General features: G+C 51.1%; 5 protein-coding genes across 5 annotated transcripts in view; 3 read left to right on the forward strand and 2 right to left on the reverse strand.

Annotated features, from left to right (window-relative positions):
- Positions 1-13,739, forward strand: part of LOC144734409 (uncharacterized) — a 21,622-nt gene extending 7,883 nt beyond the window's left edge. The window contains exon 2 of the mRNA XM_078616580.1: positions 11,932-13,739. Coding sequence (XP_078472706.1) covers positions 11,977-13,656 — 1,680 coding nt within the window. The 5' untranslated portion in view covers positions 11,932-11,976 and the 3' untranslated portion in view covers positions 13,657-13,739. The remainder of the gene's footprint in view (positions 1-11,931) is intronic.
- On the forward strand, positions 902-4,602 carry LOC144734410 (uncharacterized). Its single transcript, XM_078616581.1, is given in 2 exon segments — positions 902-2,005; positions 2,007-4,602. Coding segments are annotated over 2 exon segments (1,773 nt in total). The 5' UTR covers positions 902-1,060; the 3' UTR covers positions 2,835-4,602.
- Positions 13,740-22,447: 8,708 nt separating the features above from the next.
- TRAF3IP1 (TRAF3 interacting protein 1) lies at positions 22,448-58,792 on the reverse strand. The gene is made up of 14 exons (XM_078616714.1): positions 58,485-58,792; positions 52,803-52,871; positions 50,559-50,720; positions 45,824-45,961; positions 42,849-43,304; positions 39,549-39,605; positions 36,905-37,007; positions 36,081-36,174; positions 34,715-34,798; positions 34,215-34,356; positions 29,798-29,834; positions 26,795-26,859; positions 25,885-26,099; positions 22,448-24,101 (listed from the first exon to the last, which is right to left on the reverse strand). Exons 1-14 carry the CDS (start codon positions 58,605-58,607, stop codon positions 23,936-23,938), a joined length of 1,911 nt encoding a protein of 636 aa, XP_078472840.1. The 5' UTR covers positions 58,608-58,792; the 3' UTR covers positions 22,448-23,935.
- Positions 58,793-59,770: 978 nt separating this feature from the next.
- On the forward strand, positions 59,771-66,378 carry LOC144734514 (uncharacterized). Its single transcript, XM_078616743.1, has 3 exons — positions 59,771-61,025; positions 63,876-64,004; positions 65,511-66,378. The coding sequence occupies exons 1-3, from the start codon at positions 60,368-60,370 to the stop codon at positions 65,774-65,776; spliced, it is 1,053 nt and encodes a 350-aa protein (XP_078472869.1). The 5' UTR covers positions 59,771-60,367; the 3' UTR covers positions 65,777-66,378.
- A 7,195-nt stretch (positions 66,379-73,573) lies between these two features.
- On the reverse strand, positions 73,574-96,967 carry LOC144734560 (glypican-6-like). Its single transcript, XM_078616806.1, has 10 exons — positions 96,817-96,967; positions 87,232-87,393; positions 85,472-85,604; positions 83,901-84,156; positions 81,750-81,921; positions 80,116-80,417; positions 79,048-79,197; positions 77,861-78,000; positions 77,052-77,227; positions 73,574-75,588 (listed from the first exon to the last, which is right to left on the reverse strand). Exons 1-10 carry the CDS (start codon positions 96,965-96,967, stop codon positions 75,368-75,370), a joined length of 1,863 nt encoding a protein of 620 aa, XP_078472932.1. The 3' UTR covers positions 73,574-75,367.
- Between the last annotated feature and the right edge of the window lie 4,498 nt (positions 96,968-101,465).

The raw sequence follows: 101,465 nt of genomic DNA on the forward strand, positions 1-101,465 counted from the left end.
ACGTTGCTATGGTGGGGGCAAAGTCAACCACTGTTGACTTTCTCCACAGAGTAGTACTCAATCGGCCCCCGGGAGTGACAATCGGTTGTCGACACCCAACCAAGGATTTGAACTCGCAACCTCCCGATAGCGGGAGACGCCTTGGGCGGTGTGCCGAGGTGCGTCGCCGTTCTCCCACAAACTTCTCCCGAAGCGGGGTCGCGTGGGCCGGGCACGCGCACACGACGGCATGTCGCTTCAGTGCCACGGGGGCCGAGCGTGAACGCGAGTGGCCCCCGTGCTTTGAAACAACATTTTTGAGCCGCTTGGGCAAAATTGCGTTGAAAAAGCAAAAGTGAGCAATGGTGGTTTTGGGTGGGGTTTGGGGCGGATTGTTCAGTCGCTGAGAGGAAACGAGGCACATCCGACAGCCGTCTGGTGAATGTTCCCGGCACCGTTTGCTTGAGAAGCAAGGCAGGCCCGGGACTGGTTTAATATCCTCGCTGATTCTCGTCGTTGGAACAATGCCCCCCCCCCCCCACGGCTCCTGTCGCTAAAATCTGCAGCTGCCGGGTCAGCTGGCCCACGGTGTTGTTGATGAGACAGAAGGTGGAAGGCCTGCCGACGTGTGTCAACACTCCGCTTCCCATTAATGACATTAATCCCCCTCGTCCCGCCGTTTATTTTTAACGCCCGAGAGACATCTTGTGCTCGGCCGTTTTTTTTTAGGTCTTGGGGACTGAGCGACAATTACGAGAGCGGCGTTTCCCGAGCACAGGCCGAGTCCGGCTACGTTTGGGAAAAGGCTCCGTCAAAAACGGGCGTCTTGAATCGTCGGCGTCGCGGTCTTTTTGGTTTCACGTCCGCCCCGTCTCGTTATGTCGTTTCGTTGCGGCTCCGAAGTCCCCTGACCCTTGTTGATCGGTCGGTCGTTCGTTGGTTGGTTCCGCGGGAACGCTTAAGAAATGTACGATGACGCGAAACAAAAAATTCGGCGCTCCGATGGTCACAAGCGGCGCACGTTTCCGAAGCCTTACTACGTTTTCAAAATAACCAAAAAATCCCCTCGTCCTCCTGGATCATGTCGTGCTGCAGCAAGACGCACCTCCGGCGTGGCCTCGCCGCTGAGAAGGAGACGGAAGGCAACGAGCGGAAAAGCTGTTTTGATACAAATGTTATTTATCCGAGCGCCACGCGCAGATTCTCCCTGACGATGATCTCTTCTCTATTGCTAGGGACCGTTAGCAAGCGCCGGAAAATGGCTGAGAATGCCGAGGATGACGTTAACTTGCTTAGTGCCAAGCAGCTCTCCACGCTGCTGCAAGAGCTGTGGGAGCTGCGTGAGCGCGGCTCCTTCTGCGACGTCGTGGTGGAGGTGCAGAGCCGCCGCTACCTGGCGCACAAGGCGGTGCTGAGCAGCACCAGCGGCTACTTCCGCAGCCTCTTCCTGGGCGCCCCCTGCAGCAGCATGGGCCCCTTCGTGGTGGACTTTGTCTCCATGGGAACGTTCGAGCAGGTGCTGGGCTACGTGTACCGCGGCGACGTGACGGTGAGCCGCGCCGACGTGCGCCCGCTGCGCCGCGCCGCCAGGAAGCTGGAGCTGCGCTGCCTGGTGGAGGCGTGCGAGCCGTACGTCGGCGGCGGCGACGACGACGAGGAGGAGGAGGACGACGAAGACGACGACCACCTCGCCTTCGACGGCGGCGATAACGCGGCCGAAGAGAACGGCGGGTCCAACGGGCGCGAGGACGACCCCTTCGACGTCGAGAACGACTTCTCGGCCGTCGCCGCGGCCGACGTGGCCCCGGCCGCGGACTGCGGCGGCTGGAACGGAGAGAAAGAAGATTGCGCGGACGAGGAGCGCGGCGACGCGGGCGACGCGGGCGGCCTGTTGGACGACTACGGCGGTCGCGCCGCCTCTCCCGCGCACGCCATCAAGAGCGAGCCCCAGTGCGACCCGCCCGCCGAGGGGCACGCGTGGCCCGTGAAGGCCGAAGAGCTCGGCGGCCGAGCCGACTGCCTCTACGCGGACGCCGGCGACGGGGCCGCGCCGCCCGGCGGCGAAGGCCTCGACGAGGAGGAGGACGGCGACGGCCGCTGGCGCCGCGTCCCGCCGCTCGGCCTCGAGCCGGAGCCGGCGGCGACACCGGCGCCGTCGTCGGCGAGCGTCTCGCCGGAGAAGTACTACCGGCACGCGGGGGGGGGGGGGCCCGCCCGAGCGGGTGCAGTGCGGCGCGTGCGGGGAGCCGATGGACGCCAGCGTGTCGCTGCTGCGCGAGCACTCGTGCACGCACCTTGACCTGGAGCGCCTCGAGTGCCGCCTGTGCGGGGCGCGCTTCGCCTACATCAGCGAGGCGGTGGAGCACGCGCTGGCGCACACGGGCGTGCCGGTGATGGCGTGCGCGCACTGCGGCCGCCGCTTCGTGTCGGAGCGGCTCATGGGCGTCCACGCCTCGGGGCGCTGCCGCAAGAACCGCGGCCCGCGGGGCGGCGGCGGCCGCTCGGCCCTGCCGCACCACCCGGCGGGGGCGTCGCCGGCGCTTGCCGACTGCGCCGAGCGACTGCCGTGCAAGGTGTGCGCCGAGCCGCTGGCGCAGAGCATGTCGGCGCTGCGCGAGCATGGGCGCCTGCACGTGGACGCGGAGCGTCACGCCTGCCGGGTGTGCGGCCTGCAGATGACGTCGAGCGGCAACCTCGTCAAGCACTCGCTGCTGCACATCGGCATCCTGCTGTTCTGCTGCGACTCCTGCAGCAAGAAATTCCTCTTCAAGAACCAGCTGGAGAGGCACCACAAGATCCGGTGCTGCGGCGGAGCGATGGGGGGGTTTGGCGGCACCGCCGCGGTGGGCGAGTGACGCCCCGGCGTACGCCGATTTACGCGTCGCCCACCCCGCTTCTGAATCGAAGACGTTGTTAGCCGTCGTTGCGGTTTGGGCTCGTGGCGTTGCAGGCGGTCGTGCGTATGAGCCTCGAGGGGACGGTCACGGTCGTTGGCCTGGCACGGAGAGTGGTGGCCAGGTGAGTGCAGGTTGAGGTGGCAAGTCGCTAACCGAAGAGGGACGTGGTCTAAAGATGGTTCAGTGACTGTTGGTAGAAAAAAAAAATTGGCATGGAAAATAAAAGTAACGTCTGAAACAAAGCAATGTTAAATGGAATACAGAATTGCATAAAATGTGTTTTATTTTATTATCACGGACTTACGCACGAATATATTCCATTGAGCAAGCAAAATAAACAACAACAACAACAGGAACATGAAAAGTGTGTTCGGGAAAATTAAAGGAAGAACTGACACAGAATGGCTTGACAACATCAGAGATTGATGCCAGAAAGATGTGGCCACGACTTGAGCATATTGTATTGGCACTACAAGACAGAGGAAAGTGGAAACACATCACGGCATGTGCAGTGGACACCATGGACCGTGATGATGATGGTGATGAAGAAACATAAAACGATAAACATCTGAACTCAAAAATGTGCGTTTGAGAATTTTAAGACATTTGTGTTTTGTTTTTTTACCCACGTAAAATATCGTTAAAGTTAGCTTCTTGTACGTTCCTGCCTGCCGAAAAGTGATTTCAAATGGTTGTGTTCCTGCTCGGTAATAAGGGGTTGAACGTTAAAAAGTCATTATAAGCCTGGTTATTTTTGTGTTTTGCAGTAGTCTGGGAATGTGACTGCAGTTTCGGATCAAAGCCTCTATATTCATTTACGGGGGTTACCTTGGCAGAATAAACCAAACGGATCGTTCAGTTGTGAGCTTTAGAGATTTCGGCGTGGTGGGGGGTTCGGCTTTTTGTAAAACAAAGATCCCGTGCGGCTTCACCGATGCAAATTGTCACAAACGGTGACCGGTGATTGAGAGCGTCTAATGAGCGACTTGCAAGCTGGACGGCCGGAGGGAGAGGTCCCCGTACGCACCCACCAGTTCGTGGGCTTTCCCAAACAAAAGAAAGACAGATGTACATCGCACCTACCTAGTTTTCGGTGTTTATTTTACCGTCATTTGTATTTGCGATAATAGAATTGGTGACTATTTATTTCGCTACCTTACGGGAGAGGGGGTGGGGGCGTCTCCGCTGCTGTGTTGCACTACCGTGTTGCACTGTCGGTCAGAGAAGGCCGGTGTTCAACAGGCGTGCATGTGTGCGCATGTGTGCACGTGTGTGCGCCGAACTGGAACAGTCCCATCAGTGAGCTCCTCTGGAAAGAAGAGCGGCGCTCATGATAACGAGTGTAGCACCTGGCGGTTAAAACTCTGCAAGTTGCCACAGCTGGAGTGCATCTGCCAGTCATCTCAGTCGGTCAACCCATGGCACACAGGTGTATTCTGTAACCTGGCAGCGGCGAGCCTTCGACACTTCACGCGATGGCCTAAAAGTGCACCTAGCCTGGCACGAGCGCCGTGATGTCACCGCCAATTAGTGGCGAATGGCGGTGGCTGCTGTTGCTGAGGCTGTGACTCCAGTCTTGACGCGATGATACTCTGTACCAGGTTTTCCACTGAACATTGGATACTTTGTAACGTAAAGGGTGGCGTTGCTTGTGTCCAGCCCTTTAGGATTTACTTGTCTCTACCCCTCAATTAAATAACACTGGTCAACAACAACAAAAAACTTTTTTTCTGGCCTGGACTTTTGCATCTGTTTTAGACTAATTTCAGGGTGCTGATTCTAAATATGATCTCAGATTTGCTCTATCACATCGATTTTTATGCAATCGGCATACCCCATTTTCATTGATTTTACCCGAAATTAACTCTGTCACTTATGATTGCAAGTTGGTGCGAGTCAGTGACTGCTTTAGTGTTAACATATGGCGCTGTATTTTTAGGATAGTGTGTTTATAATATAATTTTATGTAGATATCCACATTTATTTAATATTTTTCTTCTGCAGTTTTTATTGAAAATGCAATATTTGATATCTCAAAAACCTGATGTGATAGACAAAAACTGATGCCAGATTTGGAATCAGCACCCCAAAGTACCTTAGAACCGTTGGAATACCTTATGCCAGAAAAAGTGTGACCAGTGATATCTTCATTTTTGTTCTACTCTCCCTTACCATGCTGAGCTGTCCTCAACCACCCAGCACTGCAGCCTCCTACCACTCGCCTTGGCCTTTCGCATGGTGTGCCTATCTCCCCATCTCCGCCCCCCCCCCCCCCTCATCTTTGTACAGCTACTTGAGATGCGGTCACATTTTCGATGCTATGGGAATCCAAATTCTGATTTATATTGCACCGGTGCCGGACTCGACCAGACCGATCTCCCTGGGAATCTGCGTGGGCTGCGAGCGACCGTCTGCTGGAGCTCCGATGATGATGAAGCCTCCGTCAGCGCTTTTACACCTTCTGAGCGGGGGGTCTCTTCGTGGCTCTCGGGTCTGTGTGCGTCTGCGTGAGTCTATAGCTCTCTGTGTGTGAGAAGGTGCTGCCAGTGCTTTCCTGTTTCTCACTGGGCCTCTATTTTGAGTCATTGGTTACCTGCGTGAATTTGGGTTTCTGTGTGCACCTATAGGTTCCTGTGTGAATCTGTGGAGCTGCGCTTGAGTTTACCGGTCTCTTTCGGTCTCTGTTTAAGAAAGCGCCGACGGTGTAGCCATATATCGGTGCACTCCGGCTTTTCAACTATTCCATGGTGCGCTGCATGCATCGTCACTTTTCAGACTGGGAAAACCCAGGACGGAGTTTGTAGCTTCGTCAACCCGGAGCCAGGAGCCGCAGCTGTTCCCACGTTGTGACTGCCGCTCGCATAAACTGCTACCACTCGCAGGAATGAGATAAGCAGGGCGCGCATGTGCCAGCGTCCCTAGGGGAGCCATACAATCTGCGGCACAAGCCGCCGGTTAGCCGGCTGTTAGGAGGGAGGATTGGTGGGTCATGCAGAGATTATTGTGAGTGTGCGTTCTTGTGTGCGAGGTCCAACCCGGGGTCAGGGTGACGGGGTTGGGAGGTCAGGTTGACGGGGTCGGGGTGACGGTGAGGGGGCCGGGTGACTGGCCGGTGGTTGAGTGATGTCGGAATCGCTTGTTTTTGCAGCCATCATGCATCCACAACGCTTTTGTGATGCAAACATCGTGTTTTTCGCGCAACAGACTATTGCAAGCAATCCTCGTGTGTGTTCCGGGTAAGGAAAGGTATTGGGCGTTTGTTCTTTCAAGCTCTTGACACACACTACTGCGGGCGTCTTCACTTGAATCACGAGTGGCTCGCTCCACGAAGCGCCCTGCTCCGCCCTGAAGCGACCTCGCGCAGGGCGAACGACCGAGGTGGCGGCATTTTCAACAAAGATTCGCGCCCAGCAAAGCAGCATTGAGGATGAAAAATATCCGTCGAAGCAATCGGTGGACAGTTTACTGTGCGTGCCCTTGCGGTTGATGAATTTACTCGGAACAGGCAGCACTGTGGGCTGAGTTGATCCACTAGCAGTAAGCAAATACAAGCTGACCTCTCTGTACGTACGTATGTTGAACTTCTTTCGCACCGTACGTAGCCAACCGTTGCATAATCCGTAGGTGCAGAGGGGAGAAGAAGGGCAAACGTGTTTTAGTCACTCGGTCTATGCGCTTTCCAGACCACCGGCATTGAAGGCTGCTTGGACAAATACACGTGCTGTTTACAGAATCAGAATTTTATTTATATTGGAGGAATCCGATGAGCTATGAAGCTCTTTTTTACACATGTCCAGTTGGGGGGCTCGGGGTAAGAACGTTACAACAACAAACAGTACACAAATACAATAGGAGTGGCAAAGGTAAACAAATCATGCAAACACATACAGCGAGGGAAAAAAGTATTTGATCCCCTGCTGATTTTGTACGTTTTCCCACTGACAAAGAAATAATCAGTCTATAATCTTAATGGTAGGTTTATTTGAACAGTGATAGACAGAATAACAACAAAAATTCAGAAAAACGCATGTCAAAAATGTTATAAATTGATTTGCATTTTAATGAGGGAAATAAGTATTTGACCCCCTCTCAATCAGAAAGATTTCTGGCTCCCAGGTGTCTTTTATACAGGTAACGAGCTGAGATTAGGAGCACACTCTTAAAGGGAGTGCTCCTAATCTCAGCTTGTTACCTGTATAAAAGACACCTGTTCACAGAAGCAATCAATCAATCAGATTCCAAACTCTCCACCATGGCCAAGACCAAAGAGCTCTCCAAGGATGTCAGGGACAAGATTGTAGACCTACACAAGACTGGAATGGGCTACAAGACCATTGCCAAGCAGCTTGGTGAGAAGGTGACAACAGTTGGTGCGATTATTTGCAAATGGAAGAAACACAAAAGAACTGTCAATCTCCCTCGGCCTGGGGCTCCATGCAAGATCTCACCTCGTGGAGTTGCAATGATCATGAGAACGGTGAGGAATCAGCCCAGAACTACACGGGAGGATCTTGTCAATGATCTCAAGGCAGCTGGGACCATAGTCACCAAGAAAACAGTTGGTAACACACTACGCCGTGAAGGACTGAAATCCTTCAGCGCCCGCAAGGTCCCCCTGCTCAAGAAAGCACATATACATGTCCATCTGAAGTTTGCCAATGAACATCTCAATGATTCGGAGGACAACTGGGTGAAAGTGTTGTGGTCAGATGAGACCAAAATGGAGCTCTTTGGCATCAACTCAACTCGCCGTGTTTGGAGGAGGAGGAATGCTGCCTATGACCCCAAGAACACCATCCCCACCGTCAAACATGGAGGTGGAAACATTACGCTTTGGGGGTGTTTATCTGCTAAGGGGACAGGACAACTTCACCGCATCAAAGGGACGATGGACGGGGCCATATACCGTCAAATCTTGGGTGAGAACTCCTTCCCTCAGCCAGGGCATTGAAAATGGGTGGGTATTCCAACATGACAATGACCCAAAACACACGGCCAAAGCAACAAAGGAGTGGCTCAAGAAGAAGCACATTAAGGTCCTGGAGTGGCCTAGCCAGTCTCCAGACCTTAATCCCATAGAAAATCTGTGGAGGGAGCTGAAGGTTCAAGTTGCCAAACCATAGCCTCGAAACCTTAATGACTTGGAGAAGATCTGCAAAGAGGAGTGGGACAAAATCCCTCCTGAGATGTGTACAAACCTGGTGGCCAACTACAAGAAACGTCTGACCTCTGTGATTGCCAACAAGGGTTTTGCCACCAAGTACTAAGTCATGTTTTGCAGAGGGGTCAAATACTTATTTCGCTCATTAAAATGCAAATCAATTTATAACATTTTTGACATGCGTTTTTCTGGATTTTGTTGTTATTCTGTCTCTCACTGTTCAAATAAACCTACCATTAAAATTATAGACTGATCATTTCTTTGTCAGTGGGCAAACGTACAAAATCAGCAGGGGATCAAATACTTTTTTCCCTCACTGTACTAATAAAACTGAACCATCCCCATCCTACCAGGCAAAGCCCACTGAGGTATTAACTTGTTTTTCAGAAGCAACCTGGCTGGCTCGACAAAGTGACCCATCATTTGGACATTATAGCAGCCTACGTAATCTAAATAATCTACGTGGAGAGGCGGAGTGTAGTTGCGCATTGCGATTTGCTTTCAGCCGTGATGCTCCACACAATCCTCTCGTTTACGCCACTCGCTGTGGGTTTTCCAGTTCGCATCCAGGTCGGGGGGTCGACTCAACCCATCATCCTTCTGGGGTCGGTAAAGTCAACACACCGCTTTGTGTGGGGGATAGTCCTTTGGAGGGACTGACCCACGTCGTGGGAATTCCCTGCTGAGTTGAACACGTAGCAGTTGTAACACGTCGTAGTAGAGAGAACTTTGAAGTTGCTACAAACGCTGGTGCATCTTTGGGCCCTTTACATCAGTCTCATCCCAGACGGACGCCCGTATCAATAGCCCTCTGATCCTGTCGACCATCCCGATTTAGCACGGTTGGCTACGAATGGTGCGAAACAGGTTCAACATGCGTACATAAATCCTGCGACGATGGCACTTGGCGATGGAGTGTGGAGATTTTCCTCGAGCGGAATGAGATGGGACTGGGGTGACTTGCTTCTCCGATGCTTGGCCGTGTCCGGCAGGTGTAGTCGATGGGACAGAATGGTGGACAACCCACAATCCATGAGTCCAGACCAGAAACCGCACTTTAACTGGTTCAAATTTGCTGCTTGCGTTGTGGCCGAAACGTCGTGAGAATTATATTGTCTTATTATGTTTTATTTTTATTATTTTATTGGTTCAAATTTCCCAATGTGGTCAACACAACGACAGTGAATTGTGTGATAACCACTGGAAATGAGTGTGGTTATCAAGTTATTCTCTCCTATCCGCCGTATAAATAAATTGGCAGCATGAAAGTTTTGATACTTTAGGTGGATCCGAAACCTGATCTGGCCCATGGAATAATAGGCCAAACTAAGAAGTATTATTTGAACACGTACATTTATACGGCCAATAAGTATATTATATTACGATGCACAATTTTAAAAAATGTTGGTTCGGGCCATGCCGTGATCTGGTCAAATCTGTGTCGTGAAGCCCTCCACCACCCCGACAACCCAGCCAATTGAATTAATACTCTTATTTTATTTATATTATTACTTTTATTAATTTTAATTTCATTTTTTACCTACGTAACTTTACCGAAAAAAACCTATGAGTATGAATCCTTGCAGTCACGAAAGCTTCAAATCTAGAATCAATTGAATGAAATCGTCACACCGACGAGCGTTTTGATGCACCGATTACGATGACCATTTTGTGGCCAGTTGAAGAGAATTTCTCACAAAGCGTATGATTTGCATTTGGAACGCGACCTTACGTTCGTAAATACGCCTTGACGTTTCCCGTCCTCGATGTATCACATGACCGGGCCCTGTTCCAAACAACGCAACATCACCTCTGTGCGTCCGTGGCTGGCTTGAACAGTGATCCATTCATGCAGGGAAGTCTGTGTGCGCCAGTTCATTTGCCGGTGTACGATACGCGGTCGCGGGTGGAGGCGCACTTCACTCTGCCCAGAAGTTAATGTTTGTGAACTATTTACCGCGCAAAAATAAACAACCTTGTTTAGGAAATCGTAACTCAGAGGTGGCGTTTTTTTTGTCGCCCTGTTGGAATCTTCGGTAGCCCCCCCCCCCCCACCGTGCAAGCTCACGGCGTCGCCACAGCACAGGGCAAGGTCGCTCGGCATGGTGCGACGCGGTGCGAGACCCTGGGCTACAGAATAACAGTGGGGGCCCCGTGTTGTCCAGATGGGAGGGACCTGGTTCTTTCCCGCGTGTTTTTGAAGTTGAAAATGCGTGGCCTGCAAGAAGTTTAACGTGCAGACGAGGCAGTCTGTGGTGACGTGGGGTGTAGAACAGAGGTCGCAAACGGGTTTTGATTCCTTACCCGTTCCCGGCCGGGTACGGGTACCCGTTCCCTACCCGTACCCGTACCCTACCAGAAATGAGTGACAAACGGTGACTCACCAGTGACTCACGGCCTACCCGTACCCGTACCCAGCCGCACCAGGATCGCAAACGGCTACCCGTACCCGGCCGGGTACAGGTAGCCGGGTATCAGGTAGGGTACGGGTATCGGGTACCCGGTTGCGACCTCTGGTGTAGAATAGACGCAGTGCAGTCAAGCGACGTGTAGATTGGAGTGACAGCGTGTGTGGATTAGAGAGACGGTCTGTAATGACGCCGCATGTAGTCTAGAGACACAGTCCATGTTGATACAGCGCTACACTATACGCAACCTGACGCGGCACACAACGGCCTGCTCTTGAGAACGACGTCAAGGGCTCTTCAGCGTTCGATTTGAGCGGAGAAAGACGGCCCCCCTCCTGTGTGCGCACCACACGGCAGTGTTAATCGGGGGTGGCCGCTGGATTCGAACCGTGAAGCTCTGTGATGAACGGCGAACGGACCCACCCCCTGGGTCTTTGTCTCCGTCGCCGCTGCTGCCCACATCCTCGTGGAGTCCTGGGCCCACGACCTCTCGGCTTCAAGCGTTCGACCTTCACTCCTCATTTCGAATGACGTCAAGGGGGGGGGACCCATTACTTAATTATTTATAGAGGCGAGGCCACATTGTGCGTGTCACAGGAGGTTTTATTTTTTTATCAAGAGGGTGTTGCTACATTGGGTTGTTACTTTACGATGTTTTTCGGCCCCATCGCGGGTTCATGGGAGGTGTCAGCAGCTCGGGGGGGAGAGGTAGGTTACATTGTGGGGCAGGTGGGGGGGGAAGATGATGTTTTGTTTATGGAAAAATATATTTTAAGGATTTGTGCTTGCATTTCAATTATCATTGGCAGTACACGTGATCACCCTCACCGAGTCTCAAGGATCTGCCGATAACATTGATGTATGTTTTATTGGCGATGGGAGGAAACCGGAGAAAACCCGTGCAGAACAGAGGGAGAGAATACAAACTCCCGTTTCAAAGACAAAGATCCCCCACATAGCCTGAGCAGACTGTTGGGGCAAGTACTGCTAACGAGTAGCACCTACGAATGTCGGCATGCCAGCACCCATGACTTCAGCCCACCTCGTGGCGATGTTTCCACCGGGTACTCAGTTGAGGCTGGGTCTACCTAGGGGAAGCCCAGAACCGGTTCAGATGATTGTCAATGGTCAGCGGGAATCGAAATCTGTTCGCCGGGTTTGTAGCGCTATGCTCCAGAACCGAGGGTCCCCAGCGCACGCTTGGAGGGATTTCACTCAGCTCGTCATGCTCCGTCGACCATCGCCATCACACTGTTACGAGTGATGACCGATTTTACAAATCGCATCCGTGGAAAAAATGTTGCGAAACACTTTCCCCTTGTTCTTTCGGTAAAGTCACGTAGGTGACGTAGGTTACTTTACCAAAAGGGCGTCGGGGGAAGTGGGACGGAGCGAAAAAGGTGGAGCGCTTCTGATCATTTCCCAATCAAAATTTTTTCCCCTTTTGACGCTGCGGTCACTCCCCGGTTTCCCGCTGTGCCTGCAGAGACGCCACCGCGACCTTCCTCCCCCCCCCCCACCCCGTGCCGAGATGGAGGTGGGCGCCGCCGAGGAGATCTGCCTCTCCACCAACAAGCAGCTGTCGGACCTGCTGCAAGAGCTGTGCGAGCTGCGTGAGCGCGGCTCCTTCTGCGACGTCGTGGTGGAGGTGCAGAGCTGCCGCTACCTGGCGCACAAGGCGGTGCTGAGCAGCACCAGCGGCTACTTCCGCAGCCTCTTCCTGGGCGCGCCCTGCAGCAACATGGGCCCCTTCGTGGTGGACTGCGTTGGCGCCAACGCCTTCGAGCTCGCGCTCGACTTCGTCTACAAGGGCACGGTCACCGTGGGGAGCCTCGCCGACCTTGGCGAGCTCCACCGGAGCGCCCAGAAACTGGGCATCGTCGGCCTGGAGGAGGCCTGCTCGCCGTTCCTGCCCGTGCTGCCCGCGTGCCCAGAGGACGCTTCTCCGGCGGCGAACGCGGACGAGCTGAACATTGTGGAGGTGGCGCGTGTGAGCACAGTGTCGGTCTTCCAGTACGGCGGCGGCGGTGACGACGGTGACGACGGCGACGATGACGGAGACGACGGAGGAGGAGGGGGCAGCGTGCACGCCCCCCAGACCAAGTGCTCGCCGGCGCCGAGATTCGGTGCGGGCCTCGCCAGGGGGATTGGCGGCAGCGGGGCCTTCGTGGAGTGGCCGCTCGCCCGCGAGCCGTTCGGCGTCGCCGCCCGCGCTGGGGAACCCGCTCAGCCGCGCTTCGCCGCCGGCCAGGAGCGCCGGCCCCACGGTTTCCCGCGCGGCGCATTCAGGGGCGGGACCGGCGCGGCCTTTGGCGAGCTCGTTCCTGCCGCCGATTACCGGATCAAGGTGGAGTCCCCCGACGAGGAGCTGTACGAGGGGGCGGGCGACCCGCGCGACGGCCTCGGCTTCCCCAAGCAGGAGCTGGACTTGGCGGCCGCCGTCCTGGAGGAGGGAAAGCAGCCGCTCTCCTTCTTGCGGATGGCGGCGTCGCCCTCCCAGAGTCGCTTCGCGGCCGGCGGCGGCGTCCAGGACGACGAGGAGGAGGAGGACGAGGAGTACGACGATGACGACGCGGCGGCGGCAGCGGCGGCGGCGGAGGAGGCGGCGTGCGCAATCGTGCGGTGCCGTGCGTGCGGCGAGGCCGTCGAGGAGAGCGTCTCGGCGCTGCGCGAGCACTCGTGCGGCCACCTGGACATGGAGCGTCTCGCGTGCCGCGTCTGCGGCCTGCGCTTCGGCAACATCAGCGACGCGGTGGAGCACGCCCTGCTCCACACGGGCGTGGCGCTGCTCGCCTGCAAGCACTGCGGCCACAAGTTCCTGTCACCCGAGAAGCTGAGCGCCCACGCTCGCGGCCAGTGCAAGAAGCGCAAGTACAAGGGCATCGGCACGCGCCTGTCGAACGTGCGCCAGCTCAAGTGGCAGCGGCAGGCGGTGCCGGCGGAGCGCGCGACCTGCGGGGCGTGCGGGGCAGCGGTGGCCGGCTGCATGTCGGACCTGCGTGACCACGGCCTGGTGCACCTGGACGTGGAGAACCAGCGGTGCCGCCTGTGCGGCTACGTGTCGCTCTACAAGAGCAACCTGGTGAAGCACTCGCTCGTGCACATCGGCGTGTACCTGTACTCGTGCCCCACCTGCCGCAAGAGCTTCCTCTTCAAGTACGAGATGGATCGGCACGTCTGCCTCAAGGCCAAGATGGAGACGGTCACGTAAGGGGGGGGGGGGGGGAGCCCGCGGAGCCGCGCGTTGCCTCCGCCGCTTTGTTGCGCGCGTCGATGCAAACGGGCGGAAACCTGGTGGCGGTGGTGGTGGTGGCAGCGGTGGTGGTGGCGGCAGTGGTAATGATGGTGGTGGCGGTGGCGGTGGTGGTGGCGGCGGCGGTGGCGGCAGTGGTGATGATGGTGATGGTGGTGGTGGTGATGGTGGTGGTGGTGATGATGGGACGAGCTGAACCGGTAACAGGAGACGACTGCTTGGCCCAGCAGTCAGTTTTCTTGTCGCCACACCACCTGACGTGGGTTGAATTCCCTGCTGCTGCTGCTGCTGCTGCTGTTGTTCAAGTGTTCCGATAGGCCACAGCAGTGGAGGGGATGTTAAAGACCCTGTGGCATCGTCCACAAGAGTTGGCCCCTCGTGTGGCCAGTGTCCAAATCCCACAGCAAAATGAGTTGTGGGCGGCGCTAATTTACGCTGCTGGTCCTCTGCCAAGTGGTGAAATTTCACATTCCTATAACAAGGCCCCATTGTGAATGCAATAGTTTTTGACTTCCTCGCAACTCACTAGTTGATGATTATTTAACCTACCCCAGCGAGATGGTGATGATCACGACGGTGAAGAGGATGATGATGATAATTATGACGACGCTGTGGTTGAGTCGTCCCTGATTGGGACCCGAACTGATAACTGCACGATCACGAATCCGGTGCTCAATAAACTCGGCGATCTAATGCCCATCCGTCGCTAAATATGAATTCGTAAAAATAACAGCCGTCGTCTGGTACGATCGTACTGGTCTTCCTTTACCAAAGAGGCATCGCGTCTCAAGCGACTTACGTGCTGCTGTCGGTTGCGTTTTTTGATTTTTAGTAACGCGAACAGAAATGATCCCGCACGCTTCCCTTAAAGCACCATTGAGAATCGTACGCAACATATCAAAGAGCCGTGTACGTAGGCAGGCAGCGGTTGGAACTCCACGGTCGGGACATTGGCCACCAAACTCATTCCTTGCGTGTTTAAAACAAAAACAAACTCAATTATTAGTTTCCGTGACGAGCTCGAGCGATCTTCAACGGTGCGTGATGGAAGCATCGGAAACGATCGGAGCTGGAGACGCCAGAGAACCACCCGGGCGGGGGGGGCACCCTCTCTTGAATGTCGCTGCGGTGCTCATCGCCAAAGCCACGATAGGCTCATAGAGGCGTACGATGCCTGCTGCCACGCGTACGTGTACGATCGTGTACGATCATGAAATCCCGCAGGGCCACGGAACGTTACGTAGAGAAGGTTCGTTGTCTACGTGACAAAAATCAGGCAAAGTGTTTTCTGTGCCCCGACTCAGCGGCTTTTACCGTACGGGTGCCGACAATCGGACGGACCGGCAGGTGATATTGGCTTCCCAGATCGGAAGGCACTCCTGGTAGCCGGGATCCCCGCCCGTCCTCCTGCCACCAGCAGTGCCCCAAGTAAGGGAAATCTCGGCTCTGCTGAGCCATGCTACTCCGGTGTGGCTCAAGAGGACAGAGTCAACGATGGCGTTGCCGAGCCGGAAGCCGGACGTCCCGTGACCGACAGCGGTGCCTGTAACAGACACTCTCCGCGGTCACTCCCACGAGCGATGCTGATACTTCTCGGTTCTTTCGGTAAAGTCACGTGGAATGGAAATAATATAATTATAAAAATATTACGTAAGATAAAATTCCCACGACGTTTCGGCCACAACGCAAGCAGCCGTCCTCAGGTGAAGAAACAGAGCTGTTGGAAAGACAGCTGCTTGTGTTGTGGCCGAAACGTCGTGAGAATTTTATCTTATGTTTTATTTTTATTATTTTATTATTTCCCTTCGACGTGACTGACGGCTGCTTGTGCTATGGCCGAAACGTCGTGAGAATTTTTATTTGTTTATTTTATTTCCCTTCTACGCGACTTTACCGAAAAAACCAAGCAGATGAATCCCTGCAGTCACGAAAGCTTCAAATCGAAATTTGATGCTGGCAACGCCAAGATCCACCTTCGCACGCGGTGCCCATCTGTGTCCTGGCACGCTCGGAGCCAGAAGACTTTCCGGGTTCTTCGGACACATTGCCCCAGCGGACGACCTCGGCGGATCAACACCAGGAACCTCCCGGGGGCGGGTCCCCGCACGGTCAAGGCCGATCTTCACCACCGTGGCCTTGGTCCCGCAACTGAGTGTGGCGGCGTGGCCCAGGGTACGATCGCCTGGTGGTGGCGTCTCATGGGGACCGCCGATGCCCTGGAGGGGTTCGCGCATCATGACGATGCTGATGATGGTGGTCATGATGATGGTCATGATGGTGGTCATGATGATGGTGGTCATGATGATGGTCTTGATGATGGTGGTCATGATGATGGTGGTCATGATGATGGTCTTGATGATGGTGGTCATGATGATGGTGGTCATGATGATGGTCTTGATGATGGTGGTCATGATGATGGTGGTCATGATGGTGGTCATGATGATAGGGCTTAAGGCGTCAACCGCAGAGGTCATTCCCCGGGCAAGGCTGCGTGTAATGAGGCCACTTGCAATGGGCCCTGCTGCGCTCCCGGGGACCTACCCGACCCGACCCCCCTCGGGGACATTCAGGACGTGGCCTGCTGGACTGACCGACCAGTTGGGGGGGGGAGGCCTTATGAGGCGTCTCATCGGTTCGCTCGCCCACATTCGTCAGGCCGGCCTGATTCCTCGGAATCAAGACGACGGAATGACCCCCAACCTCTAACCGCAAAACCACCACCAGTGCCAGTCAAAATGCATCGGCCACGATGCCAGGGTACAGCTGCGCTCAGACCTGGCCAACGATGCGTTCCTGAAAATAATTTTATTTTATTCAAGCAGACCAGTTTTCAACCTCTTCAGGCCGTTTCCTTCCTCCTTTAGACCCCTTTTCCTCTTTAGACCTGACACTGTTACTCCTTAAGCCCCACCTCTTCCTGATTAGGCCCCACCTCTTCCTGATTAGGCCCCACCTTTTCCTGATTAGATTCCACCTCTTCCTGATTAGGCCCCACCTCTTCCTCCTTAAGCCCCACCTCTTCCTGATTAGACCCCACCTCTTCCTGATTAGGCCCCACCCTGTTACTCCTTAAGCCCCACCTCCTCTTTAGGCCCTACTCCGTTACTCCTTAATCCCCCACCCCTTCCCGATTTTAGGCTCGGTCTTTCCTCCGGACACAGGGTTGGGATGTTTGGGTAGTGCAGGGGGGGGGGGGGGTGCAGTGTGCATGTGCAACAAGTAGGTCGTGATGGGCAGTGACGTAGGGGGTAGGCGTGGGGCGGGTTCACGACAACAATCCCTCCTCAATGCGGCAAGCTAACAACAAGTGGAGCTATCGCTGTTACTCTCAAGTGTTGGTCTTCTATAAATCCCTTTCATTTCCCACGCGTATCTTAAAAATATTCATGCCACTTCGTAGTGATAGTGTCATTGTACCCACAACAAGCAAATCAAACGTTATTTAGTAGAGCGCTCTAAACAATAAAATAATTGACAAGAGTGCTTCGCAAATTGCATTACATCGAAACAAATTTTAATCGCGCAGTACAATTCAACAGTTTATCAACCCACTCCCCGAGGGAGTAAACAGGCCCCAGAAATTGAAAGTGGTGCTAAGCTGGCAAGACCAATCGACACTCTACGGATTTGTGTCAGACCGAAGAGACGGATCTTCAGCAACTGTTCAAATGTGGACAGACTACCACCAGTTTCCCTTATGCCAATGGCGAAATCGTTCCCCGACCTCGTCCGTTATCACTACAAGGACCCCCCCCACCACCTCCTTTCTTTGCTTGAACGCTCACGTTGCCAACCCTCTGGAAAATGCGTGCGACGATTGCCCAAAGTGTCGCCAAATGAATCCCCGTCTCTTCTTCAATCCGACCCGTCACCTGCGGGTGCGTTGCCCGGTGCTATCGGCAGCACATCGCCCCTCCCGCCATCCCCTCGCTCGGTCTTCAATAATCGCCCATGTCGCCGATGATCGTCGATGCCGCTTTAAAAGTGGGATCCTAGTCGGTGTACCCACCCGCGCACGAACCCGTTAACCGCTGCGGAGTCTCGCATGAAGCAAAGTGACTTTAGGGGTTAGTCCTGGAAAGAAGTTGACAACACACATGTACGCGTATTTCTTAAAATGTTTAAATGACCATTGCCAGCTTCTGCCGAAATAATCATTAGCTTTGTTGTGGAGAATATAAGTCACGTAACGGAATAAATAACGGGCATCGTTTCTGTCTGTATCTGTCCCTCCACGTAAAAGTTTTTTTCTACACATCCCATGAATTACAATTGACCCCTGCGCATGGAGCAACCTCAGCAGGTGGCAGTCATTTTACTGACCCTGGACAGATGATTATTATGACGACGACGATGACTGGGCTGAGCTGAACTGGGACTCTTTGGAGCGCAAAGATTGACACAATGGGCTCACGAGTGGTGGTAATTAGAGGATTGAGATCGAACGGCATTAAAATGACATCTGTTCCAGCGACCCCATCAGTATTTTCCGCTTAGTGCATCTTAAATTAGAACTCTGTTGCAAAGACGCGATGCCAAAATTGGAGTTGTGGCCGTATACATCGGAACGGTTTTACGGAGGATGGCGTTAACAGTTTATATACAACCCGCAAACAACGTCTACCTCAATTCACGTTTACTAACCTCAAACACAGCTCTCTTAAACGGTGTTTGATTATAATTTTTTTGTAGAACGGGTGAATCGAAGTTAAGTGAAGTTTTTTTTTTAACTAACAATTTCTCCTGCGATTTTTGCTCCGTTTGTGGCTCCTCCGTTGTTTCGCGACGGCCGCCCCGAGGCCACACTTAGAGGCCCCCAGATGAACACCGGGCTGCGTTTGCGGCTGGAAGCACGCTGACTGGGCACGCAGCAGTGAGAGCAGCACACGGGAAGGCTTCGGGGTCGGAATCGAACCCAAATGTCCCGTAGGACCCAAGTGGACAGCGAGACGAGAGTGCCAGTAGCAAGGCCCTACGAATAAGCGCCCGTGTTTTTTTTTACGCAAATAAATAATGCTCTTGTCGTGAACTTCTAATGTATATTTTACCTTGGCGTGTTGAGAAGATAGTTTTTTTTTATCGACCGGTAATAGTAATATTGTTACTGTCAACTGGGGCTGCATGCAAACAGCCGGTCTGAAGTGGTCGAATCTTAACATTGTTCTCTGAAACCTCGCTGTTCACTTTAGTTATCAACTCGGTGCTTGGGTGGCTGATATTGCCCATCCCGAAGTGGCATCGTCTCAGAATGGTCCGTCCTTTGCCGATGAGGCCCTAATAAGTCGCAACCCGGTCTCGTGTTGTTACCTTATTTAAACGAATGAAATAGCGAAATCATGAATGTAATGTTTTAGACCCCTTAGGTTCATGTAAACATCGTATTTCCCCTTTTTCTAGAAGTTACTCTCTTGTCAAGACTTAAAACAACAAATGTATTTAAAAGGAGGAATACCTTTAAAATGTCCTTCTGAGAGAGAGGGAGTTCGTGTCCGGCAAAAACTCAGCCTTGTGTGGGAGGTGGACATGCATTTGGGTGGATGTGCTCTTCATGTTGAACTTCTTTCGCACCGTACGTAGCCGACCATGCTACTCGCAGGTGCTGTGACAGATCCACCACACCACCTGGATGCCTCCCCATGATCTGGTCAACCGTAGCTCCCCATTCAGGCTCAAAATGAAAGGCTGAAACAAACTCGGTGCTAAACCAATGTTTTGTTTGTTTACAAGACAAGTCCCACTGAGCTTATGTAGCGCTTTATCAGAAGCGATCCGGCCACAAAATGATGGCTCAACAAAGTGGATCATCGCGTGGGCATTTATTGCAGCCAAATAGACGCATGTTCCTAAACGCGGAGGGAAAAATCGGAGGACCCGGAGAAAAATCCACACCAGCCAAATCCTCTAAACGTGTGATGTTGATTTGAAATGTGGAGGGGAAAACTGGAGATAAATGTATCCCACCATGGGGAGAGAGAGAACATGCAAACTCCAAATAATATACAGCAGGCGTCAGGGTCTGGATCCAACCTCCTGCATACCAGGCGAGGAAGTTAAATAGCAAACGTTTTAATGGTAGGTTTTTACCCTTTTAACTGGTACAAAACTGACACCTTTATTCAAGGCATCATGTTTGCAATGACCACAAAACAAGTAGTCAATAAAGCAAACAAAAAGAAGCAACTCTGATAAGGATAATAATATGCACTGTCCTTGAAGTTGATTGGCCCACACCCGAGACGGCTTTCTTTAGAGCCTAGTCCCCATTGGTGTAGGGCCGGATGACACCAGAAGGCGTAAGGACAGTGCATATTATTATCCTTATCAGTTGCTTTTTTTTGTTTGCTTTATTGACTACTTGTTTTGTGGTCATTGCAAACATGATGCCTTGAATAAAGGTGTCAGTTTTGTACCAGTTAAAAGGGTAAAAACCTACTATTATATTTTGCCACTGGTAAAAGAGATCTCATAGAGCAAACGTTTTGTGCAAGACCATTTTCTTTATAGTACATTGAGAGGTTAGAGACACCATGGAAAATAGTTGGAGACTGGGACCCTGTTAAAAATGCAAGTAAAATAAACTTTCTTCATGAACACTTTTAAAATTGGCATATTATCTACTCACAGCTATTGAATAACGCAATAATTTGTGCGATGAAGAAGGGCCGTTTCCCGAAAAGACGCCCGTTACGTTTAGAGTATTTCGCTGCCACTTGTAAATTTCCACGCGACAAGCCACTTCGTTCAGCACTTCAGCTGCTATCATTTGTGATGGGTCGCTTGTGAAAAAAGAGCTATCCAACTCGGTGGGCCTTTCCTGGTATATAGAAAAACTGTTTAAATAGTTAAAATACGTTTTACTGCTAAGGCCGCAGCGTTATCAACGCGGAAAACGTGTTACCCAAGTTTTTTGTCGTGGCGTTTTCGGAATCGATGATCGGTGGGATGTAATCGTGGCCCTGAAGATGACACCACGGGAGGGGGGGGGGGAGCAGCTCTCATTGGCCAAAGACACGCACGCGGCCCTGCCCCGCGTGGAGTGACCGGGATCACTCGTACACACGGACGCGTCACGCGTGCGCGCCGATTAACAATTGAACGTGGCTTCACAATAATCGTCACCGGCGAGCGCGTGTTTTCAGTGTGTATAGTAAACAGTACCGTTATTGTAGAATGTAATTTCACGTGAGAAATGCTGTTATATATGTAACACACAGGAACAGTATTAGCGCTCACGAGCATTAGTGTCTTGTACGATGAATAAAAGTTTTATCGGTGAAAAGTGAATGTCGCGGACACGCTTTATGATTTGCCGAGCGCGATTGACATTTGGGGGAGTAGCGGAGTGGAGTAAACCCGCTTGGTCCGCCAGAATACTGCGGCGTGCCGGGGCAGTCACAAGCGACAAAGGCCGGGACGGTTTGCACCTCACCGCATTCACAGTTTGGTGAAATATCCACCCACACCTCATTCTGCCTCCACGTGTTGTACGGTTGATGAAATAACCACCACTCCTCCTACGAGTGTTCCAGGTTTTTCTTTTATTTGAAGGGTTTATTTTAATATTTCACAAACCTGAGAACGTATTTTAAGTCCAAACAATTAACCTTGCATCACTTCAAAAAAACCGTGCCAACCCTCCCCCCCCAGTTCCTAATGCACAGTATTTGCAGGCAGAAACGCATACTGTGGAATGTGTTTTAAGTGTCCAGAATAGCCACCGCATGGGAAGAAATGTCCTTAAGTCTTAAAAGCTGGGGTGGTGTTTGTGCATCACACTGACAAAAGCACTGTGGCTGGGGAAAACCCACACAACTCCCCCCTTATTTAAATAAAAAGTCTTGCGGGTGCATTTAACAAACACTTTGTACGGCCACACATTTGACGATACAAAAAGCACGTTTAGAAATAAAACTCCGTGCAATTCCGTACCGAGAGAACACGCAAACTTTTCCAAGTGATGTTTTGCAAACCGTTACGAAAAGTAGCTGCTGTGGTATGTACAACTTAGTGTACAGGTTTATAGCTTTATATATACACACAGCTTTAAGTGACAGTTAAAATCAACGACGTTCAATGAGAATTAAATTGGTCACTGGCGGCCCCACGGCTGCAATGAGCAGTGCCCGTCATCGCCGCTTGCAGATCTCTAAAAACGCGGTCTCGTCGAGATGATGCAATGAGGCCCTTAGCGGCGCAGTGGCTTGACCGAAACTCGGCAGAGGTCGCAACCGGGTAACCGATACCCGATACCCGGCTACCCGTACCCAGCCGGTTACTCACCAGTGACTCACGGCCTACACATACCCGTACCCGGCCGCACCAGGGTCGCAAACGGCCGGGTACGGGTACCCGTGTGCGGCCGGGTACGGGTACGGGTGGGCCGTGAGTCACTGGTGAGTAACCGTTTGTCACTCATTTCCCAACGTCTTGTCTCTTCTCACAATTCAAGTTCCTAGAATCAACCCACCCGCGCCTGCAACATGGCTTCATCCCAGAGGTCGCAATCGGGTACCCGTTTGCGACCCTGGTGCGGCCGGGTACAGGTAGGCCGTGAGTCACTGGTGAGTAACCGTTTGTCACTCATTTCGGGTAGGGTACGGGTACGGTACGGGTAGGGAACGGGTACCCGGGTACGGGTACCCGTTTGCGACCCTGGTGCGGCCGGGTACGGAATCAAAACCCGTTTGCGACCTCTGAGACTCGGCTTCTGCATCTGTTGCAGGGGAAAGCCGTCGCAGGAAGGCCCTGGTGCTTGGAACGTTTCGTTTATTGATATTGTTTGCGTGCGGGAAACTGCGGAGTGCCCGGAGAAAACCCCACACACGTTGGAGCGCAGAAAACACAAACTCAACGTAACAGGAATAGTGAACGGAGAAACCCTTTCTTGTGATCCCAAAGTGTGTGTTAAATTCGCGGCATGGGCCACCATCGGAGGACTGATGTCATCTGTAAATCCCATTCACTACAGAAGAGCGAGTGGTGTGTCTGCCAGTGTCCCCCCCCCCACCTCGTCTCCCAGTGTCCCATGTCTCATCCCCTGGTTTGTTTGTAGACACCTACACGGCATTGTATAACAGAACTGAGATGGGGAAGAAAAAGACAATCAGTGGAGGCTGTGGCTAGAGCTGGGAATAAAATATTCTACCGGGTTCTGTTTAACCACCGGAGATCGATCAAAGTAACATTTGAGGTTCATCGGCCAAAAAGGAACTACTAGATTCTATCTTATCTATCAGCACTTGTTTAAACGGGCAGACTCAGTACATTGAGTCTCATCAGCAAGGGTGTGTAACACGAGGCAAGCCCAGCAACGCTGCCTCGCGTTAAGAGGGAAGAGCCGTTCAACCACCAACCCCAAGCAGGTTGTCCGGACATGAGAGCAACATGGACGTCACGGGAAACAGTTCTGCAACAGCTGTGACCATCAACAATTATAATGAATGTCTAAGTTCAGGAAAAGCTTCTACCGGCTTTGGGTTCCTAACAAGTGCCTGGGATGAGTGAGGCCCTGTTCAGAACCGAGTGTGTGTGTGCGTGCGCGCGCGTGTGAGTTTGTGTGTTCGCGATTGAGTTCCATTCGGAGTGTCATCCAATGAGACTGGGCGTGTGTTCGCTAAAAGCTCCCCCAGTGTACAACCTCTCCCTCCCTGCGTCTCGATCAACAACGGGGTCTGTCGGTCCGTGCGAGTCTACACGAGTCCCACCCCCCAGTCCCACGTCTCTCCCGCTAGATATCCGTTCGGTGTTCACCGATTTGCATTGGCTTTCCATTGCCGAACGAATACGGTGGAAGGCTGCGCTCATCACACACACAAAGTGCTCGTCACAAATTAACCGGGACAGCTCGCTGATCTCGTCAAGGGGCATAAAACATCACGCGAACTCCGTCGGTCATCCTCGCGGCAGCAGCAGTAGCACCGGCTTTTGACTAGCCATCCAATAAAGACGGTCGCCGCTTTCAGATGTGGTTCTGCGGACCGTCTGGAACGCTCTTCCTTCCGATGTTAGGAAGCCACTGGAGCTATGCCACTTTTAAATAATCTCGATTGAAAACTCACTTCTATTAGAGCTCCTTTTTGTGTTTAGTTTGTTGTCCTTCCCCTCTGATTAGCGCGGTTGGCTACGTACGGTGCGAAACAAAGTTCTACGTACGTACGTACCCACGTACGTCGCACTCTTCCGCCGGCGGCAGGAGGACCGTGAGCGAGACCTGCGGCCCGACCGGCGCTCCGCCCCCCTAAGCCCTGGCTCCGGCGCCGATGCTGCCAATCATCTTGTCGATTCTCTCGTCGTTGCGGTGGACGGACGCCTTGACGGCGCCGATCTGCTCCAGCTGCTCCTGGATCTGCTGATCGAGGGTCGTCAACTCGGCCCTCAGCGGCTCCAGCGCCTTCTCCGTCAGCCTTGGCGCGCGTACGAGACACGGGCGCACGATAAGGACGCGCAAGCTGTAACGACTAAACTATTTTCTATTTCACCAGGTGAATGCCTCGCCGAGCTACGTAGCCATTTTTTTCAGAAGCGACCATCTGGCTATCACAAATGATGGCTCAACCAAGTGGGCTTCTATTATTACGTTGGCATTCATGGCAGCCAAATACATCTATAGAAAAGATCTTCACAGCCCATCGGATTCCTCCAGTATAAAGATTCTGATTCTGAAATGCGGAGGGGAAAACCGGAGGACCTGGAAAAAATGTACACGCGACCACAGGGTGAGAGGACACGCACACTCCATATATACAGTGTCAGGGTCGGGATCGAACCCACGACCTCTTGTATACCAGGCGAGAGAGTTAACATCGCAGAACCGTCTAGCGATATGAGATGTATCTTCTTGGTTCTTTCGGTAAAGTCACGTGACTTTACTGAAAGAACCAAGAAGATGAATCCCTGCAGTCACGAAAGCTTTAAATAGAGATGAGATGTAGTTGATAAGAGGACGGCGAGACCGTAAAATATTCATGAACCCCCACAACTTCGGCCAGTGGTTCTCAACCGGGGGTATGCGGACCCCTGGGGGTAGGTGGCAGTGTCCCAGGGGCTAGACGGTGACTTGTAAATGTGTGAAGTTACACATCATACGCGAAGCCACTGGTGAATAGTCACGTGTGAATCTTCCAATATAAAATAACAACGATAACATTTAAATCCGTTGGGTAACCCGGAATCATGGTGGGTCAGGCAAAGGGGGGGTTAACTCGGTTGAAACAAAATTCAACAACAAGGCAGGGAGTACATTTGCCATAAAGGCTTGAGGACGACTGGCTTAGGCTGTGGAGACAGGAGCGAATGTTAGGGTCAGGCCACTAGGCCTGCATCGCAGTGCAATGGACCACGGCATAAGCTCTCCAGCAAGACGCAAAGATCCCCCGTATAGCCTTGAACCGACTGTTGGGACAAGTGCCGTTACATTGAGTAGCACCTCTTCTTGGTTCTTTCGGTAAAGTCACGTAGAAGGGAAAGAACCAAGAAGATGAATCCCTGCAGTCACGAAAGCTTTAAATTGAGTAGCATCTATGAAGGCTGCCACGGCCCACGAGGGTGGTCAGAACCACACCCGGCCGCTGTGGTCTCCCCAGTGGCGACGTTTACACAGCAGAGAGCAGTGGGTACTCAATTGAGGCTGAGTCGCCCTAGGGGAGGCCCACGACAAATGTTTGGTAGCTTAAAGCAGGGAATCGAACTTCTAGATTTGAAGCTTTCGTGACTGCAAGGATTCATACTCTTAGGTTTTTTCGGTAAAGTCAGAAAACCTCCTCCCCCCCTCCCCCTTAACTTGTATATAAGATCTTGTCTCTTGGATTTTTCCTCACTTGATACAGTAAATCTGGCTGTGACGGTCCCACCTGATGACGGAGACTTGTGTTGCCTCCGAAACGTCGTGAATTATTATTTTATTTCTATTATTATTTCTATTAATTTTTTACCTACGTGACTTTACCGAAAAAACCAGGGCATCGAAACTCCGTTCGCCGGGGGGGTTTGTAGCGCAGCGCGCTAACCGGTTACACCACTGCTCCTCACACACACACACACATGCGCGGCCACACGCGGGCACACACGTGGGCACACGTGGGCACACGCGGACACACACACGCACGCGGACACACACACGCGGGCACACACACACACGCGGGCACACACACACACGCGGACACACACACACGGACACACGCGGGCAACCTGTGCTGGTCGGCGAGAGCCTCGGCGTGCTGCCGCCTCTGGCGCGTCCACGTGGCGAGCTCGGCGTGCATGGCGTCCAGGTCCTCCTGCAGGTAGTCCATCACCTTGCTGAGCGGCAGCGTGCTGCGGCACAGCGCCTGCACGGCTCCACGTAGGCGCTCCGTCTCGCGCAGCGCCGCCTCGCGCCCCTTCTGACGCGCGCCGTCCATCACCACCTTGCAGCACGCACGCACGCGCGGGCAGAGATCCCCACCCCGCGTCAGCTTTAACAGACTGTTGGGGCGAGTGCGCTTCGCGAGGAGCAGCGCATATTATGATGGCCGGCACGCGACGGGGGGTGGGTGGGTGGCCGGCACGCGACGGGGGGTGGGTGGGTGGCCGGCACCATGCCCTAGTGGCGATTACACTCCACACCATGTGCTCATTTGAGGCCGAGTCGACCTAGGGGAGGCCCAGATAACCGTCACTGGTGTTGGTAGCCGTGAGCGGGAATCGAACTCTGACGACGGGGGTTCGTAGTGCAGCACGCCAACCACTACACTCCCGCTCCCCCTACCCCAGAGACGCACACAGACATGCACGCATTCGGACATACTGACAGACAAGCACATACGTACATCCGGTGCAAAATAAGTTATTTACACAAACACACACAGGCCTTTGACCCCACATAGGCTTCTTGCACCACTCTACATACCAATCATCGCCCCCTCTTACTGGCAGGCTACCACCTACACCCCCCCCCCCTAAATCGTGTCACTTTTGCAAACGAGACTTCATCCCCGGTCTCTTGAGTTGGGACTCGCGTCCAACAAACGTAAACTTGGGACCGTCACGCGTGGCCTGGGGACGGGGGGGGGGGTGTTAATTCGTCCCCTCGGCGCACGAAGCCACCGCCACCGCCGCGCACCTTGGGCGGTGTCCGCGTCGCTCCGTAGCCCTTCTTCGTCTCCAGGATCTTCTTCACGAGGCCACCTGCGGCACAAAGCGGCGCACGTCGGCACGTCGGCAAGTCGACACGTCGGCACGTCGGCACGGGGAAACGACGAGGCCAAGGGGCTCGCGCGGCTCGGGACGCCGCTGCCCTCATCCCGCGGTCGCCAGGAAGCCGAGTTCCACTCAGGGGCCTCGGGTCTCCCAAGTCGGTGGTCTTCATCGTAAAGGCCCCCCCCCCCCCCCCGCGGGTCCCACCGGTGGGCCGGGCCCCCCCCTGGTGGCCTTAAGCACGGCCTCTCCGACAATACACGAAATGTGAAATACCGTCCCCCATCATCATCATCGTGCTGTCAAACCTCCCCAATGGTTTCAAAGGTGTGGTGGCCCCTTAACACTACTGATGTCTTATCGGCAGAGTGGGCCCTCCCATCTCTGAAAATGAGTGAAGAAATACTGCTGAACAAGTCGACGGCTCCTGGCAATTTTCGTTGTTTTTGGCCGATTCCGTCAAACCGAGGCGTCGGTTGAAACAAACCCGAGATGGGCACGAGACTCAACCTCCCTGCGGTCACAGGTATACCGCTCCACCCTGTTACTCTGGCCACCACGCAACTCCCACTCGGTTACTCTGGCCACCACGCAACTCCCACTCTGCTACTCTGGCCACCACGCAACTCCCACTCTGCTACTCTGGCCACCACGCAACTCCCACTCTGCTACTCTGGCCACCACGCAACTCCCACTCTGTTACTCTGGCCACCACGCAACTCCCACTCTGCTACTCTGGCCACCACGCAACTCCCACTCTGCTACTCTGGCCACCACGCAACTCCCACTCTGCTACTCTGGCCACCACGCAACTCCCACTCTGCTACTCTGGCCACCACGCAACTCCCACTCTGCTACTCTGGCCACCACGCAACTCCCACTCTGCTACTCTGGCCACCACGCAACTCCCACTCTGCTACTCTGGCCACCACGCAACTCCCACTCTGCTACTCTGGCCACCACGCAACTCCCACTCTGCTACTCTGGCCACCACGCAACTCCCACTCTGTTACTCGCGCCACCACCCAACTCCCACTCTGTTACTCGCGCCACCACCCAACTCCCACTCTGTTACTTTGGCCACCACCCAATTCCCACTCTGTTACTCGCGCCACCACCCAATTCCCACTCTGTTACTCTGGCCACCACCCAACTCCCACTCTGTTACTCTGGCCACCACCCAACTCCCACTCTGCTACTCTGGCCACCACCCAACTCCCACTCTGTTACTCTGGCCACCACCCAACTCCCACTCTGCTACTCGCGCCACCACCCAACTCCCACTCTGCTACTCTGGCCACCACCCAACTCCCACTCTGTTACTCTGGCCACCACCCAACTCCCACCCTGTTACTTTGGCCACCACCCAACTCCCACTCTGTTACTCTGGCCACCACCCAACTCCCACTCTGTTACTCTGGCCACCACCCAACTCCCACTCTGCTACTCTGGCCACCACCCAACTCCCACTCTGTTACTCTGGCCACCACCCAACTCCCACCCTGTTACTTTGGCCACCACCCAACTCCCACTCTGTTACTCGCGCCACCACCCAACTCCCACTCTGTTACTCTGGCCACCACCCAACTCCCACTCTGTTACTCTGGCCACCACCCAACTCCCACTCTGTTACTCGCGCCACCACCCAACTCCCACCCTGTTACTTTGGCCACCACCCAACTCCCACTCTGTTACTTTGGCCACCACCCAACTCCCACTCTGTTACTCGCGCCACCACCCAACTCCCACTCTGTTACTCTGGCCACCACCCAACTCCCACTCTGTTACTCTGGCCACCACCCAACTCCCACTCTGTTACTCGCGCCACCACCCAACTCCCACCCTGTTACTTTGGCCACCACCCAACTCCCACTCTGTTACTCTGGCCACCACCCAACTCCCACTCTGTTACTCGCGCCACCACCCAACTCCCACCCTGTTACTCTGGCCACCACCCAACTCCCACCCTGTTACTTTGGCCACCACCCAACTCCCACTCTGTTACTCTGGCCACCACCCAACTCCCACTCTGTTACTCTGGCCACCACCCAACTCCCACTCTGTTACTCTGGCCACCACCCAACTCCCACTCTGTTACTCTGGCCACCACCCAACTCCCACTCTGTTACTCGCGCCACCACCCAACTCCCACCCTGTTACTCTGGCCACCACCCAACTCCCACCCTGTTACTTTGGCCACCACCCAACTCCCACTCTGTTACTCGCGCCACCACGCAACTCCCACTCTGTTACTCTGGCCACCACGCAACTCCCACAACACACAGCGTGTCTGGACGTCTCGCCGCTCATTTGCGCGAGCCGCAACGCCCCCCTTGTTTTCAAAGCGCCGGATTATCGCCCCCCCCCCCCCGGGGCGGCTGGAGAAGGGGGCTGCACGAGAGCGGTTGCGTGGACACAGGGAGGGGAGCGGAGGGGTGGCACTTATGTTGATATGCGGCAGACGGCTCACGGATGCATAGTTGGCATTTGCTGAATAATGAAACACGAGTTAATTATACTCTGCAGTGCCACGTGTGCACCCTCCCACGCCAACAACAGCGCTGGCGATCACGCACACTACGATGGGATCCCACGGTGGCGGAGATGTTAACTACCTCGCCTGGTATACAGGAGGTCGTGGGTTCGATCACCACCCTGACACCTGCTGTACATTTGGAGTTTGTCTTTTCCCTGTGGTGGTGCGGATTTTTCTCCGGGTCCTCGGGTTTTTTTTCCCTCCGCGTTTAGAAACATGCGTTCGTTTGGCTGCGATAAATGTCCACGCGATAAGCCACTTGGTTGAGCTATCATTTGCGGGCCAGGTCGCTTCTGAAAAATATCGATACTTACCTGGTGAAATAAAAATAGTTTAGTTTTACAGTTTCATTTATAGATGTATAGATACAAACTAAAAACTACAACCACCCACCGTGTTCCTCTCCATCGACGTCTTCCGTAGCCTCCAACTGAAAAAGAAGAACCCCACTTTAGACAGACAGGGTATGGGGGGGGGAGGCGTTGCCACGGTTGCTGTTGGCAAGCACTTTTGAGGCCCGAAGACACCAGGGTGTATCATGGGAAGAATATCCCACAATGCCGAAGGAAGACAAGTGGTGTACGTTATTATCATGACTACGGGTACAGAATTCCCAGGACGGCTGCCTCCACAAGAGGACAACGCTGGGAAAAGCAGGACAGGTGGCAACCCCAAACCAGCACCATGTATTTTGCGACTCTCCACGGCGCGACTCAAAACCTCCTCTGTAATCCAGGACCAGGGTCCGTTGCCACTGCCTGCCGTTGTTTCTCCGTGCCCTTCGCCCTCCTGTATCCTTGCACTACACGGCTCACGGTTTGCACCCCACTCCTCCTCCTCCGCAGCAGCGCAGCTCATAACCTCCTCCTCCTCTCTGCACCGAGGAGCATGACCAGGGGTCACTGCCTGTCGTCGTTTCTCCGCGGCAGCCTAAGCCGTCTGCAACGCCATCGCCGCCCCCTACATTTCCAGCAGCAGCAGCATGCGCAGAGTTTTTGTTTTTAAGGAGGCACTCACACGGAGCTTGGCTCTGCACCCGACAGTCAGATTAATTTACATCTGTGCGCGTTATAAATTGCACTGATATTATTGTTGATAATTATTATATATTCAGCACAGTACTGCTGGGACAGTACCCAAGCTGGGGTGTTCCCACAACAGTCCCACAAACTTTATAAAAGCTGTTCCTGGGACGGTAATCTGGCTGGCATAAAGCTCGCATGGCTCCTTGAAGTGAGAAAGAGCCTGGGGCTCACGAAAGCCGACTAAACGATGGCGAGTTGTTAACTACCTCGCACTAATTTTGCTGTCACACCAAAATTTGACACACTGATTTTGCTGTGACGGTTCCACCTGAAGACGGAAGCTTGTGTTGCCTTCGAAACATCGCGATTTAATTGATTTATTTTCTTTCTTACCTACGTGACTTTACTGAAAACGAATAATTTAAAGTCGAGTTTAGTCGTGATGTCACACCATCGTTGCCCTATGCCAAGGAGGTCGGGCAACAAAGATAACGAGAGACATTTCTTTTGTTCGAATTCGGTAACAAACAAAAACAATTACAGGCAGTCCCCGACTTACGATGGAGATGCGTTACAACGACCCCATCGTAAGTCGAAAATATCGTAAGTCCAAGATGGCCTAGCCTACCCAGGAGACTTAAAGAATGGTGATAATTTAGCAACACAGAGCAATTTGCAGTAGCGTACTGTATAAACTATATGCGTACAGAACATCCCGGCAGCGTCCAAACGTACAGTATCGTACCTCGTACGCTGCTGCGTTTGCCTGCCGCGCGAAATTTAAAATATTTTACAATTTTCTCGCATCGCTATCGCCATCGTAACATCGAAATATCGTAAGTCGCACCCCATCGTAAGTCGGGGACGACCTGTACTTCAATCGCCGCAATGCGACGTGAACACGAGACGGTCGTGTGGTCCTTGACAAATGACGTATCCGAGCCAGAGGTCGCAACCGGGTACCCGATACCCGTACCCTACCCGATACCCGGCTACCCGTACCCGGCCAGGTACGGGTACCCGTTTGCGACCCTGGTGCGGCCGGGTACGGGTACGGGTAGGCCGTGAGTCACTGGTGAATCACCGTTTGTCACTCATTTCGGGTAGGGTACGGGTAGAGAACGGCTACCCGTACCCGGCCGGGTATGGGTACGGGTAAGGAATCAAAACCCGTTTGCGACCTCTGCTCTAAGCGGGTCCTTGAAGGCTGATGACCGCTGCCCATGCCCTTCACGGCAACCGATTAGTTCTGGGCGCAGCGTTTAAAATACCGCACTCACAATGGCAACCACGGTGGTCGTACCACCAATGGGCAGCACTACGTCACATTCTCTGTTTGCATAAAACACTATTTTATATAGACGCTACATTCGTCTGCTGTGCGTATAAAATACCAAACACCGTTAATAAAAACAATCGTTACCGATGTAAAATTAAATCAGTAGCCAGGAGTTGTAAACATGAGGCTTATTGGCAGTGGGGAGGGAGTGAATGAACATCAGAGTCTGTGGGCCAGAGCACATATTGGCACCACCTCAGACAGCAAAACTTTAGCCGTGTCGATTTGTTCACAGGGCTGATGAAAATGGATTACTGGATAACCACACTTCGTTATTTCACATGGTTGTCACACAAGTTATTGGCCAGTACTGACGAGCGAAGCACCTGGGTCTAGCAGGCCCGTGGTGGAAGATGCAACTGTGAACATATTGCACTGTGGCCCACAGAATAGGGGGAGGCCAATGCATAATTGATTGTGAATGAATGGGAGGCAGGAGGGGGGGTGGGCGGTGGTGGTAGTCTATAGAGACGCCACATGAATATTCTAAAGCTTATCTTTGCAGGAGGCTCGCACCTGCTTTTAAACAAGGCTCTGGCGATGCATAATGCATACGCAAGTGTAAACACACCGGGCCTGTGGAGACTGCGCACGGATGTTACTAACCCTCCGCGCTCTATCGCCTGATTTTTAAGTAAGTCAATAAATAAAGCTACAGCTGCCACTCTTGCGAGACGTTTGTTTCCGTGCGCACCGCCTCAACGACGCGAGCCCCCGCCGCACGTACAGGCCGCACGACGGAGCGTCGCGGGTTTTCCGAGCGAGCGCGACCACGTGCGGGGGGCTGGGAGAGAGCGCGACGGGAACCCGTTGCATTCTGCGGGCGAAGGTTTCGTGCTAGCGTCCACGGTTTCTAACCGCTGGCTTATCCGGTGAAGTACGTAAATACAAAACAAAAGATCGCCCGTATAGCCTCGGCAGAGTGTTGGGGCAAGTGCTGGAGAGCGGCACCTATTAAGGGCCCGTTACATTTTCCATCGTAAATAAAATCTACCAAGTCGAACCATCCGGTTTTACGACCACTCCCAGCTGAGCACAGAGAGGAAAGAACACTCACAGGCCACCACTGGAGGAAGCCACGTGTGGGAAAAGTTCATGACGGAGGCCAGGAGGAGGCGTTCGTGTTGAACAAGCGCAGAGCCCCACACTGGACATCTGTGAGAAAGAGCTTCACAGGCTCATCGGATTCCTCCTCCTTCTCCAGTCTAAATAAAAGATTCCGATTCTGGAAGCCGGGATGGGATCTCCGAATCGCTCCACCACCACTCGGAACACCAACGAGCTGGTTGGACCAAACTCCTCTCGCGCTCTCACTAAGCGGCGGACGCTGCTTAGAAGTTAGGCGGGCGGCAGAGGTCGCAAACGGGTTTTGATTCCTTACCCGTACCCGGCCGCACCAGGGTCGCAAACGGGTACCCGTACCCGGCCGTACCCGGCCGGGTACGGGTAGGGTACGGGTATCGGGTACCCGATTGCGACCTCTGGGATGAAGCCATGTTGCAGGCGCGGGTGAGTTGATTCTAGGAACTTGAATTGTGAGAAGAGACAAGACGATGGGAAATGAGTGACAAATAGTTACTCACCAGTGACTCACGGTCTACCCGTACCCGGCCGCACCAGGGTCGCAAACGGGTACCCGTACCCGTACCCGGCCGGGTACGGGTAGCTGGGTATCGGGTAGGGTACGGGTATCGGGTACCCGGTTGCGACCTCTGGCACGCGGCTTTTAGTAACTCGGGAGGGCGCGTGGACGAACCGACGCGGCGGGTTGAGCTACCGTTAAGAGGCACGCATTTTTTTATTGTTTTAGATTATTTTGCTGCTATCAAATGTCCAAATGATGAACCACTTTGTTGAACTACCATTTGTGGCCAGGTAGCTTCTGAAAAATAAGTTCATTACCCTCAGTGGGCTTTGCTTGTAGGATTATAGTTTATCTTCTTGGTTCTTTCGGTAAAGTCACGTAAGGGAAATAATAAAGTAATACAAATAAAACAATAAAATACAATTCTCACGACGTTTCGGCCACAACGCAAGCAGCCGTCCTCAGGTGAAGAAACAGAGCTGTGGGAAAGACAGCAGCTTGCGTTGTGGCCGAAACGTCGTGAGAATTTTATTTTATAATGTTGTATTTTTATTATTTTATTATTTCCCTTCTACGTGACTTTACCGAAATAACCAAGAATATGAATCCCTGCAGTCAGGAAAGCTTTAAATCGAGATTATAGTTTAGTTTTATTTGTACGTATTTAGGCGATTTTTTTTTACCTTTCCTTTACCTTTCCACCCCTATCGTGCTTTTTGTATTGTTTGTTGTAACGTTCTTACCCTGCGCCCCCCTACAGGACATCTGTGAAAAAAAATAGCTTCATAGCTCATCAGATTCCTCCTCCTCCTCCTCCTCCAGTCTAAATAAATATTCTCATTCTGGTGACGTGGAACTCACGGGTCCTGCGGCGTCGAGCGAGTCCGAGGTAGCTGGCGCCGACTCAGCAACCACGAACTGCTCGTCATCGTCATCGTCGCCGCCGTCGGAGTTCCTGCCTCCTTCCACGATGACGTTGGCCACGGCCTTGGCACTCCCCGTCCTGAGCTCGGCAAATACGCACACACACACACACAGTGAGAGAATGATGCACACAGCGACAACGATACACGCGCACACACAGAAATACGAAGATACACGTACACACAGAGACCACCAAACGCACCACACATACACAGTGAGAGAATGATGCACACAGCGACAGCGATACACGCGCACACACAGAAATACGAAGATACACGTACACACAGAGACCACCATACGCACCACACACACAGTGAGAGAATGATGCACACAGCGACAGCGATACACGCACACACAGAAATACGAAGATGGAGAGACTCGGCCGAGTTTGTGGGGGGACCGCGAGGGTTGGGGTCGCCACGGCGATGCCTCGTTACCTCTCGGTCGGATGCGTCTCGGCGCTCTCCTGACGTCGGATTCTCGGTGCAGCTGGGCGGGCGCTGCTGGGGCGCGGGGGCCTCCTAGTACACGCACACACGCACACACGCACACACACACACACGCACACACACACACGCACACACACACACACGCGCACACACACACACGCACACGCGCGCACACACACGCACACACACGCACGTACGCACGCACGCACGCACACACACACACGCGCACACACACACGCACACACACACGCACACACACGCACACACGCACACACACGCACAGACACGCACACACACACACGCACACACACACACACACACGCGCACACACGCGCACACGCACGCACGCGCACACACACACACACGCACACACACGCACACACACACGCACACACACACGCACACACACGCACACACGCACACACATACGCACGCACACACACACACGCGCGCACACACGCAAACACACACGCACACACGCACACAGCACAGAGCGCGCAAACAAAGACAAAGATTCCCCTTATAGCCTTAACAGACTGTTAGGGCAAGTGCTGTTAGCAAGCACTTATGAAGGCCGACACGGCACGCAAGGGGGTGGTTGGCCAGCACCACGCCCGACCACCTTTGTCTCCCCAGTGGGGATGTTTTTACACACCGCACCAGGTACTTATTAGAGGTTGAGTGGACCTAAGGGAGGCCCAGGGCCGGTTCAGATAACCGTGAGCGGGAATCGCGTGTGTGTACGCAAGTCCGTACCCTCATGTGTCCGCACTCATGTACGCAAGTGTGTACGTGCTGGTGTGTATGCTCTCGTGTACACTAGCGTGTGTGCTCTCGTGTACACTAGCGTGTGCGCTCTCATGTACACTAGCGTGTGCTCTCGTGTACACTAGCGTGTGCTCTCGTGTACACTAGCGTGTGCGCTCTCGTGTACACTAGCGTGTGCTCTCGTGTACACTAGCGTGTGCGCTCTCATGTACACTAGCGTGTGCGCTCTCGTGTACACTAGCGTGTGCTCTCGTGTACACTAGCGTGTGCGCTCTCGTGTACACTAGTGTGTGCGCTCTCGTGTACACTAGCGTGTGCTCTCGTGTACACTAGCGTGTGCGCTCTCATGTACACTAGCGTGTGCTCTCGTGTACACTAGCGTGTGCGCTCTCATGTACACTAGCGTGTGCTCTCGTGTACACTAGCGTGTGCGCTCTCATGTACACTAGCGTGTGCGCTCGTGTGTACACTATTGTGTGCTCTCGTGTACACTAGTGTGTATGCTCTCGTGTACACTAGTGTATGCTCTCGTGTACACTAGTGTGTGTGCTCTCGTGTACACTAGCGTGTGCTCATGCGTCCACACCTCTGTAGCGGTAGCGCAGCAACATCAGCAGCCTCGCCATTCACCCGCGCTCCCTCCTCCTCCTCCTTCTCCTCCTTCTGCGCGCCCTCCGCCTCTGCGATGCGGGAACGATTCACTCGCTTCGGCTCACGAGCGACAAGCCTGCCGCCGAAGCGACTCGCGTTCATCCCCGTTAACCCCTACGCGGGAGCACGGCTCGGTGCGCCCTGGCCCGACGCTGGAGATGAATGCGTTGCAGGCAACGACAGCAATACTACCGGTTTACGTGGGGGATGCGTTCCTGAAAGGTGCGACTGAAGGATATGGAAGCGCTTTAAAGGGTAGTAGTACAGTGAGGGAAAAAAGTATTTGATCCCCTGCTGATTTTGGTTAAATACTTATTTCCCTCGTTAAAATGCAAATCAATTTATAACGTTTTTGACATGCGTTTTTCTGGATTTTGTTGTTGTTATTCTGTCTCTCACTGTTCAAATAAACCTACCATTAAAATCATAGACTGATCATTTCTTTGTCAGTGGGCAAACGTACAAAATCAGCAGGAGATCAAATACTTGTTTCCCTCACTGTAGGCGGTGGAGGCGAAGGCTGAGAGGCGACGGATAACGACAAAGGACGCACGATGCTGTAAGCGATGCAATTGCGTTGTTAGAATACACGCAGCAATCGTCGCAACCCCGACGACTGCGAAAAAAACTTCGTGGGACCCTCCTGAAAGAGAGCCGCGAGACTCCCGGGTGCCCGAGCCTCGCAGCGGCGCCAACGTTCGCTCGCCGCGCACGCCCCACCGTGAGGCCAGCCGCACCGGTGGCCTCCCGGGGCCCCACCTTCGTCAGCGGCGGCGGCGGCGTCGTTGGTGACGACGTCGCGGTGCCGTCTACGGTGGCCCTTGGCTGTGGGCGGCCGCACCACCCGTGCCGGGCTCCCCGCCTGCGGCAAAACATGGCAACAGAGCAGTCGCACGTGGCATGACCGTCACCGAGTCCCAGAGGTCGCAACTGGGTACCCGATACCCGTACCCTACCCGATACCTGGCTACCCGTACCCGGCCGGGTACGGGTAGCCGTTTGCGACCCTGGTGCGGCCGGGTACGGGTATGGGTAGGCCGTGAGTCACTGGTGAATCACCGTTTGTCACTCATTTCCCAACGTCTTGTCTCTTCTCACAATTCAAGTTCCTAGAATCAACCCACCCGCGCCTGCAACATGGCTTCATCCCAGAGGTCGCAATCGGGTACCCGTACCCTACCCGATTGCCACGCCGCATGTATCGTGAAGATGTACGCATGTACAGTAAAAGCTTGGCTTGCGAGTAACTTGGTCTGCGAGTGTTTTGCGAGACGAGCAAAAATTTTAAGTAAATATTAATTTGATAAACGAGCGAGGTTTTGCAATACGAGTAGCACGTGTGTACGCTTTGTCTGCCGAGCGTCACGTGATCACAACTGATGTACGAGTTCTTTGGATTACAAACACGTTTCCGGAACGAATTACGCTCGCAATCCAAGGTTTTACTGTATGTTGAACGTCTTTCGCATCGTACGTAGACAACCGTGGATATAATCGGAGATGCGGGGGGTGGGGGGCCAGGACAACAAACTAAACACAGAACGCAGTTCTAAACGGAAACAAACTAAACAAGAAAAGCTGACAACCGGCGCACTACGGAGACAACGGCGTAAGAACATGCTCAACGGAAGACCTGGCCCCAAAGAACGACGCGCTATTATCTCGCGAGAAAACAACGTGGGGCCTACGCAACGCAAGACGTTACAACGCACGTTCAAATGCTCACTGAACATTTTGAATCTAAACGACTGCCCTTGCGATAATTGTTTTTTTACCCTTCTATCTGGCAACAAAACTGACACCTTTTTTACAAGGAGTCATTCATGTTTGCATAGACCACAATACCTGCAGTCATAATGAAAAAAAAACTCTGATAATGTATGCACTGTCCTTGAAGTTGATTGGTCCACACCCGAGACAGCTTTCCTTAGAGCCTAGTCTCACATGGTGTTGGACCAGATGACGCCAAAAGGCGCAAACTCAAAGACAATGCACCATCAGAGTATGAGAGCTCTGGGTAAGCATTGCCTCCACCATCACCTAGAGCTCTTTTACACGCTTTCTATTAACTCACTCTGTCTGTTGTTGTATCCTCAAATCTTGTAACTAAATTTTTACCCACTTCCCAATGTGGTATCGACTGCAAACTTAGTATACTTATGTCATACTGATGACAATACTATATTCCATCATTAAAAATTAAAATAAATATTTTCAAACCATCTTTTTTATATGTTATGTTTCGGCTTGGGTCTAATTGTCCACGCTCAACTGACGTTGGCTGTAAATCACCACGGCCCCTTACGTTATGGCAAGCTTCGGGGCCACTTCCTGGAGTCGTGGAGTTTTGCCATTACGAGCGCGGTACATTTCATTAAAGCGTGTTTTAAAAAAAGTATTTTTAAATATTACTTATTTTTTTCAGAAGTGACCTGGCTACCACAAATGGCCGCTCAACAAAGTGGCGTATCACGTGGAAATGTACAGCAGACAATATATCAAATCTCTGCACCAGATCGAGTTAAAAGATGACATCACCCTGCTGCTGCTCTATTTAAGACCGGGAGCCAGTGGAGGGCTTCACCATTCTGGCAAATTGCCCGATGAAGCCGGATGTAATTACCAGCGAAACGTCGTGCTACTCAAAATTTAAAATGATGTTGATTCACTCTTCAACACACCGGTGGGCTAAAGTAGTGAACTATTTGTCCTTTGTAAACGTGACACTTTTTTTACTGTTTGGCCATGTCGGGTGGTGGAGGGTTACGATACATTTATAAATAACCCAAAAAGCTTTATTATGAATATCATGAGACTTTGTTTCCAGTATCAAAGTATGACCATGAATAAGAATGGGTTTAGCCCTTCAGAGCGTGTTTGTTTACATGTTCACCACGTGCGGTTAATGCAGACTTGATTCCTTGAAAAAGGTTTCTATTTGGTGTTTGAACATCCTGCACCGAGTAGCATAACACAGCATGGTCAAACAACCCCCAATGACAGACCCAGCATGGGCAGGCCTTTTTTAAGGTGCCGAGTGACCAGCGGTTGGAACTTATCGACAATGTCGGTGTAATGGAATGGCTTAAAACACAGTTTGGGTCGCGTCTTCCTTTGAATTCAAGGTGCAGATGGTGAAAGGAAAATACCTCAAAATCCACAGCATCGGCAGGCTCAGACGCAGGCTTGCGACAGAATGAGAAAGATAGTCACACACGCACGAGCACACTCGTCTTGACACTGGGTTACTTGAAGCCGTGAAATGATCAGCAATGGTAAAAGCTCGAAGAACAAAGCGTGTGAGAGACGGACCCCAATAGAAATGTGCCATTCACGGAGCGTTGGGTAAGGAGGCAAGTGTTCCAGGAAGCCTCCCTCCCCCGTGCAAGCCACGGTCACTCACCTCCAGCCCTCGTGCGTCTTCCGAAGTAGCTGCAGTCGGCGGCTCCCTGTCTCTGGACTGGGTCACACACAACACAGCAAGCGGCAGCAGCAAGAGATGGTGGGGTCTCCTCAAGAGTACGGGTGAGTCCACGCACAAGTTCAACAATAACAGCAGCAGCAGCAGCAGCAATGTCTTTGGTATGTGGTTGGAGCCAACCGCTAACCACATACCAACATCTCACAGTGGCAAAATGTTAACTACCTCGCCTGGTATACAGGAGATTGTGAGTTCGATCCCAACCCTTACCTCTGATCAGCATGGGGTTGGCTAAGTACGGTGTGAAGGAAGTTGAACATTACATTCTATTTTTGTGTACGACGGAAATACGCTCAGCGGCTGAGCAAGTAAAACTCGGTGCATGGTTTATTTACGAGATAGAATCAGTGGAATGATGCATATATTGATCAAAAAATATAAATGTATCAATGAGAAGGTTGCGACGCACGCTTCAAACCCTGTACGAATTAATGTTTTTTTTCTTCAAGCAATTCGCACACGTTTCACGAGTCGGGTTCACAAACCAACGCTGCGTGTCGCCCGGAGTTTCTGCCATTTTTGCGGCAATGTTAACAAACGGAATCATCTGCCCAAATCACCCCGGGACCATGGGGGCCTCGTCGCCCACGGGGCAGGCTGTACCCCCTGTCGGTGCTCTTGTTCAATATGAAAAAAACGATTAAAAAACACAACAGAATTCCTGAATGGAATTGTGACACCGAACCGTGACGTGGGAGCGATGTGCAGAGCTGGGGGGGGGGTGAATGGCACCGCTCCCCGGTTCTATCTTCAACAATCCGGTGAACCGATCGATAATGAATACAGCTGAGGTTTTTTCGGTTCACGACAATTTGTTTTTGACATTAAACCGGAACATCCGAAGGCTGTACGGGCTCCGAATGCCATTTCCTTTTCGGGAAAGTAAACAAATATCGTTAACAACCCATCTAAATTTCGATTTAAAGCTTTTGTGACTGCAGGGATTCATCTTCTTGGTTCTTTCGGTAAAGTCACGTAGAAGGGAAGTAATAAAATAATAAAAATAAAACATAATAAAATAATTCTCACGACGTTTCGGCCACAACGCAAGCAGCCGTCATCAGGTGAAGACCAGGTCTGTCGGGGAGACAGCGTCTGAATGAAACAGCACCATGCTTGGAGCGTATATTTAAGCTGGGTTGGAAGGGGGGGGGGGGAAGGGGCGCCTTGACAAAAATAATTTGCATATCAAGAGGTCACTTCCTGACAAAAGAGCTCAAGTGGGCCTCACCTGGTAAACCTTCAAATAGTTTTAATTTCAATCCCATTTTCTTGGCACCACAGCTCTGCAGTCACCCTCCGTGGGGCACCAGCTCGTCCGTTTTGCCGGCCGGAGTCACCGTTAAGTTGCCTTGGCCTGGTTTGCATTGCTCAAGTGCCGGAGGGGGGGTGGTGGTGGTGGCTGGGGGGGGGGGGAGGCCTTGTAACTCAAAAGCCCTCACCCAAGTTAAATAAATAAGAGGCTCGCTCCGTTGATCCCATTAGCTGCCCGCAGGGGTGTGACCGCAGCAATGCAAAACTAAACTGCTAAACTATTTTACATTTTACCAGGTGTAAGTCCCACTTAAGCTACGTAGGTCTTTTTCAGAAGCGATCTGGACATCACAAATGACGGCTCAACGAAGTGGCTTATCATCGCGTGGAAATTTATAGCGGCCAAATACGCTAAAAGCGTGATGTTGATTCTAAATGTGGAGGGGAAAAACCGGAGGACCCGGAGAAAAATCCGCTCGACAACAAGGGGAGAAAGACACGCAAACTCCAAATATACAGGCCTCGGGGGGGTTGGGATCGAACCCACGACCTCCTGTATAGCAAGCGAGGTCGTGAACATCTCTCCACCGTGAACCTCGCTTCACCGATCCCATTAGTGGCCCGTGGGCTGTGACCGCAGCTATGGTGAGGGCAGACAGGGTGACTTCTCGACCGAGTGCGCAGAAGCCGACCTGAGTTTCGCTTCAGGTTATTTATAGTCTGTTTTTTTAAAATCAACGTTCATATATACACGGGCCCGATGGTCTGTTTGCGGGAGAGGTGGAGCGGTGGGTTACAACGCTGCGCTGTAAACCCAGTGACCCGAGTTCGATTCCTGGGCACGGAGAATACCAGTGGCGAGTGAGATCTGAAGCGGACCTGGTCTTCCCCTTCACACAGCGTTGGTGTACGGTGTTTTTTTCTGCAATGTTTTGCTGTCTTTTCTTGGATTTTCTGTTTGCACTCAGTCACATATTCACTTTAAGATGTTTTTTGTTCATGTTTTAGTTTTTTGTTTGTTGCGGTTGCACCCGATTCAAGAGCCGAATGGCTCACAGGGCTATACCTAATAAATGAACTTGAACTTGATATCGTGCACTCACCAACGTGAAGGATTGTTAACCCTTTCAACATTCCGATGACGTACGTGTACATAATCGGAAGAAAAACTAAAATAAAATAACTTTAACGGGACCGAAGCACCCACAAGGCCATGTGGGAGGGCGCGTGGCAGAGTCTGGCGCCCGCATTGAGTACAATCCGTTTAAAAATATCGCCACTATGCCTCTCGAAATTAAATTAAGCCGAGTCGCTCGCGCGTTCCGAGATTCGGCGGTGAACGGGACCCCCACCCTGCAACTGGCAGAAGTCTCGGAACGGGAAAGGATTAAGTAACGCCAATGACAACAAATACAGCATGGGAAGGCCTTCAAAAAGGGCTGAACATTTTAACTATTATTTTGTTTTCTTGGTTCTTTCGGTAAAGTCACGTAGAATGGTAATAATAAAATAATAAAAATAAAGCATAATAACATAATTCTCTGTCGGGAAGACAGACCTGTTCTTCACCTGAGGACAGCTGCTTGCGTTGTGGCCGAAACGTCGTGAGAATTATTTTATTATGTTTAAATGTTATTATTTTATTATTTCCATTCTACGTGACTTTACCGAAAGAACCAAGAAGATGAATCCCTGCAGTCACGAAAGCTTTAAATCGAAAAATATTATTTTGTTGCTGTTACTACTTTGTACGACCCACCACAAGTCAGGTCGCTATACCGAAACAGAAGTGGACATGCGCAAACATTTGATAGAGACAGTCATAGTCAGAGTGGAAGAGTAAGGGGTCCTGTAGCCTGCACTTGAACACGGGGAACAAATTGACAGCGGGGTCAGCTGCAGAGAGGAAGCGACCCCCCACTCCCAACCTCCCCCACCCATCGACTGCAGCTTACGTCCCCCGCTCACCTTTCTATCTTTTTTCTCTTCGTCGCGCTGCTTGTCCCTCCGCCTGTCCTTGTCTTTGCTGCTTCCCGCGGCCACACGGTCTCCTCGCTCGTCCTTGTCCTTCCGCTCCCCGCCCCTCTCCCCGCGCTCCCCGCCCCTCTCCCCGCGCTCCCCGCCCCTCTCCCGCTCCCTCGCCCCGTCCCTCTCCCGCTCCTTGGAGCCCTCCGCGTTGCTCTCCTTCTCCCGCCTCCGCTCCGAGTCTCTGTCGCGATGCCCGTCCTTCGTCCTCTCTCGGTCCCTTTCGCCGTCTTTGGCCGCGTGCCGCTCTCTTTCCCTCTCCCTGCCCTTGCTGTCTTTGTCTCCCTCCTTGCTCTTGTCCTTGTCCCTGTCGCGATGGTGCCTGTCTTGCGAGGAGGTCTCCTTCTCCTGGCGTTCGCGGCTGCCCGAGGGCTCCTTGAACTCCACCTCCTTCTTGGTCTGCCCAAGAGACGCGGACAGAAACGCGAGCCGGCGGACGGCGGTAACCATCGACGCGCAGAACGCGTCGCGTGCGGGCGGCAACGGATTTGACACGCGCGGCGCCGCCGAAACGCCCACGGCACGGTTAGGTGACGGCAGATTGGGCGTCAATTCCACCCAGCCAGCAAAGCTGGCGATGGCGTCGGTCTGGCGAGGGCTAGCTGGGGGGAGGGACGGACGGATGGACGGTCACGTCCAAAGGACTTGTGTGGGCTTGCTAGCTATCCTCTAAGCACAATGGTCAGAGCGTCTCCCAACTCCCTCTGTGGTTGGGCAGCAAAGGCAATGCAGATCAATGCAATTGTTGTACTGTACTTGTTTGCTCCCCGCCTTCATCATCCCTCACTGAACAGCGTGGTGAACCGTGGTGAAATAACCTCCACCACCCAAAAGGTGTGGGGGGGGGGGGAGGCTATCATCTCGCAGTAGATTGACGAAGAGCTGTACAACATGATAATTGTTTTTTTACCCTTCTATCTGGCAACAAAACTGACACCTTTATTACAAGGAGTCATGTTTGCATCGACCACAATACCTGCAGTCATAATGCAAACAAAAAACATAACTCTGATAATGTATGCACTGTCCTTGAAGTTGATTAGTCCACACCCGAGACAGCTTTCCTTAGAGCCTAGTCTCACATGGTGTTGGACCAGATGACGCCAAAAGGCGCACAACTCAAAGACAATGCACCATCAGAGTATGAGAGCTCGGGGTAAGCAAAAGGTGTCAGTTTTGTTTCCAGATAAAAGGGTAAAAAAACAATAATCATATTTTTCTACTGGCAAATGAGGTTCCAATGGAGCTGTACAACAGTACACTGGAACAAAAATCCAATCAAAAAACTAAAAATATAACTGCATTGTCGTTTCCGTGCAGCGGTAGAAAGATACGCTCTCGGTGTGACGTTCACCTCCACTCACAGCCTTGAGCTAGCCGCGGAAACTCCACATTTCCACGGCGAGGACCACTTCATCCAAGCCGTGCCGATTTTGACAAACCCCCAGAGGACGGGGGGGGGTGTGGGGCGGGCTGGCGATGATCATCGGATTCCTCCAGGACAGTCCGTTCTCCTAGAACGCCGCGTGTTGTTTTCAAAACGCGAGTTGGATGTAACGCGACTAATGTACCATTGGAACCTCATTTGCCAGTAAAAAATATGATAATTGGTTTTTTACCCTTCTATCTGGCAACAAAACTGACACCTTTTTTACAAGGAGTCATGTTTGCATAGACCACAATACCTGCAGTCATAATGCAAACAAAAAACACAACTCTGATAATGTATGCACTGTCCTTGAAGTTGATCGGTCCACACCCGAGACAGCTTTCCTTAGAGCCTAGTGTAATTACGGAACAGGTTTTTTTATAACGCGGATGCAAATTGAATATAACGCGATCGAGTGAACGGAACCACGTCGCGCGAGTGGGAATAAGCGGTGGTAACGTCTACCTCGGCGTAGCCTCACACATGCCACTAGTTGATGCTTCTAGACCAGGCATGTCCAAAGCCCGGCCCGCGGGCAGATTTCATACGGCCCGCAGCTTCGGTCTTATAATGTGTTAGTTATGGCTCGCCAGCTCTGTCAGAATAAATACATCATACAACTCATGGAAATGTAAGGTATTCTATACAGTTTGTTCAATGTTATCTGACTGAATGAAAGGCAGAATTGCGTTTTTAGAGTTGTTCCCGTCTGCCTGAGTGGCTTATATTTGGTTACATTGTCATTTGAAAAATAAAGGTAATTGTGACAATGAAAATTGTTTTGTAACAGTGTGTGTATCCACGTAACTTTTGTGGTTAAAACAATGTCAAAAGGAACTATTGGCCCCCGGGCATCTTCGCTTTATCAAATGTGGCCCTCTTTGCAAAAAGTTTGGACACCCCTGTTCTAGACGCTACCCACGCACCTCAGTGTTTGTTCGGCCTGCGTAAGAATCTCACGCATTGTCACGCACTGTGCTTTACCCCCTATATTATTACATTCCTTATTATAACGCCATTTTTCCATCACGCGGTGTTTCTTCATGAACGCAACTGCGACCGAGTCGCAGGGGATCAAACCGTATAAATAAATGAATATTCCGATTCTAGATTTGAAGCTTTCATGGCTGCAAGGATTCACTCTTAGGTTTTTCGGTAAAGTCACGTAGGTGAAAAAATGAAATTAAAATTAATAAAAATAAAATAATTAAATTTTTTTGTTTTTATTATGAAATTAAAATGAATTAAAATGTTTTTATTTTCTTTTTATTAATTTTTATTTCATTTTTTCACCTACGTGACTTTACCGAAAAACACTACGAGTATGAATATCCCCATTCCGATTGTCCGGAGCGTCCACCACGACCCGGCATCAGAACCTCGCGGGCATCTGGCACCACCACCACCACCGCCACTGCCGCCGCCGGTAAGGCGACTGCCGCACGGAGGAGAGCGGCGGCGGTGACGCGGCGGTGACGGGGCGGCACACCTCTCGTTGCCGCGACGGGCGCTCGTCGCGGTTCTCCTTGCCCTGCGACTTCGCCGGTGCGGCGCCGCTCTTGGCATCGGGCTTGGCGTCGGGCTTCTCCCCGGCGAGCACGCGTCTCACTGCGTCCTCGCTCGGCAGCTGCGAGGGGGGGCGGGGGGGAGAGACACAACAGCGCCATGTGCAGGCTCGGCTGAGGGCAGCGCGGCAAGATCCGGCGTTGTGCTGTGCGGCTACTACGACACACGACATGAGGACACTACTTGAGCGTAGTGGTACAAGGCGGAGGAAAGTGGAAACAATTGACGAAAAGTGCAGTGGACACCGATGGCCTATCTGGCCATGGATCGCGATCATGATGATGATGACGACGACTGGGATGCAATGACTACGACGCCCGCCGCCTGCTTTCTTCAGAACTTGTTTTTGTGTTGAGTTTGTTGTTATTGACAAATGTGGTGAGATGTTAACTCCATCGCCCGGTATGCAGGAGGTCGTGGGTTGGATCCCGACCCTGTCACCTGTATATTTGGAGTTTGCATGGTCTCTCTCTCTCTCTCTCCCCGTGGTCGCGTGGATTTTTCTCAGGGTCCTTGGGTTTTTCCCTCCACATTTAGTAACAACATGCGTTTGGAGTATTTGGCCGCTATACATTCCCACGTGATAAGACAATTCGTTGAGCTATCATTTGTGGCCGCCAGGTCGCTTCTTAAAAAGAGATTTTTTAGCTCAGAGGGGCCGTACCTGGAAAAATTATGAAAAAATTTGTTTCATTTAATAGTTTAGAAATTAGTTTGTTTCATTTTTCGATTTAAAGCTTTCGTGACTGCAGGGATTCATCTTCTTGGTTCTCTCGGTAAAGTCACGTAGAAGGGAAGTAATAAAATAATAAAAATAAAACACAATAAAATAATTCTCACGACGTTTCGGCTACAACGCAAGCAGCCGTCTTCTTCACCTGAGGACGGCTGCTTGCGTTGTGGCCGAAACGTCGTGAGAATTATTTTATTATGTTTTATTTTTATTATTTTATTACTTCCCTTCTACGTGACTGTACCGAAAGAACCAAGAAGATAGTTTGTTTCAGTCTTGCATCGCGAGCCTGAATGGGGAGAGACGGATGACCAAATCGTGAGGAGGAAGGGAGGAAGCCGGGGGTGTGGTGATTCGTCACAGCACTTCCAATATGCACGGTTGGCTACGTACGGTGCGAAAGAAGTTAAATGTACGTCCATCCGTACGGTCAAATCAATCCCGACAATCCTTCCCTCCCCCCCTCCCCCAACAGGGCACGGGACGATGCTCATCCAGCTGTGGAAGCAGATTATATTAGACACGCATTAGCGTGCCGTAAATGTGCGTCCCCGTTGTTGATGCAGCTAAACTATTTATAATTTTACCAGGTAAGGCCCACTGTATAGCTCTTTTTCAGAAGCGACGTGGCCACAAATGATAGCCCAACGAAGTGGCTTACTGTGCAAAAATGTATAGCGAGCAAATATTTGAAACGCATATCGGTTCTAAATGTGGAGGCGAAAACCGGAGGACCCGGAGAAAAATCCATGCGACCACGGGGAGCGAAAAAGAGAGGGAAAGGCAAACTCCAACTATACATTATTATTTGTTTCTTTCGGTTAAGTCACGTCTAAAGATAAAATAATAAATTAAATTAAATAATAGAATACGACGTTTCGATTGCAACACAAGCAATCATCATCAGGTATAATGAAATAGCGACATAAAATCTAACCAGAAAACTATAGACAGACATATTAGCAGACAGATATCACCAAGATACATAGCGAGAGCAACACAGGTAACAGAGAGGGGTGATCGTCTCTGTGTGGTGGCCTTAAATAGACAGAGGGGGGGGCGGAGGCAGAGAGAGGGAGGAGGGTTAGAGAAAAAATTAGCATATCAATGAGTGGTCAACAGACGTGGTGCTGCGAATGCGATGGCACGGCAAGCAAGCCTGAAAATCAGGAGAAGGACACACTAAAATTAAATAACCTAGTAAAATATCGAAATGTAATGTAATACAACACAGAGGGTCGGTCAACACACAATTAACGCATAGCCTGGTTGATTACGTATTTCAAAGATTGCTAAGTTAGAATTTAAGTGTGAACAATCTAAAGAGAGGACACAGGCAGAGAAAACAAGTCGCCAGAGAGAGAGAAAAAAGATAAGCTTAAAACTTCCCCGTAGAAGTGGTTCAATCTTAATTTTAGAACTTTCGTGACTGCAGGAATTATTATTTGTTTCTTTCGGTTAAGTCACGTCTAAAGATAAAATAATAAATTAAATTAAATAATAGAATACGACGTTTCGATTGCAACACAAGCAATCATCATCAGGTATAATGAAATAGCGACATAAAATCTAACCAGAAAACTATAGACAGACATATTAGCAGACAGATATCACCAAGATACATAGCGAGAGCAACACAGGTAACAGAGAGGGGTGATCGTCTCTGTGTGGTGGCCTTAAATAGACAGAGGGGGGGGCGGAGGCAGAGAGAGGGAGGAGGGTTAGAGAAAAAATTAGCATATCAATGAGTGGTCAACAGACGTGGTGCTGCGAATGCGATGGCACGGCAAGCAAGCCTGAAAATCAGGAGAAGGACACACTAAAATTAAATAACCTAGTAAAATATCGAAATGTAATGTAATACAACACAGAGGGTCGGTCAACACACAATTATCTTTAGACGTGACTTAACCGAAAGAAACAAATAATAATTCCTGCAGTCACGAAAGTTCTAAAATTAAGATTGAACCACTTCTACGGGGAAGTTTTAAGCTTATCTTTTTTCTCTCTCTCTGGCGACTTGTTTTCTCTGCCTGTGTCCTCTCTTTAGATTGTTCACACTTAAATTCTAACTTAGCAATCTTTGAAATACGTAATCAACCAGGCTATGCGTTAATTGTGTGTTGACCGACCCTCTGTGTTGTATTACATTACATTTCGATATTTTACTAGGTTATTTAATTTTAGTGTGTCCTTCTCCTGATTTTCAGGCTTGCTTGCCGTGCCATCGCATTCGCAGCACCACGTCTGTTGACCACTCATTGATATGCTAATTTTTTCTCTAACCCTCCTCCCTCTCTCTGCCTCCGCCCCCCCCTCTGTCTATTTAAGGCCACCACACAGAGACGATCACCCCTCTCTGTTACCTGTGTTGCTCTCGCTATGTATCTTGGTGATATCTGTCTGCTAATATGTCTGTCTATAGTTTTCTGGTTAGATTTTATGTCGCTATTTCATTATACCTGATGATGATTGCTTGTGTTGCAATCGAAACGTCGTATTCTATTATTTAATTTAATTTATTATTTTATCTTTAGACGTGACTTAACCGAAAGAAACAAATAATAATTCCTGCAGTCACGAAAGTTCTAAAATTAAGATTGAACCACTTCTACGGGGAAGTTTTAAGCTTATCTTTTTTCTCTCTCTCTGGCGACTTGTTTTCTCTGCCTGTGTCCTCTCTTTAGATTGTTCACACTTAAATTCTAACTTAGCAATCTTTGAAATACGTAATCAACCAGGCTATGCGTTAATTGTGTGTTGACCGACCCTCTGTGTTGTATTACATTACATTTCGATATTTTACTAGGTTATTTAATTTTAGTGTGTCCTTCTCCTGATTTTCAGGCTTGCTTGCCGTGCCATCGCATTCGCAGCACCACGTCTGTTGACCACTCATTGATATGCTATTTTTTTCTCTAACCCTCCTCCCTTTCTCTGCCTCCGCCCCCCCCTCTGTCTATTTAAGGCCACCACACAGAGACGATCACCCCTCTCTGTTACCTGTGTTGCTCTCGCTATGTATCTTGGTGATATCTGTCTGCTAATATGTCTGTCTATAGTTTTCTGGTTAGATTTTATGTCGCTATTTCATTATACCTGATGATGATTGCTTGTGTTGCAATCGAAACGTCGTATTCTATTATTTAATTTAATTTATTATTTTATCTTTAGACGTGACTTAACCGAAAGAAACAAATAATAATTCCTGCAGTCACGAAAGTTCTAAAATTAAGATCCAACTATACAGCATCGAACCCACGACCTCCTGTATACCAGGCGAGGTAGTTAACATCTCCTAGCAACCGCGATGATGATGAGAGACGCAGACTCCAAATATACAGCAACAGGCGTCAGGGTCGGGGATCGAACCCACGACCTACTGCATACCAGGCGAGGTAGTTGACATCTCCTAGCCACCGCGATGATGATGAGAGACGCAGACTCCAAATATACAGCAACAGGCGTCATGGTCGGGATCGAACCCACCACCTCCTGTATACCAGGCGAGGTAGTCAACATCTCCTCGCCATCGTGATGATGATGAGAGACGCAGACTCCAAATATACAGCAACAGGCGTCAGGGTCAGGGATCGAACCCACGACCTACTGCATACCAGGCGAGGTAGTTAACATCTCCTAGCCACCGTGATGATGATGAGCGAGAGAGAACACACAAACTCCACATACAACAGGCGTCAGGGTCAGGGATCGAACCCACGACCTCCTGTATACCAGGCGAGGTAGTTAACATCTCCTAGCCACCGTGATGATGATGAGCGAGAGAGAGAGACACACAAACTCCACATACAACAGGCATCGTCAGGGTCGGGGATCGAACCCACGAGTTCCTCCTGCATACCAGGCGAGGTAATCAACATCTCGCCACCGTGGCTGCGTGACGCTGCCATCCCACCGCCCTCACCTTGCTGAGGCAGCACTGTGCGAGCGCTTGCAGGAACTCGTTTGTTCTCTCCGGTTCGTGGCCGGCCACGATCTTGGACGGACGCACCGGCACGGCCTCCCCCGACGCCATCGCCACCACGTCGATGGCCTTCTGCAGGAAGGTGATCTTGGCCTCCCTCTCCTGTGCAACGATAAAGTTTGGCGCGATACGATGTGTGCTGCTACGCATGCACGTGCGGTGAGGTCGCGGGACGGATCATTGAGTGGCTCACTCCGAGCTCTCAATGTCCCGATAGTGAATTGTCTTTGTGCTCATCTTCTTGGTTCTTTCGGTAAAGTCACGTAGAAGGGAAGTAATAAAATAATAAAAATAAAACATAATAAAACAATTATGTTTTATTTTTATTATTTTATTACTTCAATAAAAATAAAACATAATAAAACAATTATGTTTTATTTTTATTATTTTATTACTTCCCTTCTACGTGACTTTACCGAAAGAACCAAGAAGATGAATCCCTGCAGTCACGAAAGCTTTAAATCGAATTGTCTTTGTGCTGTTCGCCTTTTGGCATCCTCTGGTCTGACACTGTTTGAGATGACGCTCTAAAGAAAGCGGTCTCTGGTGTGGACCAATCGGTTTCAAAAACAATGCAACCAGAGTATTTGTTTGCATGCTCACAACAAGTATATGTGGTTAATGCAGTGATAGGATTCCTTGCAAAAGGTTTCTGTTTGGTGTTTTAACATCTTAACACCTAGATTTGAAGCTTTCGTGACTGCAAGGATTCATATTCTTCAGTTTTTCGGTAAAGTCACGTAGGTAAAAAAAAAATCAAAATTAATTAAAGTAAAATAAAATAAAAATCACGACGTTTCGGAGGCAACGGAAGCTTGTGTTGCCTCCGAAACGTCGTGATTTTTATTTTATTTTACTTTCATAAAAAAAAAATGTATTTACCTACGTGACTTTACCGAAAAACCTAAGAATATCTTAACACCTCCTGTTTTATTGCCAGAAAGGGTAAAACCTATTGTTATATCTGGAAGAACCGCCTTACAGCGAAAACACGTTGTAATGCGAACACCACGCGTTGCGCAAGGAGTTACCGTGTAGCGAGCGGTGCATGAGGAGGGCTCGCTCCGATGCCTACATTTAAGCAATCATTTAAATCCCAATAAAACCCAATTACGCTCTAGGCGTCGTAACTAAACATCATTTTCTGGCCATTAAACACAGCCTCGCGTCATGTCACAAAGGTGACCTTGGCCTCCCTCTCCTGTGCAACGATACAGTTTGGCCAGATACGATGTACGACTTCGCACGTGCAGTGAGATCGCGTGACAAATAACTCGTACTGCATCATTCCGCGTTCCGTATCGCACCGCTGAACGCGCGTTAAAGCGAGGGGTTACAATATGGTGAGCGGTGCACAATGGGGTCTCACTCCACTGCCGATATTTAAACAATTATTTAATCCCCATAAAACCCCAATTACAATGGGGACTAGGCTCTAAAGAAAGCCGTCTCGGGTGTGGACCAATCAACTTCAAGGACAGTGCATATTATTATCATTATCAGAGTTGCTTCTTTTTGTTTGCTTTTTGACTACTTGTGTTGTGGTTATTGCAAACATGATGCCTTGAATAAAGGTGTCAGTTTTGTACCAGTTTAAAAGGGTAAAAACCTACTACTACGCCTTAGGAGTCGTAACTAAACATCCCTTTCCGGCCATTAAACACGGCCTCACGCCATGTCAGTCAAAGGCCACTGGACGATCGCTCCACCACTCAAACCCTTCTGAAGAGTAATCCTCCACTGACCTCGCTCACTCAACACTGAAGGGCCACCCGCTCAACGCCGCAAGTCAGCCAGGGACACAGAAGCGAACTGAACGGGGAACAGTTGGCAAGCTTCGATTTAAAGCTTTCGTGACTGCAGAGATTCATCTTCACGGTTCTTTCGGTAAAGTCACGTAGAAGGAAAATAATAAAAATCAAACGTAATAAAATAATTCTCACGACGTTTCGGCCACAACGCAAGCAGCCGTCCTCAGGTGACGCTGTCTTTCCGACAGACCTGTTCTTCACCTGAGGACGGCTGCTTGCGTTGTGGCCGAAACGTCGTGAGAATAATTTGATTATGTTTTATTTTTATTATTTTATTATTTTCCTTCTACGTGACTTTACCGAAAGAACCAAGAAGAAGAAGAAGTTGGCAAGCTGTCATCGGAGGCAACGGAAACGAGGAATTGGTGTGTACCTTCACGTTATCCGATTTCATATCCGACTCGCCGTAAAGTCCCTTCATGAACCCAGTTGTGCGGATCACCTGCAGGATAAAAGAAAATAAACCACACAACAACCAGGTCAAGGTCAGACGGACGGCATTGTTCATCGTTGTTGCCTTTGCGCGTATTATAACGATTGTGTTTTTTTTACTAGTGAAATTAAGGGGTTTGAAAATCATTCAGCGTGACGAAGACTTCGACTGCTTAACCAGTGCCACTATCATCACCACCACCACCATCATCACCACCAAAGATAAAGATCTCCCCTGTATAGCCTTAACAGTTTGTTGGGGCAAGTGCTGTTAGCGAGCAGCAGCGATGAAAACCGGCACGGCATACAAGGGCGGTCAGGCGTGTTGGCCAGCACCACACGTCCGACCGCCTCCATGTCCCCAGTGGCACTGGTCACACACCGCACCGGGTACTCATTTGAGGCTCAGTCGATCTAGGGGAGGGCCCAGGATCGGTTCAGATAATAAGTCACCGATGTTGTATCGCAACCATTGTTATAATACAGACAAACGGAAACAATTGCACGCGCTGTGCAAGACAGCAGCCAAACCCACAAATTTAAGTGGAAGGCCGTTTGACATTTGACCAATTGAACACGCAGGCTTTCGCGACCAATATTATTCATAAACGAAAAAAAAATTTGGGTTAGATCGCGTAAATATGAATGTGTCATTTACCCACCACCACCACCCGGCATAGTCAATAAGTAAAAAAAAACTTTTGGAAAAACATTTTAACCTATATGGATTTAAAATCAAAAGTAGAATGATTAGCTTTTTCATTATAGTAGGTGGTTTACTAATCGACAGCCTACCACTTGAATCACTAGGGTCGGCCAGTGTGCAAGAGGCACGAAGATCAAGTCATTCGTGACCGCTGCTGTAAAAATAAAAATAGGAAGAGATGACTCTCAAAAAACGCACACCAATGTTGTTAAATATTAGCGACCGTTGCACGGATCATCATGTTCACAACCTTTCTGCATGAACTGGATGGCTGAAAGGTTGTTTAATGAGTATCCCCACACAATATGTATCGTGAATATATTTTTGACTTGCCTTTGTTGATTTTTATGAATGGGTTGTCTGTGTTTGTCACACCGAGATTATTTTATATCTCTCCACACTGCAGAAAATTCCGTCACAGTTCCTACGATTGCTTTTTCATTGCTTTCATGGCTTTATTTTGGTGATTTCGAAAAGTGTATTGGTTTAGCCATGTTTGTGTTGTTGTAGTACAGAGTTAGACTGATGGCCTTAATCTAAGTTGTCTTGTGGTTGTTGTTGTTGTTGTTTGACTTGCATCCCACTTGGATTTTTGCACACAGCGTTGGTGTACGGTGTTTTTTCTGCAACATTTTGCTGTCTTTTCTTGGATTTTCTGTTTGCACTTAGTCACATATTCACTTTAAGATATTTTTTGTTCATGTTTTTTGCGGTTGCACCCGATTCAAGAGCCGAATGGCTCACAGGGCTACACCTAATAAATGAACTTGAACTTGAGATACCCCCCCTTTCAACAGGAACTTCTGTATCAATGGACACGCACCTGGTATAAAATTCTTGTATGGATGTACCCAACTAAACTTTGCTGCCTTATTACACATCATCATCCAGTGTCAAAGCTGACATGAGTCTACGTTAAAATTAAACAAATATATTTTGTGATACTACTTTGGTAGTGGTGTACAAGTGCAAACGACAAAACTCAAAGACATTTGCCGATTATACATATTATTTCCTTACGAGGCAGTTGTTTGACGAATGTGTTACGTTATTTTTTCTCTTATTTTTGCATCAAAAAGTTCACTGCCGGCCGTATCCCTCCTACGTCAGCGCATACACGAGCGGTAACGATTTGAAATCGGCTACAACTCTTCCGAGCATACAGTCAAGAAGACTCACAAATGGGATGCCCGAGTTATTTTTTCAACGCGAGCCTGCAGGACAATTTGGATGATTACGAACCGACCGCTTGACTCACAAGGGCCGGATAAACTTTGCAATTGCGCTCGATCAGTCCGGGATAAAGCCTGCGCTACGGACACTTGAGGACAGGGTAGAACAGCTGTCTCTCCGAGCAGCGCGGGAGAGAACGGAGCCACGTTTTGCAACATGCCTTGTCCCATTACGAAGCTAGCCAAGAAGCAATTAGCGAAGCCACATCAACACTGTTGCTAGTGCCAACACGGTTTGTTGGTAGACGTGTTTCGCCAATTGTTACGCAACAGCCACCAAACGCATTCCTGTTCATCTGAATCGGGAACACGAACACACACACAGAAGTACACATTCTCACTTGGCTTCATTAGTTCCTTCTCTGGAATATCGTACGAGTGCCTCCGATCTGTTTGCTCCTCATGTAATCCTTATTATCCGAGCTCGCAATGTCATTTATTTATGCAAGCCGATGAGAACAACATCCACGCAATGATGCATCGTGAGAAGACGCAATGTACGTTAGGACGCACTGCTTCACCAATTAAAATGTATTCTTGAGTCTAGGATAGGGTGAATTGAATCTTCCGCATGATAAAATGATTGTCAATTCTTCAGAGGTTGTAAGCGATTCATTATAAGAGTGGACGATTTTCACTAAATTTTAGTCATCGTGATTACGGATTAATTTAGGTTGAATTTATCGATTAATAATCGATTACTATCTCGTGGTACCAGGTAGGAAATGAGTAATCGCCGGGTACATTAAAGGGGCAAGTCTAACACTATCCCACTCAAACCCGCCCTTCAAAGACATAATAAAATGTGGTTGTCCTGTGGAGAGACTGGCCCCACTATAGCAATGCAGAATCTCCACCACTGGCTTAATTGCGTCCAGGGAGATGATCGCCACCTCATACTCGATTGAGCGGAGAGAGAAGACCTGACTCAAGACTTAGCGCAGCACAGTCCAGCTACTGGTCGTGACAACTGCGGCATGGTGGATTATACAGCTTGGCATTGCCACCGTGCTCGTTAAAGTTTCATGCGGGACGACCCTCTGCGCATAAATAAACACGGCGTAGAAGATCACGAAACCTCGCTTCGTCGGGTGGTGGAGGGTTATAGTTAACAATGTACCGACGTATGTATGTTGAACTTCTTTCGCACCATACGTAGCCAAGCGTGCTAATCGGAGGTGCGGGGGAAGGACAAGAAACTACCTACGTGATTCTAGATTTGAAGCTTTCGTGACTCCAAGGATTCATATTCTTGGGAATAATAATAAAAAGGGGGCCTGTCCTGGCTCCTCCCCGCTCAACCAGTATATATACGGGGTCGGATCTCTTGGAATTTCTCATTTACTTGATACAGCAAGCGTGTTGTGATGGTTCCACCTGAAGACGGAAACTTGTGTTGCCTCCGAAACGTCGTGATTTTTATTTTATTAATTTTTATTTTTTACCTACGTGACTTTACCGAAAAAACCCAAGAATACCTACGTGATCTAACCCAAGAGAAAGCAACTACGAATCGATAATTGACCTTTTTACATGTCAGGCATAAATCTGGGCAGATTTCACATCTCGTTTGAAGTGTACAACGTACACCGCCTGGGCCATTTTCCACATTGGTGGAGATGAAAACATCGGCAGGTTTACTCCTTCCAATAGTAGGAAGCCACGGGAGCTATGCACATGGTGGTGAGATGTTAATGACCTCGCGAGGTATTCAGGAGGTCGTGAGTTCAAGTTCAAGTTCATTTATTAGGTATAGCCCTGTGAGCCATTCGGCTCTTGAATCGTTGTTATGTTTTTGAGGGTTCGATCCCGACCCTGACGCCTTTATATTTGGAGTTTGCGTGTCTCTCTCCCCGTGGTCGCGTGGTTTTTTTCTCTGGTTCCTCTGGTTTTTCCCTCCACATTTAGAATCATCGCGCGTTTAGAGAGTCTGGCCGGTGAGCCGCCTCGGTGAACTATCATTTGTGTGGTCAGGTCACTTCTAATAAAAAAAGCTATACAGTATAGAGCGGTGGGCCTTACCTGGTTAAAATAAACAAAGTTTTTTTTAAATATAGTATATTGTTGCTGCAGTGCAGAATGAGTGTTCCAGTGTGTTGTTATTGTATGATTATACTGGTAGGAACCCACTGGTTCCACCAGCCCACAGGGGATTATTGTGTCCGTCCGTCCGTCGTAGAGGGAGGGGCTGGGTGGGGAGGGAAGAGTGGGGAGGGGCTGGGTGGGGAGGGTGGGGCTGGTCACCCCGTGGTGCCCTTATAAAACTCAACGTTTAACCTACTCACGCCGGCTTGTGCCCGCCCTCACAGTCGGGCATATTTGCGGAATACACCACGCCGCCGTTGACCCTGGCCATTGACCGAGCAACCCAACGTTCCTACCAGCTCCCTCCGCAGGAATGTGTTATAGTAGTTGTGTACAATGTAATGAGATTGTATAGCGAGACGTGCTTCTGTGATGACGTAGTGTATGTGAGCTCGATGTGTTACAACACAGCGCGTTACCGTGCCGATATTAACACCGTTGGCACTGTAGTATGTTGCACAGTTATTGATATACAATACTCTAATGGTGTAGTAGTTTTGTTTAATGTAATGCTATTGTAAAGCGAAACTCGCCTCCGTGATGACGTAGTGTATGCGAGCCTGATCAGTGTTAGAACACAGCGCGTAACCCTGTCGATAGTTACTGAAGCGTGCTGCACATTTATCACTATACAATGCTGTAATGTTATAGTAGTAGTAGTGTATAATGTAGAGCTATTGCTACGTGAGATTCGCCTCCGTGATGACGTCGTGTGAGCATGTAGTGTTACAACGCTGCCGTTCTTAGTAATACCCTGGGCACTACAGTGTGTTACACAGCACACTATGATGTTATAGTTGTAGTGTATATATGTAATAGTGATATTGTTATAGTTGTAGTGAGTAATGTAGTGATATTGTTATAGTTGTAGTGTGTAATGTAATAGTGATATTGTTATAGTTGTAGTGTATGATGTAATAGTGATATTGTTATAGTCGTAGTGTATAATGTAATAGTGATATTATCATAGTTATAGTGAATACTGTAATAGTGATATTGTTATAGTGTATACTGTAATAGTGGTATTGTTATAGTGTATAATGTAATAGTGGTATTGTAGTAATGCGAGGTTTGCCTACCGTGATGAGGCAGTGTATGCGAGCCTGATTGGTGTTACAACTCAGTCTGTGATCGTTATAACAGTTTCACCCTGGCCACGCTAGTGTGTTACACAGCACACTATGATGTTATTGTTGTAGTGTATAATGTAATAGTGATATTGTTATAGTTGTAGTGTGTACTGTAATAGTGATATTGTTATAGTTGTAGTGTATAATGTAATAGTGATATTGTTATAGTCGTAGTGTATAATGTAATAGTGATATTATCATAGTTATAGTGAATACTGTAATAGTGATATTGTTATAGTGTATACTGTAATAGTGGTATTGTAGTAATGCGAGGTTTGCCTACCGTGATGAGGCAGTGTATGCGAGCCTGATTGGTGTTACAATGCAGTCTGTTATCGTTATAACAGTTACACCGTGGCCACGCTAGTGTGTTACACAGCACACTATGATGTTGTAGTGTATAATGTAGTGTTATTGTTATAGTTGTAGTGTGTAATGTAATAGTGATATTGTAGTAATGCGAGACTCGCCTCCGTGATGACATCGTGTAGGAATCTGAACGGAGGCTTTCCGAGGAGTTTCTCCGTCAGCGGCGGCTTGCGGATAACGCGGCCCAGCGTCTCCTGGGTGCGCTTCACGGCGCTCGCGTCCATCGTTAGGGCTCGCGAGGGAGAAGTCAATCGCCGCGCGGTGGTTTTATACGCGCGAAAGGCGACGTTTGTCGCTGTTTGTTTGATTGTTTTAGTCGCTGAGGAGAATTTTTTTCGGTGATTTCGACGGCGGCGACGTTGATGGTGGAGCTGCGACCACAATGCAGCGCGCGAAGTGAGCGCGCGCGGCCCTCAACGCGGTTGCCAGGGCGACGCGTGACGTCACCCGCGGTACGGAAAGCCCCGTGGCTCGCGCGCTCGCCAATGTGTGCGCGTGCGTATGTATTTAAAAAACGCGATTTTTGTTTACGAACAAAACTAAAACGCGCGCGCACCAAAAAAAACGTCGCTACGACATTGCGCGAACGTTGTACGAACGTTCGGCGAACGTTGTGCGAACGTTAGTCCAACGTTGAACCAACGTTGTCGTGTTGGCAGGCGAAGCAGAGCGCAGGGGCGGGGTTTACAACGTTGCTGCGACGTTGAACCAACGTTGGCTGAACGTCGGGGCAACGTTGCTCCGACCGTTGTCGTGTTGACCGGCGAAGTCAGGGCCCCCGTGGGGGGAGGGGGGGGGCTGGTTACGCAATCACCGCCGTGACAGCAGCCCGGCTCGAGACGAGGACGACGAGGAGGGGGCAGGCGGGGGGGGCAGGCGGGGGGAAGGAGGGGGGGGAGGAGGGGGAGGAGGGGGAGGAGGAGGCGGAGGGGGGGGCGGAGGGGGGAAGGAGGGGGGCGGGGGGGGGCAGGCGGGGGGGAGGAGGAGGAGGGGGGGGAGGAGGGGGGGGGAGGAGGGGGGGAAGGAGGGGGGGGGGGAGGAGGGGGGGAAGGAGGGGGGGGGGAGGAGGGGGGGGAGGAGGAGGAGGAGGGGGGAGGAGGGGGCGAAGGGGGGGAGGAGGGGGGGGAGGAGGAGGAGGGGGGGGAGGAGGAGGGGGGGAGGAGGGGGGGGGGAGGAGGAGGGGGGGAGGAGGGGGGGAACAGGGGGGGGGGAGGAGGGGGGGAACAGGGGGGGGGGAGGAGGGGGGGAACAGGGGGGGGAGGAGGGGGGGGAACAGGGGGGGAGGAGGAGGAGGGGGGGAGAGGAGGAGGAGCAGGCCGGGGGTAGAGCAGCAGCAGGAGTAGTGGTGTTAGCAGCAGTAGTAGTAGTGTAGCAGCAGCAGTAGTAGTAGTAGCAGCAGCAGTAGTAGTAGTGTAGCAGCAGTAGTAGCAGCAGCAGTAGTAGTGTAGCAGCAGCAGTAGTAGTAGTGTAGCAGCAGTAGTAGTAGTGTAGCAGCAGCAGTAGTAGTAGTGTAGCAGCAGCAGTAGTAGTAGTGTAGCAGCAGTAGTAGTAGTGTAGCAGCAGCAGTAGTAGTGTAGCAGCAGTAGTAGTAGTGTAGCAGCAGCAGTAGTAGTAGTGTAGCAGCAGTAGTAGCAGCAGCAGTAGTAGTGTAGCAGCAGCAGCAGTAGTAGTGTAGCAGCAGTAGTAGTAGTGTAGCAGCAGCAGTAGTAGTAGTGTAGCAGCAGTAGTAGCAGCAGCAGTAGTAGTGTAGCAGCAGCAGTAGTAGTGTAGCAGCAGTAGTAGTAGTGTAGCAGCAGCAGTAGTAGTGTAGCAGCAGTAGTAGTAGTGTAGCAGCAGCAGTAGTAGTAGTGTAGCAGCAGTAGTAGCAGCAGCAGTAGTAGTGTAGCAGCAGCAGTAGTAGTGTAGCAGCAGCAGCAGTAGTAGTGTAGCAGCAGCAGCAGCAGTAGTGTAGCAGCAGCAGCAGCAGCATCAGCCAGTGCCCGCGATGAACACCGCGGCGAGCATCGACGCGGACGAGAAGAAGCAGCTGTGGGACGCGGACGAGGTGCGGGCCTTGCTGTCTCTGTGGGGCGAGGCGGGCGTGCAGGCCGCGCTGGAGGCATCCGTGAGGAACGAGAGGGTGTACGCGCGCATCTCGGCAGACCTGAGGTGCTCGGGCATCAGCCGCAGCCCCAAGCAGTGTCGCGAGAAGGTGAAGAAGCTCAAGCAGGAGTACAAGAGGCTCAGCGAGGCGGCGGCCGCCGGTCGCAAGCGGAGCCGACACTATCAGATGCTGGACGCCGTGATGGGCCGTGGTGGCGGTGGTGGTGGGGTTAGGTCGATGGGGCCGAGAACGGTGGCCTCGCATTACGATAAGCAGCAGAATCAGCAGCAGCAAGAACAGCAGAATCATCAAGAGCAGCAGCAGCAGCAGAATAATCAGCAGCAGCAGAATCATCAGCAACAACAACAGCAGAATCAGCAGCAGCAAGAACAGCAGCAGAGTCGTCAAGAGCAGCAGCAGACTCATCATCATCATCAGCAGGATCATCATCAGCAGGATCATCATCAGCAAGATCATCATCAGCAGCAACAGCAGGATCATCATCAGCAGCAGCAACAGCAGCAGCAGCTTCAAGAGATGGTGGAGTCTCAAGAATCTGGTGAGTCCATGAAAGAAAAGTTCAACAATCACAGCAGCAAACGCAATCTCCTTGGTGGCTAGGAGATGTTGCCACGTGGTTGGAACTGACCATGTGTCAACATCTCACGGTGACTAGGAGATGTTGGAACCGACCACGTATCAACATCTTACGGTGGCAAGGAGATGTTGCCACGTGGTTGGAACTGACCATGTGTCAACATCTCACGGTGGTAAGGAGATGTTGACACGTGGTTGGAACCGACCACGTATCAACATCTCACGGTGGCAAGGAGATGTTGCCATGTGGTTGGAACACGTCCCAACATCTCACGGTGGCTAGGAGATGTTGGCACGTGGTTGGAACCGACCACGTGTCAACATCTCACGGTGGCGAGGAGATGTTGACACGTGGTTGGAACCGACCACGTGTCAACATCTCACTGTGGCGAGGAGATGTTGACACGTGGTTGGAACCGACCACGTGTCAAAATCTCACGGTGGCGAGGAGATGTTGACACGTGGTTGGAACCGACCACCTATCAACATCTCGCGGTGGCTAGGAGATGTTAACTGCCTCGCCTGGTATACAGGAGGTCGGCCGTGGGTTTGATCCCAACCTTCGCCCCCACGGTGAGCACGGTTTTGGCTGAGGTACGGTGCGAAAGAAGAGGGGGCCTAGTAATAGGTTTTTACCCTTTCAACTGGTACAAAAACTGACACCTTTATACAAGGCATCATCAACTTAAAAGTTGTTTCTTTTTGTTTGCATTTTGACTGCTTGTGTTGTGGTTATTGCAAACATGATGCCTTGTATAAAGGTGTCAGTTTTTGTACCAGTTGAAGGGGTAAAAACCTATCACTATATTTTTCCACTGGTAAAGGAGATGTCTCATAGCGTAAAAGAAGGGGCCTGTTTGTTGTGCCAACGTTAGCGCGTGGGACGACGAAGATGCAGCGATGGATTCACCGCGTCCCGGTTTCCGTCATAGACAGGGAATGGCTTAATGATGATCTTGGTGTCCACGCGATGTTGTTTTGGTCACCTGGGCTGCACGAAAGGACCACTGCCGGTGAAGACAACTTGATGTCGAAATCCGGTCCGGAGTGTTTTTTTTGTGTGTGGCAACGTTGAAGCGACAATGCTGGCTGCAACGTCGCCTTAACTCGTGAAATACAATAAATGAAAGATAGTTAAATGTCAGAATGTTTATTATCCGACGAGATGCGAAACTTTTTTTCGCAGATGTTCAGTGAACGTTTCAACCGCGGATGTCCTTCGCGTTCGTAACTATAACCGGAGACGTTTCGGGCTATGGCCCTTTCTTATGTTCGATGAAGAAGGGTAATTGCCAAAAACGTTGGCTTTCTTATAAAATATATATTTACTTTCAAGGCCACACACGCGACCTCCCCGGGAGAGAATAGAGAACACACGAACTCCAACGTTACACAAGAGGCATCGTCAGGGTCTGGGATCAAACCCATGTCCTCCTGCATACCAGGCGAGAGAGATGGGGTCTCCTCGCCATCGTGAGATGTTCGCGTGGAGTTTTCTCCGGGTCCTCCGGTCTTTCCCTTCCACATTTAGAATCAACATCACGAGTATTGGCTGCTATACATGGCCACGTGATGATGATGATGATGATCCATACTTCATTTGGAGCTTTCGTGACTGCAGGAATTACTCTTTGCTTCTTTCGGTAAAGTCACGTATAAAGAGAAAAAACAATAAATTAAATACTAGCATACGACGTTTCGATTCGATTGCAACACAAGCAATCATCATCAGGTATAAATGAAATAGAAACACAAATCTAGTATACTTAGAAATGTAATGTAATACAACAGAGAGTCGCCTATGTATGTCTCTCTCTATGTATCTCTGTGATGTCTGTCTCTACTTATATGTCTGTCTATATGTCTCTGGTTCTGTGTTTCATCTCTCTCTCAAATTTTGCATTCTCAGGAAGAACGTAATCAACCAGGTAGGGTGTTGACTGTTGAATGTTATCCGACTCTCTGCTGTATTACATTACATTTCTAAGTATACAAGATTTGTGTTTCTATTTCATTTATACCTGATGATGATTGCTTGTGTTGCAATCGAAACGTCGTATGCTAGTATTTAATTTATTATTTTCTCTTTATGCGTGACTTTACCGAAAGAACCAACGAGTGATGATGATCCACTTTGCTGAGCTATCATTTGCGAGAGCCAAGGTCACTTCTGAAATAGAGCGATGTTGCTCAGTGAGGCCTTACCGGGTGCATTGAAAAATTCTAATACTCCGACTGATGCTCCTGCTGTTGTGGAGTGACTCATGCAGCCAGCTATGGCTGCAGGGTTTTGGTGGTACATGTTTATGCCATTTATTGTGAAAATTCCGTCACAGTTCCTATGATCACTGTTTCATTGCTTTCATGGCTTTATTTTGGTGATTTCGAAAAGTGTATTGGTTTAGCCATGTTTGTTTGTTGTAGTACAGAGTTAGACTGATGGCCTTAATCTAAGTTGTCTTGTGGTTGTTGTTGTTTGACTTGCATCCCACTGGGATTATTGCACACAGCGTTGGTGTACGGTGATTTTTTTTCTGTAATATTTTGCTGTCTTTTCTTGGATTTTCTGTTTGCACTTAGTCACATATTCACTTTAAGATGTTTTTTGTTCATGTTTTTGTTTTTTGTTTGTTGCGGTTGCACCCGATTCAAGAGCCGAATGGCTCACAGGGCTACACCTAATAAATGAACTTGAAATGAACTTGAACAAAAAAGTGTTCCGTTCTGCAGTTTCACGTTGTCAACCTATGGGCCATGTCGGAAAGCATTTACAGAATCCATCCGTGTGCGTGTCATTTGTTTTCCTTGCTAGAGGACGCCTCGTCTGTCCACTCGGACGGCAGTGTTCTAATCGAGGATGTCCATGACGGCACTGCGGCCCCGCAAGCCGGACACTCGTCAGCGGTGAACCCGGGGTTGACGAGTCTCAAGACACTGCAGGGTAAATATCCAAGCGTGAGCTCTCAGATGAGATCAATGATTTATCTCGGGTGCCAATATCGCCCTCGATAAAGCAAGGAGGAGGCACCGGTGCACATTACGGCAGGACGGGGAACGGCGCAGGCTGTACGGAACGGTAGGAATGATAAAAGAAACCCCCGTCACGGCCTTCGTGGCTAACACCCGTCTAACATCCGTCTAACATCGAGATGCGAATGTTGTCATCGTGTTGTTCCAAAGAGCAAGCGGGGAAAAAATGCAACTCTTGCCTCATTATCTTATTCTCCATCCTGCATTGCCAGTTATACTTAAAAGGCCAACACTCTGTAAATAATGAAGGAAACAAAAAAGAAACCCATTGCAAGCGGAGGATTATGTACGGGCTGGAATTTTGCGTGAAATGTTCTGAGAGTAACCACATTGCATGCGCATTGCATGCACAGTAACACCTTGGATTGCGAGCATAATTCGTTCCGGAAAGGTGTTTCTAATCCAAAGCACTCGTATATCAGTTGTGATCACGTGACGCTAGGCAGACAAAGCGTGTACACGTACTACTCGTATTGCAAGACCTCGCTCGTTTATCAAATTAATGTTTATTTAAAACATTTGCTTGTCTTGCAAAACACTCGCAAACCAAGTTACTCGCAATCCAAGGTTTTAATGGACAATGCAATCAGCCATGTCTACCTTGTAACCGCAGCGTATTTATTCACAGTTGCACAATGCACACCGTGTGCTGTTAATATGTTGTATTCATAATCAACGTTTTTGGGTTAGATCTCGTTATTTATAAATGTGTCGTAACCCTCCACCACCCGACACGGCCAATCAGCAAAAAAAGTGTCACGTTGACAAAAGACAAAATAGTTCATTGCTTTAGCCCACCGGTGTGTTGAAGCGTGAAACCACAACATTTACAATTTTTAAGTACGACGTTTCGCTGGTAATTGCATCCAGCATCATCGGGCATAATAGTTCTCTACGATATGATATTTACGTCTCGTTTGTAGTAGTGTATTATATCGCTGCTGCTGCTGGCAAGTTGTACGAGTGTTATGTTTTGGTTGTATGTTGAACTTCTTTCGCGCCGTACGTGGCCAACCATGCTAATCGGAGGTGCGGGATGATGTGTGTTGAACTTACACTATGAGACCTCCTTTACCAGGTGGCAAGATATAGTAATAGGTTTTTTACCCTTTCAACTGGTACAAAACCAGTATAAAACTGACACCTAAGAAAAGCTGTCTCAGGTGTGGACCAATCAACTTCAAGGACAGTGCATATCATTATCAGAGTTGTTTCTTTTTGTTTGCATTTTGACTGCTTGTGTTGTGGTTATTGCAAACATGATCCCTTGTATAAAGGTGTCAGTTTTGTACCAGTTGAAAGGGTAAAAAACCTATTACTGTGTTGCACTTCTTTCGTAACCGTACGTTGCCAACTGTGCTAATCGGAGGTGTGGATTCCCTTCCGGGCATGTGTGTTGCATTTCTCTATTTTTCAGCCAAAAAGCGAAAAAGAGACGCGCCAGACTCGGTCGCGGAACTGGCGAAATGCATGCGGGAATCTGATGAAAGGTACATGGAGTTCCTCCGTCAAGAAATGCAGGCCGACCGGGAGCTTAAAGAACGGCAGATGAACCTGGACCGTGACCAGCGGGAACGAGAAACGGAAGCGTCGACCTTCGTCAACAGAGAACTGATCTCCGTTCTGAAACAACTTGGGCACGCGCTCCTGGCAAGGGAGGCGAGGGATCTGCCTTTGGATTGAGGAGAGTTTGTTTTCGTTTGTCAATGTGTTGCTTCCGTGCGTGCAGGTTGTACATGAGAACAAACGCATAATCGTGGCATGCTCTTTCCCCCCTCCATCCCAGCTTAAATAGTCGCTCCAAGTCTGGGGTGTGTCATTCAGACTCTGTCTTCTCGACAGACTTGTTCTTCACCTGAGGACGGCTGCTTGCGTTGTGGCCGAAACGTCGTGAGAATTATTTGATTATGTTTTATTTGTATTATTTTATTATTTCCATTCTACGTGACTTTACCCATTATGTTGTATGTGTCGGGTTATGAAATTTTGATGAAAATAATAAAAATTTATAATTTCCCGAAAAATGCGCAAATCGCATTAATTATGTTAATGTGTGTATTAACATGTATAAATTATGATAATGCGTGTAATGATATGCATAAATTATGATGGTGTGAGTAATTGTATGTATAAATTATGATAATCGCGGAGATAATCGTAGTAATTTATGCGGATGCTTGCGATTATGTTAATGTGTGAAGTTATGATAATTAGGCTCAGCTTCGTTTATCCAGAGTTGTCAATCAGGATAACACGATTATCATCGATTAAACGTTTACCGATTATCCTAGTGTGTGTTATGATATTTAGGTCTCCATTTTCATATCTCATCACAGGATACAGTTATCAAGAATAAGATAGTTTTGCATGGACTTGGAAAGAAGCACTCGAACAGTTGGTGTTAAGCAATTTTATTCTAACAAGCATGTGACATTCTATCATGCAGGTCAAACATGCGTCAATAATTCATGAATAACCAAACTCTTATGCATTTGCGATACTATGCATTCGATTAATATGAATAACTAAAATCCTTATGCAATTACGAGACTATGCATTTGACTAAAATGAATGAATAAACACTTATGCATTTGCGAAACTATGCATTTAACTAAATTGAATAACTCAAACCTCTTATGCATTTAACTATATTATGCATTCGACTAATATGAATAACTAAAATTCTTATGCAATTACGAGACCATGCATTTGACTAAAATGAATGAATAAACACTTATGCATTTGCGAGAACAACTCAAAACTCTTATGCATTTAACGAACTGAATGACTAAAAACCCTCCTAACAACCAGGCATCTCATTAGTTCGTTTTGGTATCGATCACAATCGGCGACTGGCCGAGTTTGAAACCAAGCATGACACACTTCATTTTGCGGTAAGAAAAAGCACTTATTGTATCCCAGAGGCGAAAGTATATGTCAATAGATTCGTCGGCAAGTATAATATCCTTTTAACGGATTGTTTGATATAAGGGGGGGGGGAGGGCGTGTGTGTGTGGCGAGCGGATCTGGCTCTGTTTTAATTAATTCTTCGGCGAGATTCTCTGACAAAGAAAACTGGTTTGACAAGATTTTCTCTCTTTGTGCACGGTCGATTCGTAATGAGGATTTCGGGAGGTTGAGTTTGCCTCGACGAGTCTATTGATCGCCTATGTGATGAGCGGAATGAGGGAAAGGCACGGAAAACAACCTCACTCTTATAACCGACGGACTCTTAATCACTCGATGGGCCACGATTCCTCATGGCCAGCTAATGGTTCATGTGGTTGATAATCAGTCTTCTGATAATTGACTAGGGTTGATACGATGGTAAGGGTGAACTAGATAGGATAGTCTCACAGGTGAGTGGGGCGTCGATGCGTGCGTGTGTGTGGGTCTATTGGTGGGGGAAGTTGTGGGTACGAACGACTTTCGGAGAAGGGCCCTCCTTGTCGCGGTTGCGGTGATCAGCTGCTGCAGACTCCGCCCTCGGCTGACCCCGTACGATGATTGTCGGCGCGGCCGCGCTCGTTTGCGTGGTCAGGCGATGCACCTCGGCGTGGCGACACGGCACGGGAGCTGGGCTCGTACACTCGTGTGCGGCAGGCGATGCACCTCGGCGTGGTGACACGGCAAGGGAGCTGGGCTCGTACACTCGTGTGCGGCAGGCGATGCACCTCGGCGTGGTGGCACGGCAAGGGAGCTGGGCTCGTACACTCGTGTGCGGCAGGCGATGCACCTCGGCGTGGTGACACGGCAAGGGGGTTGAGTCTCGTGTACTCGTTTGGGTCAGGCGATGCGCCTCGGCACCCCGCGAACCTCGTCCTTCTGGATGACGAAAAGCTTCTTTGTTGGCGGTGACGAGAAGAGTTGGAGCCGAAGCCCTGGAGATCTGTGATGGGGCCAGAGGCCCTGACGATCTGTCTTGAATGGATTTTCCTTCGGTTTATATTGAGAAAATCCACTCCGTTTCCCGAGTTGTTCAAAGTCTGTCATAAAACCTTCCTGTGGGTGGGACCATCTGCATCCGTGTGTGTGTGTGTCGTGTGCGTGTCCGTCTGTGTGTTTCGCGTGCGTGTTTGTCCGTGTGTTTATTAGCTTTGAAGACACAGCTGTGTGTCGTTCTGGAAGGGGGGGGGGTGGGGGCCTCGTGACGGCGCCACCGGAGTTATCCATTAGTCAGACCGATGATTCGCGTAGAGTTATATATAAAAGAAATATTCGAATCCATGTTTTGTTACTGAATAATATTTGTCGCGAAAACCTACGCGTTAAGCGAGCTTAATTATTCCCTCCCTTGCTCGGGATCATATCTTTTGTCTCACACAGCTTAAGTTGTTTTGGTTTGGGAGTTGAAATGCGACTTATTTCCATTATGCCCCAGTTATGCCGAAACCGTGTTCCCGATGTTTCATCGTGACCCGATCTCTCATGGAAATGTTATTTCCTCACGTGTGCAATTTTTGCTGTCCGTGTTGTGGGAAGACAAAGACGGTTGTTTCCACGGTGGAAGCACCCGGCGCATGCGCTTATTTATTTATTTCCGAGAGCGTGTTAATTTCCTCGCTTTTGTGCCTGCGTGTGGAGATCCTCTCGGAAAGACAAAGACGGTCGTGTTGCTCGCTTCCCATGGGTGTTGTGTTTGGTTAATTTTGAGAGCCTTATCCGCCCTTGATTCCTCTTCTTCTTTAATTCCGTACTTATTATTTGACTTCTTGTGATTATTTAATCTGCTATCCCGGCTAGGAATTTTGTTTTGGACCCCCAAGTCATTATTATTCTTTGGTGCTTCGGCCCGGCCGCGTAGGAATTATTTAAGGTAAATAATGTCCGTATTTAATTAACAATTGATGAATCGCGACTCTGGTTTTCAATTGGAGTGAGGATGGATACTGTTTGCTTAATATTCATGGCTAAGTTGGTACTTGTGCATCTAACATGGTTCAAAGACCCGTATGTGCTTTTTTTATCGTCAATGTTGTTTCCTTTGTTAAGAATATAATTATATATTCCTCCGTGGTGCCCGGCCCTGCACGGCTTTTTTCGAGAGGGTGTCATTCCAACCCCCCGCCTGCCATTCCCCCCTCCCTTGTTCCTCCTGTGTGAAATTCGGGGAGTTTTTATGATCTTGATTACCCTTCTTTCATGCCCTCTTTCCTTTGAAATGAGGTGTGCGCACATCTGTGGGAGTGTGGGGGCGTGTCCGTTCTCACGTTGCCCCGTGTCTATTAAAAAAAAACGATATTTTATATGTTGGCAGAATAATTCTAAAAAAAAATTAACAAATAATATTAAAAATAAAAATAAAAAGGGGGCGTATACACAACAGAAAGAACCAAAAAGATGAATCCCTGCAGTCACGAAAGCTTTAAATCGAAATGTACAGGGTGTTTCAAAAAAATGTTAACACTTACATGGGGCTATGTTTTTAATGGAAAAACGGATAATGCACTAACATAATAACGAATGTGTGTTAAGTTTTGATTTGAAGCTTTCGTGACTGCAGGGATTCATATTCTTGGTTCTTTCGGTAAAGTCACGTAGAAGGGAAATTTAAATAATACAAATATAAAACAATAAAATTCTCACGACGTTTCGACTGCAACACAAGCAATCGTCATCAGGTGTGAAATCCACAGCAAGGATGGTGGCGTGTGGGGAGCGGTAGTGTAGCAGTTACTGCTTGTGGATTTCACATCCGATGATGATTGCTTGTGTTGAAGTCGAAACGTCGTGAGAATTTTCTTGTTTTATATTTATTTTATTATTTCCCTTCTACGTGACTTTACCGAAAGAACCAAGAATATAAATGTGTGTTAATCGCTTCAAACAGTCAGTCTCCACTTGTTCGCCATCGTTGTCAACGCGTGCCTGGAATCATCTCCAGGTGGTCTCCAGAGCTCGGAGGCACATTTCTCGTGGTCTTGTTGCAAATTCTCAGAAGTGTTCACATTGTTGTTGAAGCACTCTGTACATAAATCTGTTTTGTTAATGACACTGGTCAACACACTTTTTTCTGGCATAAGGTATTCCAACGGTTTTAAGGTAATTTTGGGGTGCTGATTCCAAATCTGGCATCAGTTTTTGTCTATCCCATCAGGTTTTTGAGATATCAAATATTGCATTTTCAATAAAAACTGGAGAAGAAAAATATTAAATAAATGTGGATATCTACATAAAATATTATAAACACACTATCCTAAAAATACAGCACCATATTTTAACACTAAAGCAGTCACTGACTCGCAACAACTTGCAATCATAAGTGACAGAGTTAATTTCGGGTAAAATCAATGAAAATGGGGTATGCCGATAGCATAAAATGAGATGTGATAGAGCAAATCTGAGATCAGATTTGGAATCGGCACCCTGAAATTAGTCTAAAACAGCTGCAAAAGTCCAGGCCAGAATTTTTTGTTGTTGACCAGTGTGATAGGTTGGTTTATTCGCATACAAAACTGCTGAACGTGCATCCGTAAAAATATCACACGAAAAATATTGCAATGCGGGTACTTTAATATTTGGTCAAGAAGTACAGGATGCTATGTCCCTCGTGTTTTATTCAACTGTCGAAACGTTACACAGTAAGGTACTTAAGAAGACTTCCATGGACATCAGCCGCTTCACCCTCACATCTTTTCGGTAACATGTCCAGGTTGAGCGCATTCCATTTGAGTAACTTATTCTTCGATGAAGGGATGATTCGGGCCTAACCATGGTAGAGGGGAAGATGCCTACCGACTGGCATCGTTGTAGATAATTGCACCGCGCTATGGTGCAGAGTAAATGTCGACTGCCGTTCGTACAGACATGCCACGCGGTTTTGCCTCGGAACTTTTATTTTGAAATGTCCCGCCAGTAAAAAACGTTCGCTGTCAATAAAAGCCTCGTTCGTGTTAGACCTCTCTCGCCTGAGCCGATCACGAGCATCTTGCAAGCTGCTCCCGCGTTGAGAACTGACCCAAAGTGTTCGGGTGGCGAGCGGCGTTTGTGAGGGCGGCTGCCATCTCCATCTCGGTGGGGCGGTGAACTCGTGTGGGAACCTGCTGCGTAAGAATTATCCAACCCCGCCTGCCACCACCAACACGAAGAGCTCCCTGGCGAGAGATTCCAGTTTTTGAAGCGAGCTGATGGGCCTCTGGTTCAGAGGCGGCGGCGGCTGTGATTCTGATCCTTTCGGAATCGGAATCTTTATTTGTTACTGGAGGAGGAATCCGATGAGCTATGGATGTCCAGCAGGGACGGGTCACAATGTTACAACAAGAACAAACAATACAAAAACACGATTGGAGTGCAAAGTATAGCAAAGGTAAACAAATCACTTTAAAAGTACCGTATATACAAATTTAAATGAGACAATTTTTTTTTATCGCCCCATTGAGCCATTAGCTTCTTTCGTCAGAAGCGACCTGGCAACAAATGACAGCTCAACGAAGTGGCTTTTGTAAATCCACAAGTTTGTCGTTTAACCGGCTGAGAACACGAGAGAGACCAGGGGAAAGTCTCATTTGCAAGAGAGGTGACCTTGGTGGCCTGGTTCGTGAAGTAAGCCTCACGGCCTGCTGTTCTCCAGCAGCATGAGCTTCATCCTCTCTCTGGCTCAGATCCAGAGGCAACAACGACGCAGCATCATCATCGGGAGGTGCTGGCATCTCAAACTTCAACCCCGGTTCCGAGCTCGGACGATCAGGACCATCTTTCTCCTCCCATCTCTTCCGGGCCCCCTTCACCTGCCTCTGATGATGTCCACTACCTCTGTGCGATGTAACATCCGCCGTGTGGGGGAGCGATGTCGCTGTCTCTGCGGCGCGAGTGTCGGTGAGGTGTGATGTCACACACCGTTGGCACCGCTGGATAACGCATGATCAGGCGGTCATTGTTGGGGACTAGATTTGAAGCTTTCGTGACTGCAAGGATTCATATTCTTAGGTTTTTTCGGTAAAGTCACGTAGGTAAAAAAATTAAAATTCATAAAAGTCCACCTGAAGACGGAAGCTTGTGTTGCCTCCGAAACGTCGTGATTTTTATTTTATTTTTTATTTTACTTTTATTAATTTTTATTTTTTACCTACGTGACTTTACCGAAAAAAACCTAAGAATATGGGAAATCGATCCTTGAGAGAGATGTTGCAAACTCGCGATTGGTGTGAGCGTGACCTCTTTTTTTTGCCAGTACCTCCGGTTTTTTTACGTCGGGGATGCGTTCCTTGCGACGTCGAAACGACGTCAAATCAAAAGCGAATTTTTTTTTCCTTCCACGAGAGCTAAACGGAGAGCGGAGGCGACAGGTAACCCCGTCTTAACGCGAGCGTCTTCATCCCGGACGTACCCGCAACGTCGCGTTAAGTTACTAAAAATACTGTACTCGGCACTAGTGTGACAGCGGTAAACTTTGAAGACAAATTGTACAGGGTACAATACGATACACTACACTATAAAGTCGCGTAAATACTGTGCGTAAACAATATATTGTACTCTGCAGTACGGTACAATTCTTTACGCACGACGCCGCAAGGTGATTCGTGTCCAGGGTAGTAGCTGGTGGTGAAGGCCGAGAGGCGACGGATTTACGAGAAATACGGACGTGATTGCGTGTCGAGGTGACGCTGATCTGGTCCTGGTGGTATTAATGCAGCGGCGACTACTCTACTTACGAACATTCGACTTACGAACTTTCAGAGATACGAACAAACCTGTCCGTATGTCCAGTTTCCTGTTCGGACCGAGAGTCGTAAGTTCAACCGTCGCGCAATAGAGGGCGGTGGTGGCATCTGCAGAACGTGAAGAACCAGTGGCATCTACATCTGCAGAACGTGAAGAACCAGTGGCATCTACATCTGTAGAACGTGAAGAACCAGTGGCATCTACATCTACAGAACGTGAAGAACCAGTGGCATCTACATCTGCAGAACGTGAAGAACCAGTGGCATCTACATCTACAGAACGTGAAGACCCAGTGGCATCTACATCTACAGAACGTGAAGACCCAGTGGCATCTACATCTACAGAACGTGAAGAACCAGTAGCATCTACATCTGCAGAACGTGAAGAACCAGTGGCATCTACATCTGCAGAACGTGAAGAACCAGTGGCATCTACATCTGCAGAACGTGAAGAACCAGTGGCATCTACATCTGCAGAACGTGAAGAACCAGTGGCATCTACATCTGCAGAACGTGAGAAACCAGTGGCATCTACATCTGTAGAACGTGAAGAACCAGTGGCATCTACATCTGCAGAACGCGAAGAACCAGTGGCATCTACATCTGCAGAACGTGAAGAACTAGTGGCATCTACAGTACATCTACAGAACGTGAAGAACCAGTGGCATCTACATCTGCAGAACGTGAAGAACCAGTGGCATCTACACCTACAGAACGTGAAGAACCAGTGGCATCTACATCTACAGAACGTGAAGAACCAGTGGCATCTAGATCTACAGAACGTGAAGAACCAGTGGCATCTACAGAACGTGAAGAACCAGTGTCATCTACATCTGCAGAACGTGAAGAACCAGTGGCATCTACATCTACAGAACGTGAAGAACCAGTGGCATCTTCATCTACAGAACGTGAAGAAACAGTGGCATCTACAGAACGTGAAGAACCAGTGGCATCTGCAGAACACACATATGTACACGTCCTTGATCCTGAAAATATGGCCGCATCCGGCAACACCATGTCCAGCGTAGCCTTTCACTGTGGCAGAGGCAATCACTGGTCACATGCCTACTCCCGTCTAGCAGTGAAAAATTAATACTTGTGTAAAGACAGTGCGTGGACTAGCGGCCACGAGTGGTAATTACAGGCGTGAAGACAATATAGAAGGCTAGCAGCCGCAAGTGGTAATTACAGGCGAGGTGACAGAGAAGGGAACGATCTGGAATCTCCAGGAAGGATTCGGGAACTCGCCAGAGAGTTGGAGAAGTAAGGGCGTCGTGGCCATGAGGCGGAGCGATGGCCACGCCGGGGATAAAAAATTAACCCGTAAAAACAAAGTTTTTCACTATAAATCCTTTATATGCGTGGCGGCTAGAGTCCTCTCGTCCTCTGGCTTGAGATGGCTGCCACCTATGGGTCAGATGATTGCCTGCCACCATTAAGCAATTGGTAATTAAATAAATACAAAAAATCCTAAAAGTGTCACATTTTGGGAAAATTTTTTCAGGAAAATAAATTGTCACGCACAACGAGTCTGTGTACAAAATGTCAGCTCGATTGGATAACGGGAAGTGGGTTAAAAAACGACCGAAAGATTTGCACGGTCGTAAGCGCGCAAGCAAGCAAGCAAGCGAACTTAATATAAATGATTTAAAAAGGAGCGAGGAGCGAGGTTCGGGGCTGCTGTGGAAGTCGGGGTCGTCGCGGTCCCGGGGGGCGCTGTCTTCGCGTCGTCGCTGTCTGAGAGCCGTCGCTGTGAAGCGACCGATCAAAATAAAGAAACCCTCGACAGTCCGCGTGGCCGAGAGTCGTTACGCCTGCACGCGCACCTGCTTACACAAAGACAAATATCCCACCCGTGTAGCCTTAATAGACTGTAGGGGCAAGTGCTGTTAGTGAGAACCTATCAAGGCCCAGAACGGTACACGAGGGGGTGGGTGGCCAACACCACGCCCGACCACCTTTGTCTCTCCCAGTGGCGATGTTTACACACCGCACCAGGTACTCATTTGAGGCTGAGTCGACCTAGGGGAGGCCCAGGGGACCGGTTCAAATAATCGTCACTGGTGTTGGCCGTTAGCGGGAATCGAACCCGGGTCGCCAGGTTCATAGCGCAGCGTACCGCTAACCGCTACACCACCGCTCCCAAACAACAACAACCGCCATTCGCCACTAAGTGACGGTGACGTCACCACGACGCTTGTGCCAGGCTAGGTGCACATTGAGGCCACGTGAAGTGTGGAACACCCGCTGGCAGGAGGTCACGGGGCAGACCCAGCAGGTGCCACGGGTCGACTGACTGAGATGACCGAGATGACTGGTTGATGCACCACCTGTGCCCCCTACTGTACCAACTTGCTGTGCTTTAGCCACCCGGCGCTCCGCTCGTTGTTGTGAGCGTCGCTCCTCCACCCTCCGTTGTTGTTGGAGGGCGACTGCCTCCAACTGCCCAGTAGTAGCGTCCTTGACGAGCCTCCTCTACAGAGGCCGATCTTGACACCGCTAGTACCAGTCTGACTGACTGAGATGACCGAGATGACTGGCTGATGCACCACCTATGCCCCCTAACACACACACTGTGTACACACGTACATACTCGCTCGCTCGACCCCCACCCCTATTGCAATCGCCGGAGCATCGCGGCGAGCGCGGCTGAGAGGAGTCCAAGAGCGGAACGGGACGAGGACGCGGGAGGAGTGGCCCGTGATGGACTCCCGTCGTGTGAACGTCCCCCAGAGGACGGCGTCAGCGACGCGCGTGGGGGCGGCTCCGCCGGCCTCGGGCACGACGCGTCCTCGCCGCCGCCGCAGTCCCCGCTGCCAGAGCCCCACTCGTCGCCTGCCGGGGGGGACACACACACACCGGGGTAGGCCTCTGCAAGGTAAGGTAATTTACCCTTTTTACCGGGTAAAAGGGTAAAGGTAAAGGGTAAAGATGTCGACATGCCAAGGGGTAAGGTAAAGGGTACAGGGTAAAGGTAGCTCGGAAGAATTACCCGGTAGGGTAAAGGTAGCGCAAAGTATTACCCGGTAAATACGGTGCCTTGTTTACCGCGAGAAGCTCCGTGGCGCAGTCCGTGGCCTACATTTAACAAGTAATATTAAAACAAACTTTATTAAAAACACGCTTTTATGAAATGTACTCGTAATGGCAGAACTCCACGACTCCAGGAAGTGGCCCGAAGTTTGCCACAACGTAAGGGACCGTGGCCAATTACAGCCAACGTCAGTTGAGCGTGGACAATTAGACCCAAGCCGAAACATAATATATAATAAAGGATTTTATGATAGAATATAGTATTGTCATCAGTATGACATAAGTATACCAAGTTTGCAGTCGATACCACATTAGGAAGTGGGTAAAAATTTAGTTTAAAGATTTGAGGATACAACAACGACGACAACGACAACAACGACAACAACAACAGACAGAGTGAGTTAACAGAAAGCGTGTAAAATTGGAATCATCGAGAGTATTCTATATGATTAAAGCGCTCTACCTTGTAGCATTTACCGTTATAAACCTTGTTCATGTGTAGTAGTTCCCTAGTAATTACCCTGTAATTGGGTAATTTGTATGGGGTAAGGGTAAAAGGTAAGGTAAAAGGTAGGCTCGTTGCTTTTTACCTTTTACCTTACCTGCTAAAGGGTAAAAGGTAAGGGTAGAGTGATTGTATTGTGGTAAGGTAAAAGGTAGGGTAAAGGTAGGCTCGTTGTTTTTACCTTTTAACTTTTACCTTACCTTGCCGAGGCCTACACGGGGGGGGGGGGGGGGCACGCCATCTGGCGGTTCGGAGGTCGACCGAGGGCCTCGAACAATCAGTATCAAGGACGATGCATCGTGTTATCAGAGTGTGGGCTTTGTTTGAGTTTTTGACGGCAAGTATCGCGGTTAATGCAGTAACATGATTCCATGTCAAAAGGTTTCAGTTTTGTTGCCAGAAAAAAGGGGAAAAACCCCCTATTATTCTTCTTCTTGGTTCTTTCGGTAAAGTCACGTAGAAGGGAAATAATAAAGTAATAAAAATGAAACATAATTAAAAAATATATATAATATTATTTTATTATTTCCCTTCTACGTGACTTTACCGAAAGAACCAAGAAGATGAATCCCTGCAGTCACAAAAGCTTTAAATCGAAACTCTATTATTATTATAAGAAGAAGGGCTCCGAGCCTCAAGAGGCACCACCACCACCACCATTCCTTACTCATCAGGAAAGGGGGGCGCTAAAGGAGGGGGGCAACACAGTGGGTGGCGCGTCTGGGGGGGGGGCGGGCGGGGGGGGGGGGGCAGTGCTCACTGCTGTCGGCGAAGTGTGTGTCGTGGCCGTGGAAGGCTCCGTGAAGCTGACTGGTCATGACGCGCAGCGCCATGATCTGCCGGCGGGACTGCAGGTCGGGCCGGGTGACGTCCACCTTCACCTCCGGGTTGTCCCTCTGCTGGGCCAAGCCATCGCCCACCACGTCGCGCAGATACCTTGCAGAGGGGAGAGCGAGGGAGAGAGAGAGAGGCATCGTCGTCGTCGTCATCATTGTTGTCAACGTTATCGTCGTCGTCGTCATCGTCGTCACCGTCATCATCGTCATTGTCGTCATTGTCATCGTCATCATTGTCGTCATCGTCGTCGTCATCGTCGTCGTCATTGTCGTCATCGTCATTATCGTCATCATCGTCATCATTGTCGTCACCGTCATCATCGTCATCGTCGTTATCGTCATCATCGTCGTCATCGTCATCATCGTCATCATTGTCGTCATCGTCGTCATCGTCATCATCGTCGTCGTCATCGTCGTCATCGTCGTTATCGTCATCATCGTCATCGTCGTCGTCGTCATCGTCGTCATCGTCATCATCGTCATCATCGTCATCGTCGTTATCGTCATCATCGTCATCGTCGTGTCGTTCCTCTGGGGGTCGATGAGACCCAGTCGTGGCGGTCTGATTTTCGGGAGGTCAACCGCCGTGGTTGTCCTGCTAAGAGGGGGGTGTCCCTGGGGGGGGGGGGGGCGGTGGTGGGATCCGGCAGAGGGAAGGAAGAGACGGCTCTGGGGGGGGGGCTGGCAGAGGGAAGGGAGAGACGGCTCTGTGGGAAGGAAGAGACGGCCCCACCTGCCCTCCCCCTCCCCGTTCCAGCAGCGCTCCTCGCTGGAGATCTCCGCGGCGACGCGCTCCGCGCTGCTGCACACGCTGAACGGCAGCGAGGCCCAGAACGACTTCATCCTGCGCAGGGTGTCCCTCGCCTCCCGCACCTGCACCACGGGGGGGGGGGGGGATGTGGGGGGGGCAGTGTGGGGGGGGGCAGTGGGGGGGGGGGCAGTGGGGGGGTGCAGGGGGTTGGAGGGGGGCACCACGTGGCTCAAATTCCGGTGCCCACGGAAAGGTGCGTTCGCCTACAAAGGCAAAGATCCCCCGTGTAGCCTTGACAGACTGTATGGGCAAGTGCTGTTAGCGAGCACCTATGAAGGCCGGCACGGCACACGAGGGGGTGGGTGGCCAGCACCACGCCCGGCCGCCTTTGTCTCCACCAGTGGCGATGTTTACACACCGCACCAGGTACTCATTTAAGGCTGAGTTGACCTCGGGGAGGCCCAGGACCGGTTGAGATAATCGTTACTGGTGTTTTGATCGTGAGCGGAAATCGAACCCGGGTCGCCAGGTTCATAGCGCAGCGTAGCGCTAACCTCTAATCTACCGCTCCCCACACAAATACACACACACACACAGGCACGCACACACACGCTCACACACGCACACAAACACACACACGCACACTCTCGCACACACACACACAGGCACGCACACACACGCTCACACACGCACACAAACACACACACACGCACACTCTCGCACACACACACACACGCGCGCGCGCGCTCCGCCGGAGGAGTTACGGGCAAAGTCATTACGGCCAACGATCGCAGGCGGAGTGGCAAGCGGCGGTCACGGCGCTGATCTATGGAACGATAATTAACGGCGCATCGTCAATCCGGCGCAGGAGAGAGGGAGAGAGAGGGAGAGGAGGCGGGAGGGAGTGGATCGTGGGAGCATCGGGCTCGCGTTCGCTGGCGTCTCCGTCTGCGCGCCTGCCTCGGTGTCGAGCTGGTGACCCCCGAACCCCAAAGCCTCTCGCGCTGCCGGGCGACCTCCTTCTCAACCAGAAGCCCCTAGGGGGCGACTTGAACGACCCCGACCTGAACGACTCCACCCACGGGACGGGACGGGGGGATGAACTTGAACGACCTTGACCTGAACACCGAGGGGGGAGGGGTGTGGGGAAGGGGGACCCACGACCTCACCAGGTGGACGATGGTGGTGCTGGGCGAGGCGGTGGGAGCCGGCGGGCGACTCGTGCCGACCCTCCCCCTGCCGCCGTAGCCGGACGGCGCCGCGCCCTTACCGGCCTGGTGCGCCCTGCCGGGGTTGGGGATGCCGCACTCCGCGAAGATCTGGGGGCGCGTGGGAGCGGACACACAGCGACGAAGGCCCTCGCTGAAGCCGTCGGCAGGAGCAGCAGCAGCAGTAGCAGCAGCAGCAGCAACAGCAGCAGCAGTAACAGCAGCAGCAGCAGTAGCAGCAGCAGCAGTAGCAGCAGCAGCAGTAGCAGCAACAGCAGTAGCAGCAGCAGCAGTAGCAGCAGCAGCAGAAGTAGCAGCAGCAGCAGTAGCAGCAGCAGTAGCAGCAGCAGTAGCAGCAGCAGTAGCAGTAGTAGCAGCAGCAGTAGCAGTAGCAGAAGTAGTAGCAGCAGCAGCAGTAGCAGCAGTAGCAGTAGCAGCAGTAGCAGCAGTAGCAGTAGTAGCAGCGGCAGCAGCAGCAGCGGCAGCAGCAGCGGCAGTGGCAGCAGCAGCAGCAGTAGCAGCAGCAGCAGTAGCAGCAGCAGCAGTAGCAGCAGTAGCAGCAGTAGCAGTAGTAGCAGCAGCAGCAGCAGTAGTAGCAGCAGCAGCAGTAGCAGCAGTAGCAGCAGTAGCAGTAGCAGCAGTAGCAGCAGCAGCAGTAGCAGCAGCAGCAGTAGCAGCAGCAGCAGCAGGAGGAGACGCCTGTCTGATGAGCGCCGCGCTCAATCGGAGACACTGCCGCCTGCGAATGATGCAGCTACGGCGAAGTTGGGCGAACCCGGGTCACCAGGTTCGTAGCGCAGCGTAGCGCTAACCGCTACACCACCACTCCCCAACAACAACAACCGCCATTCGCCATTAAGTGACGGTGACGTCACCACGACGCTTGTGCCAGGCCATGTGCACCTTGAGGCCACGTGAAGTGTCGAACGCCCGCTGGCAGGAGGTCACGGGGCAGACCCAGCAGGTGCCACGGGTTCGACTGACTGAGATGACCGAGATGACTGGTTAATGCACCACCTATGCCCCCCCAACACACACACTGTGTACACACACACGCACATGCATCACCGTTCCGCGTACTGCATCACCGTTCCGCGTACCGCAGCGTGAACACGGCGTGCCAAGCGGCCGAATTCTTTCGAGTGTCGCCCTGTGAACAGATCGCGGCGATCGCCGTCGTGATTTGCGCTTGCGGATCACCTGCGTGGACACCTGGACGCTGTTTTCCTGGAGGTGCATGATCGCGTCCGAGATCCTCACGTCGATCGGAGCCAGGACCGTCTCCACGTTGAAGGGACCCTCCAGTCGCTCCGTCAGCTGCAGCATCGCGTCTGCGTCGTGGGGTGGGGAACGGTGGCGCAGTGGTTAGCGCGCTCTCGGCCGGGCAAGAAGGGGTCTTGGCTGATGACGCGCGGAGTGAACGTTCGGCGGAACGGGCGAGTTGGGAGCCCCGGATAGGACGCGCGGTTGTGCATGATACAGGGCGCGGTGACTCTGCCACCGGAGCGGATCGTGATCGTCGTCATCATCGTCGTCATCATCGACATCATCGGCATCATCATCGTCGTCATCGTCACCATTGTCGTCATCGTCGTCATCATCGTCGTCATCATCGTCACCATTGTCGTCATCGTCGTCATCGTCATCGTCGTCATCATCGTCATCATCGTCATCATCATCATCGTCATCGTCACCATCGTCACCATCGTCATCATTGTCGTCATCGTTGTCATCGTTGTCATCGTTGTCATCATCGTCATCAGCGTCGTCATCATCATCATCGTCATCATCGTCATCATCGTCGTCGTCATCATCGTCATCATCATCGTCATCATCGTCACCATCAGCAGCAGCGAGGGAAGGGCAGCAGTTTGCAGGATAATCGGCTGAGGCGCCCCCCCCCCCCCAGCGAGGTCGTTCCTGCAAGTTTACGTAGCAGGGTGATTCTAGTCAGTGCAATGGATCGGGGGGGAATTAATGGGGGGGGGGGGGGGGAAGAATTGGCGGAATTAATCAGTGAAATTAATCAGTGTAATGATTCAGTGGAATGAATCGGAGAAAGCACGAGAGGAATTAATCGGGAGAACAATTCGGTAGAACGAATCGGGGGAATGAATCAGTGGAATGACTCGGGGAATGAAACAGTGGAATGAATTTGGCGGAACGAATCGTGGGAAGGAAGGGCTGGGCTGGCGGGCGGTGCTCACCGATGAAGCTGTTCCAGGCTGATTGAGTGGAATGACTCGGGGAATGAAACGGTGGAATGAATCGGGGGGAACGAATCGTGGGAACGAAGGGCTGGGCTGGCCCACGGGGCGCACCCATGAAGCTGTTCCAGGCTGATTGAGTGGAATGACTCGGGGAATGAAACAGTGGAATGAATCGGGGGGAGCGAATCGTGGGAAGGAAGGGCTGGGCGGGCGGTGCTCACCGATGAAGCTGTTCCAGGCAGATTCAGTGGAATGACTCGGGGAATGAAACAGTGGAATGAATCAGGGGGAACGAATCGTGGGAACGAAGGGCTGGGCTGTCCCGCGGTGCTCACCGATGAAGCTGTTCCAGGCTGATTGAGTGGAATGACTCGGGGAATGAAACAGTGGAACGAATCGGGGGGAGCGAATCGTGGGAAGGAAGGGCTGGGCGGGCGGGCGGGCGGTGCTCACCGATGAAGCTGTTCCAGGCTGCGTCCATGTCTGCGGTGTGCGCCAGGCAGCCCTTGAGCACGTTCAGGCAGTACGCGTGGCAGGGCGGCAGCAGCACGGCAGTGGCGCCACCGCAGTGCGGGCAGTACCACATGCGCACCAGGGAGCGCACACACTCGGCCGACAGGGGAACCTGCACGGCGGGGAGAGACGTGGGGAGGGGGAGACGTGGGGAGACGTGGGGAGGAGACGTAGGGAGGGGAGACGCGGGGGGGAGTGGGGGGAGACGTGGGGGAGGGTGGGGATGAGACGTGGAGGGGGAGGAGACGTGGGGGGGAGACGTGGGGAGGAGTGGGGGGTAGACGTGGGGGGGGGGGGGGGAGACGTGGGGGGGGGGGAGACGTGGGGGGGAGTGGGGAGGAGACGTGGGGGTGGGAGAGACGTGGGGAGACGTGGGGAGATGTGGAGGGGGGGAGACGTGTGGGGGAGTGGGGAGGAGACGTGGGGGGGGGGGAGTGGGGAGGAGACGTGGGGGGGGGGGGGAGACGTGGGGAGGAGACGTGGGGAGACGTGGGGAGGAGACAATCCAGCCTGGTTAAACCCAGGATGGATTGTAGGCAGGCCAGCCTAAATGTTTCTAACCAGCGAAGATGTTCGATTATAGGGGTCAATGTTTCACAAGTGTAATAAAGGTCGCGGAGGCAACTTCTGGAATCAGGTTTGTTTATTAGCTTTCTTCCACAGCTCTCATCGTACGGACTCCTCTGCAATCTGACTCCTTCACGCTGTTGACAGACAGCGTGAGAGGGAGGGATAGAGAGAGATGACTGTCGCTGCCACGTGGCAGGCTCTGGACCCCGCGCTCCTGCGTGGCTTCCCCCTTCGTTCCAGTTCTGACCACGTGTTTCCTATCTCCGCCCCTTTTAATCCCTGGGTCACGTGGTGCCTCTCAGCCAGTCCTGGGTGACCTCCCTGGAATCTTCCAGATCCCATCCTACGGCCCCAGGACCACGCCCCTAACTCGTCCCCCCAATTGGCTGTGGCTGAAGCCAGCAGAGCCAATCATCTCCTTCCCGGTGTAACCTTCGCATTACGTCAGGGCCACGCCCCTACACCTCTCCCCATTGGTTATGGGCCTGGACCGGTAGAGTCAATCATTATCAATCAGGTGTGACCACTTAATCACCCAGGTGCACCCTCACATTACACAAGCTTCGTGCCGAGTGACAGACCAGGGAGCTTCCACACAGCGTTACGCAACTGATGAAGAGATATTGCCGCTCGACTGATTCGGAGCGAGACCTCTGCTGATAAACTGGAGCCGGTCATAAGCACACTGCCCAGGTATGGGAAGCTCTCCACTCTCTCCACAACTGCCCCATCACCAATTGGGAGTTGTGGGGGTGGAGTGTCCGATGGTACAAAATACCCAGGCAGGTGCTTAGTTTTGGTGGGGCTGATGGTAAGGCCCCACCTCTTAGTGGCAAGCTCCAGGTTCAGCAGCAGCGCCTCCAACTCCTCCTCTGAGTGAGCAGCAATTACCAGATCATCGGCATATATAACGTGGTTGAGCAATAGGGAGCCATCCCTTGACCGCACCCGGCATCGACCAGCCTCCCATTGTTTCTGTACCAGATGGAAATTCCCCCGGTACAGCTATTGAAGGCTTCACGAACTACGTGGTCGAAATAGATGTTAAATAATGTGGGAGCCAGAGGACATCCCTGTCGCACCCCAAGGTGTACAGGGAATGGCTCCGACTCCCGGCCATGTAGTTTTACTGGGGCCCGCTCACCATCATGAAGGTCCTTAATGATCATGAGCAACCGATGAAAAGACACACAGACACACACACACATGGACACACACACGGACACACACAACAACAACAACACAACAACAACCGCCATTCACTACTAAGTGGCGGTGACGTCACCACGACGCTTGTGCCAGGCCATGTGCACCTTGACACACACACACAGACACACACACGGACACACACACACGCATGGACACACACACATGGACACACACAGACACACACACACGCATGGACACACCCGCACGGACCCACACACACAGACATACACACGGACACACACACACACGAACACACACGGACACACACACACGTACACACACACACGTACACACACACACACAGCCTCTGACCGTGCGCGTGGCGTTGGCGACTCCGGCGGCGAGCCGCAGGCCTCGCGTGAGCGAGCGCGTGGCCAGCGCCGCCCGGCCCAGCTGCGCCAGCAGCTTGCGGGGAGCGGCGCCGAAGGGCCGCAGGCTCTCGGCGAGCTTGACGGCGCACTCGAGGTCGCCGTCCGAGAAGCGGTACTGGGGGTTGAGCAGCTGCAGCATTCGCTCGAGCAGCTGCGACCAGAACTCCGACATCACCTCGGCAAGGTCGACGGCGGCGGCGGCGCGGGACGACGACGACAATGACGAGAAGAGCGATGATGGGGTCAATGAGTAGGACGATGATGATGGTGGTGGTGGTGGTAATGGTGAGGGTGAGGATGGTGAAGATGATGATGATGGTGGTGGTGATAAGAATGATGGTGGTGGTGGTAATGGTGAGGATGATGATGATAGTGATAAGAATGATGGTGGTGGTGGTAATGGTGAGGTTGATGAAGATGATGATGATGGTGGTGGTGAGGATGATGATAATGATGATGATGCGGTTGAAGAAAATGATGACGAAGATGCTGACGGTGGTGATGGTGATGATGATAAGGAGATGAAAATCGGTGCTTGGATGCCTGAAACAGAACAACGTTGGAAAGAGAAACCTCTCAGTGCCGATTCTGCGTTGAGAACATCGACAGCAAGCAGTTGGGGGGAAAGCACAACCATCGATAATAGTAAGGCTGAGTCGACCTAGGGGAGGCCCAGGACTGGTTCAAATAATCGTCACCGGTGTTGCTGGCCGTGAGTGAGGATTGGTCTCGGGTCACTGGGTTCGTTTGCGCGACGCGCTAACTCAGCACCACCGCTCCACGACACGCTTCACTCACGTGCATCCTGGACCGCACTGCGTGACGACGGTTCCCGTGACAACGGGTCACGTGGCGACGGCTCACGTGACGACGGCTCCCGTGGCGACAGCTCCCGTGACGACGGCTCCCATGGCGACGGCTCACGTGACGACGGATCCCGTGACGACGGCTCACGTGACGACGGATCCCGTGATGACGGCTCCCGTGACGACGGATCCCGTGGCGACGGCTCACGTGGCGACGTCTCACGTGACGACGGCTCATGTGACGACGGATCCTGTGATGACGGCTCACGTGACGACGGATCCCGTGGCGACGTCTCCCGTGACAACGGCTCACGTGACGACGGTTCCCGTGACAACGTCTCCCGTGACGACGGCTCCAGGACGACCGTCGCCCTCGCGCCGCTCGATGCCTCGTCAGCTCTCCCCTCTCCCAGCGTCCCCTCCGCCTCCGACCCACGCGGGTGGATGTTGGGGGACTCCCTCCTCCTCCTCCTCGTCCTCCCGTCCGGCTCTGGCCGTCCACCGTCGTCCTCCCCACGTCGCCCCCCCCGCCCCGGGAGATCTCCCTCCCCGGTCGGCGAGCGGCACTGCGCCCCTCCGTCCACGATCGCCGGCGTCGGCGTCGGCGTCCGGTCCGCGCCGAGACCGCCGGGACTCGGGGGAGGGCCCGCCGGGGGTCCGGCGGTGGGGGGGCTGGGGGGGGGCGGGCGGGGGAGGGGCGCTCACGCCGGCGTACAGCCGCAGCTGGGAGAAGAGCCACAGGAAGAGGTCCGCGTTCTGGGTGTAGATGACGCCGTAGGAGCGCACGAACATGTCGTGCAGCGAGGCCTCGGCACGCCGCAGCAGGTCGCCCATGTAGTCTAGCGGAGGGGGTGGGGGGTGAAGGAAGGGGTAGGACAGAAGAGAGAGATGATGATAGACAGTCGTGTTAATCTGTGAGTGGTTTTGAAAATTTTTCGCGCAGCAGGAGAGGGCGCGCGGATGGCATACGGACACAGAGACCCATAGACTCATACAGAGACCCATAGACTCACGCAGAGACCCATAGACTCACGCAAAGACCCACAGACTCACACAGAAACCCACAGACTCACGCAGAGACCCACAGACTCACACAGAGACCCATAGACTCACGCAGAGACCCATAGACTCACGCAGAGACCCACAGACTCACACAGAAACCCACAGACTCACGCAGAGACCCACAGACTCACACAGAGACCCATAGACTCACGCAGAGACCCATAGACTCACGCAGAGACCCATAGACTCACGCAGAGACCCACAGACTCACACAGAAACCCACAGACTCACGCAGAGACCCACAGACTCACACAGAGACCCATAGACTCACGCAGAGACCCATAGACTCACGCAGAGACCCACAGACTCACACAGAGACCCATATACTCACACAGAGACCCATATACTCACACAGAGACCCATAGACTCGCACAGAGACCCATAGACTCACACAGAGACCCACAGACTCACACAGAGACCCATATACTCACACAGAGACCCATAGACTCACACAGAAACCCACAGACTCACGCAGAGACCCACAGACTCACACAGAGACCCACAGACTCACGCAGAGACCCACAGATTCACGTAGAGACCCACCGACTCACGCAGAGACCCACAGACTCACGCAGAGACCCACAGACTCACGCAGAGACCCACAGATTCACGTAGAGACCCACCGACTCACGCAGAGACCCACCGACTCACGCAGAGACCCACAGACTCACTCAGAGACCCACAGACTCACGCAGAGACCCACAGATTCACGCAGAGACCCACAGATTCACGCAGAGACCCACAGATTCACGCAGAGACCCACAGACTCACGCAGAGACCCACCGACTCACGCAGAGACCCACCGACTCACGCAGAGACCCACAGATTCACGCAGAGACCCACAGATTCACGCAGAGACCCACAGATTCACGCAGAGACCCACAGACTCACGTAGAGACCCACCGACTCGCGCAGAGACCCACAGATTCACGCAGAGACCCACAGATTCACTCAGAGACCCACAGATTCACTCAGACACCTACAGACTCACGCAGAGACCCACAGACTCACGCAGAGACCCACAGACTCACTCAGACACCTACAGACTCACGCAGAGACCCACAGATTCACTCAGAGACCCACAGATTCACTCAGACGCCTACAGACTCACGCAGAGACCCACAGATTCACGCAGATACGTATAGTTTAGTGTCCTTTCCCCCGCAACCTCCGTTTAGCGGGGTCGGCTACGTCCGGTGGTACAAACTGAGATCAACAACAACAGCGAGCAGCAGCAGCGTGCCAAGTAGCCAAACCGTGCCAAGTGACCAAACCGTGCCAAGTGTCCAAACCGTGCCAAGTGTCCAAACCGTGCCAAGTGTCCAAACCGTGCTAAGTGGAAGTGACCAAGTGACCAAACCGTGCCACGTGGCCGCGTGTGCCGCGTGCCGCAAGCCGCGTTACCGTCCATCTTGCTGTACTGCGACTGGAACGCGGCCAGCGGGAAGTGGCTACTCTCCTCCACGAGGTGCTGCAGGTCCAGCCGGGCGGCTGGGCCCAGCTGGGCCTCCACGGAGCGCGAGCAGCAGGAGAGGGCGCGCGGGCGGCACACCGACAAGTGATGGCCTTGTGGGGGTGGGGGAGGGTGGGTGGTGGTGGGTGGGGTGAGAAGAAGAACAACAACAACAACAACGGGGTCTACTTCCTGCCACGCCCCCTTCCCCCCCTCTCTCCCCCCCCCCTACTGCTACTATATAACCTCGTGCCACGGCAGACCTCTTGCCAGAGGTCGCAATCGGGTACCCGATACTCGTACCCTACACGATACCCGTACCCTACCCGATACCCGGCTACCCGTACCCGATACCCGTACCCTACCCGATACCCGTACCCTACCCGATACCCGTACCCTACCCGATACCCGGCTACCCGTACCCGATACCCGTACCCTACCCGATACCCGTACCCTACACGATACCCGGCTACCCGTACCCGATACCCTACCCGATACCCGTACCCTACCCGATACCCGTACACTACCCGATACCCGGCTACCCGTACCCGGCCGGGTACGGGTATGGGTTTGCGACCCTGGTGCGGCCGGGTACGGGTAGGCCGTGAGTCACTGGTGAGTAACCGTTTGTCACTCATTTCCCAACGTCTTGACTCTTCTCACAATCCAAGTTCCTATAATCAACCCACCCGTGCCTGCAACATGGCTTCATCCCAGAGGTCGCAATCGGGTACCCGATACCCGTACCCTACCCGATACCCGGCCGGGTACAAGTAGCCGGGTATCGGGTAAGGTACGGGTATCGGGTACCCGATTGCGACCCTGGTGCGGCCGGGTACTGGTACGGGTAAGGAATCAAAACCCGTTTGCGACCTCTGCCATTCGCCTGCTGCTGTGGTTGTCCCACCTGATGACGATTTGCTTGTGTTGCGATCGAAACGTCGTGATCTAGTGTTTTTCTACCTACGTGACTTTACCGAAAGAACCAACGAGCATGGATTCCTGCTTTCACGAAAGCTTCAAATGAAGATTGAAACAACAACAAAGTTCCCCCGCTCCCCCCCCCCCCGAGGTACCGATTGGGGTCTCCCCGGTGCGTATTTTTGAGGCTGAGTCGACCTAGAGGCAGAAGGAGGAGGCCCCCCTGGAGGTATTCGCCGCTGTTGTTTGGGACGCAAGCGGGAATCGGACTCGGGCCGCCGGGTTGGTAGCGCCAGCGCGCTACCCGGTGCACTGTCACATCATACACACACACACCCCACACACACACACCCCACACACACACACCCCCCACACACACACACGCACCCCACCACACACACAGCCCACCACACCACACACACACACCCCACACACACACCCCACACACACACACCCCACACACACACACACACCCCACACACACACACCCCACACACACACACACACCCCACACACTCACACACCACACACACCCCACACACACACACACCACACACACACACCCCACACACCCCACACACACACCCCACACACACACTCCACCACACACACCCCACTACACACCCCACTACACACCCCACACACACACACACACCACCCCACCACACATACACCACCACACCCCACACACACTCCACCCCACTACACACACACACACCACACACACACCCCACACACACACCACACACACACACACCCCACACACACGCACACCCCACACACACACCCCACACACACACACACCCCACACACACGCACCCCACCGTACCACACACACTCCACCTCACACACACACCCCACACACACACACCCCACACACACGCACCCCACCGTACCACACACACTCCACCTCACACACACACCCCACACACACGCACCCCACCCCACCACACACACTCCACCTCACACACACACCACACACACACACACCCCACGCACACATCACCCCACCACACACACCCCACACACACACACTCCACCTCACACACACACCCCACACACACACACCACACGCACAGGCACAGACAGCCATCAATCAATCGACGGCAGTGCCGTGTGCAGACGCGAGGCCTTGCGTCACCCCCCCCGCCCCCCGCCCCCCGCGATCGATTCCCTCGCCTGGTCCCCGGGGGATCGGGAGGAACCGGGTGAGCTCCTCATCATCATCATCATCCTCCTCATCATCATCACCATCATCATCATCATCCTCATCATCATCCTCATCATCATCACCATCCTCCTCCTCATCATCATCATCCTCATCATCATCATCCTCATCATCATCACCATCATCATCATCACCATCCTCCTCCTCATCATCCTCCTCATCCTCATCATCACCATCCTCCTCATCATCATCCTCCTCATCCCCATCATCATCTTCCTCCTCATCATCATCATCAAGGCGGCGATCACCGAGCAGATGGGGGAACCCCGAATTTGGCGCGGCCGTGAACTGGACCAAGTGGGCGGAGGGAGAGGGGAGCTCGCTGCCCCCCCCCCAAGTGGGGGCCACGTGCGGGGGCACTTGAAGCTTTATATTGGAAGGGGGAGAGGGGGGAGGGGGGATAGGGGGGAGGGGGGGAAGGGGGAGAGGGGGAGGGAGAGGGGGAGAGGAGAGAGGGAGGAGAGAGGGGGGGTAGAGGAAGAGAGGGGAAAAAGAGAGAGGGCAAGGGGAAAGAGGGACAGGGGGAGAGGTAACTAACAAGGGAGAGGTAACTAACATTCTGAGGGAAGACCAGTAGTTGGGAGGAGGGGGGGGGCTGTTCGTGATAACCCTTTCCCAGTTCCGATGACGTATACCTACGTGTACGTCATCGGAATGCAACCGGAAGAGAATTTTAAATAAAATAACTTTATTGGTCCACCAAAGCCCCCCACTTAACATCTCGGCCTGCGTGCAAGGTGCCTTGCGTGGCCCACTTAGCCACTTAAACCCCGTTTCCCGAGACGTCTACAAGTTGGTGGTGTCCCGTTCACCGCTCGAATCTCGGCGTTATTACTTACACGCTTTCATTTAACTCACTCTGTTGTTGTTGTTGTTGTCGTTGTTGTATCCTCAAATCTCGTAACTCAATTTTAACCCACTTCCCAATGTGGCATCGTCTGCAAACTTGGTATACTTGTGTCGTAGTGATGACAATACTATTTTCTATCATACAAAATAATACATATTTTTAAACAATATTTTTTACATGTTATGTTTCGGCTTGGGTCTAATTGACCACGGTCCCCTTACGTCATGGCAAGCTTCGGGGCCACTTCCTGGAGTCGTGGAGTTCTTCCATTACTCGTACATTTCATTAAAGCGTGTTTTTAAAAAAGTTTGAAAAAAATATTTTACTTATTTCTCTACGAGTCTGAATACAACAACGGAGGACGGAGCAGCGACGCTCACAACAACGAGCGGAGCGCCGGGCAGCTAAAACGCAGCGAGCTGGCACAGTAGGGGTCACAGGTGGTGCATTATCCAGTCATCTCAGTCGGTCACTCCACGGTAAATGGATCTGTCCCGTGACCTCCTCCTGCCAGCAGGGAGCCGTGCACATTTCACGCGATGGCACTTAGCCTGGCACGGGCTAAGAGGCGGTGATGTCACCGGTGATGTCACCGCCTCTTGGTGATGAATGGCGGTTGTTGTTGTTGTTATTGTCGTTTATGGAATTAATCTCCAAAGAAATCCTTGAATTAAAAAAAGATATCGTGGAATATTTTGCTTGGAATTTCAACGTCCCGCCGGTTTGTAAATAACATTTTTGTTTACATTATACCCACACGACCAACGACGTATACCCCGGAAAAGAAGCCGATTGTGAAACTGTTAAACTAAAAACAAAATCAACTATTTAGAATTTTAGCAGGCAAGGCCCACTGAGCTATGCAGCTCTTTTTTTCAGAAGCGACCTGGCACACAAATGATAGCTCAACGAAATGGCCCATCACGTGGACATTGACAGCAACCAAACACTCTAACCGCGTGATGATGTTGATTCTGAATGTAGAATGGAAAAAAACGGAGGACTCAGAGAAAAATCCACACGACCACGGGGAGAGAGAGACACGCAAACTCCAAATACAGTGACTCCTCTATTAGCGAACATCCGACTTGTGAACTTTCAGAGATACGAACAAACCTGGTCCGTGTGTCCAGTTGCCTGTTCGGACCGAGATTCGTAAGTTAAACCGCCGCGCAATATATGGCGGTGGTGGCATCTACATCTGCAGAACGTGAAGAACCAGTGGCATCTACATCTGCAGAACAAGAAGAACCAGTGGCATCTACATCTGCAGAACACGAAGAACCAGTGGCATCTACATCTGCTGAACGTGAAGAACTAGTGACATCTACATCTGCAGAACGTGAAGACCCAGTGGCATCTACATCTGCAGAACGTGAAGACCCAGTGGCATCTACATCTGCAGAACGTGAAGAACCAGTGGCATCTACATCTGCGGAACGTGAAGACCCAGTGGCATCTACATCTGCAGAACGTGAAGACCCAGTGGCATCTACATCTGCAGAACGTGAAGAACCAGTGGCATCTACATCTACAGAACGTGAAGAACCAGTGGCATCTACATCTACAGAACGTGAAGACCCAGTGGCATCTACATCTGCAGAACGTCAAGAACCAGTTGCGTCTACATCTGCAGAACGTGAAGACCCAGTGGCATCTACATCTACAGAATGTGAAGAACCAGTGGCATCTACATCTGCGGAACGTGAAGAACCAGTGGCATCTACATCTGCAGAACGTGAAGAACCAGTGGCATCTACATCTGCAGAACGTGAAGAACCAGTGGCATCTACATCTGCAGAACGTGAAGAACCAGTGGCATCTACATCTGCAGAACGTGAAGAACCAGTGGCATCTACATCTGTGGAACGTGAAGACCCAGTGGCATCTACATCTGCAGAACGTGAAGACCCAGTGGCATCTACATCTGCAGAACGTGAATAACCAGTGGCATCTACATCTACAGAACGTGAAGAACCAGTGGCATCTACATCTACAGAACGTGAAGACCCAGTGGCATCTACATCTGCAGAACGTCAAGAACCAGTTGCGTCTACATCTGCAGAACGTGAAGACCCAGTGGCATCTACATCTGCGGAACGTGAAGACCCAGTGGCATCTACATCTGCAGAACGTGAAGAACCAGTGGCATCCACATCTGCAGAACGTGAAGAACCAGTGGCATCCACATCTGCAGAACGTGAAGACCCAGTGGCATCTACATCTGCAGAACGTGAAGACCCAGTGGCATCTACATCTGCAGAACGTGAAGAACCAGTGGCATCTACATCTGCAGAACGTGAAGAACCAGTGGCATCTACATCTACAGAACGTGAAGAACCAGTGGCATCTACATCTGCGGAACGCGAAGAACCAGTGGCATCTACATCTGCAGAACGTGAAGAACCAGTGGCATCTACATCTGCGGAACGTGAAGACCCAGTGGCATCTACATCTGCAGAACGTGAAGAACCAGTGGCATCCACATCTGCAGAACGTGAAGAACCAGTGGCATCCACATCTGCAGAACGTGAAGACCCAGTGGCATCTACATCTGCAGAACGTGAAGACCCAGTGGCATCTACATCTGCAGAACGTGAAGAACCAGTGGCATCTACATCTGCAGAACGTGAAGAACCAGTGGCATCTACATCTACAGAACGTGAAGAACCAGTGGCATCTACATCTGCGGAACGCGAAGAACCAGTGGCATCTACATCTGCAGAACGTGAAGAACCAGTGGCATCTACATCTGCGGAACGCGAAGAACCAGTGGCATCTACATCTGCGGAACGTGAAGAACCAGTGGCATCTACATCTGCGGAACGCGAAAAACCAGTGGCATCTACATCTGCGGAACGCGAAGAACCAGTGGCATCTACATCTGCGGAACGCGAAGAACCAGTGGCATCTACATCTGCGGAACGCGAAGAACCGGTGGCATCTACAGGAGATTATACAACTTTTAAAGCCATTCCCCGTGTTTAGTGTACACGCCGTACAACACGTTTGAAATCGACGGGAGTAAAGCTGGAATTACGAACAAATCGACTTACGAACAGAACTCTGGAACCTAACCCGTTCGTAAGTAGGGGACTCCCTGTATACAACAGTCATCAGGGTGGGGATCGAACCTGCGACCTCCTGCATACCAAGCGAGGTAGTTAACATCTCATAGCCACCGTGATGATGATGATGAGAGAGACACGCAAACTCCAAATATACAGCAGCAGGCGGCAGGGTCGGGATTGAACCCACGACCACCTGCACACCAAGCGAGGTAGTTAACATCTCCTGGCCACCGTTATCCGCTGAGCTTGCAGGGTTCGACTCGCTGCTTCCACGGTCCGAGTTAAAGCACAGGGGTGGAGGGGGGGGGCTCTCTTGGCCGTGGGGGGCTGTTGGCAAGCTGGGTCGATAACCCCGCGGTGGCGAAGGGGGGGGGGGGTTTGTTTCGAGGGGTTACCCGAGCGAGTTTTACAGCCGCGGTCACGCACGCGTTCGCATCGAACGAGCGGTGGCGCAGCGGTTAGGGGCCACGCTGCGCTACGAACCCGGCGACCCGAGTTAAGATTCCCGCTCGCGGCCAACACCGGTGACGATTTATCTAAAACGGGCCTCCCCCCCCCTCTCCACTAGGTCGACTCGGCCTCAAATGAGTATCTGGTGCAGTGTGTAAATGTGGCTACTAGGGAGACGAAGGCGGGCGGGCGTGGTGCTGGCCACCCACCCCCTCGTGTGCCGTGCCGGCCTTCATAGGTGCTCGCTAACAGCACTTGCCCCTACAGTCTGTGTAAGCTATACGGGGGGATCTTTGTCTTTGCGTGTGAGTTTGTGATTCCTGCTCAGGGTCACCAACACCAGCGGTGATTATCTGGACCGGTCCTGGGCCTCCCCTAGGTCGACTCAGCATCAAATGAGCTACAGTGGTCCTTCGTATGACAATAGGTTTAACCCTTGCTGGAAATACAACAGTTGTGTTAAGATGTTACGACACCGAACAGAAACCTTTTGCAAGGTATCGTGTCTGCATTAAGGGGCCGTCCATAAATGACGTCATGCGAAACCTGCTTAAAATCGCTTTAAAACTATTGTCATTGTAGTGCGTATTTAATGTGGCGCTGCACTCTGATGTTGTAGGAGAAAACATTTCTTAAAAAATTAACCCATAAAAACAAAGTTTTTCACTATAAATCCTTTATATGCGTGGCGGCTAGAGTCCTCTCGTCCTCTGGCTTGAGATGGCTGCCACCTATGGGTCAGATGATTGCCTGCCACCATTAAGCAATTGGTAAGTAAATATTAAAAATTTTGTTCCTAAAAAGTGTAAAATTTTGGAAAAATGTTTTCACGAAAATTAATTGTCACGCACAACGAGTCTGTGTGGAAAATGTCAGCTCGATTGGATCACGGGAAGCGGGTTAAAAAACGACCGAAAAATTTGCACGGTCGTAAGCGCGCAAGCAAGCAAGCGAACTTAATATAAAGGATTTAAAAAGTAGAACGTGTTGCGCATTTTGATGTGACGTCACATTTCTCAACCCCCCCCCCCTCGTCACACATCGTCACAAATCTCTGACCTCCCCCCCCCCCCCAGGTGCGTGACGAACACATGCTCTGATAGTATATCGATTGTCTTCGAAATCTTATTCTTATATTTTGCTACTGGCAGTGGTCCTTCGGTTTACCAGCCGTGCTCAGGTGAAGAACAGGTCTGTCGGAAAGACAGCGTCTGAGGACGGCTGCTTGCATTGTGGCCGAAACGTCGTGAGAATTGTATTTTATTATGTTTTATTTTTATTATTTTATTATTTCCCTTCTACGTGACTTTAGCAAAAGAACCAAGAAGATGTTTGGCTGCTGTTAGCGAGCATCTATTAAGGCCGGCACGGCTATAGAGCGGCAGATCTTGGCCATCACCACACCCGGCAACCCTTCGTCTCCCTGGTGGCGATGTGTTTTCTGCGTATTCTTAGGTTTTTTCGGTAAAGTCACGTAGGTAAAAAACTTAAAATTAATAAAAGCAAAATAAAAATAGAATAAAAATCACGACGTTTCGGAGGCAACACAAGCTTCCGTCTTCAGGTGGAACCGTCACAGCCCGACAGCTGTATCAAGTGAGAGATGTATCAAGTGTTTTGTTGTTGTTACGCACCACACCAGCCACTCATTTACGGCCGAGTCGACCTAAGCGAGGCCCACGGCCGGTTCAGACAACCGCCGCTGTCTGTTGGCGGCCCGCGAGCCGGGGAATCGAACTCGGGTCGGGGATCGTGTGCCGGGGTATGCCGGCAGCAGCCACCCGGCTCGCGACCGTTTGGAGGTGACCTGGCAGAAGGAAGGGAGCGATGGCGGTTGCACCAGCGGCCTGGGTCGAACCTCGACCTCGAATCGCTACAAACCCTTGGGGGCAACTTCAGTAGGCGGGGGGTGGTGGGTGGTGGGGGGACCTGGTCTGACCCGTGATTCCTCCAGGATAGACGAAGCAACTCGAAGCTGATTCTGACTCAATTTCTGTAAAAGCTCGCCTCTCTCCCAAGGCGCCCCCCCCCCCACCACCAACACTCCCCCGTTATTTACAACCTACTTTTGTTTATTGACTGTTTACGGAATCTCGAGGTGTTCCAAGCGGCGGAGCCTCGTGCTCAGGGTCGCAGCTACCTTCGCCGGGACTCTGGGCGAGGTTGCCGGAGTGTCGGCCGGAGTTGGCATCGATCGCCCCCTCCCCGCAGTGAGCGCTGAGAGCGATTGAGGATGATGAGTAAGATGAATAGGATGAGGAGGATGATGATGAGTAAGATGAATAGGATGAGTAGCATGAGAAGGATGAGGAGGATGATGATGAGGATGATGAATAGGATGAGTAGCATGAGAAGGATGAGGAGGATGATGAATACATTTTTTCGGTAGTCACGTAAGTAAAAAAATTAACCCGTAAAAACAAAGTGTTTCACTCTAAATCCTTTATATGCGTGGCGGCTAGAGTCCTCTCGTCCTCTGGCTTGAGATGGCTGCCACCTATGGGTCAGATGATTGCCTGCCACCATTAAGCAATTGGTAATTAAATATAAAAAAAATTTCCCTAAAAAGTGTAAAGTTATGGAAACATTTTTTGACGAAAATAAATTGTCACGCACAACGAGTCTGCAAAATGTCAGCTCGATTGGATCACGGGAAGTGGGTTAAAAAACGACCGAAAGATTTGCACGGTCGTAAGCGCGCAAGCAAGCAAGCAAGTGAACTTAATATAAAGGATTTAAAAATACGGGTTTCTTGGGATTTGTCTCGCTTGATACAGCTATCGTGCTGTGACTGTTCCACCTGAAGACGGAAGCTTGTGTTGCCTCCGAAACGTCGTGATTTTAATTGTATTTTTTATTTTACTTTTATTAAATTTATATTTTTTCACCTACGTGACTTTACCGAAAAAACCTGAGAATATGAATCATTGCAGTCGCGAAAGCTTCAAATCTAGAGGATGAATAGGCTGAGTAAGATGAGGAGGATGACGAGGACTGTGCATGGACGGTGGCACACCTGGCACCGGCCTGGCAAGGACTTCAACGGCCCCCGCTGCGCCCTGGTTGGTCACCCTGCGAAACGTCGGACACGAGAGCTGGTCCGCTCCCAGGCAGGAGCCGGCGGAGATCAGCGCCCAGAGCAGCCCCACGACGCAGAAGCGCGTCATCTCGCACGTGACCAGTGTCCGGGCAGCTGTCGGAGTTGATAACATCGGGAGGGGGGAGAGTGGGGGAGGGGCAGGAGGGGTGGGAGGGGGGGGTGAAGAGTGGGGGGGAGGGGCAGGAGGGGCGGGAGGAGGGGGGGGGGGCAGGAGGGGCGGGAGGAGGGGGGGGTGAAAAGTGGGGGGGGGGGGAGGGCAGGAGGGGCGAGGGGGGGTGAAGAGGTCACGGCTCAGAGACATTGTTGCTAGACATCCGCGCTAAAGAGCTTCATAGCTCATCGGATTCCTCCAGTAATACATATTCGGATTGTGCATTCGCGCACTGACGGGGAGGTCACGTGGTCATCTCCGTTGCGTTGGGATCGAGGCCACGGGCTGAGAACGCCAACAGCCGTCAGGGTCAATCCACTGCTGGATGAGGGACAGGTCACGTGGGAGGGGGGGTGGTACCCGTCTCGCAAAGACAAAGGTGGCCCGTGTAGCCCACGCAGGCTCCGTGCGGCAAGTGCTGTTAGCGAGCACCCATTAAGGCCGGCACGTCGCGCGCATAGAAGGCGGTGGGGAAGTCAGCACCACGCCCGACCGCCTTTGTCTCCCTCGTGGCGACGTTTACACACACACACTCATCACATACACACACACACTTCATATACACACACACACTTCAATCTAACACAATGCATCTGACACAAACGCACGCAAACCCACGGTCTCTCACAGTGCAATGTCTCGACGCAAAAACTCAACACACAGACACTCGCACACTCGAATGAGCTCACGCACAGGCGCCAACAACAACATCCCGTTCGACAAATAAGCGGTGGTGATGTCACCATGGTGCTTGTGCCAGGCTAGGTGCACCTCGAGGCCATGAAGTGTTGGAGGCTCGCTGGCAGGTCACTTGACAGACCCAGGTGCTATGGGTTGACTGACTGAGAAGGTTGGCATCACACACACACACTCATCACACTCATTACATTCACACATACACTCACACATACACACACACTCATCACACACACTCATCACACTCATTACATACACACATACACTCACACATACACACACACTCATCACATACACTCATCACACTCATTACATACACACATACACTCACACATACACACACACTCATCACATACACTCATCACACTCATTACATACACACATACACTCACACATACACACACACTCATCACATACACACATACACACTCATTACATACATTCACACATACACACATACACTCATCACACTCATTACATACACACATACACTGACACACTCACACACACACTCACACACACACTCATCACACACACTCACACACACACTCATCACACACTCACACACACACTCACACACACACTCATCACACACACTCACACACACACTCATCACTCACACACACTCATCACATACACACATACACTCATCACACACACACATACACATCACACACACACTCATCACACACACACTCATCACACTCATCACACACACACTCATCACACACTCACACTCATCACATACACATCACACTCATCACACACACATCAAACTCATCACACTCACACTCATCACACTCATTACATACACACACACACTCATCACACACACTCACACACACACTCATCACACACACACACTCATCACACTCACACTCATCACACACACACTCATCACACACTCATCAAACTCATCACACTCACACTCATCACACACTCACACTCATCACATACACTCATCAAACTCATCACACACACATCACACACACACACTCATCACACACATCACACACACACTCATCACACACACTCATCACTTACAATCCATCTCACACACACATCACACACACTCATCACACACTCATCAAACTCATCACACACACTCACTCACACACACACTCATCACACTCATCACACACACACATCTCTTACAATCCATCTCACACACACATCACACACACTCATCACACACACACTGATCAAACTCATCACACACACTCACACACACCCACACTCATCACACTCATCACACACACACATCACACACACACTCATCACACTCATCACACACACTCATCTCACACACACACATCACACACACACACTCATCACACACACACACATCACACACACACATCACACACACACATCACACACACACTCCTCATCACACACTCCCATCTCTTACAATACATCTCACACACACTCATCACACACAACCCTACTCTCTCACACACACACATTCAATGTCTTGACACACACATTTCATCATACACACGTCTCTCTTACACACAAAAATCAACACACACACCATCTCACATACACCTGAATGATTAAAAAACATAGACTCTCTACACACATTAAAATACCCATTAAAATATTGACTCAAGTGTTGTTAGCGAGCACCTATTAGGGCACACAAAGGTCTGGGGTGTGGCTAGCACCGTGCGCGGCCGCCTTTGTCTTCCCAGTGCTGAGATCCACACACCAAAGGCGTCTACTTATAAGGCTGCGTCGACCTACAGACAAAGCCTTCACAGACTGTAGGGGCAAGTGCTGTTATCGAGTAGGGGGTGGGTGGCCAGCACCACGCCTAGTCGCCTTTGTCTCGCGCGTGAGCGATGATTACACACCACACCGGCTGAGTTGACCGACACACACACAGACAAAGATCCCCCGTATAGCCTTAACAGACTGTAGGGGCAAGTGCTGTTAGCGAGCACCTATGAAGACCAGAACGGCACACGAGGGGGTTGGGTGGCCAGCACCACGCCCGACCGCCTTTGTCTCCCCAGTGGCGATGTTTACACACCACACCAGGTACTCAATTCAGGCTGAGTCGACCTAGGGGAGGCCCAGGACCGGTTCAGATAATCGTCACTGGTGTTGGCCGTGAGCGGGAATCGAACCCGGGTCGCCAGGTTCATAGCGCAGCGCGCTAACCGCTACACCACCGCTCCCCACACACAGACACACACACAGACACATACACACAGACACACACACAGACACATACACACAGACACACACACAGACACACACACACGACCACAGACACACACACAGACACACGCGACCACAGACACACAGACACACACTCACATCCCAAAGGAGGTACTGAATTCAACAAAAACGCCCAAGACTCATAGAGCCAGAGACTAAGGCACATTAAACAAAAACTGTACAAATAATATTTTGTTTTTAACAATCATACACACACAGCGCCTACCGGTAATACATAACGCGTTATAATTTATTGGTGTTAATTCAATACAATCCGCATTGACCAGAGCGGTGAAGTATGGCCAGCCAACACATCACACACACACTCAGTTTCAGTTCAATCCATCCAGCAGTGGATTTTCCAACCGGCTCATCACGACGATTATTGATCATCCAGACGAAATTTGCTCGTTAGACATCAAACATCATTCTCGGGACGCGATGTAACGGGTTAATAGGATACAGTGGAGGAGCCCTGCTCCCAGATTCAACGGAGACCGCACAGAAATCGTCACCGTGCTACTCAAAATACGAAGCGTCAATGATGTTACCCGTTGCAGCAAACACACACACACAAACATAAATATCTAAATCTATCTATAGACACCTACGCACACCTCTGCCGAATTGTCATCATTTCGCGCACGGCAGTCGAGATTACTAACGTCAATCCGCACAGAGCGTGTTCAATGATTTCAAATTCGAGGCTATCTTCACCACCACCACCACCACCCCCCGCTTCTCTGTATTTACGTTCGTGACAATGCGAACGCGCCGTGGACATTAGAAAGGGTCTAGATTTGACTGCAAGCATTCATAACCCTTAGTTTTTTCGGTAAAGTCACGTAGGTAAAAAATGAAATTTAAATTAATAAAAATTAAAAAGTGATTTTTTTTCCTTTTCATTTTTTTTTTGTTAATTTTAATTTAATTTTTTACCTACGCGATTTTACCGAAAAAACACAAGATTATTACAAAGGTCACCGCGTGCGGGATTGCGACGACGTTTTTGCACGCCTTCCCCAACACGCGGAGTGCACCGCCAAAGGGACGAGCATCTTAGATGATCGTCGCATTCCGGCTTTCGGCCGATGGAGATCGCAAATTCGCCGACCTGACCCGAACGGCTTAGTCCGGCTTCGTCGGCTGCGTCTCGTTCCAAGAAGACAAAGGCGGTCGGCTGTGTCGGCTGCCTCTCGTTCGAAGAAGACAACATTCTTACCACGTCCTGGTCGTAGACGGAGCGCGCACAATGGGATCTTGGATGAGCGTTTGGTGCGTGCAGACTTGTGTGATTGTGCAGACGTGTGTGTGTACACGTGTGTGTGTGTACACGTGTGTGTGTGTGCGTTAGGCGTGTGTGGAGCGAGCCATGGATGTGTGCGGGGGATGTCTACGTCTGGGATCTGTGCCCACGATGCAGCCCGTCACAGCTCACACGCGCTCATCAATACGCGCGCGTGTGTGTGCGTGTGTGTGTACACGTGTGTGT

The sequence above is a fragment of the Lampetra planeri genome, chromosome 51, assembly GCF_965212315.1.
Source record: "Lampetra planeri chromosome 51, kcLamPlan1.2.h2, whole genome shotgun sequence".
Classification (NCBI taxonomy): Eukaryota; Metazoa; Chordata; class Hyperoartia; order Petromyzontiformes; family Petromyzontidae; genus Lampetra; species Lampetra planeri.

Bases quoted from the DNA above. Each gene is read 5' to 3' on its own strand.
- TRAF3IP1 (XM_078616714.1), bottom strand. From the start codon at position 58,607: ATGGACGCGAGCGCCGTGAAGCGCACCCAGGAGACGCTGGGCCGCGTT. The intron at 43,305-45,823 runs GTGTGCCGCCCC...TCTCTTGGGCAG, and splicing joins GCCCGTCGCGGCAACGAGAG to ACCAAGAAGGAGGTGGAGTT. The intron at 24,102-25,884 runs GTTGCCCGCGTG...ACGCGCGCCAAG, and splicing joins GCTCTCGCCGACCAGCACAG to GCTGACGGAGAAGGCGCTGG.
- LOC144734514 (XM_078616743.1), top strand. From the start codon at position 60,368: ATGAACACCGCGGCGAGCATCGACGCGGACGAGAAGAAGCAGCTGTGG. The intron at 61,026-63,875 runs GTGAGTCCATGA...TTTCCTTGCTAG, and splicing joins GGTGGAGTCTCAAGAATCTG to AGGACGCCTCGTCTGTCCAC. The intron at 64,005-65,510 runs GTAAATATCCAA...TCTATTTTTCAG, and splicing joins GAGTCTCAAGACACTGCAGG to CCAAAAAGCGAAAAAGAGAC.
- LOC144734560 (XM_078616806.1), bottom strand. From the start codon at position 96,967: ATGACGCGCTTCTGCGTCGTGGGGCTGCTCTGGGCGCTGATCTCCGCC. The intron at 84,157-85,471 runs CGTGAGCGCCCC...GTCCCGCGCCGC, and splicing joins CAGCTGCGGCTGTACGCCGG to CGCCGCCGTCGACCTTGCCG. The intron at 77,228-77,860 runs GTGGGGCCGTCT...CCCCTCTGCAAG, and splicing joins AACGGGGAGGGGGAGGGCAG to GTATCTGCGCGACGTGGTGG.